General features: G+C 40.8%; 4 protein-coding genes across 6 annotated transcripts; 1 reads left to right on the top strand and 3 right to left on the bottom strand.

The window, feature by feature from the left end:
* Window positions 1–12,321: 12,321 nt before the first annotated feature.
* USP13 (ubiquitin specific peptidase 13) lies at window positions 12,322–63,892 on the bottom strand. The gene is made up of 21 exons (XM_075716465.1): window positions 63,740–63,892; window positions 53,567–53,692; window positions 49,318–49,378; window positions 40,020–40,141; window positions 39,458–39,600; window positions 39,075–39,259; window positions 34,630–34,724; window positions 32,762–32,949; window positions 30,430–30,501; window positions 30,067–30,160; window positions 25,383–25,508; window positions 23,915–24,068; window positions 21,978–22,152; window positions 19,817–19,905; window positions 19,320–19,442; window positions 17,516–17,542; window positions 16,620–16,763; window positions 15,462–15,628; window positions 14,785–14,947; window positions 13,064–13,148; window positions 12,322–12,415 (listed from the first exon to the last, which is right to left on the bottom strand). Exons 1-21 carry the CDS (start codon window positions 63,890–63,892, stop codon window positions 12,322–12,324), a joined length of 2,586 nt encoding a protein of 861 aa, XP_075572580.1.
* A 4,099-nt stretch (window positions 63,893–67,991) lies between these two features.
* NDUFB5 (NADH:ubiquinone oxidoreductase subunit B5) lies at window positions 67,992–72,986 on the bottom strand. 3 transcript variants are annotated; one of them, XM_075716671.1, is made up of 6 exons: window positions 72,860–72,986; window positions 72,058–72,146; window positions 71,066–71,132; window positions 70,264–70,325; window positions 69,117–69,223; window positions 67,992–68,238 (listed from the first exon to the last, which is right to left on the bottom strand). In XM_075716671.1, the coding sequence occupies exons 1-6, from the start codon at window positions 72,984–72,986 to the stop codon at window positions 68,118–68,120; spliced, it is 573 nt and encodes a 190-aa protein (XP_075572786.1). In that variant the 3' UTR covers window positions 67,992–68,117. The 3 variants fall into 3 exon arrangements, with proteins under 3 accessions (XP_075572786.1, XP_075572787.1, XP_075572789.1); XM_075716672.1 differs by lacking the exon at window positions 72,860–72,986 and adding an exon at window positions 72,257–72,539; XM_075716674.1 differs by lacking the exon at window positions 72,860–72,986 and adding an exon at window positions 72,460–72,481.
* Window positions 72,987–73,126: 140 nt separating this feature from the next.
* MRPL47 (mitochondrial ribosomal protein L47) lies at window positions 73,127–79,592 on the top strand. The gene is made up of 7 exons (XM_075716670.1): window positions 73,127–73,227; window positions 73,862–74,007; window positions 74,605–74,665; window positions 75,444–75,540; window positions 77,191–77,321; window positions 78,755–78,850; window positions 79,283–79,592. Exons 1-7 carry the CDS (start codon window positions 73,127–73,129, stop codon window positions 79,398–79,400), a joined length of 750 nt encoding a protein of 249 aa, XP_075572785.1. The 3' UTR covers window positions 79,401–79,592.
* A 1,878-nt stretch (window positions 79,593–81,470) lies between these two features.
* ACTL6A (actin like 6A) lies at window positions 81,471–90,831 on the bottom strand. The gene is made up of 14 exons (XM_075716383.1): window positions 90,807–90,831; window positions 89,774–89,850; window positions 89,406–89,580; window positions 88,932–89,032; window positions 87,494–87,591; window positions 86,718–86,812; window positions 86,345–86,451; window positions 86,170–86,259; window positions 85,922–85,983; window positions 85,479–85,593; window positions 85,038–85,118; window positions 83,967–84,062; window positions 82,764–82,850; window positions 81,471–82,136 (listed from the first exon to the last, which is right to left on the bottom strand). The coding sequence occupies exons 1-14, from the start codon at window positions 90,829–90,831 to the stop codon at window positions 82,056–82,058; spliced, it is 1,290 nt and encodes a 429-aa protein (XP_075572498.1). The 3' UTR covers window positions 81,471–82,055.
* Window positions 90,832–130,144: the final 39,313 nt, after the last annotated feature.

Genomic DNA, 130,144 nt, shown 5'->3' with positions numbered 1-130,144 from the left:
GGCCCAATTCTGCAGGCTCATAGAGTTGTAAACCATGTGCAATGTTAAAAGGAATGTTGTACGTGGAGGTCTCTGGGATGAGGCCATGTACACTTGGGAAGGCCAAGCGTTGCCAGCAGAAGTGGTCATTTGCACTAGAACTGCTGCTGTTTAAACCAGCTATCCCTGATTTTGGACAGAGTATGTCTGCTTCAAAGGAGCGCATAGCAGGATCTGCACCTATGTACTTATGCACTTTAATCTTTCTTTTTGTAAAATAGCTCTATGCTTTTATTTTAGTTACTAACAACAGAATGTACAGGATAGCCTTGTTGGCATAAAGGACCAAATATCATTTCTGAAATGTGATAAGAGGGTTTTCAATATTATATCTTACATTTAAAAAATGCAAATACAGTATAAACTGCAATATCTATTAGAAAGATTATTCTATTATGCATCCATCAGGTACTACACACATACATGCATGTGCATGCACATACATGTTGTATGTGAATTATGTCATTTCAGAACATATTAAGCCACAGATCTTTATTGCAAATAAAGAAAAGTCTTCATAGGAGTTAATGCTGCAGACCATGCTCAAGGGAAAAATTTCCCTGAAAAAAATTGGTCTATATAATGCTTGTAGGATTGAGACTAAGATTTGATCCTGCTGTTACGGCAAGCATTAGCAAAAGTCTCAGTGACCTCCCTGATAGCAGACTAAATCCTTAGATAATATCAGCATTTGTAGCTGCTTAAAAATGTATGTGTGTATATACTTATATACACACACACACCATCTTAATTTTCCCTGACTGGATGAATGGGGAACAGTACTGGGGGCAGGACACCACCACATGATGAATGGACTGATCCGGCTACAGTCAAACACGTTTAGCTCAAGGTGCATATGTCAATGAAAGACAGGAATAGACATTTATAAGGTGGTAATTTTCAGTCACTGATATTTTAAATATTTTTCCTATATTGTGAAAGATAAAAAGTGTAATTGGATGGCTACTGTGTTGATCTGTGGTCAGGAATTCAGTGTGCAGGGTAGCTATTGGAATGTGTTAAAGTGGGACAAATAGCAAATTTCCTATAAACAGCATTAAAAGAAAAATCCATCTCGATCAGCTGGATTAAAAAAAAAAAAAATCCAACAGCACAGATCACAGAGAAAGAAGGTCTGTGGGAATTGGACAGTTTCACCAGTACAAACCTAAAGTTTCTTGCAGCTGTCTGTTATTTTCAGCAACCACTTAGAGGAAAATTTCATGTAAGACAGTGTAATGACTGCATCTAATCACCAACTATAGTTTGTTAAATAAAAATAATCAATTCTCATTAAAAAATAAAAGGCTTACCTCTCACTCTCTCCCACAGAATAGAGATGCTGAAACAGCTACAGGAACTTTTTTAATAGTGCTTTATTAATTCATTGTTTACATATATAGTCCTATTTATCTATCAAGTGTTTCATAACTGATTCCTGCAACTTCCTCTAAGGACTGGTTATCCAGGACTGACTGGGAATGTCATTTTAGCTAAGTGGGCTGCTGTATGCATATCTGCCGACAACAGTTTGCTCTTTTGCTTTGACAGCGATGTGTGATGACAGCTCTTTATTGATAAGGCAGAGCAGAAGGTGCAGTGCAATTGAATCTGGAAAGTGATAAAAGAGAAGGGAGGCAGCTTTGAGAAGAGGCTGTAAAGCAAAGGCATATGTGCTTAGATTTTGCTTGATGCCCTGTCATCACACAAGTTCTTCTAGAATATCCTCTGTGCTGTGGTGTAGGCTAATCAGTGCTTATCCAGAGGAATTAGCTGTTCAGGCGCTTTATTTTTATACCTTTCAAATAATAAAAAAACCCCAACTTAACTGCTTGACTTCTCACAGCCAGAATGACCATACTAATGGCAGTTCACTAAACCTCTTCTCCTCGAGCATGTGGATGAGTAACACAGCAATTCTGTCAGGAAAACCTAATGCAACCCCTAGTCTTCCCCAAAAGAACAGACAAAGTAGGTAGCTTTTGATTTATCCTGGGATGCACTGCTCAAAACTGCATTCACCTGCTGATACATGTCCACACCCATGCGATTGTATGAGGAAAGTTGTCTGTGTAAGCCCAGAGACAAATCAGCAGGGCTGAACTCTGCCTCCCAAGGGGACACTCCGGCCCCCTGTTCATCACAAGCACTGCAGTTCTGCTGTACGGGGCACAGGCTACAAAGCCCATCCAAAGAGACTGTGCGCACTCTCGGAGATCATCGCAACTCTCCTCTACTGTTTTAGATAGCCTGTGGCCAGTTAACCACGTACCACTGACAGAGACACTGCGCGAGGGAAAGACTAAAGCAGGCAGGCTCACAGGGGACAGTGGCACATCTCCTCTTGCTAGACACCAGTTCTGGCCCAGTCTGGGGGCGGGGAGTGGCCGGTGACTGAGCTCAACTCACTCTTTAACAGCTCAGGCTCGGCAGCTCTTGGCACTTCTGGGGACTTCTTCAATACCCTGGGCTTTATCGTCCTCCTTTAGCCCCCACTGCCAAGCTCTGTCAGGGCAGAAGACAGGATCAGAAACAGCTTTGATCTGACCTCCTCATGGTGTTTCTCAAATATTCAGTGGCAAGCATGTATATTTGCCTGAAACAGAAAGATGAAACATGTGAGGAGGCTGCAGCATATTAACACCCTGAAGAGGAAATTCATCTACTCATACTTCTAACCAAGCATGAGGTAGGATAAATAAGGCGGCTGCTGAACAGTAGCAGATTGAGCCTGGGAGTGAGAGACAGGGAATCTGGGTCCCGTTTTCAGTGCTCCCTGTGAGCTCGACCAAGTCAAAACCTCCTGTCATCCCTGACTTGCCCAGGCGTGCAAGGAAGGAAGACGCCAAATAACAGCCATTGCACGGGATGGCACTACGTGAGAGCAGGGGAGTGCTGCTGGCTCGCAGACTGCACGGGTGAGGTCACCACTTGTGTAAATTCAAAGGTAACACCCGGACACAAGGTTGCTCAGGTCTAAGGAAGCAGTTTTACATAGCGACTAGCAAGTTCAGCAGAGGAGAGACTCAGAGACTTTTCAGGATTACAACTGCACATCATCTACGGGGTGATGCCAAATTAGAGAGCTGCAATGGTTTATCACCATCTCCCATCCCTGTTTCCCCTTCTTGTTACTCCTCTCCTTCTCCAGAGGTGATTTATCACTGCCAGGTAATTGATTCCAAGTTTTGCAGTCTGTCTTCTATTTTATATTTCATGCAATTAAAAAATGCTTTCCTAATGCCAGCTTGTGACTGTCCCTCTCCTCTGCAAAGCTTTATGAATATATATGACCTGTAAGTGCGATCCATCCAGCTGCTGAACACTGAAAGCCTGTAGTCTTCACAGGGGTGCTCAGCACTTTGCATGATGAGCTCGTGTGCCCGTATTCGGGTACCGGACGAGGGCTGGCCTCTGATACCGCTGCACACGCTGAACAGGCACTGAAATCAAAGTGATTATTTATGGAGTGAGGCTTTGCGATGAAAGCAATAAGCTCATTTCTTGCTGATCTCTTTAAACTGTAATGACTCTAGAAACCTTGTTGCAATAGACTGGTTTATGGCAGTTTGAAGAATCGATTTAATCTTTAGGTAAACACATCCACATATCTGTATCTAATGGTATTTTCTTATGATCTGATAAATCACAGCACTGGGAAAAATATTGAAGGGCAGGTTCAAATGACACAAACCCTCACATGACAATATTGCATGCAATTACATTAACAAATAACCACACTGAAATATTAACACAAAGCATGCAGCAATGCTACTGCAGTATATGTTTGCAGAATGCATGCAGAAGGCCCGCCCATAGGGTATTTTTAAACTATTGACTGGTGTCTTCTATGGGATATTTTAAAAGTACTTGCATCTGCCCAACTCAAAACCGAATTGTTCATGTTATTTGGAACCGGTTAGAACAAACGCAGAGCCCTTTTTAAATCTCATCCTTCGAAGTCACTTTGTGTTGTGGATTTCATGTTTGCTTCACGTGTTTAATTAATGACAGACATCTGTAGTAACAGCTTTTGCAGATATGTTTTAATATTTTCTTAAAAATTAAAAAGCTAAATGTGCGCAGCTTGCACAATGAAGCTGGGTGTTTGGATTTTCACATTTTCTTCTCTAGTCTAAACCAGATAGCACCAAACCACAGAAAAAGATTCCCAGAACCAGTGAAACAACTGTTGTCTCTGCCTACACTGACCATGGGCCAGGCTTTTCAAACGTGCCCGCTAGCTCTGAAGGCAGCTCGGTGTCTGACCATCCTGTTTGAAATATGGAGATGTAAAATTTCACAGGATCTGGGTGTCTGCTGCATCCACTGATTTCAGCTGCAGACACTTAACTCAGCTGAAAGCTCAGAACATCAAGTTAGGCATGAAGAGCTAATGAACCAATTTAGAAAACTTGGGCCTGTCTGTCAGATGAGAAGGAGGACCCTGACAACACCGACAGATCAGCCAGGTGATCCTATGAACATCCACGGAGCACGGGCCTCCGTAACACAAAAGCCACCGCGACACAAATAATAACCGGTAACGTTACTGGCAGCCACAGAGGCAAAGCCTGATGCCTAAATCGTTGCCTGTTGGAGCCAGTGAGAATTGGGAGTGAAACATAAATTGGTTGTAGACCTCTTTTACCTAAACGTGCATCTGCAAAATAAGACATATTAGTTACTTCGCATGAATAACCTGCACAGTTGAAAACCTGAGATTTCTGGTCACCAGTGTTGTCAACTTAGCAGTCTCTACGTGAATTTGTATCATAAATGTTTATAAAATACCGAGTATTCACAGATAAAAGTGATAGACAAAATGCACTGCACATTGTGAAAAACAAGTGGTGGGTATGCAATACAGTATTTTCTCTACATTCAAACCTCATCTAGGCCAGAAATCAGATCCCTTCATTATAGTTCCACTATTTTTGGACTGGTGAAATAAATCAGAGAAAAGGAGTGCTGCGCATGAAGAGATCACTGACACTTTGAACAAACCTAGACAAAGTGAAAAATGAGCATGTCGCAGAATCCACAGAAAGTTTCAGAGCCTCAGCCCACAAAGCAATAGGTATTAGGCATAGGAAAGAGATAGAAGGAATCTAAAGTTTCCTAAAATAAACTGTAACTTTACAAATGCTTGCACACGTGACAGCCCATTGAGCAAGCCTGCATGGTCAAGACTTAATGTGCTTTGATCTTTTTTCCCCTTCCATATTTACAGAATGCCATTGACATTGGCTAAAACTTTAATTTAAATAGCCTTTTTAATATCAGCAATCTATTGTAAATTCAGAAAAATCGAAACATTTATAAATATATTTTATATATCAGAGTATAACATATCTAGAGCAAAATAAAACTATATAGTTTTGAGAGGCATTCTGTGTGGCTTCTTCTATATGCTGTAAACCATTTGAAAACCTTTGCAATCTTGCATCAGTTATTTTGGCTTTATTTTTAAGCCAACATACAAGAAAGAAGAGATGATAGGGTTGGCAGAAACTTTCTCCTGGGCCATCTGAAGTGCCCTGCTGCTGCAAAGACTTACATTGCTCACTTAACTTTTTGCGTTGATAGTTAAGTGCAGGCGCAAGGCTTAGCAGCGAGGTGGGCGGCGGATGGGAGGTGGGAGTTCAGCCCTACACCGGTATGTTTACATTCCCTTACAAAGGTTCATACTGACCCAGACTGAGAATCTGAGTCTAAGTATATACGGAGTAAAAGATTAGTTTCTTACTACAGGTAACTTTGCCTCTGTATACTTAGTGCATTATCAGCTGTGTATAATATTAAACACAGACCTGTAGTTTACTGATGCTTTAATTTGATGTTTCCTTGCACTGCTCTTTAAAATAATCTATTTCTTCAAAAACGAACGATGTGCATATTGGTTGTGTTAAATTTATTAAGGTCATAGATTACTATTTGCAGAGCACCACATTTAATGTAGTATTTTTGTACTGTAATGGAAGCATGCCTTCCTTGGGTTCTTTTCCACATATTAAATTGTATTTATTTACCTGTATTTATAACTGTGCAATTTTTAAATATGTTTTAAAAATAAACTTTGTCTGTGGCTTCAAATATTTCAAAATCTCTTTTCAATTTGAAAATGGTCTTGACTATAATTACTTGAACTGGCTTCAGTAAGTCAGGGACCTACTTCTCCAAGTGAAATAAAGGATTTTTTTTAATGAGGTCTTCTATCCTATTATTTACAATGTGAACATGCTTCTCTGCTTAAAAATTAAGCCCAGAAGAGGCTTTTTTCATTACCAAACATTTTTCATAAATTCATCATTACTCTGAGGTAGAGTTATTTTTTATAATTTATTTTTATTTCAACATGTTGATCAATTATACTTAGAGCTGGAATTTATACTAGCTGAGGTCTGGCCCACAGGATTTTGTGCATATAGTCCATATGAAGAAAAAGGGAAAATGTAGATCAGGATTTTTCCTGAAGCTCATGCAACTGCACACCTCCAAATCAAAACAGAAGTAATGATATTAGAACACAATCTTTCTGAAAAAACAAAGCCAACTTTCAGTGACTGAAATTGTTATCCAAGCAGCTTCCCATAACCATAGTGGGAGTTGGCTAGTGGTGTTTTTCAGTTTTGGCTTTCATGGGATGAGGTGGAAGAGCCAACAGAGTGGAAATAACATAACCTTTATACTTTTGCTATGGGACACTGCCATAAGCACGGACATGATGTACAGTACAGAAAAGATGACAGCCAGCAAGGGGGCTGTGACAGTTACGGCTATTGAGGGCTGCTGACAAAGCAGGGCAACATTGGCATGGACCTGAGGGCCGACACTCTCAATGGACATGTGGGTCGCTCCAGAAAAAAACCCAGAAGATACAGCCACAGTTTGCCTGTAGAAGGAAAGCTCTGTCAGAAAAGCCAACTGGCTGCCTATGGCTTTAACCAGAACCTTCTACTAAAGAAGAAAAGGGAACAGACACTGAAAACACACTAACCCTTCGGATGCAAGTCACGTGTGCTCTTGGCACTGGCATGTTTTGCCAGGAGACGCCAAGGCTAGTTTAGTTCTTGCTGCTCAAATGTACCAACAACGCAGGAATGCCCATTAGTTATGTGCTAACACAGCCAAACAAAGAGAGTGGTGGGGAGAAAAGCATTAGTGCCAAATCCTACGTACAAAACTGCTCAAAAAAAATCACTGGGAAGGATACTGGTAAAGATGTCTGAAAATATAATCACCTACTCCACACCAGCTGTCAGCCATGCACTATCTGTCTTCAATTTTTTTTTATGGCATTTGTCTTTCACCACAGCTGTCAGTGCCTCCCTTATTCATGTTATCCTTGTAGCACACCTGTGGCACAGAGAGGTGTTATTTCCCATTTTAGTGAGGGGGAACAGAGACCAGGGGCGGTCTTAACTTGTCAGTTATCTCATACTGCCTTCCGCCAGCAGTCTGCAAAAGTTAGCAGGCACAAATCCTATACAGGAAATCCTTGCATGAAGTCTGAACAGGGCCCTTTAGCTTGCACAAGTTCTCCCTCCTCTTCCAGTTGCTACAAGTGGTGTGAACACAGTGTGGCGTGACTTGCTGTGGTCACAAAGGACATCTGTAATAGAAAAGAAACCAAAACAGATCATTAAATCTGGACTTCAGGAGCTGAACCATCTTTACCTTTCTTATCATTCAACACTTCACATGGCCTCTACTTCCATATCAGGAAATTTCACTTACAGCCCAGTAGGTTACCTTACCTCTCCTCCAGTTCCCGGTCCCATGATCCTATAAAAAGATGAAAGGGTTGCCATCCCTCACGCGTCTTTTTCAGCCTATTCTTGCATCTACCAAAGAGTCCCAGTGGTCACACCGCAAAGCTCTTACACATGAGGAAAAAAGACTTCTCCTTTACTGAACAGCAGGTCAGAGTTCTAAATGAGTATGAGGAGTTACAGACCAAGATAAAATTATGATTGAACAGCAGGAAGTTGGGGGCGAAATGACAACACTCTTCCACATGAACATTGTGAACTCTTGTGTTCAAAGAACATCAACTGGCATAAAAGTTAAAAACAAAAAATTAATCTTAGTTTAAATCTTATTTTCTATCCACTCAGGGCTTGGGGATTTTTATTTTTTTCTTTCTATCCACAGAAGTGCCCCAAGTCACAAGAAATCAAGACTCACACACCTCTTTGTTCCCTATGCAAGTAAAACACCAAACGTGACCACAAAGTAAGAAAAGAGGGAGCATCGAAACATACTCAGTCTATTCCTCTTCAGTTCAGACAGGAAAGAAAGAAGCAAGAATCCACACAGTCACAAGATGTGAGAACATTTCTTTTTAATTTAAAACAGTTGCAACAATGTCATTCACAACCTTTCTCATCGCAGACAAATACTCTCCAAAATGTTAACAGTGCTTCAAGCAAACAACTCTGAATGGTGCAAAGTAAACCAGTAAAGACGCTTCCAGGATACAACAGTAAAACCACTGAAGAGTGAATAGAAATCAGAAACCGATCTCAGCCATTAAGGTAGGAAGGGTGATGGGAAAAGAATGAAAAGTTATGTCCAGTTACATATTTTGCATAGTCTTTCAATGCATGAAAACAGCAAAGATGATAAAAATGGCTGCTGCCAGGATGGAGAACAAAAGGAATGAATTGGAGACGCTTCTAAAACTATCTAAGCAGCTCTGGTTGCATCCGTATTCAGAACGTGTGCTGCGACCCAGTGGAGGCTGCCTGAATCAAAGAAAACGGACCGATTCTGGTTTCAGTTACACAAAAGTTAATGCCACTGAACCCAGTAGAATTACAAGTGACAGTAGTCCAGAAACATCTAGGCTTGTTTTTAAACCATAACTTTGAATAAATTATTGATTATATTTTAGCTAGGAAGATTAAATAGGAGTTTGTGTCTACATGTGTTTTGGAGACTGAAGATCGTGACTCACAATGAGGGGTCTATTGGATCCAGCATGCTGCTAGGAATGAGAGGGGAAAAGGAAAACAAGGAAAAGCTGTTGAGTTTTTCTTCCTTCCACTCTCCTAACCTAAATGTATCATATGGAAAAGTAAAAATCAGTCTGAGAAATAAGAGCATTATTTGCTGCCAAGTCCTGGCTTGCCATAATTCTCAGGTTCGATTGTCTCAAAGAGCTCACAGTGATTTTTCTTCCTCCATCCTTTTTTGTCAAGAAGCTCTCAGCACCCCTAGCCCCCCAACAGCTGTCACAGTGCCCGCGCACACGGAGCTTCCCCATCCGCTGTGCACTGAGGCCTGGCCCAGCGCGATTAAGCGCATACAAATTCTAGCAGGCAAAGCCTGATAAATTAGTCGTCTATCCAGTACGGGCGGTTTGATTGTGGCTTCTGCATGCTGAAGTTTAAAACAGACAGACACAAAAACCCCAAACTCCTCCTGCCCACGTTAGGCAAAGAGTCAGGATTCTGCATCCTGCTCCTCCAGACTCATGGTGTTCTTCACACGTATCCCATCGCAAAAGTGAGATGACTTAACTGGCCATTTGAAAAAGGAGGGAAGCCGCTCCTTCGGGAGATAGTAATCCCTCAAACAGCTGAAGAACTTTAACATATTTTCAAGTGCTGAATTTTAGAGCCTTTCCCCTGAACTGCTCCCTGCACTTCTGCCCCACCTGGTAGTTTAGGCAGGCAGTACAGAAGAGTGATGAACTGAAAAGAATTTCAGAAGGCGAGCTGCTACAGCTGCTACAGCTCACCTATCGCAGCCCGCGGATGGCTCTCCCCTTTCATTTACCACTTCCAGTTTATCCCCTGCCAGCTTTCTAACTGTGCCTCCTCTTAACTGAGAGCAACCACAGCCATTCCAGTTTTAGGATGTACCAGACAAACGGTTTGCAAGAGTCCGAGCTCCATCCTTAATCCTATGAGACCAGCCATGCTTCCAGTTTAATAATGAACATGGCAACAAATCTGTTGGCCCTCATTTACCCGAGATTTCTAAATAAAAAGGTAGTAGCCACCAGATCTTGTTAGTTTATAAATAGCCCTTTAAGTTCATGAGGCAAAAGGGAAGCTGTTGTGTTGAACTTCCTTGGAAGATAACTGGGCATTCAAAAACAGATATATGGAGGTTTTGTTCTTTCACTTTAAATAGATGTATCACTGCACAATTTGCTGATCCCATTTTCAAATCTGGCATTTTCTGGTGAAATACACAAATACTCAAAACCTGGAAGAAGGAAAAAAATTACTGGCAGCTTGTATCTTGTCCAGAACTGGTGGCTCAATAATTACAAGGCAGCTGAATCACAGGAGCCACTTACTAATGTGCTAGGATGCCGTTCTTTTGTGTCAATAAGAGCACTAAGTGCAGGAAGCTTTCCCAGCAATTAGGCACCATTTACACTCTACAGAATTATTGCACTAGAATTTCTCTCATAATCTTTTAAGATCAAAAGCGGATTAAAAAAAAAATCAACAGTGTTTTTTGGCTCTGCATGAGGCCGTATGATGAGAGGGAAACCTCTTTTTCCCCAAACGCTGCAAAAAAATAAAATGTCCTACTCATAACCAGATTTTTAATTTGGGTTCTCTTCCGTAGGGTGTAGCTGCCTGAATTTTGCTATTAAACTTGCAGGCACTGACTGCAGAGAAAATGTAATTGTACCTCCCTGCCTCTCTTGCACTCTGTAAGGAGGATTTTTTTTTCCTTTTTTTTTTTTTTTTTGACTGTTCCAATTTATTTTGAGGGCTCAGTAAGATTATATGAGGCAACTCCAGCAACAGTCTCTAAGCAGTGGCCAACACTATGAAACTTTGGGGGTTTTCTGGAATCATGAAAGGTTTTGCACTCACCATTGTGTTTCTTCTAAAATTAAGTGTTTTCAAATACAATTTAAAAACCCACATATATATTCTTGCCTGTGACACAAACTGAAATAACAAACACCCAAAAAAACAAAGACAGGAAAGGCCAGTCCCTACCTACCCGCCCCTTCATCCCTGCCCAAGATATAAAACCCCTTTTAGAAGGTGTCTGTTGAAGAGATCAGATTATTGGTGTGTTTGCAAGTTTTAAGAAAGCTGAAATATCATTTCAAGGAGGGGGGGTTTTTTGGTTGGTCTTTTGGTGATGGTGGTTTTTGGGAATTTGGGAGGGGGGGCGTGTTGTTTTTGTGTTTTTGGTTGGTTTTTTTTTTTTTTTTTTTTTAAGGGAGGGAGGATAGAGGGGCAAATCAATAAATCAGCAATTTTACTAAGCAATTTCTTCCACTCATGGATGGAACTAAATATTTAAGCAATCTTTGGCAGAAAGCAGAATTGCTCTGTGAGTACTTTGTCAGGGAGTCGATTTCAGCTGGAATGTGAGTGCTCTAGATGCAAATTTCCCTGAAATAAATATAATGGGACATTAACCCCTTCTTTAGCTCCTTCAGAAGAAAAAAAATTAAATAATAGCCTTGCCTTTCCTGAGGGTACCCATTTACTTTTATAGTCAGAAAGTCTGCTTCTTTTAGCCATTTGTAATCCTCAATCTGTTGGAAGAACTTGCAAAACAAACATTCAAGAAAAGATGAGGAAACCTATGCCTGCAAAAATAAAATGTACTATTTCTTTGGCAGAAAATGTACAGGGCACTGACAGGAGATTGCTTCCATCTCCACTAGTTTCTTAGGTTTATGCATCAAAAAGGCAAACCAAATACTATAAAACTGAATTCCAGCAGATATAACTTTAGTTCACTTTTCTCACTGTACTGAAAATAATGACTCAAATAAGACATTCTGCTTTGAAGAACACTCACACACCCCCTCCCTCCAACTTTATATGCAATATGATTTCTCCAAGTGGTCTGGACTCTGGTTGAAAACACTGTCTCCCAGTTACCGAAGATGCAAATATTTCTTTGTCTTTAACAGATGCATGGACAGAACAGGCAGGAGCTGGGCTGAACTGGGCTATTTTTGTTCAACTCAGATTTCTGTTTTTTCAATATACTAGCTGCAAACTCCACCAGTAATCTGCATGGTCTTAAGGTATCGTTTAAGGTGTATAAATTTAAAACAATGTACTATACATCACCTAATAGAAATTTTCCCTCTAACACTTAAGGCAGCATCAATTGACTGCTTTTAAATAAACTATAAATATCCCATGTTTTCCTTTGCTTTTTGGCAGTCCAAGGATTAGGGGTCTTTTGTTGGTTTTAGATTTCCTTTTTTATAGTACACTTTTTGGGGCAGGTTAAAAAGGCTTATGGCTTCTTAAGGCCAGGTAACAGATTTGAGGCCTAACTTGGTATCCTGTGGTAAAAATAAATGTAGCCCAGGTCTTTGGGAGGTCGTTCTGAGGCACAGACTCTAAGGTCATTGTAGATCACCCATCTGAAATGAAAACAAGATTGATTACATTCCATGTGTATAAAAATCATCACAAGTTTATCAGGGGCTTTTCACACTCAACTCCAAAGAGCTTAAAATCTAAAATTAGGCATTGCAACAAGAACAAAAGATCAGAGAAACAGCTGAAGCAGGTTTACTGGCAGAGTCAGGAACCAAAAAGGAAGAGGGACGTGCAGAGGAACGTGTAGTTACAGTTCAAATGAAGGAAAACTTATGCCAAGTTGTAAGAGCATATCAAAATCACAGCCAAGATCAGCACCGCAGTACTAGCAAGACTAGTATCAGCCCATAATTTGATGGGTTTCTATCGATGGGGAATGAAAGGAAATTGGGGGAAGCTCAGATAAACAAAGCCAGATACAGAACTGATGCCCCAAGCCAAACAGATTTGGAACAGCAAGCACATGAGAGCTGATGGTACATTTCAGCATAGACCTCAGCAGAATCAGAACTGACTCATCACATCTACGTCTACAGTCTGTAACAATCTACATTTCTTTGGTGGGAAATGTATACATGGTAACGATGTGCGTGTTTTGTCTGCCATGAATACACACCCTGCTCTGCACAGATGCACGCTTCAAAGAAAACGTTACTTCATCCTTGTGTGTCTCTCCCAATTCCACTCACCTTCCTTCTTTTTTGAGATGACAAACATAGTGGCCACTCATTGTGGATGTTCCCATGTGGCTGATGAACCCAAAGAGCTCATATCCTGTTTAAGAAATACAAATGGGACCGTAAGTCTTTTATCGCTAACATTGCAATATGACTCCAAGGGAAACTTTCTTTCTAACACTGGAGAAGCAGCTAAGCACTCCTAACTCAGACTCTGCATCCCCAAACACAGTTTCTGTTAAGACTGCAGCATATTCTCTCTTTAACTAGTGGTCAGGTTCACTATCAAACATCAAACCAATCCAAATCAAACCCTCATAGATCTGTGCACACACAGCAGGGCTGTGATCACAGCCCCTGCTAGGAAAGAAAAAACAGCAGATTCATTCCCAGTTCACAGAGAGCACCGCAGGAAGTGCCAGATATAGAGTTCATTCTGCACACAAATTAGCTGTGTCTATAAGTGTGACCACAGATCCCCTATAAATCAAAGAAAAAAACCGAAGTTTAAATTTCAGCAGCCCATAAAACAGAGGACAGGAAAGAAACCTCTTCCTTTAATACAAGGACAATTTTTGTGCTTAGTCTCCGGAGAACTAGGCATTGGTTCTTGCTCCCCACCCATTCATGCCATTCACCCAAATTACCACCAAAAGTAAAAGGGTACCTTCTTTCAGGATATTGCATAAGGACAGGGGCCTGGATTTTGGTGGAGAGGGCTTTCTGGAGCCATTTTACAGTATCATGTTGGTTATCAGGATTTCAGGCACTCAGTAAATGGTCTCAGTCTATAAAGGCTAAGTACCACAAAAAATAATTACTCCAAATCTTTTTTTTAACCTAACGATAATCAATGTTTCCCATGTCTCCAAGAGACTTAAGACTGGTCTTTATAATGTTAGAAACAACCAAACGAATGTTCTTATATAATAACAGCAACCACAGAAACAAAAATCAAATTGGCTGTTAAGTTTTTTTTAATAAGACCACCACAGTCAAGATCAGAAGTACAAGTTTAGAACATACTACAGTTTGAGAATTGGTCACTAAAGACCCTTCAGAAAACGTTATGTGATATCCTGATGTTAGAACCACCGCTGAGCTTTTGTACTGTAGTGCTTTTACACTTAGAATGGGTTCTTTGCCTGCTTCACAACTTTGACTGCTGTCCATTAGCCCCATCTTGTGGTTTGTTTAGCAGTAGTACGACTGAGGATCCCAAAGAAAACAAAAGAAAGTAGCAAAGCAATGCATGCAGGAAACCAACTATACCTGCCATATTTAGAATAAGGAACTTGGTTGAAGGGATTATCAAATCTCCTGTCAGAGCACAGGAGGACGGAAGCTCAGGTGGTCTGTAACAGCAGCATTATCTTTAGGGTGCTCAGCCTCTGAAGATTTAAACATGCTAGCTTTTCTTTGTCTTTTTATCTTATAGCAACAAAACAAAACGTAATGCTAGGCCAGGAGAGACTGATATGCTGTGGCAACAAGAAACTTGGACTCAGGTTATTCAGTGAGTCCAGGGAAAGAGTCTTCTAAGCAAACACAGCCCACAGAACTTAGCAGCCCCACAGGGCTAGACTCAGCCCCAGAAGCAAGACTGGAAGTAAACTGTCTGGATATGTCCAAAAAACCACAATAACTACTTTCAAAACAGAAAGGAGCTCTACGAGCGGTGTAGGTGTGATGCAACATCATGGCAGCCAGATCTAAGCTGCAGGAGAACTTACTTCCAGACCCATCTTTGATCCTGGGTCCCTCCGATCCTGTCTCTGCAAGGATATTGGCATTAACATTGTTCTCCATATTCATCATGTCCAAAGCAGGCTCACTTTCTTCCTCGAGTTCAGGGTGGCTGAAGATCCATTCCAGCGCACGCTCCAAATTATTGTTCTGCGAGTCAAACAACAGAGCAGCCTTTAATACATTCTCTAGCACCATGCTACTACTCATCAGTCTTTGAACAGAGTAAGGATTGTGCTCAACAGTGCTTAAAACTTGTAAGATACATGCTCTACCTCCATGGAAAATAGTATTCAACAAACACTCTGCAGAAGCTTGACCAATGTAAAAGAAATCCTCCCACAATTAATTCCCATGGCCCCCAGGTTCTCATCTTGAAGATGCACAGTCTTTAGGCATCCAGGTTGTTTCCCAAGAGATGGTAAAAGCAGCTAAATCTTCCTCACTTTACTCCACATTTTAACATTCAAGTGAAACACAGAAACCACCTTCTCCACTCTAACCCAGACAAGTCAGGCATCCCACACTTTGCCAGAACAGCTCTATGTGCATCATCCACTAACTGGATTTTTATACTCATTTCAAAGACATCTGAGCACGCACATGTACAAAGCACATAATACGAAATGAGACCCAAGTGCTACTGATAACTCAGGGAACTTACTGTTGCCTTCAGCGCTTGAATTGCTAGATTCCTTTGGAAGCCCATAGAAATGATAATTGCAACTATCTCTTCGGGAGGTTGGTTATCTAGCCCAACAGCTCCAAACGCAGCTGCTCCACTAGAAGCAACTTCTCCAAATGGAGGTATGACCAATGGCTCAGCAAAGTCTGGAACAAACAAACATTCATCAGTTCCTTCTTTTGCCCCACTGAACTGGAAAGTCAACACCACAAACCAACAACAATCAGGACCTCAAAAGCAATCCTGAAATCAACGTAAGTTCATTTCACCGGCCCAGATGAGACTTAGATGTGCAGAAAGCCTTAAAAACAACAAGATGAACATGCACATTGCAGAATATCTAGGTGGACTCATACTGAGCAGGCTAGAACAACTTGGCACATCACAGAGGTGAAACGACTGCAAGAAAGTAGCAAAGATTGGTGTGGAAGCAATGATCACGCCAGAATAGTAAGACAACCCAGCTGATATATGCATAGATGTAAAATGAACCAATTCCATAGCTGAAATATGTCAGTTAAGCCCATATGAAACTCATTCTCCATTTACACAAGCAACACAAAAGCCCAGAGTGAAGTGTGAACTCGACCAGATCTGGAGTTTCCTGGCAAGGGAGTGCTCAGGTATACTCAGTGCTGAATCATGGGTCCAAACTTTGCACGGATGAAACACAGGAAGTGGAGAACATCTAGCAGCCCTGTCCATCAGTAGATAGCCCAAGTTCTAAGTATGGCATGAATGCTCTAGCCTGTGCTAGAGAAGGCTGATATGGAAGAAAAGCATCCGGACCACAGGATTCTCTGTACTTACACTTGATCACAAGTCAGCTTCCCCCTTAGCAGCACAGACCTAGCCAAAGGGTGGAAAAGAGAGAGCTGGCCCACACCATCAGTGAGGACAGGAGAGAGTACTTCTGGTGCAGCTTAGGTTTGTTGTCTTCTTCTAGGCCAAGGATGCCACATAATGGTCAAGATCTGCATATCCCAGGAGCAGCTTAGGAAAATTCACTCACACCTCCAGGTTTCCTGGGGTGGGGAAGGGGGCCATTGTTTCTCTGTCACACGTTATAAAATTTCCACTGACTGCCAAAATACACAACCAGGAGCTGAGTTTAACTTACACCTTCTAATCACTGACCTGGTTCTTCCATGTGTACAATGATCCAGTTGAAAGCGACTTCAGCACCCAGGTTGCCTGTATAGTACACAGCTTTCCGACATGCTTCCAAAGGAAAACCCATCTCTGCCAGTTGCATAACTGAAGACTCATCAATATCTAGAGCTACAAGAAAGAACATTCTAAAATATGAAAGTCTAATTTCATCCATTGTATAGTACTTCTTATTGTTATTCATGGTGCCACATAGTACAATACATATCTCTTGGATTTGTTTTAGTACCACAGTAAACCCACACCCATTAGAAAACAGCCTTATACAAAGCATTATAGCATTTGTTATGGACTTACTGGTAATCTTTTGTCTCAGTAATCAGCATAGATCCTTAAACCTTGATGAATTCCTACAGGACTTGATTTATTAAACAAATTCACCATTGCATTTCAAGGGGTGAAGAAGTTAGGTCCTGAGCGTAGCTAGAGATGGCAGCCAAAAGCAATCGCCTCTCTTAAAGGCAGGATCTTACAGGTGAGAGAAACAACAGCTGCTGGATCTAGCAGTCTCCAGCTGAACTTCATCTCTGAATGACAGGGCCCAACAGCTTCAGCTGAGATCAGAGTCCAGAGGGAGCCAGGATCAAGCAGCTGTGTCCCCCAGAACTGCAATACCCTGCTGATGAGCAGCAGATCGAGGAGCAGCTCATATTCTGGCTACACTGATACTACCATAGACTCTTTAAGAGTCCTGCATGCATGCCAGTAAATGCTGAACAAGTACAAAAATCAGCTGTTATGTCGAAACATGCAGGGCAATACTCCATGCATCTCTGTGAGGACAGAGAAGCCACTAGCTGAGCAAAAGCATGACAATTTTGTAAGCAGCTGAAATACCAGTTTCAGGAACATGAGATACATACACTCCACGAAATGGTTCGTCATACGATCTGAAAATTGAGAAAGGAAAAAGAACAGGGAAAAGGACTTATATGAAGGCTAAGTAGATTCATATGGGAAAAACAATTCCATGTTTTTAAAGTCATAGAAACATTTGACCTCATACATGAAAGGCATGTTCATTCTTACGTGCCTGATGTTTTTGCCATGAATTAGATCAGGGATGTTTCTGCCAGTAATTTCCCTAACTCAACTCAGAGCAAAGTGTCACTGGTACTATAAACCAGTAGGAAATATAGCTGATGGCTGACCCAAACCAACTTAAGCAAGAATCTATTTTGTTATAAATAAGGTACCATCACCCATGCACTTATACTAAAACTAGGTCAGTCCATTGAGCAAGAGGATGAAAAAAAAAAGAATAGGCCTTGGTAAAGAACCTACAGAGAAGGGACAAAATTAACACCTTTAGAGAACTGAATTTTGGCATAGCCTTTGGTCTGACACACATCAGCTCCTTGAGACAGGGCCTTTTTTAATGGGCCGTACAGCCCACGTACATCCAGAGAAGTGGACTATGCATGCATGCACAGCTGCTAGGTCCTACTGCAACCTAACAATTCTTGTAATTTAAAAATGAATAACATTTTCAATCTTAATTTATGCCTCGAAAGCTTTTTTCTTAAATTGTAGTCCTTTGTGTATTAAGTATTGTACTGTGAATGAATCAATTCTGCAGACGTGGTGCGTTTGTTGCTCCACCTTGAACCAAAATGTTTCAAGTTATCCAAGTAAACTCTGACTGAACAGAAGACCATCTGCTCAGAATGTAATACTAAAATCCTGCAGCAAATAATCATAGTAACTGACAGATTTTAAAATTCTTTTGGACCAGAATGGACCATACTGTACACAAGGGAGTACACAGGAACCAAGAGATTGATTTAGCTACGGTATCACCCAGACTATTTTATCACCAGGTTTTAGACAAGAGTTAGTACAAAAGTGCTCAAAAGAAAAGCTGTTACTAAGCTGCTGTTATAAGTACAGCTTTTAGTAACAGCAAGTGTAAGAAACGAGTGGATTAATACTCCGCTCCACTTCTGACACCTATCATCAGACTCAGTGTAGGGGTCTGAGACCAGGTCCTTTGCACCAGGCCCTGGGAAGGGCAGTGACTTTACTGAGTCACGAACGTGCACTGAAGGTCAATGAATGGACAGAAGATGGTCTCTGCATGTAGCTGATTTTCATAGATTTAGAGGTCTTCACACACTTCTCTATCCACTTAAGTCCTAAATACCAATCAATGTTCAATAAGGATGAGCACAAGGACTTCATCCTTAAGTAAGGATAATCATCCAGGCAAATGGAAGACAGAACAATTCTGCTGGTGAAGATGAAGAAATCATAATGCAGCACAAGCTGGTCCACTGAGCAGCACTATACTATTGCAAAAAAGGCAACCACCACACAGCAGGTTAAGTAGGAGACTACAGCCAGTAATGCAAGTGAAATAATCTATTTCACAAAATACGATGTCTATCTTTGGGCACAGCAATTTCATAAAAATATTAATTATTTGGAGAGAGTCCAGAGCAACAGCATGCATCATAAATCCTGAAAACATCAAAGCTAGAAGAACTAGGGTTGTCTAGTAGAGAGGAAAAAAAAGGCTGTGGGGTGTTGTACCAGTCTTCAATTAGAGAAGCACAGAACTGCTTTTTTGTTCATAGCTCCAAAAGGTGAAGATTAAGGGGAATCAGTATGTGCTACAGGGAAAGGGGAATACAGGAGAGAATCAGGAGAGAAGAAATCAGTAGATACCTTTTGGGTCATCAGGAATGATAATGGGAGGAGCAATGTCTGGAAGTTCCTCTTCTCCTGGCTGGAGACCCCTGGCCCGAAGGTGGCTGATATCTAGGAAATCTGGCATGTCTACAGAAACATCTACAAAAGTAGAGAAAGAGGCTAAGCTTATGAATCCAGCAAAATGATCTCATGGTGCAACCCACATGGTGCAACTTCAGAGAGGGGACTCTGGTACTCAAGCTACAAACACTGCCAGGATTCTCCTCCTGAAAACGATTATTTGAGAAATCTGGAACACTAAAGCACAATTTAGCTAGGAGGTCAGACTACATGAAATTGTATTTTAACTCCACAGACCTGATGGAATGGTTTAATTTGTCATAAAAGAAAAGAAGATTCAATTAAGATCTTCACAGTATAAACTTGAGACTCCAGCCAGGTCCTCATTATGGACCAGAGCGTCTAATTATCTTGGATAGAATGAGAAAAAGGTAAATGTAAAAGGCACATACCAAGCTTTTTGGGTATCCAATCAAGGCCAAAGGTGAATTTCTTTATCTGCACCACTAAGTACTCAGGAAACGAAGCAAAACGAGAAGTTCTGGGAAGCACAGGGAATACAATTCAGTGAAACAAGGCAACAAAATCACAAGCAGCACACAGATTTCAGTACCTCATGCACACTAACATGAGTAACTTCAGCCCTGAGCGAGATGAATAATGATGGATTTTATAAACATAAATGTCACAAAAAAGTTTTCAAGTACAGTGGAGAGGTATGGTAGTAGCTTTCTATGCATTCATATCCTGAATGTCAGCCCAAACCCTTGCAGACAATTCAGCTTGTAAGATTACAGAAAACAACTACAAGTAATATTAAACTTGCTCGCTCAAGTTGTTCTGAAGTTGAATGTCAGGAAATAAATTTTAAATGGCATAATGGCTAGAACTTCAGGGCATGGGCTTAAAAACACAGCTCGGACAGAATGGAGTAACAGTTAAATCCGCATATTTTTTTCACTCCCCATCTAGTAACAGTAGCATTGTCCATGAGGTATCAGTCCACCTATAAAGCATTTCATTAAGTGAAGATAAAAAAAGCTGTCATTTGTAGTTTTTCACATGAAAGTGCTATATAAAAAAAATACATTATATTCTTACTGAGCTACTATGATATTTATCAAAATAGAGGATGACTCGAGTTTAAGGGGAACCCTGATATTTGCCCACTTAGTGAAAAGAAAAAGTTTAATCTTGAACACAATGTAACATTATGTGTACCAGCATTCTCCTTCTCTATGCTCCCATTTTTCCCCCATTAAATCTCCTGCATCCTTCCCTTTATCTCCCATTCACACATACCATCCTTTCTTCTAATTCACCTAACTCTGGGTAAAATACAGTAAAAGCATCATAAATGCTTTCTACCATGCTATAAATAACTACTTTCTAAATTCTTGTTAGCACCACCTTGCAATTTTAGTAACTTTATCATCTGCAGCACAAAACTTTTGAATTTTAAATAGCAAATTATTCCTCATCTTTCAATGCTTTTAAAGACCAAGGGGATGATGAACAACTAAATTACAAATTAACACTGCATCTATTTAAAGACTAGAATGTTCTTCCAAGATGTTCACAGTTAATACAAAAAACCTTTAGATTTCTGAGCATTTTTCTCCACCATGGGCACCGGTCTCCCAATTTTCAATACAATGTCAATGAAACTGTATGCTAAGACAGCAATTAGTCATTCTTATGTTATTCAGTCTAAAAACAGAAGGTACCTAGCCACAGCAAACCAGTTGCAGGGCCCAATTTTCAACCACTCCTTGCTGCTGACATAAAAATGGAACTGGGTAAGAGACTAACTCTTGCTCTCAGCAAGAAATATTGCCCCTGAAAATTGCACTGATCTCTACCTGCTGTCCTATTTCTTCTTAATGCTTTTTTAAGCCTAGGATATTCTTGGCTCTTTTATCTACCTGACTATAAACACACAAGACGGGTTCCTTCTTTTATATGTCCATCTTGTACCATGGCCCCACATAAGCGACAGCAAACTTAACAGATGCAGCCAAACACCGTAGCACACAGAGGTGATGGGTTGAAATCGAAACACAAACAATAAATAACAAAAACCATAATAAACCCAAAGTTTTCAGCATAGAACTTCACAAATGCAAAAATTTCCATCCCTCTAAAGAACTTTCTCACAAGAAACACAACCTTCCTTTGCTTCACCCTGTTTTACTGCCACTCAATGCCCTTCAGCATTTTTAGTCAAATGAAGACATCAAGAGACTAAGCACAGAGATCCAGACTGTATCTCCTACCACACAATACAGAGCTCTATCACTAGTTGATACATTGGATCCGATTTTAAAATGTGGGCAGACAATGAAGCTACAAGCATTTAAAGTTCAAGCTCTTAACAACCAGACCGCCTCACCTCTTGGGAGTCTGACAGTTGAGAACAATTTATTTCCTGCTCAATTGGCCATTACAACCCTGGTCAGGCTTGATCTGCACATTACGTTTATGAGCCCCAACACTAATACACCAAAGCCCACTATGCCTTTGTCTATTTCTCTCTACATCATGTCCAGGTAGCAAGATAAGCACAGAGCACTACCATACAGGTTTTTAATAGGCAGCCAGACACACGCTTACTTAACTCCTGCAGATTTTGCTTGAAGGGCACTGCTCCAGAAATCCTCTACATTGTTAGGTTCAGAAAAGGCCTGCAGACACGCACTAAATGGGATCTTGGCGCGGACGAGCTCAGGTGGAGGTCTCCTTGCAGCTTCTGCTTCTCGCCTCTTCAATTCATAGGCAATTAATTCATCTGAGAAATACACATGGCACTATAAGCTAAATGACCATTGTCACGGTTATGACGTCCCTCACCAGTCTTATTTTTGCAAGTTGCAGAAATGCAAAAACCTACTTATCAATAGAACTTTTACATGGCTCTAACTAGACTTCAAATCTTTTTGCCTGCATTGGGGTCAGGAGCTACACTTACAACCACATCTCTTTTTTGTAGGTTTCTTTTCATGGTGAAAACACAGAACTGGAAATACTGGGCAACAGGCAGTTAAAACCTTGCCATGACAGCCTGTGTTAACGCTAACACCAACTACCCACTTTATCAGCTCAATCTGACTTGGAAAATTATTACTGTCTGTGTCATCTGACCTTCTAGACAGGACAGGATTTAGAAAGAGTCCTGACACTGGCAAGTTGAGCAGCGCCATACAGTAAATTCATAAACTAATATACCTCCCAAGTCATTACCTGGAAATAACATGCTCTTTTATAAGCAACAGACTCATCACTGAAACTGATGAACAAAGAATGCAAAGCTCTCCAAAACTTAAGTTTTCAAGCCCAAATGGTGTTTTTAAAATACATTGTCCAGTTCAAGGAGTTGTGGGCTAGATGAAAAGCAGCAGGTTGAATTCTCTGTCTTGTGCTATTTCAAATGATCTGATCAAATAATCAGAATAGTTCCTTCTGGCTTTAAAATATTTTAAATTTTGAGATTATGTAGGAAACCAGAGGCACATCCCCCTTCTAGTGTTCCTGTGATATTCCATTCACTTCCACCTCAAGCATACATTTATTATCTTAGTCTGCAAGACTCTTCACCACTGATTGCAGGGGCAACCAGGATTTGTCAGTACCTCACTCGGGCTTCCAAGTCTTCTAGCCTCCTCAGCCATTTTCTCCTTTAAAAGCAAGTATGCTTTCTCAGGCAGCTCACAGGCATAAAAAAACCCCACTCCTGTATATTAAATCAACATCCACCACTTCATCCTCCTTCCCTCCTCTCCTAAAATCCAGGATATCCAAATTATGTATTTTGGCTTTATAGATGACAAACTCTCTTATACTCCTATGCTCTATTATCACATTAGAACTTATAATCTGCTGCTAACAAACACAAAGCTGATCTGTTTTTTGGGTTGGTTTTCTTTTTCTTTTTTTTTTTTTTTTGTGAGTGTGTGTTTGTTTTTACAAGTTATTCATTAACTAGTATGTTCAGTTCCTTTTTTAGAATTAAGAAGTTTTTATATACTTGTTCACTGTCCAGGGCAAAGGAAGTCCAACCCTCGTGGAGATCTTTGGGCACACACATGCACATACATGCACAAAAAACAAGGGTGAATAAATTCTACTGCAAGTGGCGTGGCTGGCACATCCCTGGGTCAAATCCAGGTTAAGGTTTTAAATCACAAATCTCTGACATCTTTATCATACAAACTGCTACCATCCTTGGTGACATATTGTTGAGTGGTGACACTTAATGGTGGTCCCACAGTCTGAGAAGAAATCTGTCTGGAAACGTGCCAAGAGTATCCAGGTAGAATCTTTCTTCCCTAAAAATATAAGCAGGGACAGTAAAGCCACAAACTGATGTGCATTTACAATCTCCTTTAAAGAAAACCAAGCCAAGTAACTTTCCCCTGATCAGTTCACTGGTTTGATTTGCCACATGGCCTTGAACCATTTTATCCATACAAAGAGACCACATGCGGGTGAGAACTTCTTTCCCTTGTGGCTGGGAGTCACCAGAAGGTCAGTCAATGGACCAGTTACTTTACCTTTGTTTGTTGCTGCCTCCATGGCAACAGGTAACTGCATGATGTAGTCCACCCTCTGTGTGTAGCGGACCTTTCTGGACTGGCAGCACTGCGTGCGTTCTTCCACCAGGAACCGGAAAACATCACTAGGGTTTTCTGAACCTACAGGGTTCCTCTGAAAGGAATATTAGATCCAATCATTTAAGTGACAGTCATGAAAATGACCAGAGAACCCAAAGGCTGCTGGTTGTATTATGGCAAGCACAAAGACACCAGTCTTGCACCCAGATCTGACAGCTCAGCTTGCATTTTAGCGCATGCAGAACTCTTGCACCCACAGAGAATCCCACCGAAGTCCACAATGCCTGCATACACAGCAGTATCTTTCTACACATAGTAACTTGCAGAGTATGCATCTAATGAATCTGACTGATTCAAGGTGAACAGAAGGTAGGAAGGTGGCAGGTTACAATACAGATAGAAAGCTCAGGTAAATAACATGGAGCATCCTTTCAGCAAATAGAATTGCTCCTACCACTCCAAATCTGCACTGAAACAGAAGCAGCAACTTGTAGTTCACTATCCAGATGGGAATGTCATACAAATAATATGCCCCCTCTTTATTGTTCGCGTTAATGTCTGTTATCAGGCAAAAACCAGAAAAATGTCTTCTACCACCCTATAATCAGCACATGCATTTTGGGATGTGGAACATTATGCATGCAAATGTGAATAAGTTCATCTAGACCATAACACACGAATAAACACCCTTGATCCTTGGGGAAAATGGGAAAAAGAGGGAGGAAGGATGGACAAGAAAGAAATGCTTTAAATTAAAACTGCATGTATTTGTAAATGTCCTTTTCAGAAAGACAACATTAAAGGTCACAGTACTGATTCTTTTACACACAGCACTGAGCTGGAGCTCAGTGGAACTAACATTTTATACAGAAATATTCAACAGACAAATATTCACTTTGCTTTCAGCAGGGGAGTCCTTCCTCCCATAATGATTCCATGATGTACAGCTGGGATTTGTGAAAAAACTGGACATGGTAATTACTGTGCTCCCAATGATGATATATATTTGGAATAATAATACCCAATTCATTAATATTCCAAGACAGACTTCAATACGGTAAACAAATGGATAGCATGTAATCATGAAACGAACAGCAATTTAAGAGGACAGTCACATATGTTTATCAATCTTATAGCCTGTACAGTGGTGCTTGACCTCTCTATATCTCTTGCAGTTGTTAGCAGCAGCATTGGCCCTGTGTGTGGTCATGCAAGAGTCTGAAGTAAAAAGAAGGGAGAATTAAAGAAACAAATGTTTCTAAACCAAAATACATTTAAATTAGTGCCATTTTCTACATATCCAAGGCTAAAAAGAGTATAACAAAAAAAATGAGCCACTCCCATAACAGCTCTGCCCTCATTGTCTAATATAACTAGGGTAAAGAAGCAGTAATTCAGATTTTCTCACCTCTACTAGATTTATAAGATGTAGAAAAAATTCCTGTGCGTCTTGTTGTCTATTAGAGGAAAATTCTGTGTGGCCTTTACTTATAAAAGCTTTAAACATTCGAGGAGATATTCCATTGTGTTGAGGCTAAATAAAAGAAAGAGAAACCTTTTAAAGAAGGATTTTTGTTAATTTCTGGAACAAATATCCCAAAGTCACTCCACTAGATCTATCTATGGCCCATTCTGCCACTGGAGAAACAATAGTTTTGGTTTAATCTGGTTTTCCATTTTAATAAAAAACGGAAAGGGTCCTGAAGCATGATTTGAGGGTTTTAGAATATGTTTGATGACATGGTTCCTACAGTGTTCACTCTATCTGTTTTTTCTATGGCATTTGCAAGTTAAAAAAGATTACTGAAGTTTGCTAAAGGTTAGTAGTTTTCAGAAAGGCTAAAAGCCTACACTGTTTTCTAACATTTGACATTCCTTTTGGACCCCTGTTCCACCTAAAAGTATGTGGGCATACACTTTGGTGTATCAGCTAGCAGCTTTACTCAGGACAAAACCTTTCCAGAGATCTCGGAATCAAGCAGAGAACAACTAGTGTGTGCAGCACACATTCCCAGATGGGTTGTTAAGGACAGGAATTTGCAATTTGCAGGTGTTGGTCATGCTGAAGGACCAGAACATACTGCCTGTAGCCATTCGGTTACATCAGTAGGAAACTAGCACAAATCAGAAAATCTTTAGCTTCCAAGAGAGTCCCAGTCTTGACTTTCTCACCCTCTATACAACTTTAAGAAGCCTCCCCAACTACCCCAAACTGCATCCTCTAGACAACACTAGCTATCATCCCTTTTAATTAACACTTTTGAAAGGGTCAGAATCTTTTACTCAGATTTGCCCTCATCCTCCATAAGACCAAATAATTTTCAAAACAATCCAAGCCAAAGTGTAGCCTTTAGGATACGTCAGAGGCTGTTAAAAAGTTAGCCAATCATACCCATATAAAAATAGAAAAAGCAGTATAAAATGGAAGGCATATAAAAGGCACACTAAAACAGTAAATTTTATTCTTGGTTTCACCAGGGTAAGGTATTCCTAGACTCACTGAAATCAGAAGCAGATTCTCGATTTTAATGCTTTTTCAGTTTCTGGCAGTACATCAGCAACCACATTAGACTAAGATGCTCTTTAAAGGCTCTCATAAAGGAGAGTCTCAGTATTGCTTGAACAAAGAGATGTTCTAGGGATTTCTGAATCTCGGGTTATATATCACTTCAGTGTCCTCAGCTGCCTTTCATCAAAGCTAGGACTGGGGAGAGAAATGCATAAAACAGCTCAAATTACTATATGCCAGCTTCTTTCTATGTCAGAAGCAAGAATACAGCAAGGTGGCACACTTGCCCTGATTCATAATGCAATGAGTTTGGAATTAAGCCTTGTTTCTATCTATACACTTTTTATTCAGCCATTTGAGCAGGTTGAAGAGAAACATGCTATGTGTGACAGTCTATAGAAGAGGATCAGATCTTGCCCTCTAAACCTTTTCCACCTCAAGGACAAGAAAAATAGCGGAAGAAATGGCAAAGCTCTAAACAGAAAATCAAGTCCTAGCTGATGACCCCTTAGGCTTCCAGCTTGTTTTTAATGTTAAAGTGGGTCCAAGAAAACTGCTGCCATTCCCAGACTAAACTCCTATGGTGAAAAATTTTAGCTCCACAGTACCACGAATATTTATAGAATACCTAGCATACTTTCCCCATCAAGAGTTGCAAAACAGTTTAGCTAAATATAGACTGTACTGGACCACTGCAGATCTCATATGAATGCTTTTACAGGCAACAACTCCCAAAAACTTTGGATAAATTCCAAAGACCCAGAAAGCTAGAGAACTTCTTTGCATGTAGGAGGGGAAAAAAAAGTAAAAGAATAAAAATAAAATGAATAATTGATTTTATAGAGACAAAGCAGAAGCACTTGAAAATGCTGAAGGCCTAAAATCCTACGCAAATACATTTATTATAAATGTCAGTATGACAAAGTTCTACCTGTATATATACCAGTATTATTTGGGGGGCGGGGAGGCGGTAAGACACCAAGCAAAAAAAAGCAGCCCCAAACCAACAAAACATAGATTTGTATGCCCAGAGTGAGGGAATGGAGAAAATATCTGTACTTGATTTTTTTTCTAAATAAATCTTCAATACACCAAAGAACTAAAGCAGTAAGAGCTGTTTCAAATCCTAATACATGCTATGAATTGCTTGATAAGGAATTAATCTGATGCATGTAACTACATCTTTATTAAACCAAACTTAGGAACAACACAAGTGTTGTTAAATGCCAGTAGATGGCTACTACTACCTGACAGAGAGTTTTATACCATCTGTCATTAAAAAGTTCTCAATATCTCATTGCTAGTAGTGGCTGCTGGGCTAAACATGGAGGTGTAGCTTTATTCGAAGGGTTCAAGTCCCTGACCTTCCACCACGTTACTCTTCATTCATATCCTGCATGCATTTAAGAAAGCAGCTTAGTCAGTATACATAACTTAACGTGAGGAGTCTGTTGAAATCTATTCCACTATTCCTTAGTCACAGTGATGCGCTGATGAGTTTTAAACTTTATTTAAAGGAAACAGGCAGGATTCATTTGTTGTTCCAAAACAATGAATAGCTACTGTACAAAGCAATTACTCAGGAGACATAGGACTTTCAGATCATGCAAACTACTCTGTACAAGATGCTCTATCTTTGTCCAAAATCTCCTTGGCATTCTGATTTCAGAAGGAGAAATTCCTATATCAATAACTGATAGATGAAGGTAGAGGAAAATATGGAAACTATCACCATGATTCCATGCCAGAAGCATGCATGACTTCTACTGTGTCTAAAACTACAACTTGGTAGCAGAGACTCTCCCTCCATAAAGACAGTTCTTTTCTACAGGTATTATTTCAGTATTGGTTATTAGTTGACCTTTCATTTCTAAATAACCTATCTGCGGAGTCTGTGGTTTGACTCCACATGCTGCTTGGGGTCACAATACAGAGGTTGGCAGGGACACAAATACATGTTAGGTCTAGTTTTGCCAGCACCACTCTAAACAAGATGCTTTAAGGTAGATGGTTTGAATAGCAAACCAGATCTAAAGTAACAGATTTGCTTGGATAGATAACATTGTCCCAGTAACTAACATTTTGCTTAAGACAACTGTTAACTCTAGGGAAAACAAAGGCAATTCCAAAAGTGGCAGAATTTGAGCAGAGAGGCAAAATCTGAGCTAATCTTATTCTCCAGAGGCTGATGGAAACTTAAATCAACTTACAAAAAAAAAAGAGAAGATACTTTTGCATCTCATCACTAAGCTACTGACAGTTTTTCTTCTTCACAAAAGCAAGCAAGAACAGGTAAAAAGATAAACCAGTGAATCAAGCCATGCCCATGAACCTTGTTAATACAAATTGATCAGTCAGGCCTTCATCGAAAGTTATCCTTACTGCTAAAACCAAAAGACTGTCGGACAAAGAACGTGAAGGGGCTTTCTGATGACTGTGAGGGTGAATGTACTCATTGCTAGATGAGGAAAAAACAGACAGATGAAGACACAGGTCTACGGATGTCACAATGCCAACACATGCCTTAATGATTTTTGCAGCGTAAGAGAAACAAGCAACTTTCGTGTTGCAGAACACCACCACAAAGGCAGTATGAAGATTACAGAACCGACAATACTGGAGTTCTCGAAGCTAGGTACTAGCTAGATATTGTGAGCTAAGTATCTGTTTTGCTGCAAAATTACTGCAAATTACAGTAAAAATAAAAGTCTCCCACTGGTTACACTCACTAGGACAGAGAAATAAAATTCTGTATTACATAAACATGGGGGAAAAAAGGTTATTTCATCCTCCAGTTCCTCTCTCCTTTGTGTCTAGCATGTTAGCTATACAGTACTTGCCCCTCAGTATTCCTTTGTTCTGAAATTGCCTGTTCTAAGAAAGCTAATTCCAAGGTTTCTTCTGTTATGAATTATTATAAATCAGGAGATATATATATTGTTCTCCCCAGGCTATCCAGCAATTAGAGTTTCAGTATATATCCAAACCTACATATACTACTGTGTTTCCAGGACAGATCTCACTAGAACAGACATGCTTCTACATGATTTCTGTACCATGAAATACCATGAATAAAGCCCCAGTGGACATGGCTCTGCATGGCCCCTCCTTCATCTACATGAAAGCCTCCAGCACCACTTAACCTTGCATTACATAAGACAGCTTCTCCTGAAATCACGTGGAACATTGTCAGACACTTCCTGGAAACAACTCTTTAGCTCTTTACACTTCTTTCTGAAATTTAAAGAAGGTTTAGAAGTTTGCTTCCAAACACTCAGGACTCTCCAGATAACTTTTTTTTTGGTTGTTCCTCAGAGAAGATGAACAGAAGTTGCAAGTTCTATGAACTGTTGCACTCATCACTGGAGCAGCAGGACACTTTATTAGCAGAACCAATGGTTGCTTTAATGCTTTGCACAAATAGCCCCTGACTAATATATTCCTGACTAGAATCCTGCACATTCCACCTTGCTAAGCATCCCATGCTGGATCCACATGTGTTCTTCAATGCCCAGCACCTGTTCCCTTTTCTCAGGATATCACTTTTACCTAGTTACCAGGCTGCACAAACTCAGTCAAATACCTTGTGTTCTTCTTTCATCACCTGCTCAATAAGCTCAGATTTCATGGGTGGCTTAGAGTACTGGCCTGAAAGGAGGCCATGTCCCAATTTAGCCCTGTAGGGAAGAAAGTGGCAGGGTGGAAACAAACATGTGAGAAAAACAGAAAGGAAGAAAACATTTTTATTCCAAGCAAAAAAGAAGTTTACTGTCTTTGACCCCTTGATGAAACATCATTACCTGCAACTAAGCAGGCAAATCTTCCCATTTTACCTTGTGCCATATTTCACTTTCAAGCCCATGCAGAGATGTTGTTCTGCCCTGCCATTAAATTATTTAGATACTATTTAACTCAACCAAGTAAACCACTGGGAAGTGCCACTTACATCTGAGTGTTGAAATCTTGCGTTGGATCAAGAGGAGAGTAGTCAAATATTCGTGGAAGGTTTCCCACATACCTGGGCGGCAAGAACAAAGCAGAAACATTCAAATATTGCAGCTAGATTTACTCAAGGATATCCTAACAGATCCTCAGCCCTCAGCAGTGATGTATCAGCAGGCTTCCTCTGTCCTAACAAGTCAAATTTTGCATCATAGCAATGACTTAATCTATTCCTGGTGAGTGCCTCTATCATGGAAAAGTAATAGTAAAGAAATCAGCAAAAGGACATTTAAGTTTTGCTTAGAAGCTTCTAGCTATAAGGGATATGGCACTGTTGTTCATCTGGAATTTAAATTCTATTCCTTGACCTTGAAATAGCTGCAGGATAGTGTTGCTCAAGACCTTAGAGCTGGGTTGAGAACCAAAGTACCTTCTACTCCTAACCAATATCACCAAATAAACTCCAAATTTGTATCAGTACCAAAACATGTAATAAGAATGCTTCTGTTGAGTTTCTTCAGAGAAACAAAGGCTAACTCCTGACAACAAACACTGAGGTATATATTGTTCTAGCCAGTTTGTTTTAAACTGAAGCATTTAGTAGCACACTATCTGAGCACTGCTCCCCTTGAGCACACAATAAACAGGCTAGGTAGGTATGGCCATGTTGAAAGAACACATCTAATTCCTGCCTGGTCCTTCTTTTGTCAAAGATCTCCACTACTTTGTTGATACTAAGCGCTCCAGGCAACTCCAAGGACTATGCTGTGGAAAACAACCTGCCTTAGTGTCCTGGTTTCAGCTGGGATAGAGTTAATTTTCTTCCTAGCAGCAGGCATAGTGCTGTGTTTTGGATTTAGTAGGAGAAGAATGTTGATAACACCCTGATGTTTTTAGTTGTTGCTGAGTACTGCTTATGCCAGTCAAGGACTTTTTCAGCTTCCCATGCTCTGCCAGGTGCACAAGAAACTGGGAGGGGGCACAGCCAGAATAGTCGATCCAAACTGACCCAAGGGCTATTCCATACCCTGTGACGTCATGCTCAGTATATAAACTGGGGGGGGGGGGCGTGGCCAGGGAGCAGCGATCGCTGCTCGGGAACTGTCTGAGTATCAGTTGGCGGGTGGTGAGCAATTGCATTGTGCATCACTTGCTTCGTATATCATTATTATTATTATCATTATTATACTGTTACTATTATCATTACTATTTTACTTTATTTCAATTATTAAACTGTTCTTATCTCAACCCAGGAGTGTTTCTCACTCTTACTCCTCCGATTCTCTCCCCCATCCCATCAGGGTAGGGGGAGTGAGCGAGCGGCTGCGTGGTGCTTAATTGCTGGCTGGGGCTAAACCACGACACTTAGAAAAGTCCATTTTGGTATTTTTGGAAAATGCAGGTAGAAAAGCTGGCACTTAATGAATCTATACACATATGGCTAACAAAGCAAACACACACAGGTTTTCTCCCTCTTCTTCTCCAGAAGGCAATTGCTACATGAAAACCTGGGAGGCTTTCCAAAATCTAAAAGCCTTACTTCCAGTACACATATAACTACTGCTGTGGAATGAAAGAGCACACTGACTGTTACTGCAAACCATACACTATCCTTTATAAAAAGGCTTCTCTCCTTGGAGTCATGTGTTCAGTTTTGATCAGTCAGGAATATTTCATATTCTTCTGTTGTGCTTATGATGGATGATGACAGGCAGACTCAAAAATGCTTTTGTCCTTTTACTCTCTTAATTACTCCGTGGAAGAATATGCTCACACTACCCTTTTCATGAAATGAGATTTTTTTTTTTTAATTAGGATTTTAATTAAAAAATGCCTCTGATAGTTTCCCTCTTCTTAGCCAGACCTGCATGCAAAACGTGCATTGTTTTTCACTAGCATGGATCAATATTAACATGTTTGTGCCAGCACAGTTTTTTGCACAAATGACACTGGAGCAATAGAATGATTCCTGCAGCTATACGAGGCACGGGCCAGTACAAAAAACTCTAATGCGATACTGATGATACCAAGATAAATAGGTATATGTACATATGTATATAAGAAGCGGAGGCAGAGTAATCAAATTTACAAGGTGGCATACGATTTCCCACCACTGAGGCTGAGTAAATTCTGATTTCAAAGGCAGATTGGGGTTTGCATTCCAACCTTTCCCAGAACAGAACAATACAATCACTAAATCCTCTAAGCTGCCACTGAACTGACTGAAAGAGACTTGTTTGCAGGTGAGACAAAAATTAAAATATCATTTTGCTTAGAAAAACAAGAGATTGCGGAATGCAGCAGCTAGTGACAAGAACTAGTTTGAAGCTACTTACGCTCGCTGGAACTCTGGGATGCTGAAAATGGCTTGCATGACAGCGTTGAGGTAGCAGCTATTTCCCAGGTTCTTCATGCCAGTGTATCCTGGGCCATACATGGGCTTGAGTTTCACGCCAGCTTCTTGAATCACTTCCCACTCAGAGACTCTTGGTTTTATATCATTATCTCTTAGCCCATTCTCTGTCTGAAAGCAACAAGATATTTTTTTTTTATCTGTTTAACTTCTGCAACAATTATGCTGCTGCTATCATCATTACCAACTTTGTGACCTATACCGTAGAAAAGAAGAGCCAAACCAATGGGCAAAGGGAAGTAAATCCTACATGTAGTGGAGAAGATCAGGGTCAGAAGGCTAGCAGCTTGTTCTTCCAATATGCCTCTTAGCTCTTTACCACAGACCACTAGCTCTCTGAGTGTTCCCAGTTGTGACCTCAAACCCAGCTGGGAGCTTCACTTACCTCACGGCTGTGACCTCAACCTCAACATCAAAACACTGCATTTTTTCAGGTTTCATTTGTAATGGCCAGGAATAGCTGCTGCTGTAGAAGCTGGTCCTAGCAAACACACCAGATGAAAAGCTGCAGATCCAAGAACTCTTCCCTTCTTTCAAATAGAAAAAGCCCAAATTTGTGATGCTGAAGTTTCTCCTGCTTACAGCTCAGCTTTCAGCTTGTAGCTACAGAGCTTTTTCACAGCCTGTAGGTACAGGCCTCTACAGTGTCACTGCTAGCACTACTCCACCACTTCACTAAGAATTTTTCCAGACTAGTCTGAAGACTGGAGGTGAAACAGCTGAGACAAAGTTTTCAAGGTTGCCGAGTAAAACAAGTTTTCCAGAAAGACCGCTGGATAAGAGACTTTTTAGTCATGATATTGGCAAGGAAGCTAGTATACCAAAATTATTATTAGTACCATGAAGGCTTTTGAAACTGCAGTTTAACTCTTCTCTACCATTTTAGAGTTATTAGAGTTATTATTAGTTTTCTCTCCACTTGGAGAACAAAATACACTAAACTAGTATCAGGTTTGTTCATTTTTAACAGTTTTCTTGTTCAGGTTCTCAGGTAGTGATACTAGGCTACCTGCTTCAGTGGGAAAAAAAAAAAAAAACAACCAAACCACACCAAACCAAAACCCAACCCCCCCAAAAATCCACCTGCCATTATAACCATATTCCATTCTGACTTCGTAGATCATTTAAACAGAACTGGAATCAACATCCACTAAAATACAAATTATTAAAAGGACTTCCCTACTAATACAGACCAGTGACAAATTCAGGAACAGGACCCTTTTTGCCCCAGTCCCTTTCTAGTGTACCACACCATAGACCATGCTGTTTTCTAGACCTGAATGTATTTTTTCATTTTATAATATATTTATTAACAAGACCTAAACTGAAATTTATAATTTTGCATAAAGAACCTTTCAACCACTTTTTTTACTTATCCACTGCTTAGCGTATTTTTGCTTAGGATTTGTATCTGTTTACACATGCAATAGGTTTTCTTTCACTCACTGTAATTAAATATTCTAGATATTCTTCTCTAATTGAATGAGGTTTTTCATCTTGAAGGAAAATGGTACATAACACACGAGAAGCGAAACATGTAAACTAAAGACTACAAAGGAACTCTTCCGGAAGGCAATTTTCAGATTTGAGAGTAATGATTCACTCATCTCAGATCTCACAAAATAAACCACAGATTGGCTGGCTGATCTTTACAAAACTAAATACTATCATAACGGTCTGAGAGTCACACAAATGTAAGCTACAAGTATCATTCTTCTCCTGTTTCTCTCCCACCCCCAACTAAACAAACAACAAGTAAAAACCAAACTAAATAGAAGACAGATTTCCTACCACTTGCATCTGCAGCATATCAATTCCAAAGTGTGCCAAATGTTTTGCTATATGTGGATCTAAAACCGGCTCCTCTTCATCAAATGAATAGACATCTACAAAAGCAGAGAGAAACAGATGAGCTGTAGTATCAAATATTATCCCTTCTCTTTGTTTACCAACATTGCATTCTCAGTACACGACTGCCTATACAAGATGCCTTATTCGTATTCTCTAAGTTTAGTTACGACCAGCAGACAAATGCATAAACATCTATATAGCTCAGAAAATATCTTAAATGTTCTCAATACAATCACTTCAACTACTCCCCTCAAGAGAAGTTACATGCACTCACAGGATTAAAACCTAACAATATTTATAGTGATCATAGTATTTTCCCCCCAGAAATAAGAAATTTGCAGGGACAACAATGAACGGGGCATGCAAAATTCTCAGATATGTGGCCAGTCCACATTTTGAACATGGCAACAAGAGATTCTGAATTTTTGTGGAGCTACTACATACAGGCAGACACTTTAAAATGGACTATATGGGGCCAACTGACTACTGCCAACAGTATTCAAATTTCTAGTACAGTTTAAGGAATCCACTTATGCCCTTTTTCCACAGAAATGCAGGGAGAACTGAGAAATTCTTTATTTGAAATAAAGAGGTGTTTATTGGATTGGACAACATTGGATTGGACTTGGAAGATTAATCTTGTGGTTAGGTAGAAAGGCTGATTTTGCAACTAAGGTGTCTTGCTTTATTGTATAGGAGATCTAGATTTCAGTTCTAGCTCTATGATGGGTCCTTACGGCCTCAAGTAAAAGCCCATAAATATTTTGGTGTGGCAAAGTTAAAACTGTGGAGGGAAGCAATATGTCTAGTGATTATATTTGCATTATGAAACCAAGTGTAATAAATCCAACAGGACAAAATGGTTGAGAGAGAAAAAACCCCTCATTTTTAGGGTTTACCATGCAAGTCCTGTAACAAAGCCGAGTCCAGAGCAGGTTTCACCTACTTGAACAAGTAACAGTAAAGCTGCAGGCATCATAAAAGGATATGAGTGATAAGACATGCGCTAGTAAGACCTGAATAGGCCTTCCACATCTTCCTTTCTCTGGCCTGTTCCTCTGTAGTGAAACTACTTCCCTGCTTTGGTCTCTACTCACACCAAAATCCAGAATCCCTCTGCCAGTCTGCCTGCACTGCTCTCAGCCAAGTTTCCTTCATGCCGGGCAGAGTTTCTCACAGTGACCTTGCCCCACATGACCAGATCTAGGCTGACAGAGAACTCTTAGCCAGGAGAAAGATTAAACAAACTCAGGAGAAGAGATCAGAAACCCAGAGAAAGGCTGTTCACCGTACAAATACCACTTCTGAAGGGTCCTTACCCTGCCCTCTCCTGGCAGCTACAGACCCTGGCTCTGACTCAGTCCATCACCTATGTAAGACTTTAATCAAAAGGCAGTCTCCTTGAAGTCTGCTAGTGCCAAACCCACATTGAAATAAATAGGTTGATGGTTAGCCAAGACCTCAAAGACATTAACGCAACTTTTAAAATTTACCAGCCCTATGAAAACCATTAACTCTCTCAAACCAGGAAATTGTGCTTTTGAGTAGTGCTGCCAGCTGCTGATCAGCCATCAGACCCTCTATTAACATTGGTCCTGATGACGATGACCTCTCTGGCATGCATGTGGCTGTAGCTGCCCATCTGTTGGAATTCCACTGTGTGGTAGCAAGTGTGCCCAGAAGACATGACTGTTCATCCACACACAAGAGATCACAACATTCCCATAGTCTTCTGGTGAGGTCACAGTGCAGCCAAAAGATTCTGTAAAGTTCAAACACTTAATGGAGTGAGATTATACATCAACTGATCTTGGGTGACTACTTTCAATGTGGAAGCTTTGTTTTCAATTCTCCTCAGCTCTGGCAACTGAAGAGAAAGCAGCCATCTGGGACTACTGACCCAGAGCAGCAGAAATGGAACACAAGACACATTAATCTTTGCCCAAGCCCAGCTCTTGTGTCACATACTTTAGTACTTTCCACTGTGTAGCCAGCTTAAATTCACGGGAGAGACAGAATTCACGTATTAGGGGGGAAAAAAAAAAAACAGTGAATCAAAGAAAGAAGATGAGAGCCCCCAAACACAGGTCTGTAGTGCTGTCATATGGACTCTGGTAGATAAGGAATGTAGACAAGTCGGCAAATTTGACACACAAAAGTTCGTATCATTAGAGTGAGAAAGGAGAAGGGAGGAATACAAGGTGGGAATAAAAACGCAAATCCAAGAAAAAAAAAATCTGAGACAGACAACACAGAATATTATTAAACAGAGGATAATCATTATTATTCACACTGGTACAAAATGAAAGACAACAATGCTACCTGTACTTCCTTTTCCTCCACAGCTCAAGATTTACACCTCTTCTGGCTGTGTAGACATCACTCCTTCCTACTTAAAGGATAACAGGCAATGGCAACACTGTCCCTGAAGAAATAAGTTGCACAGGATCCCGCAAAGAAGTATCTGACAATTGCTGAGATTGGCATCCACAAAGCAACTCATTCAAGTACCTGTCAGATAGGGCTTCCCACTGCCAAACCCCCATTCCATTCCTCAAACCAGTTTCAGACACGCAACCTCACAATGCCTTGAAATGAAATCCAATGGCATTGTCAAGCGAGGCAGCAGGTAGGACGGTCTGCTGAGTAGTACTCAACCTGTTGAAGCAAGCAACTTTTCTGGCTCTCTCGTGCATCCTGTCCAAGGTCCAACAGTGGAAGACAGAAGTTTGGTTCAATTTCTGCCCTGATCCCAGACCTGTTCGTTGACAGAATGCTACAAAACGGGGCTAATGCCGCAGAAATCTTTCATAATGTATACAACACAGATTTCTCAAGGAAAGACATGGAGCTCTCCTCTGCTCCCTGTGCGTACATGTAGGTAAGCATAAGTGGAATACCGGCACCACCTCTTTCTCCTTCTTACTGGTGTGAAAAAGGAATAAGTTATGTCAGCAGAGGGACTAACACTTATTACTCCTCTACCATCACCTCTTCACCTCTAGCCCAGGGAATCAGAAACCAGACAGATTTTGCATCACAATCAGCCACAGCGCCTCTTTCCTGAAGCTCATCTGTCATCTAGCCCTATCAAGAGGTTATGATTACCACTGCGATATAGATCAGGGAGAGAATAATTACTGAAAAGAAGCCAAGGATAGTTGGGGGAGGGATGTCTTTTCTATAGGGAAACCAAGTAAACGTCATCCAGAAGAACAAAGGTCTGTGGAGAACAGCTGGTGCCCCTCATTCAGAGGGAAGGATGACAGCCTGTCCTTTGTTATCCCAAAGGCCATGTAAGAGAGGAAGCAGCTGATCGGTGGGAGGCAGAAGGACAGCAACCATAAGGAAACAAGTATTGCTGCTAAAGATGACAAAGAAAAGAAAAAAAAAATTGGAAAAAAATCACTAGAGAATATTCTGTTTATTTTGTAGATGCAGTTGAAACCTACAGCTGGGCAAATCCTAAACACCTTCAATAACTGAGAGATTTTGAAAGAAATCATCCAAGACCAGGCTCATGCAAAGAAACAACATTCCGTCTGGGAGAGAGAAGAATGAATTTTGCTCAGTGTTTCTGTGGCACAGCTGGTTGAATCTGACTATAGTCTCCTTTCCCTGACACTGAATAGGACTTAAAGATGTTTTTTATTTCTCCGTACAGCTGCAGCAAAGGATCACTTTGCTTATGACTTTTTCAGCTTCTCATGGTTTTACTCCATCTAATCCTCACGCACCATAATCCTCTCCACAGCAACACTGCAGAATGTCACACCCAGAGAATATGCAAACAAGGATACATCTGTGGCTTTTTTCCCCCCCCCTCAAGATCATCAGGCATTTTACAAATGAGCATCACAGCAGCCCCATGAAGATGAATGTTCATTAGACTGAACAAAATGTTACCGAAACAATAAGGAAAAATAGCAGTTTCCAGTATGATAAAAAAAGACATACATGCTGTTAGGAATGGACTTTTCTGAATTTAAAAATCATTACCCTGTTATTGTTTCTATGTTACATAAGACTGAACCATTTGCCCCAGCAAATGTAGCAGAACTGAAAGATACTGAAACAGAAGAATCTGGAGAAACAAAGTAATACCATTCTTCTATTACAAATCTACTACTACACAAACCCAAAAAACTATTTACACCAAATATAAAACAGGAGAAGAGCAGATAAAAAAGGTAAGGGCTTTCTCCGAACGGAGAGTGTGTCATTCCCCCCAGCCCGGATCAAGATTCACAGACTCACAGGGGTTTCTTTCCATATCACACTCTCAAACATTTGCACTAGAAGCACAAACCCACTTGGTAATAGATACACACTGTTAGTCGCATGCACGAAAGATCCCCCATCTCAGAACCTGCCAGGTCCCTGACCTGCTCCGTCAGGAGTGATGGTTCCCAGCTTCACTGCCAGGGGATAACCCGTCTCCTTGTAGTGCTCCATCGCATGCCCGTTCCCCCCGCTGCCATCAAAGAACCACTTGCCACACAGCACTGAACCGTCTGTCAGGTTTAGCCACAGATTCTCCCGCAGGTCGCATTTTGAGCATTTCCAACCGCTGCAAGAGAAAACAGGAAGATACGACAGAAATAAGTAAGGCAGGGAACCAGTCCTGTGTTTCCAATTACGGCAGGTCAAACTATACACACTCAGCCCAGAGTCATGCAAGAGAATTGTTGGCTGAGTTGCTGGCTTTAGTTCCGTTACTCTGGACTGTATTAGAGAGCCTACAATGAACAAACCTTATTACCCTCACCTGGGGGGAATTCGAACACCATTGTCTAACTGTACAAGTGTTTTGGCGTGTTTAGATGCCTGTAGCTCTTCTTCCCAGGAGTCAGGGTCCTGCTTCCTGTAGGGTGATTTTGCGCTGAGGAGTGCATCACAAGCTATCGTCACCTGGAAGACAAATGTATGTCAATCCAAACCTAACACGACTCAGTGACTGGACAGAACTTGGCATTCAGCCCATTGCTAACCACATACAGAACTAGATATCAGTAACACTGTTAATATACTTAAATATGCACGTATTCTTCCAGATGGCAGTTATTATTTTAGCAGGGGAATAAGCACATGCACTATGTGAGCTTCCCTGGGACAAGCTGGCATCACAATAAGGGAAGGAATACAGGAGGTAAAAGGAAATCAAGAAACAAAGACAAAGCAGACTTTTAAAAATTACCGACTCTCTATAATAGCTCGTTAAGAAAGATCTTTATGTAAAAACAAGCACCACACATAAGAAAACAAAGGACCATCTTCATAAAAACTGAAGCAGGAGACAATTCCTATCACCACTTGCACACTCTACTGACCAGTGCTGGTAACTCTTCTATATTGGGTAATGAGATTTCATAGTGATCAGGAAATATAACAAGTTTTGCTTCATCTTCATATTCAAAGTCATCACTGTTGAGATCACCGTTTGTCTCTAGATCTGGAAAACAAGATAGGGAATGTTAGGAGATTGTCCCAAGATCAAGGTTCCTAAATTGTGGCGGGGTTCCACTATAAAGCATTGCTTGCCTGGCATCAGCCTGCAAGTTGACACTGTCAGTAGTTTCTTCCAGCTAGGAATATTTGTGAAATCCTGATCTAAACTGAAATTGGACCATCCTGCAAGAGGATGTTCTGAGGACCAAAATTTCCATCTTAATCTGATCCCTAGTCACAGCTAATCTGTCCCTGTTCCAAGCAGTGCACTGTTGCAGACATCACATTCTGGGAAGCAGCTAACAAAATTCTGCTTATTTTGGACAAAATCAGGATATAATACTGCTGTGCCTTTCACCCAGGATCTTGAAACACCATACAATGTGGAGACCAGGTCACACTACCCATGCCTAAATTGCAGAGCAGGAACAACACACCTCTGTTTCCGCCCCCCATATTTTCCAGATCACAGACCTGGCTGAAACATGCTATGGCTCCCATCCATCTTGAACCTGTGGCCTTTTCTCCTGCAAAGATGTCCATGGCTGGAAGTATTCCTGCATTCTCATCAATAGACTCAAATAGCTACAGCAAGTACAGTTATACAAGCATTATCCCTCTTGCTAACTCCACTCTGTAACCACTGTAACTGTCTGTTAAAAAAGCACTTAGTAACTAATAAAGCTTTCCTTTGAAGATCAAGGTTTCCATAGCATTTGTGTACGCTCTTATTCCAGTGTAAGGATAACTTTTTTTGCTTAAGTATGAGCCTCGATCAAGCAACGTCAGCTAAAATGCTTGTCCAGAAATACGTGAACTCAGAGAGAAGCCAGGAGGGTACACAAGTAACTAAATGGCTAGTGTTTATATCTCTGGCTTCATCAAAACCATAATTAACCCATAGTGACAAGACTGAGTTAAAGTCTTGCTCAGTTCTTTCCAGGACAACTGAAAAAGTTAAGACCATACATGTGCATGTTGTGTCAGACATTTCACAAGATTCAATTGCAAGAATAGCCTGGGCAAGGATGGGATCTTCTGGATCCTTCTCCCATCTGGAGATGCTAGATCTACTGTATTCTGATGTACCAGTCACTGACAGAATAAGGTTCAACCAGGAAAGAAGATGCATCAGCCGTAGCTAAAGCTGGCTCTTTTTTTGCCACTCCAAGTACATGCATATGCTTAATGAGTCACCCAATACTAAACGAGCATTGGCAGCAACCACTGCACCCTGGGAATGCCTGAAATCTCAAACGTATATCTGGGAAAGAGGTGAGGATGACAGATGCCAGATTCAGAAAACTAAGCTCTCTATTTACCCAGTGGGCAGTAACAGCCTGAATATCCTAAGTGATAAAACAAGTATCAAAAGATATTTTAACCTGACCTGGAAAGACCACCTCTCGAGAGGAACATAATCCAGTTTCCATTCAATTCTTGGCTCACGTGCTGCAGCAGCCAGTCCTGAGGGGTGACAACACCCACCGACAGTGACTTCCAGCAGCATGACCTCTTTCTCAGCAGCAACCAACTAAAGCCCCTTCTCATCAGCTGAATATAAACACAAAAGCAAGAACTACTTCTTACACTGAACGCATGACATTTATAAAGAAAATATTAATTCATTATTAATTCCCCAAATCATGCTATTTTCGTAACGATCCCTTCCCTTACTGCAGCATAATAGAGATAACCAGCGACCTCACTTTACTCCGGGCTTCCTTCCCAGCTTGTATTACAATCCTGTGTTTTGATAAAGCAGTGATCCTCAACAGATGCAGTCTGCAACAGTAAGCTCTTCTGCTCTATGAAGCAAAGAAACTGAGTATCTCCAAGTTGATGATATATATGGCAACGCATCACAGAGAATTTTCACTTCATGCCCAGAAATTTGATGGTGGCCAGCATAGCAAAACCAAAAGTACTGACCATCTTCTAAATATGACAGAGGTTCCTCAGAGAGGATAAAAACTCCGTGTATGTTCAGACAGGTTTAAAGGCAGCAAACGCCTCTTCCAGGGCCTGCAGTCACAGACTTCGCTCAGCCAGCAGAGGGAACGCGAGGACAGCTCACATCAGCCGCTGCTATCTGCAGACATGCCGGAGACCTGCCCGTATTTTCATTTCCTTATGATACCGACACTAAGTTTACAGTATTTACAATCCGCTATATAGAAACAGCAATGCTATGGTTGCCTGGGTTCAAAATTCAGACACACACTTCAGCTCATCTCACAAGCCAGACAATAGCCAGACAGTAGCGACTTTACTGCTACTCACCTGACCCACATTTGAACTAGTGATCCAGGGATGAAAGGCTGAGTATCCTATTAGCAATCATCCGCTGCCATCTAAGGACTTCACACGCTTAGGGGCATCAGCCTTTTGTGTACAATGGGTAGGGAAGGAAAGCTCCTTTTTACCTTCTCAGGCTTCATACCATTCACATTACCAGAAAAGCAGAAAACGATGTCCTGTCAGCATGGCATTCTGGATGTCTGGCACGCTGATATGGCAGCATCACACTTCTTATTTTAAAGAAGGATACGCACAGCTTCATAACGGTTCCAGGAAAAAAACATGAGGATTTAACTGGCAATTCCACTTTTGAAGGTGACCATGTAAAGCTGGTACACTTCCAGTCCACACACCTACTCCCTCTGAACAGGAATTAAAAGGACCACCAGTGCTTTTTAGCAATTATCACTCTGAAGACGGTTTCTTAGGGTTCAGATCCAGAACATAAGAGTGGAAAGGCCTTCTAAGGTCACTGACTGAAATCCCTTGATACAGCAGGTGACCATATAAACTAATCCCTTCTGTTGACTGTCAGGCCCCTTAATAATGTCCAGTTGAAGACCCCCAAATCACTACTCATATTTTTAAATCTTGGCTTGTATGCGCAGAGAGCCATAGTTGCTAAGTTCAGTAAGAAGTTCTACCTTCATTATATTTTCTGTGCCTGTGCAAGGGCCAACACAGCTGCGAAAGCATGAACGTAGATATAATAAAGAGAGACGACTATTACTTTAGAAGGCAATGGAGCCCATGCTAAATGAGGGCAGAGGTTGATGCTGTAGTCACTGGGCATGATGTGCAGTCTGCAGGCAGTTTCAAACCGGGATGTTAAAACTAGTGCAGAATTTGAGAGAGGAGCAAGAGTAACTATAGGAAAGAGGAGCAGGGGGAAATCTACTTGCAAATGGGGCATATTTGATTAAAAATTATTGTAACACTAAAGGCACTGAAAAACACGAACTTTCAAGCACTATACTTCATACAAGGCTGTTTCTTGGACAAGGATGTTCTTCCAAGATGCACTGTGAGTAGAAGAATCTCTGGGCAAAAAAGGGTTTACTCAGTTCTAAGACAGCCCACAACCAACCAGTTTGTAATCTTCTTAAAGAGCTGACAGCTTGGTGGTGAATGTCCACGTGACAATGTTCCCCTTCTAGCGGACTAACAGCTTTATTGTGCCTCCTCAGAGCCCCAGTTAAACACTGTGGTCACTAAAACAAAGTGTCCGTAGGTCATAAGTGTTGTGTTGGGAGGCCAGGACGACAGGCAAAGCAAAATAACAGACACATTAAAACAGAGGCTCGACTGATGTTATTTTGGGCAAGTGGTCAGTAGAGTAAATTTACTCCAGCTCACAGGCATCACTTTAGTGACGGTGAGAAACGCATTGCTGCTGAACTGACTGAGAACAGCAGCTGGAAGTGGAAGACAGCATACTGTAAACCAACCCACCAGAGGGGAAGAGAAGGAGTGGACGTGCCCAGATCAGATTTAGACAAGTTACCAACTGACTGCACTAATAATAGTGGCAAAAGGAGACTCCAGGCAGGACCCTCAAACGGGATTTCCTGTGCATATGGATGTGTCTGTGTGCGTATGAAAGGGAATACAAATGTGAAAACTGAATGGGGATGTTGACTAGTGAGCCTACAACTGATTTTGAAACCCTAGGAAGACATCTTAGGAATCTGGGCTTGATCCTGCTCTCACTGGAAGCAATGGACAAATTTGCATTGACTTGGAAGTGGAAGACTGAGTCTAAACCAAATAATTTCTTCCTGAAGCCTCTAAATAATAAAATGAAGTGCAGCAGCAGCACTTTGCAACTATGAGCTATTCAGTTTATTTGTCTTCAGGCACATCTGAAACACTGACCTCATCAGAGGAACAATAAAAAAAGAAGAAATTAAAAAAAAAAAAAAAAAAAAAAAAAAAAAATCACTTTGCAGCCACAACATTCTCCTTTCTGGCAAAAGGAAAAGCAAAACTTTCCACTGGGATCATTTGGATCATTCACTACTTGTAAAATAACATTCAAATTGTTTGCTACATCTCCAAAGCATTAGTATGCTGTTGTTATTGCTAGATGTAGACCTCACCCTTTGGATTTCTGGCACAGTCATGTGTTAAATAAGCAAAGCTAAACCACTAAAATTCAAATTCTTAACTATTTTGCTAGCAGCATTATCCTTTGTTAATCCAGCCTAATTTCTACAGTTCTACCTAAACCAGCAAACTATTAAGACTCTATTAGTGTAAGGTATCTGCTCGCCATTCTGTACTCGACTCAAGCTTAGATGGCAAAGCCAGGATGCAACAGGTTCACTCATGATCTAATCAGTTCCACTGCTACTGCTGGGGACCATGTACATCTTTACTGGGCTAAAATTTAAAAATATTGTCAGGTAACACTCAAATCCTCCTAAATCACAACTTTTCCCTTCATAAATATATACTCTATATGTGCTTACTTACATAAATATAAACTTAAATTGCTCAAACCACTTGTCGTGAAAGTCCTCTTCAGAAGCTTACCAAACAAGACCAACCTGACTGACAACAGGGTTCTCCTACTGGCTGCTATGAGGTCTAGGAGAGCTAAGCGGAGCTGTGGCCAAATCCACAGGGCCACTCTTACGAATGGTCTTTACATTTGGAAACAGTAGCCATAAGTGCATTCATTGCTGTAGGCAGGCATGTGCCACCCAGGAAAAGCTCAGCAAGTTTACACGTTCTCCCAGACTCTCTAAGTGGAAGTTTTCTCTTCCTTTCCAAGGCCTTCTCCGAGACCAGCTGTGTGTCATGGATACTGCTCCTCACTGACACTCTCACCAGCAATTACCATCCTCACAGATCTGCTGACAGAGCTGTTCATTTGAGTACTTCAAAACACTTCTAATTGATGGTCTAAGTTAGCCTTGACTTTGCTCAAAACAGAGCTCACACAGCTTGCTGCACCGGCAGATACTGCTACGGTAACTCATCTGGAAGAGGGTTTCCGTCTACAGACAAGTTTTATGACAGCCACTCTGCCAGCTCTGTTTAGCCTAGAGTCCAGGCTCTGGCATGGACCAACAGATGCCTAGGAAGAGGGTACTAGAACAAGGCAAAAATGCATTGATTCCTCCCTCAGTGTATACCTCCTAGCTTCCAGGCATCTATCTGTTCTGGTTTGTGGGGTTTTTTTGTTTGTTTGGGGGTCTGTATCAGGGGTAGGTGTGTGTGTGTGTGGTTGGTTTTGGAGAAAGAGACACAGGGGGAGATACTGCATGCAGCTGTGGTTTCTCTATTAAAAAAAAAAGTGTCGTTCATTTCTGATTTATAAACTAAAACAATAGAGAACAAAATACTAAATATCGCTCTACTCCTGATGTTCCACTTGATCCTTTCACTGCTGTTGACAACTGAGCTGACATTTTCACACCATCTCTCAGAACTACCTTTCTGAACAGTAATAGCTAATTTAGACCACATCACTGTGCCCACACAGTTAAAGCACTTGTAGTCTTCGCATTTTTCAACATTTACTTCATCTATTGTTTAGTTACTCAGTAACACATTAAAAATCACTTTTGGATTTAATCTCTTAGATAATGTTAAATCAACCAGCAAACTCTATTTCCTCATTTTTCAATCCCTTTACAGACCATTTACGATTGCATTAATTCTTCATAATTAGAACATTATGAAGGACTCTGCTGATAACTTCTGGGAGTAACAGGTCCAGGGGGACTCCTGGTAACGTTCTGCTGAAAGGGCTGGGCCTCCAATCCCTTCAACACAAGGATCTTCCCTCTTATTCTGCTACCCCTTTTGACCAGGATCTTGTAAGGAAGATCACAGTATGTCCTGTTAATTGAACCGCTCTTATCCACATAGTCACCGAATACGTAGGGGGACTACTACACACAGTCCCAGAGTATTCTGGCAGACCCAGAGCCATTACCTCACTTTAGAAAATCCACAATGGTTCTCTTCTGTCATATTTATACACCCTTCTATCAATTCTGATCCATTCTTTTTCTTCCAGATAGGCTAATATGAAAATTAAATTTAGTGATGATACTTTTCCGGTCCCATCATGTCTTTTTTTTCCAAAACTAGTAACACATTTACCATACTGTTGCTGATTTAAACAAGAAGTTGCATACCAAAGACAACAGTGCAGCTGCTTCTTATCAGAGAGCCTTGTGAAGTCATGGGGAGCTATCATCTTGTCCCATCAATTAATTTCTTTCCATTTTACATACTGGATCTAAAACTTCTTTGTGCAACAGCCACACATATTGACAAGCACAAAGATTCCTCAAACTTGCTAGCCTAGACAACAATGCACTGAGGATACTATTCCATGCATTGTGATACAGTCTGCTTTAACTATCACCCCAAATCCCCCGAGAGCTTGCACAGTCTGAGCTGAAGTTACCATATCCGCACTGCCTAGCAACATCTAAACAATCTAGATTAAAGGCAGTTCACACATTTCAATGCACAATGTTATTATGCTTCCTGATTACACAGAACACTCACAACCAACACCCTCCAGCCTTCTCCAAAAACAAAACGAGCCCAAAACCTAATGCATGTGCACACATACTTTGCTATGGATCTTTCAATGTTTAGGGAAAGATAAAGCTTCCAGTCGACTGACCCAACCAGTCTGTGTTTCTATTGCATTTGCTGGATAGCAGCAGTACTAGAAAGTGATCAGTGAGCATCCAAAAGATGTTTTCCTAATACTAAGGAGATTTAAAAAGGGTTTAGTATCTTTAATAGCTTTATATCAAAGAGGATTATAAGAAGCAATGTAACAAATGCCTAAACTGAATTGACTTTGTACACAAAGCTTAAATCCCTGGGCCTTCAGGGCATTATTCAGACACCTAGAAACACAGTGATGTTACCCATTGATCACTGTCTACTCTTGCCTGACAGGGTAAGCCCTAAATGGCAGGCTACATATATGGGCTGATAATAGCCAGTTTGGTGCAAACCTCTACCGTAGGTGCCTAAGGTCACAATGAGAAAGACAGAACTAAAACAACCTGTTGAGAAGTCCAGCAGCTCCAAACCAATGAGGAAGATGTTGGATTAAGAGATAAGATGCTGAAGTTTGCTAACCATCTCTGCTGCTGTCACATGCAAAATTATCACATCAGCTGACCTCTCTGTGCTTTCGTTTCCTGAGTTATGAACAAGGACAGGAATAATTTTTTGTTCTTTTTTTTAAGCATGGCCAAAAAAATAATAAAATCTGCTGAGCCGAAGAAATGGATACAAAGCATTTGGATGCATGGAAATACTATCAAGGATGAGAACAGAGAGTTGATGCCATTTTACTCCCAGCCAACAAGGGCTGCAGAGGACTGCAGTAAAACAACAGACCAGATGAGATACATTTTCAAAAGTGCATTAGATTCCAGAAGTGCTGGATTAAATGGTGATAGCTCCACACTCTAAATCCACCCCAGTGAAAGTGCACTGCCTTCAGAAGTTCACTGGGACCAAGACACTTGGAACTGCTGCACCAGATCTACTCAGCGGGAACAAAATACTCATGTGCAAGGATGGAATTTGAGGACTCCAACATGGCACACCACAGATCCTGTGCCACGTACACTGTGTGCTGGCATACCACAATGACAGGAGCCTCAAAAGGTATGCAGTAAATCAGCAAGAATAAAATTTGACTGCACTTTTGTACTTCTTGTTTACAGTCACATTGCTAACGCTGTACAACCATTGCTGCATTGCAGCCAGCTTTGTTTCCGAATCAATTATTTTATAAGCATCTAGTGACAAACATTATTTTCAATGTGAACTGACAGTAAATGACATTTAGACCAACATCTGCGACCTAACAGTCTCTTCCTACAAAAGAAGTTTCATTTCTTTATGACTCATCTTTTGACTTTTTTCCTCTCTAAGCCCTCCTTGCAAAACTTACTCCAGACATTAACAGCAACAATTTAATCGATCACAATCTGCAAAGGCCTCTTAGGGACACATTCCACAGATCAAAGCAATTCCAAAGGGAGGCCATGCAATTGTTTCCCTTTAGCCCTAAGAGCTGGCAATTGTAAAGAAAACATTTAACCTCTTCACTACCAGAAGAAAAATTCACTATTCACTATTAATACAGAGAGAAAAAATAAGATATGAATAAGAGAAATACCACAAGTGGTGGGAGGAGGGAGAATATAGGCATTGCATCAAGTTCCCCTCATCCATATTTATGAGGCCCTCAGGTTTGCTGGGTAATCTGAATGAATGTATATTGGATGAAACGGACATGGTAAGAAAACTGCTTTCCATGAAGCAAGAGGATATAATTGTGGACATAACTGAGTAAGAAGTGGTAAGAGATGCTCATGATATATGTACTGTTGCATTCATTACAGGAGAGACCACAACATCACTTAAGACTATTTACCTGTGTAACAACTTTGAAATGCTAACAACCCTTTCTATGACTAGCTGCTGAGCAGAACTGTGCCACACCGAGGCCCTGTCGTATCTAAACATTAAGTACAGATAAACATTTTAATAAAAGGGTGCTTTGTGGACATCACAAAGAGACAGAAGGGACAGAATTAGTCAAAAAATACCTATCAAACCCTAGGCTGTTTAAGAATAGTTGAGGGCCTACTTTAGATTAAAATGTTTCACATACCTCTGAATATGCACCAAAATTGCTAAGAATTACTTATTTGTCTGGAACAACTTTAAAAGCTAGAACCAAAAGTTTAAAAAAAATAACCCAACAGAAAAAGAAAACCCACAAGGAGCCCCAAAACCAGACACAATGGTGGACAGAACCCAAGTACACATGCAGACAGGGTCAGAAAAGGACTGTGTGAAAGCAGCTGTTCACGATACCTAAAAATAGCTTAGCATTCCTCCTTTTTGGTAAAGCTCCACCAGATGCCCCTGGTACCTTCTGGAAAGAGAGAAAGAAACAATTAAAAATCCATCAAGACAGACAACAGTACATCAGCAATAACCCCATACTATCACCATTTCTGACACACATCTGTCTGTTCATGGTCCTTCTATTAAATCACAGTCCTTGCCGAGCAAGAATGTAAATCCTCTTCATTGACCTCTGACAATGGGATTCAACTCATCATTCCTTACTACCCTCATGGAGTGAGAAAGCCACCATCTGAATCCTTCATACTTTTCTCTTAGCAATTAAGCAGAGCATGTCTCATGGTCACCGTGGGTGACTGCTGTTCTATCAACAAGACAAGGGACATCTAGCATCACTCGGACATCTCACCACTAGATCCCCTACAGTATTTCTTAATGACTAAAGCTGAATTAGAGAGGGCAAGAAAAAACCATTATCTGCATAAAAGATTCAATCCTTCATAACTAATTCCAGTACGACCACTTTGCTGTGATCTATTAGTTCAGCTAATTTTCTTCTATCCAGAAAAAAAATGCCCTTTCCATCAGGATCCATGCCTGCTGCCGTTAAGATCAATCCAAGTTACCACTATGCTTTCTTAATAATTAGAGAGCTTGGAGGAAACCTGACAACACCCAAGCAATTATTTAGGGGGAATTTTATTTTATTTTTTAATTTAAATGCCACAGCGGAGAATAGTAACTTCCACGTGACATTTGGTTTCAAGCACTACTTTCCCAGTTCAAAATACCTTGAACTACTAGGGGAAACACTACTAGCTAAGGAAATGCAAAAGTCAATGCATTTGCTTCTTAAGCTGTTTATTAACAGGCACCATTAAATCAAATCAGATTAAATCAAATAAGCCTCTGTGGCTGTAATGCCAATGTGATGCATTATGTAGTGTATAATGTTAGTGTAACTGGCGAGGTTGTTAGGTGACTTTTTTTTTTTTAAAATAACAATATTGGGATACAACAGGTGGAGAGAAACCAGCCAAGAACCTGTCAGCCTAAGGCAAGTTCATGTTTGCCTCTGCTCCTTGGTAGGTGAAAGGGTCACATATTTTGGGTGGTTCCCTTCACCATGTAAATAAAGCTTTGGCCAAAGCAGAATGCTTGAATCATCAGCAAGGTCTTACACATCATAGGAAAGTTTTGCATTCTTAGAAAGAGCAAATGCCAGCTAACTCCTTGGCTGCACTTAAGAACAGAACCTATTATCCATACATACAAGCCCTAGGGAGTCAGGGTTGCAACTCCAGCCTTTAAAAAAAAAAAAAAAAAAAAAATTCCTCAATGAAGTGAAAATGACAAGCAGAACAGTTGTTTTTCCTTAATACTACTGGAAAGTGGAAAGAAAGTATCCAAGAACCCAAATCTATTTTGAAAAAGCAGCCACAGGATACAACATAACCCAGTTACAAAAAATATATTATGAATAAATTACACATACTCCCAGGATTATAGCTTCAGAACTAAAAAAAAAAAAAAAAAAAAATATCTTGTTTCCAATACTAGGAAGCTCCAGTTGAATTTTGCTGTTACCAAGTGGGATGTTGTGAAAGTCATTAAGACTTCCTTTAAGGGGAAGAATTCACATGGAGTGTTTATCCCTGCCAGCCTGACACTAAATATTTCAGCTTGATTTTCCAAACTGCTGAATATATCTGAACTGGAATTGCAGATGCTCAATACTCCTGAAAAACCCAGAACCTGACCATTTTTTACCTTGTTTCTCCATCTGTCAGAAGTCACTGAAAATGTTCCCCATCCATAAAACAATTTTGGCTTCTAACAGATGTGGCAGATGCAGCAAATGGGAGTCCACACAATGCAGCAGTAGTGGCATTAAATTCTGCTTGTGATGCTCATTGTACAAGGTGTCACAGTAGCCTGTTCTGCATTCCCTTTAACTGCACCACTGCCAATTTTTTTTATAACAGGGCCATCACCAAGTAATAGCCAGGAACCCATCACTGTAGGAAATTTCATGCTTCTCTGCCCAGTGTTTTCAACAGGGCTGAGGTACCACTGCAGCACCAAGCTAAAGCTCTGTCCAGGGCTGAATACTACCCAGGCAGTTGTATAAAACAGTCACACACTACAGGGAAGTGGCTGATTTAAAAATTCTGAGGAGTGAAATTCGGTGGGGGGGGGGGGGGGGGGGAGATCAATTTTCTTGATATCGCTAAGAATTTTACCAGAGGGTGCTCCAGAACTTGCACTTGTGCACATTTCTGACGATACAGCAATGCCTCTGGTGCTGATCTGCCACTGGCAGATACTCCAGCTCTACTTAACCCAAAAGGCTGAAGATCTGACCCTTATTTTCTAATTGAATTGTGACAAGATACACAACTCGTACTTAATCCAAACACCTTCGAAAGCAAACAGGGATTTCTGCAGCAATGCAGTCCATTCTGCAAGGATGATGCCAAGGGAACCACCGGCAAGAATAGCAGCCTCACTAAAAGAATCTTAAGATAGCATATCCAATGCCTTTGGCTTTACTGTATCCCACACCATCAAAAGCTTGGCTTAAAAAAACCAAAACCACAACGCAGCATGTGCCAGACACTTCATAAAACTGTTCCAGTGAAGGCCTGATGTTTCACACCGCTCAAAACATGGATAGCATGTAAGAAGGAAACAGTCACGGTAAACAAAATCCACAGCTAACTTATGAGGAATCCTATCTCTGAGGCATGTTAGATGATACAATCTTCACCTGTACTGTATACATAACACTGTTTCCTACCACACGACCCAGTGCACCAGTGCGTTACCACCTTCAAACATAGATGCCAGGCCCCTCTGCTACATCATGATTCACAAGGAGAAAAATAGGAACCACTGAACTAGCTCAACTGAAGGTGTATGCAACACCAAACAACAGTTAGTATATTTGTTTCTCCCTTTTAGAGTTCTTCAGCCTAATCTTTATCCAGGAAACGAATTTTTGAGGCCTCATTTTAACCCCAGTTTACCTTAATATTGAAAATTCCCAGGTCACATTCTGGAAGAAAGTTATATACAAGGAAAGCTGACAGGATTTCTGCCCACCTGTCTCTAGTCCTAGATATCATCTTTCAAGAGTGTTAAATTCACTCAGAAGAACTGTTGCTAAAACTAGACTAGGCTCTCCAAAAACTCAGTCAACAGTGTGAAGGAAAATGTTGCTATTGCCCTTACAAGGAAAGACAATTCTAAAGTATAACAAATTATTAACAGTCCCCACCTGGGCAACATGCAATCCACCTCACTATAATTCTAATAAAATACGAATAGTCATCTACTGGAAATAAAATAAGTGCTCAGGGCACTTTACATAACTCAGGGTCTTCATCACCCAGGGGAAACATTGCTGTAGAATGAGAAATGTGAAGTATTCTACCCTGCTCCAAGCAGCTATTTTAGGCCCTCTAACTTGCCAAAAGAGACAAAGCTTATGGGAGAGTGAGCTATAAGCAAACCCAGTGCCTTCCCTAGAGCTCAGGTCAGAAGTCATTAACGGTCCTTTAAAGATGCCAGACAAACCACACACAAACAGATGTTATAAAAAGCACAGGTTATAAATTACTGTTGATATTCAGTGATATTATGGAAGAATGGTAAACATGAAGTTTATATGTATACATCCGTGTGTGGGGGTGTGTAAGACTGAATGAGGTCAGTATGTGGCTCTAGATTCCAGCATTAATTTAAGCTAAGCTTTAGATCCCAGGCCAGGTCAGGATTAGGGCTTATGATTTAATTGTACAGAAATCTTAAGATGAAAAGAAGTCCTGTCACCCTGAGATGAAACCTCGTATTAAACAAAAATCTCAGAAGCTTCCAGCCAAATCTGAGCCACAACCACTAATTCTACACTTCAAAGGCAGGTTTCAGAAAAGTATTTGGTTACCTGCAGTATGCACATAATATGCAGACAACATGTATGGGATACACAGAAGCGCATAGTGAAAAAGACCAGTGGAAGTCAGGCAACAAGCTGCCTTTAAGGTCTGACTCCTCAGGGCTTTTGATTCATCTCAGAACTGAAGCCATAGGATTGGTTGGGATCCAAGCACCTGAATTCAATATCCAGCCCCAAATATGAAAATGTTCACTTCTGTCATTCAGAATTTGGTCTATGTCTGAAATGCGTTACCTAAAAGGGCACAAGAGACCCAGGAACTGCCAGGGTAGTTAGTTGGGAAGCCACAAATCTCACCTCTATCACATGTCGTTTCAGATGCAAATATACACACTGTCCTGTTTTCCGGTAATGCCTTTCAATGTGTTCCCTTCCAAATCCCAGAAACGTGTTCATGCACACATAGAGACCTCCTTCTGAATCCTAAAAGGAATGACACAAATAGTTACAGCACAGAAGGAACTGAACAGGACAGAAAGGACTCAGCAAGCAGAAAAAACCAAAAAATTGCAGACCCTTTCTGTTATCAAGCAAGCACTTAAAAACGTGGCTTTCATAGCACATTATGGTGTTTACATTATCAGTCCTCTAAGAAATTTCCACATCACATCACAGTCTATAGAAACTCATTGAAATGGGTTGCATTACAACTACAGATCAGTGAGTGTCCAGATTGGAGGTCTAGAAGTTAGTCTTGAAAAATTCCGCTTGAGTGCCCAATCCACAGAGATTTGTAGGCGCAGAAATTCGTAAAGCATAGAAACAATGAAGCACAGACATTTGTTTGAAATAGTAGAACTTTTTTTCACCGTCTAATTGGAAGAACAACAGTCCAAGTCAGAAGCGCGGCAGAGCTGACAGTCCAGGGATTCAGCCATACCTTCTACTGTTGATCACAATCTTGTTGGAGAAAAACAGATCTCAGGTATCTTACAGCTCTTCGAACTGGCTAACAAGAAAATTGTCAAGTGTTTTGTGAACATTCTTCAGTATCTATCAGGGATGCTCTCTATTCACGCAATTAGAGTGCTTGGAGAGAAGGGCACTACAGAAAATACAAAGAGATATATATCCTGGTACTGATCACAAATGCTGACATTTCAGTAACATGACCTAGCAGGAGTCCCATCACTTTTTGCTCTCCCAAAAGCTGGGTGTTGATGCTTGCTGTTATCAGGGTCTTGCTCCATTTTAGCACTGCTCCCAGATCCCTCCTACACCATTCAGACTGCCAGGAGGACATTCAGTCATCTGGCTCATTGGCGTTGGATCAATTTTTTAAGTCCTTTTTAGCATATATTGTTTTGAAGAGGTGGTGCATAACAAAGATTGAGCCTTTCAGAAGCGCTGTGACCTTCCTCCTATTGTGAATGTGTTTATGCTATTGGATAGTACAGAACATCTCATGTTAAATTCCCCAAAGAACAACATGAACCGAACTCATCCATAGGCACCTTAGAAGGAAATTAAAAAAAAAAAAAAAAAAAAGAAAGAAAAAGAAAAATCATTATCTCCAGAAACAAGTCACTTTAGGTGCATACGTGCGCGTTATCGTGTATCGAGAATTGTTAGAGCAGCAATTGCTTTGACAGGGTACGACCGGATAGTGCCACGCGTGCAGTAAACCAAGGAGCGCTCTCCCGCCTGGCCTACCTCTCCTCACGGCTCGGCCAGGCAGGAACCTCCGCTCTACCTCTGAGCCCAGCCAGGCTCCTCTCTCAGGGGCAGCACAAAGCTGCCCGTCCTGCCGTGCCAGCCATGGCACGAGTTAGGCTCGTCCCGTGGACTGGAACACGTAGCAGAGGGCAAGTCCGACAGAGATCATGGCTGATCTCCAATATTCTCCTAACCAGCACCAGGTTAATATACCTTATTCTCTTCCAGAAAAGGAAGCTGAAGGGCTAATAGTGTTGAGCAGTTGTTGCTCATTTGACACCTGGCACAGACCAGCTGGGGCCTGACAAGTCTCTCCCCTCCCACCACTGCCCCCAAACCAGGCTTGAATGTGCCACTCTAAACCCAGTTAATTCTCCCCAACCTGTTTCAAAGACTGTCACTGAGTATTTCTGTAGGACTTGAAGGAATCTAAACTTCCAGCTTACCTACAACCCTCATCCATACCTGTACGCTACTCTTTCAAGCATGCTCATTTTTATCAATATAACTAAAGCCAGAACTGAAGAACTGCCTCAAACACCAATAATACCGGTACTTCCACAGCAGCCAGCAGAGCCACGGAGCCGAGGAACAGAACATGAAGAGAGACTGGAGAATGATGTTTTACCCCAAGACTTTAGAAAATATCCGTCTTTTCAGCTTTTCTTAATGTGAACCAACACATAAAAGCTTCAGCTTTCCAGGTTTAGCTGAAAGATGAACATGCAATGAACTATACAGCTGTTGCTTTACCTACCTCAAAAGGACAAAAAATTGCATTGAGCATTCCAGGATTCAAATATGCAATCTGAAGCAAGGGTTTAGACTATCTGCCATGCATGCTTAACTTATACCATGAAGTCATTCTTTCAGCATCTAGATATCACAATGATTGTCTCTCTGCAGAGTAAATAGTCAACTATTTAGCCATCTCATTTCTGATCCACATAATCCCTATCCAAGATTCTATTAAAAAACCAAACACACAAACCACATCTCCTTTGAATTTGAAATATTCACAGCCTTGAGAACAGGGCTGATATCGACAATTGGGCTCAAAAGTAATAAAGTGGTTAAAACAAAACTCCACATCTAGTATTCAAAATACTAATAAAATACAATTGTATTTAAAATGTATTACATTTATTTTAATTTCCACTACTTTCTTCCAGATTCATCTACTTTATACCTTAATACCTACTATTTAAACCTTTGCTGTCTGTTCGTATACCCTGTATTCCAAATCCTTTTGCATTATCTCCTTCTGTGAGAAAGTCATGGATGTCTCTTCTACAAGAGAATCCTATAGGTACCTGGCCTAAATAAAAATATATAGTGCTGTCACTCTAGGGTCTCAGGAACTTTGTTCACAATTTTGTTTTCTTGGAAACCATTCTCTCTTCTTCTGCAGGGAATCCAAGAGACCACTGAACCGTTTCTGATAAGCAGCCCATGACAACAATCTGATACTTTCAGTATATGAGCTAAATGTAGCATCTGAGTAAGTTGGTTGTGGTTACTAACAAAACAGTTATTTCTCCTGGAGAACGCAGGCAGACTATTCTTTCATGCAACTTGGAAAGAAGTGGACAGACTGTTCAAAAGCCTAAAAGGTCACAGCAAAACAGGGGCACGTGTGAAAAAGCCACCTTTGCAAAAGTCTGTATAAAGGATGAGGCTTCTGTTTGGTACTCAAAGAACACTCAACTGCGACCTAAGCCAGGCTTTATGCTGGCGAATTTAACCCTAGCGAGCACACAACCAGTTCTGGAAGGAGCAAGACATAGGCTGTGGCGTGTAAATCTTTGTAATCAACATTCATCTTAGATATGTGTGAATGTTTGTGCTGGAGGAAGGCACCATATCTAAAGTACCGAAGACACTACTTTACACCAGAAAAATATATCTTGTCCCGAGAGACAAAACCAGGAATTTTAGCTGGTTTTATTTCCTCCCCTCACTCTTATCTCAGCATCTAGTGGGCATGTAGTGTGAAGTTTAGGATAAAGTCATGTATAAACATTGCCTTCCCTTCTTTTTCCAATCTAAAGACATTGTTGGGGCAGAAGCTTGTACGTGCTGCTCACGCCTTGATCACTACCCAGAAGGCCGCTCAAGACTAGACTAGTCTTCTTGCCCTCTGAGCAGAAGGAGAAGTGATTGCTCTTCTGTATTTCTTCCTGTTCTTTGCTGCTAAGATGTTCACAGTATGCTGGATGCTTTATTGATAGAGGGAGACACACAGTCCACAACAGGGAGAAAAGTATTAAAAAAACTCCATAGCTCTTCTTACTTATTTAGATAATAATTCATGTTCTGCAGAGGTAAGATGAGGAAGGAAAGGGACAGGGAATCCACAGTGAAAGACAGCTAAAAATGCAAGAGTTACTCCTTCTCAGGCCTGAAAAACAGAGCAAGGAAGCTGGTGGATGAGAGGTCTGGCAAACACAAACGCCAGTCTACAAGGAAACAGAGAGCGATCACCACCTCACTTGACACACGCTCATGGCACCAGACACTAATAGCTTTCAAACACTACTAACCTGATCAGGATTTGAACTGATGACCTGTATCCCATTACCAACCCCCGGAACCATTTAGACCCCTCAGGGAAATCTAGGGTTTAGCAATTTCAACTCCTGAGGTGGCTCAGACAATAATGAATTTATAAAAACACAGTTGCTGTGGCCATCTACTAACACAGCAAACAGTTACAGGCTTGGGCACAATGTCTACTATACAGGTGTTTGCTTTAGATCCACTAGAACAATGGTAAAACTCGCTAACATAGGTATCAGAGAAGAGAGTAAAATGGCACCTTGAGTCTTCACAAGTTTCCATACCCAAATACAAAGAATGAAAAGTTTGTTCATCCTACCACATACAAAGTAAAAAGTGCCAGTTATGACAGAGGATCACTGGCTCCTTTGTGCATTCTGCCATGGTTTCCAGGGGAGTGTTTCCCTACAAAAAACATGACCATACAGAACTGTTAAAGGCTCTGTTCAGAGTGTGTGTTCATCAGGAATCACCAAAATTAGTCTGGCTGTGGTCACAAGACTCTTGTTGCATAACTACAATCCAATCTTTAATATATTTGGAAAAGTTACAGGACCATCCCTAATATATGCATACTGCACTGAATCTCACAATAGTGTAACTAAATGACAGATATTTTATTTGAGGACAGGCTTAAAAAGAATAACAGAAGTTTAAGCACTTAATATTCATCTCAACAATACATAATAATTTACGAGGAATAAAAAGAAAGCCTGTGTCTCTGTTATGCACCAGTACTACCTACATTGAAACAAGGAAAAAAAAAAAAACGCAAAGCAAACCACAGCCAACCAGCTGAACACAACAGCACATAGAGATGGCTCCAGCAAAACAAAAAGTTCACTTTCAAGTTTCCAACACGATAAATACGTTAACTTCAGGTGGGAGCGAGTGGGGGAGAAGAGGGGGTGGGAATCAACCAAAAAAACATGTGCCAAAGGCCAGGAATATACCTAGTCACATTCAAAAGGAACATGGGGTATGAATGCTGGCGTAAGTCTGCCTTTTAGACAACTGTCCTCTGTCACCTAAAGGTGACAAGAAAGCAATGGTGACAAAAGGAAAGCAGAAAAGGAATAATAAGAGGGTAAAATTTGGCACCTGGTAAAGAGGAGGAGAGGGAGAACCAACAGAATCAGAAAAAGGAACAGAACGATACGAACAGAACGATACAGGTGTACACAAGCACTGATGTGAAAATGCATACCAGCAGTGAAGAGGAGCCATGTACTACTGGAACTGGTGAACAACAAGAGAGATGGGAAAAGAAGAGCTGGGCTGGGCAGAGAAAGAAGGGACAAATGATCTGGCAGTAGGAAATAAAGTACAGGGCTTCTAACAACTGGACTGTTAGCTTCAAGTGCAAAAGAAATCCTTCCCCTGCCCTCCCTTTACCAAAAAAAAAAAAAAAAAAAAAAAAAAAAAAAGAAAGAAAAAGAGAGAAACAAGTATCAAAGTTACTATTTACTATTTTATCACACTTTGTGACAGCAACATGCAAAATACTGAACAGCTTGAAGAAAGTGAACGTCACTGAAGTAAAAAATGTATCAGGACTCTGGGGTTCTGATGTTATGTAGACAACCAGATAAAGTTTTAACAGCAAATATATTACAGTTCCGAAAGGTTTTAAATCCTCCATGTTCTGGGCTAAATGCCAACTACTAGGGATGGCACTGGATATTTCTCTATGAGCTGAGTATTTCACAATTGCTTAACAAAGATGTCCGGTATCTCCGTTGTAGCTTCTAGATGGGCGCATGGACAAGACCAATCCAATAGAGCACTTACAACATTTCCTGGGAAGCAAAAAGCTGTGTGGGCCAGTCAGATGCTAAAATGAAATCCAACCACCATTCCAAGAAGCGGATCGACTGCTCACCCACATGCATAAGTCACAGGTGGGCTCCAGAGCAGGGCATACATAATTCCGAAGCAATATCTTGTACAAGTCACGTTCACAGGCAGAATCAAGGCTTCAGGATAAGTGAGCAGATACAAAACTAACATTAGGTCATGAGTACTTCTAACCTGCAACCAGGAGTGCAGAACTTCCATCAACATCAATCAACACTGTTTGGGGTCAGATTATCCAGATGCAGACTGCATGGGCCGCTGACAGAGATGGCTCAGATCCGTCACGGCTTAGCTTCTACCTCAAGCCCCGTACGGCAGCTCAAGCAGTGGCACCTGTACAGCTTCCGTAGCGGCTTAGATTTAGAGAGAGCCTGATGATTTTTGCTTTGTGCAGAGCCCTAGCCGTACAATTCTGTTGGTCACAAAGACAGCACTGTGCTTCCAGAACAGAAAATCTGGGGAGAAGAGTTGAGAGGAAACCTAATGGTTCTACAACGATTCAGCAGAGCTCCAGGGTTGTCCGTTTGTCTGCCTCTCTGTATTTATCCTCTAGCACTCCAGGTACCTTAAAATCAAAGTATCTCTGCCATCCAAAATATTCCAGCTCATTGTTACTCTGCATAACAGGATAACTAAAGTTTGGTCAGTCACAGATACAGAAGGAAAGGCTAGTATGATCCAAATTTAGATCAAACTCACAGAAACACACAACGCACACACACACTGGTTGTTCTCCAAAGCTCCATAGCTATTTCTCATTTGTGAGCCACTGCAGGCACAACCCTTAGTGATTTTACCGTTCTCCAACTTTGGAAGACCACTTAGTAAACCGTAGTGTCCCGGCGCGCTCTCAGTCAGTAAAACACTCGCCCATGGGACAGCTTTGGTATCTCCCTGTGATGCAATAGTACTGCACTGCTCTGATTTTTCAGGTGATCACCCACCACCCAGCAACTCTGCCTCAGTAATTTGGAGGTCATTTTGCAGCTAGGCCAAAATCTTTTGTCTGGAATATTTGATTTGTCTTGGTATATCCAGTCCTCTTATTTGTTTCCTCACTGCTGCCCCCGTCCCATCAATAGAAACAAGATACCAGCCTACCCCTCCCACACAGTGGCCCCAGTGACTTTCTAATTTTCTTCAAGGGCTATTGACCAAAGGAACAGCCAGATAGGAGGTACTTATTTCTAGAAAGTTTTATGCAGTGTGGTCGCTGATATCCATTACATACTGCAAATTCTCAAGGATTTCAGTCTCAGCTGCAGTGTCTAATAAACAGCCGAGCATCAGCACAGCTTAGCCTTTGGGAATTGTCCTAACATAACCATGACAGAGTCCCCGGGCCACAAAGATGAAGTCAGCAAGATTCACAAGGAAGCTGTTGTCAGCAGCAAGGTTTTCCAGCAGAGTGAAGCCAAGCTTTAAGCTGCTCAAACAAACACAGTCCTACAACCTACAGAACCGGACTGCTTGGTCCTGTCGCTGTGTCGGACTCATGACCTGTGCTGTAGTTGTAACCAATGCCCTTTGTGGGGAAGGCTGCAGAGCACATCCACCTACAACACGCATAGCCTGCAAGTAAGCGTTTCTTATACTCCAAGTTGTATCCCTTTTCTAGCGGTTGCCTCTCCCATGGATGCGTCTGGTCTAAAATGATTAGAGGTCTTTCAGACAAGGATCCCACTAACACGTGGAATTTCCAGCTGAGTACTACCATATAAATAACAATAAGAGAACAAAAGATTATATAAAAGCAACCTTTTCACCTCCTGCGTTCTACTGAACACAAAGTCAAGCTCATCCGCCAAAAGAAGAAGAGCGGTCACAGTGGACAAGGTAGAAGAGAAGAAACCTACATCGCAGCAGCACAGATACAGAGCAGCCACCAGGAGGGACTGTGCATCAGATCTGGAAAATGAGAGGTACAGGATTTCATCCGTCAAATTGTAGGGAAGCAGTAGGCTGCCATAGCAGCTGGGCCAGTCACTAGAGGGAGCGATGCTCAACACGAGGTGCACCTGTGTTTTGTAGGCAGCCCTCTTTCCCTTCTCAATTCCCCTATAAAGAATCGATGGCCAACTGGAGTAGGAGCCCTCAGCAGGGAAATACAATTTTTCTAGAAGCCACCGAAACCCCCAGAAAAGTCATTAAAAATTAAGGCATATTTTCTAATCTCATGAGACAAGCAAACTAAAAAGTGTCACTAGGGCTCCTAAGTGCACAGAAATTTGCCTCCCGTTTCTGCTGAATTTCCTGGAAACCCTAGTATGTTCTGTCGAAAACAGGCAAAATCTAAGGACATGAATTTCTCATCTGTTTAGTGGTCTTTCTAACAATACTACCTTTCTGACAAGATCATCATGCTACAGTTAATCCACATGGAAAAAAAAATACACTGAATATCCACTTGTACCTCTCCTACACTCACACTTCTGAAATCTCTCAACTAATGACTCTTCTTACAGCACAAAGGCACCATTGTTCTTAGATCTTCACCCAAAGAAGCAAGATTTAAAATGGAAAGGGAACAGCGAGTCAACCAATTTTGAGAACAATCGGTGAAGCTGCCTGCAACCACTAGAACGCGAATCTTCAGTGACACTCCACCGCTTAAATCCGGGCAAGAGGATACAACTGACAGATTGACAAACAGGTCTGCAAAAGCCAGGCCTCGCAGCCACGTTAAACTTTGCACAAATGTTTTAGGTTTTGTTCAAACATACTGTTTTGCTGCACACAGCTTTTGCTGCGTTCACTTGAGGCTTGTTGGGGGAGGTGGCGATTGGTTGTTTTTTAATTTGTAGCAGTATTTAAGGTCCCTTCCGACTGGTTAGGAGAAACTTTTTATAAACCATAATGTCAAAGAAACCTGAAGGTGTTACTGAAAACATCACCCTCGTGTTCACCCGAGCAGGAATCTGAAGGAAAGGTAGTGGTACATTGATTTTTTTCCCCCCAAAAACCCTTATTAAGTATATAATGCAATTAGCGCCTCAGCAGTAGCGTCTGATTTGGCAGTTTTAAGCAGACCGCCTCCCGCTACAGCCAGGGCTGCTGGGTGACACTTGAGATCTGAAGAGTGTGGGTAAAAATAACCTCTGTTCAACAAGACATGATGAACACCAGGCAGCTGAGTCACCTTTAAAACCAATTCCGATTTTCTGTATCAGAAGGAATTATCGAAGAGAGGGGCAGAAAGGATTCAAAAATGTGTCTGAAATGTGTCTTTCACTGAACGTTCTGCAATGTAAACCCCGACCTTCCTTTTGATTGCTGTCATTGACTTTAACATCCATATATAGCGCCCGATCACCTCTGGGAAACTTCAGCTTCATGTAGAGAGGCAACTTTTAATAAAATCTCGGCTCCATTTAAAAAGTGTAATTTCTAAGCTCCTGCTTCTCACATAGCACCGACTGTTACTATTTATGAAGGCTTCCAGTATTGTCAGCAAAGTTAAAATGAGTTAGGCCCCGAATCTGCCACTGAACACGTGCAATCTGCGGAGCTTGCGGGCGTTCTGCAAGACAGCTGTAACACCACGGAAAGTTTACCGTGCATCAAACGCTCATTTAACAGCAGACTAAACAAGCTAGTGGGGAAATACTACAGGTTCGCTGAAGTCCAGAGGTGACTGAAACCCTGGGAGAGAAGGTGCTCCAGGAGGACTTTCACGCGGATTGTCAGGTTGAGCCTTTACTTTGGAAGCTTTCTCTGAGGACTCGCACCGAGACAGTCGGAACGCAAACCGATTGGCATCTGCGAGCCAAAATACGCGAAGGACAAGGCCAGCTACTGCCCCTTTTCACTGCCTCGGTGCGGAAGGAAAAACAAGGGGTCCCGGGGGGGCGCGGGCAGACCTCGGGCAGCCGGAGCCCATTTCCCATCAGGCAGGAAAGTTCCCCAAAACCCGCAAAATCCCCGCGCCTAAGCAACCGCTTCAGACCGCCTTGAGGGGAAAAATGAGCAGAGGGAGGACGGGAGGAGCAGCGCTCCCGCGCCCGAGCCGGCGGCCGCGGGGAGCCCCGGGCGCGCAGTGCGGGGGCCCCGGGCAGGGCCCCGGGCAGGGCCCCGGGCAGGGCCCCCCCAGCGCCCGCCGCGACGCCCACGCGTGGCGGGGGAAGCGCCGCAGCCCGGGCGGGGGGAGCCGCGGCTGCGGAGGGGGCCGCGGCAGGTGGAGGCAGGCGGGCTGGCAAGGGAAGGGACGGGGGAAGAGTTTGAAGGCCGGCGGGGGCAGGCGGCGGCCCGGGGAGAGGGCGCGGGGCTGCCCCCGGAGCGGGGGGCGCGGCGGGGAAGGGGGGGGCGGGTTTGCCGCAGGGCGCCGGCCGAGGGCAGGTCGGCGGCCGGCGGCGGGGAGGGGGAGCGGAGGCGGCCGGGGGGCGGCTTCGCTGCACTCACGGGCGAGTCGTAGGAGAAGGCGCACTCCGTCTTGTAGACCCGGTCCCCTGACTTGGGCACCCGGATCGTGGGCATGTAGGGGACGAGCAGCTCGCCCAGGTCGCCGGCGGCCATCTGCGCGTCGCCGCCGCTGAAGAGCGCGGCCCGCTGCATGCTCGCTGCCTCCCCGCCTCCCTCCGGCCGCTCGGCCGGCGGCGAGCGGGCAATGGAGGCGCAGGGCAGCCGGGCCCCGGGCAGGGCGCGGCGGCGGCGGCGGCGGCGGCGGGAGCCGGGCCCGAGGGAGGGGAGGGGGAGGGAAGATGCTATTTTTAATCCAATGGCAGCGGGAGCGGCACCAGCTGCGGCGGCGGCGGCACCCGGGGGGTCCCGGCGAGGGCGGGAGGGAGGGGCAGGGCGGCGGGGGCGGGCCGCGCCCCACGGCCCCCCGCGGCCCCCGGCCGTGCCTCGGCGGCGGGCGCCGGGCGGTGCCGCTCCCCTGAGGCCATCCCGCCCCGGGGCCCCGGAGCCGGGCAGCGCTGCGCGGCCGCCCCCGGGCTGTGCCCGCAGCGGGGCGGGAAGAGGCCGGCGCACGCTTCTTCACGCGTTTTACCGGAAAGCCTTCCGTGCCGCGGGAGGAAGATGGAGACTTCGTCTCCTGGTCTCCCTGCGTAGCTCAGAGCGGGTCCCCCTTTGACTAGCAGTGCTCTGCTACACGCTCTTCTATTTATTCTGTAAGCGGTGACCATATGCACACATACATATTTAATTCTCAGCTGCGAGGATTTAGTAACTCCACGTGCCTAAAACAAGGCTGTTGACGGCGAAGGCCCGAAGCTGTAGCTCGCTGGGCGCAGCACCCCTTGGGCACCGGCGGCTCCCGGCCTGTGCGAGCGAGCCCCTCGCCGTCCCGCGACAGACGGTGCCGGTGGCCGCGCGTCGCCGCGGCCGGGTCGGTCACCGCCTTAGCGGTTCGCAACCTGCCAGGGCAAGCGGAGCAGGGTGGTACGGAGGGACGAGGTGTTGGCATACAGAGCGGGAATGCCCAGCCTGAGATGCCCTAGGAAGCCTGCGGCACTGCCGGTAGCCGAACGCGGATTTCATGTCTTGAGGGACAGTAGCTTTAGCTTAAAATGACCTTTTTTGGCATTTGCCGTGTTTCTCTTTGCTTTTCATTTCGAAAGAATACTGTTAGGGGAAGGAGGAATAGATTGAAGTAACTTTGTAGGAAAAAATAATCGAAATTGTATTTTTTTCAATCAATACCTAGTAACTATTGCACATGCCTGAACAGCAGCAGGATTAAAGAAATGACTGGCCCATTTAAAATGAAGACATATAATGTAGACAAATAGCCTTCCACCCCTAGTCCACATTATATCCAAGGATTCATCGATCACTCCCAAGCAGGTGATGTAACCTTTGCTAGAACCACCTTTTACCTCAAAAATTAAGTTTCAAAAGGTGGTTCTAGTACATTAACAACAGAATCGACAAGTAAGTTTGTATCCAGCCATGAAGAAACAGGCTGTGAGAGTGAGCAGACCAGCGCAGCCTGTTCTCAGCAAATTCTTCTAGCAAAAAATCAAGTGTTGGGAACAATGTGAAATACCGAGGGCAGAATATGATGTCAATGAAACGGCTTTAGACTTACTCAAGAACAGACATTACATCAAAGACTTGTTGTGAGCATCCTTGGATGCTGGATAAAACCCACAAATTAATAGAGGGTCACCAGCCAAATTTATTTTGCCTGAGAAGGCTTCATGCTTTTTTAATGGCCTCTCATGATTAACTCAGTATTTATAAACGAGAGACATAATATGACATACAAGCCATCTAACTTGAAAGATCGACTCAAAAAGGACAAGTCAAAGCACTGATACAAAATCAGTCTTTCTGATGTTTGGCAGTGCTAGGAAACAGCAAACAAGGCAGTCTGCTTAAAATAATCTGTGCAATGTTGTTTAACATAAAGAAATTAATTACGTCTTTTAACAGTTTGAAACCACAAGATGGTCAGGGGTTGCTGAAGGACTTGGGCTTATTTCCTTAAAAAAGTGGGAATTTTGAATATGGACAGTTTAGGGTCACAAACTATAAGAGGCACTTTCCGTCAGTCTCTTGAGGGAATTAAAACCAGAGGAATACCATGGCTGGCAGAACCTGAGGAAATAGATCCCTCTGGTGGCAAAAGTCTGCCGGACAAAGAGAGTACCCTCTATATTCCCTACGCAGTTGTCAACAGTGTTGTAGAAAAATAGCTGCACGGTTCTGAAAATGCATGGCAGGTATGTGTGCGGATGTCCTCAGGTGCAACTGGCCTTATTCACCTTACTTATTTCTTAATTTGTTCTTGGTTAATAACGGTTGGACGGCACATTTCCACTTTTTTTTTTTTTTTTTTCATATAAACTCTTTCGCTTGGCTTTTTTAATTCCAGCTCACTCTGGAAAAGAAGCCTTTGAGTTATCCTAAATGCTACAAGAAAGGTTTACCCTTTTCATCTCCAAAATCACTTATGTGGCCTCTCTACGATAAATGCATTGGGAGTATAAAGTTTGAAGTTTTCATCTTGAGATTTTGCTGCAAGACTTACCTTTTTAGGTACTAAAAGCTGTGTAATCACACAGCAGAAGATGGTATCTGTTCACCCAGCAGTGGTAAGATGATCCATAAAACCCATTAACTAATGTCAGCCTGTATCATTCACCCTGGCTTGGTCCTTGCTCTTCAGACATCTAGCAATCCTTTTGCAACAACATTCATTAAGCAGTTTCCTGGTTTTCCTTTTTTCATCTTACTAAGCCTGTTATAGGAAGTAGAAAGCTAACAACAGTATCAATAACTTTAATATACTGCTAAAATGTTAGATATACAGCAGTTACTAGGAAAATACTTAGTGTAATATTTGTCCACTTAGATTCTTCCTACTCATGAGAAGCTTTACATGACAGAGCATGGACTTCAGCCTAGGAACAGTGGGATATTTTCAAGAGTACATGAAAGACTTAGCACCCCCTAAAATGTGAATGTACATGCACCACACACTCTAAATGCTTAAGAACTTTTCCTTTGCTTTCTACTCCTACATCTGACAGTACAGACAGTCATAGGTCTAAGCATAGGTCTGTCTTAATTCTGCCTTCTTCAAAGGAGGAGATATCTGAGGTAATAAAACCAAAGCCTTGTTAAAATTAAAGACTATCCTCCCCAGAAACACTTGGCACTCAATGCTCTGTGTCACTAGACATGTATTTAAAACATGAAAATTATGTAACAATGGTACCCTTCGTAAGGGTCTTCTGAAATATTAACATATTACTGAGCACTGACTGTATTTTCATCAATGAAGAGCCTTTCTGCCACATGGGGAGTATGTGACTCTGTTTCCGATCTATTACCATATACAATAGGAAGCATATATCATAGCAAAAGTACCTGTTATGCTTTTAAACCACATTTAAAAACAAACCATTAAAAAAAAAACCAAGCAAAAAAACCCACCCCAACAGAACAATGTAGAAAGATATTCTAGAAAGACCACTTTTTGGATGATCTACAGAGAGAAGTGTCCAGTTCTGAAAGAAGCATGGAAGTCAGTCATCTTTGGCGGGGGGGTTGGTTTGTTGGGTTTTTTTTTTCAAGAGTCTCTTTAAGAAGTCTTTTACAGACACAGACTGTATAGGAGGAGAGACTGGAAAAAATGAAAAAGCAGACAAGCATAAATTATGCATACACAAGAGGAAAAAAGTTTAAAACTGTGACAAAACTAGTGAAGAAGCATCTCTGACACTATTAGGGATGAAGGGTATTACCAGATATAAAGAGAGAAATTCTTGAGATAACGCAGACAAAATGATAGCAGATGTTGAAAAATCTGCAAGTTAGGGAAAAATAGCAAAAGATGAGTTTGACTACAAGTAATGAGAAAGAAAGTATTTGTCTGAAGTGGTAGATAGAATCCTAATATTTCAAAGATCTGAAGGTATTTTTCTTACTTAGTTCATCTTCCACAAAATATCTGACACAAGGCATTGTGAAAGAAAAAAGCCTTACTGTTTCCTGTACCTTTCATTTAAAACTTTAAACACTAGAAATCGCATGAAGATGACTAATATTACCAACTTGTTTCATGTACATTAGGTCACAAAGCCCATTCTACACGTATGTTCTGAAGAAAAGGAGTAATTGTTGGCAACTGACATAAGGCATTTTCTCTGGTTAACAACCTGAACAGCTGTATGAGCTTACCTGCCACACAGTTTCTTTCAAATTATCAGAATCAACACAAACATTGGTTTTATTCATTTCCCTCAGTAAACAGCACGATATATATTACATAGCTCAGTCACAATTTGTCCATATGCATTTAAGACCATGCATACCATCTTAAAATTGTTTAATTGTCAGGTGTGGATTTCATAGAATTGTCAGTAAGATTTTTATCAGGTGTTTCATAATGATACCAAGGTCCGTCTCCCCTGTGTCTCATCAGTCTGCGTGCCTCCAACTCCATCATCCTGAAAAAAAGAGCAACGGACAGACAAACATGAAGTTTACTGCTTTTGATCATACATGTATCGACGTTTAACATCAGGGCATTACTGACAACAGCAATGAGTTTAGCATCTATGGTTTATAAGTACTACTGAAACATAGGTCATACCAAAATACGAAGGGTTCAACTAAAACATGAGCTGTTACATCCTTCTATTTCCATTTTTTTCAGCAAGTCATCTCACAAAAGAGTCATAAAAATACTTGCAGGAGTTCTGTCACAGGTTCTTGCCTAGTAAGGGGCTAGACAGTTTTGATATGGCTTTCAACTAAAAATAAATAGGAGCAAGAAAATCAGAAGTAAATGGGATGGTAGAAGGAGCTGTGCTGTCTGGGTCCCAATAGCAACAGTTAGTGGAACTCAGAATTTCTTCTACCACCACAGTTTACTCTCTGTAAGTATAGAATAAACTCAGGACAACAATGTCGTTGCTGCCCACAAAATTTTCAACGGCAACAAGGAGCATGACCAGTCCTGTAAACTGTCATTTAGCTACTCAATTAAGCTATAAGCATTAGCAGAGGCAAAAAGCGCTGTTCGATTCCCGACTCAGGAAGACAGAGCTATACCTTTATAAATATGAACGGGTTTGAAGAGATGCTGTTGTTTTACAAGACTGCTCTTGGATCGTTCCAGTTCTGGTAATCTTAATACCGAGAAGGCAGGGACTAGAGATACTGTAACTTCCACTTTGCCCCCAGCCAGTGCAGCGAGCACTTGGGGTCAAGTGATACATGAATAAGCACGGCATGCCAGCATCCAACCCAGTAAGTTAAGCAAAATAAGAGAGTCAGCTACAGTGTGTATCAGTATTTTAAACCCCTCAACTACATAACGTACCTCAGTTCAGTTTTCTTCGCTTCAACGTCAAGCAAAGCCATCTCTTTCTCATAGTTCTTTTCAGGAGGGTCAAGGAAGTAACGAGCTATCCAGCGACTTATAGGGTGCTGGAAAATATAAAAGCAGAGATTATTCATGCAATTTGCAAGTAGAAATGTCATCATAACTAAATCATTTTGCATGTTCCCAGTCCTGAAAACATGTCATCAACACGATGGGTGCTGCCATTCAAACCATAAGTGAAGTTAAAAACATGCTCAACTATTTATAAGATCTGAACCCTAAAAATCTGTATTTCTTTTGCCATTTTTAATGCCAAGATAACCTGCAGATGACTATTCTGTAGCAAAATTAAAAGTTAATGGAAGACGTGATTTATTTTCTTTCTGTTGAAGTTCCTTAAACTACCACTGTAATCACAGAAATGGACTCCAAGCCTCTTACCGTAATCAGTAACATTTTAAAGTTTTGCTTCCACATAGATGCCATTTCACTAGGAACAAAAGTCTAAATGAGTTGAAACAATCGTAATAGTATTGCTGAATTCAATTACTTCCTATCAAGAGCAAAAAAGTGCTTGCAGCAAGAAGCCAGGGACTAATTTTAAGAAAATACAATGAAATGAAAAAAGTATAACCTTGAGTTTCTGACTATAAAAATCTTCAATTCTAGATATAAAAGCATGTGTGATGCTGGACTTTGAAACAATGCTAGCAAACAATACGGAAGAAAGTACTGTCACTTTAAACTTCAGTATCTTAAGATGTTGTAGTTCCAGAGCAAGAAACAAAGACAAAAACTGCATGCTAAGAACAGACAGAACGGAAGACTGTTCTTACTGTTTAGGAATATTATAGAAGAATTCTTGGCATATAGCTTCAGCAGTTTACTTGCATAAAGTTAGAGATCATTTGCATCTACTTGTTTCAATAAACAGATTTCCTACAGCAACACACATGTTCCATAAAGCTGAAAAAAAGCAAGTTTACCAAAATCATAATTGCACAATTCCGAGTTCTACTACACTGACACCCAATGGCACGGATATGGCCACCCTCATTATCACACTCCACGCATTTTACTCCGTAAAGTATCAGCAAGAGGAAGGCTGTCCATAACATGCCACCCTTTTATACGTTACACTCACTTTGTAGTACTCCCAGTACTCTGGAATATAACCTTCAGGAATCTCTGCAAGTTCAGCTTCACCTGACAAAGAAAGGACAGGAGGAACATTTCATACAAATATTTTTTTTTAAGTACCTTATATCCTGTCTTTCATATTAAGAAAAAATCATTCTTTCACATGGAAAGTACTTAATCCCTCAATCTGAGCTCTATTCAGAAAAATTGGACTTGTAATCTTTCCAGACACTTCACACTACATGTATTTAGCTCACAGACTTTAAACCACACAACAAAAGGGTGAAATTAGCAGCTATATGGAAGAAATAGCTAAGATCAAGACCGCAGAAATGCCCTTTAAAGTATACGTGCTGAAAGCATGGATTTTTCCTAATTTCTCTATTAAATTAATTCCATATTTTTACAGTAGTAGATTTAAACATGTATTGCCAAGCAGAATTTTGGCTTTTTTGCTACATAAAAAACAACAGTTGCAGTGTATGCAGCCTTCTTAAAGAAGTATGTAAAACAAGGTAATACAAACTCCTCATCTGAATACAGAAAAACTGTTCACTAAACCTCACTGATGTTTGAAAGACTGTCAAAAATGGAATTTTTCTGTTTTTAAAAATGTGGAAAGCTTTAAAAAAAAAGCAACAACTACAGAAAAATAAAAATACTGGGAACATCTTCTATGTACTTAAACAATATTACTGTAACTGTTAGGCCTATTTCATGGTCTTCCAAAGAGCAAGCCTTAAAAGATCTCTTTTTTCTATTCAGCATGCTTAGTCTGCATTTAATAATTATGACAGAGCACTCACCAATGAAGATGTTGACATATGTTATGAATAGTGCCACTGGTATTCCCGTCAGAAATACATAGAATCTCTGTATAGAGGATAAAAAGAAAAAGAAACAGTATGGGAAACTCAGAAGCCTGACAAAATTTAGATGAGGTTAGTCTGAAAAATGATGTAACAGCCAACAACTCTTAGATTTGCATTCATAGGATAGACAAGGATGTTGTATGTAAAGACATATCGCTGCTTAAAATGAGTTAATTAACAAACTAGAATATAGAAACAGCAATGCTGTGTCAGTCCACGAGCCTATTTAGTCCAGCTTTCAACCTCCCGGAGAGGTCAGTTCCTGCAGAGCAGACAGTAATGCTTTCCCTGAACGCTGTCTCGGCATCTTGCGATGACCGGCTTCAGCATTTAACTGTAACAAGGCACTAACACCAATGCCATCTAATCCAACATAAATACAACCACTGCTGCCTTTGGTAACTGTGGAAGACAGATAAAGGAAGCCTGATCACACGAAGGGAGTTGTATCAGGTTGGCTGTTACCCGTCATAATAGGCTTTATCCGAAACCCAGCTTTTTAGGGGTCAACCTCAGGTCAGCCTTCCTAAGTCTAATCTCCGGTATTAGTTTAGGTAACTGAAGGCAAACCCTGCAGAAGAGTAACCTAATACATTTTAAAAAGGCGAACGGAGTGTAAAGCACTTGTAGGTTACGCATATATGAACACAGACACATAATTTAAGATGTTACTACAGTGTTAATTTAAGTATCTATCACAATCTTTGCCATTTAGCCAATCTTTTTACTTCATCTGGCCCTGACTTTACAACATATGACAAAAAATTCTTCAAGAGGAGGACTGGAAATTTTTGTTTATGTGAATCGTGCCAACCACATTTTAGATGCTGTCATGTAAACAATCGAGAAAATTATATTTTAGACACTCTTACACCATTTGCAAGGGATGTGTTATACTGAATGTAATAAATTTGCTTTTAACTCACCAACAAGTTCAGAAATCGAGTATCATAAAAACTTGTTGCCTTGATAATAAACATTCTCTTCCCATGGCTGCTGCTGTGTCGTACAGGAGCTGAAAATCGAACCAAAGTATTACGCTTTTTTTTTTCCCTTTGGAGATTATGCCAGGATAAGGTCAACAACGCGCGTGAAAAAAAAAAGCAAAAAAAAAAAGCAGCATACAGCAGTGGCTGAGTAGTTACGAGCTGGTTTTCTGGAGGGTATCGATGTTCCTAAAAGCCTGCCTGAACTGATTTCCTATTTTGCTAGAACGAACCTATCTTTTTTCTAACTTTAGACATAGATCTATTTCTACCTGCAAGTCCCAGCAAATAAACCCCCGAATGTCATTACACAGGGCCAAGTAAATTCACAGGTTATTATACCGGGAATTTTGGCCCGCCAATTTCGGCCCACGTTCTACCCCGGCAATGTAATTTCTCAGAGGAACGCAGACAGGCGCTGCACCCCCCGAGGGATTTTCCTGCGGGGTTCCCCACGCCCGCTCAGCCAAGGACGAGCCGCAGCAGCCCGTGACTGCCGCCGCCCAGCTCCGCGTTCCTGCCCCGGAGCCGAGGCGGCGGGGAAAGGCCCGAGCCCAGCGACCGCCCCGAGCCGGGGAGCCGAGACCCGGCCCCCGCCCCGCACCGGCCGCGGCGGCCGAAGCTCCCTGAGGCGGCGGCCTTCCGCGCCCCCCTCCTCAGGGGGGGCACCTCTCCTCCGCTCCCCAAGGTCACCTCACCCCTGGCACACCCGCCCTCCTCATTCCCGCCGCCGAGGCCCTACCGACGGTGCCGGGGAGGCGGGCGGCCCCGGCGAGCCAGGGGAAGCGAGGTCCGCCCGCCGCGCCCCCCGCCGCCCGCCGCGCTCCCCAGGCAGCCGCTGCCCGCAGCAGCAGGCTCATGGCCGCCATAGCTGGAACTGGCACGGGGGCGGGACCGGCGGCGCCGTGCTCTGCAGCAGGGGTGAAGCTGGGCGGCCGCCATCTTGGAAAAGGGCAGAGCCTTCCCTCTCCTTCCGGCGCCAGGCATTGTGGGAGGGGCGGCGGGGGCCATGGCGGCCGCCGCGGTGATGGCCGCGCTGTGCCGGCGCCTCACGGCTGCGCTGCGGCTGCCGGGAGCGCGGCCGGGCTCGACGGCTGCCGGCCTGGCCGGGTGGGCTCCGGGGCCGGGGAGGCTGAGGCTCAGGGGCCGGTTGGGGCGGCGATGGGCGCGTCGCGGGCCGTGGCGCGGTTGGCGGGAGGAGGGAGGGGCGCCCGGGGCGGCCTTCGCCGTGGCGGCCTTCGCTGTGGCGGGGCCGGGCTGCCCGGGCCTCCTGGCTGCCGAAGCCCTGGCTGGAAACCCCCTGTACGGCAAGGCCTTGTGTAAGCGTAGCGCGAAGCGTTTCCCTGCGCTCGTTACTGTTTTACAGTCGTTACGCTTCCAGTGCCTTTTTTTTTTTTTTTTTTTTTTTGTGCTTACACTGTGTGTTTACTGCTTTTGCCATTTAGTTAAAGTCGACGTGGGAGGACGTATTCTTGTATAGTGTGGCTCAAACCCCTTTCTTTTAATTCTCAAGTTGTTATTTATGTCTGAGTATTGATAAATGATAATTAAATGAGGTAAGGGGGAGGAGAAGACAACACTGAGATGACATTTTTACAAAGAACTGAACCCTTGCCTTTTCCACTTAGACTGTAGCATTCATCTGTCTGTGGGACCTGTGCCTTCATGAATAAAGGAAGCATTCTCATTTAGCTGCATATTATTTTTCTTATCATATAGAGTTTTTCTTCCAAATTTTAAGCAGGTTGACACTGAATCTATTCCACAAGAACCTAGCAAAAGTTGAGCCCTTCCATCAGTTGAAATTTCTGCACACTACTGTGCCTCGGAAAGGTCTGGAGGAGTTTTTTGATGATCCAAGAAACTGGGGAGAAAAAACCATAAAGTCTGGTGAGTTGTGTTTAGCATTTGTCATAGTGATCTTTGAGCCACTTGTGCTCAGCTGAAATCTGACTTATTCTTTTGCGTTATAGGAAGTATTCATAGCTACATAAAACTTATTTTTTATGTGTGTATGTACATAAATATACTTGTGCATTTTATGCCTGTTAACTTTATTTTTTTTTCTGTGTATTCTGTGTTTATGAAAGCAAATAGCTATTATGCAGCAAAACATTTTGCTGTAAATTCTCTGCCTTACTCTTAGTGTGTCACAGAAGAGGTGTTCTTTGATGAAATATACGGTACCATGGAATAAAAATATTTCAATTTAAAGATTCATCTTATAGCTTTCCCTGTTCCAAGCTTTTTACAAACACAAATAAAGAGTACACGTCATTGCCTGTGTAATCTATTTGTATATTCAACACAAAGCTGAATCTCCACAAGGATAGCTTTCCAAGAGGTAGTATTTTTTTAAAAAAGTGATCCTTGTTCTGTTGAGTCAGCTGAGCCTGCTAATAGAAGCACTTTTTTTTTTCAGAATAAGAGAACTTTGTTCTATTAAATAGATTTTTTTTTTTAATTTTCTTTTTTTTTTTTTAACAGGGGATGCATGGAATATAAAGCAGCTAAGGGGAAAGAGTAGTGAAGACTTGCACAAACTTTGGTGAGTAAGTTTTAGTGAAGTTTTCTTTCAAAGCAGCTCTGCATGTTTTATCAAAATGTGGCTAGTGAACTTAATAGCCAGTAAATTTAGTCTGCCATACAGCTCTGCGTGCTTAAGCCTGCTTTGGGCTTGGAGCAGCCCAAGCTCCAGTACCGCTCAGAATGCGAAAGCTGTAGTGCAGGTGGTGGCGTGATAGTTGTGTGCAGTGCAAAGGGTTCAGGTCCGGTATGAAGAGGCCGAGTGTGAGCCCTTCGGGGGTTGTTCGGGCTGCAGAACAGACTTGGCTGGAAGTGGCCGCTTGGGCTAACCACTAAATTAGCTCAGGTTGTTCAGGTCTGCGTCCACTCCAATTTTGAAAGTCTCTGAGGCTGGAGGATTGCATCTAGATAACCTGTGCCATGGCTCAACTAGTACTTAATTATTACTGTGAATAGTTTTTTCCTTGCTATGTCTTGTCCTTTTGCTGTCCACTTGTAAGAAGAGTCTGTCTGCCAGGTAGTGGAAGACTACTTAGTGTTAACCTCTTCCCTCCTGAGCCTTCTTTATTCCATGTTAAGTAAACCTGTCTCCCTCAGCCTCTCCTTGTATGTCCTGTATGTCAGCCCTCCCCTGCCCACCTCTGGGCTTTCCCCAGCTGGTCAGTATCTTTTTGGTTCTTTATGTGAAGCTAGCAGGTACAGGATATGCGGTTACATGTGCTCTGTCCAGCCGGGCAGTGAGTGAATAATTGCCGATGCATCTGGAAATTATTTTTGAAGTACTGTGCTTTCTGATCTAGGTATGTCCTACTGAAGGAAAAAAACATGCTTTTAACTTTAGAGCAAGAATCGAAACGACAGCTCAGGCCTATGCCAAGTCCAGAACGATTAGAAAAGGTAAATTTTTCATGCTAGTTAATAAAGTAAAATTGCTGAGTGAAAGGTAAAGTGTTTGTAAACTTGTTAAAGATGATTTTTAAAATATTTCCCTGGTTCAGTATAAGCACAAACACTGTGCTCAAGCAACGTTGTGGGAAAGGCCTCTCCACCTGTTATGTTAAGAAATATTTTACTGTCTTCGTGCCCTGAAACTGCACTAGAGGATTTCTAGAAACTTCCTGGTAAACCCTTCACAAACTCTTTTTTATCTGCTTAACTGTTGCCAACTCCTTGCTTGACATTGTCTTCTCTAAACTTGTGCCCTTTGGTTCTTTGCTGTCCTCACTTTTGTCATCCCCTCATTCTTTTGCGTTATTGTAATTCTGCAATTAATTTATTAAATTCTTTCCTCAGTATCTTTACCACTGAAAACTTAATTTACTTATAAATTGACTGCCATCTCTATGCTTATGTCTCACAGATGGAAATCTACACCTTCACTGGCCGGTTAATCCAGCTGTTTGACATGAGAGATATTCTCAGATACCCCCCTATTTATCCAAATTAATTTGGGAAAAGTCTGACCTTTACATTGTTCCTCTGAATGTCTTTGTATGGTTTATCATTTAACTGTATGTTTGCCATCACATGCATCTGCAACTGTGTTATGGTCTCATTTTTTTTGTCAGACATGGATTTGGTCTCCTACTCTTGTTATTTCATCACTGTACTTAGAAATTAGGGAAGATCCAATATAAAACACTCCTCTGGATCTCCTAGTGTATCTTGTTCTAATTTGTCATCATACAGTTTCTCAACTGTGACTTGTGATTCCCATTCTGAAGAGCATTTTCTGCTTAGTCCCACCTACACATCTGTATTCAGCAACTCCGAATCACTGTAGAACTTGTTTTGGGAGGGAACTTGTTAAGTGGCCCCAACATTTCCAAAGTCAAATCTTACTAATTGCCTGATTGGTTTTGGCTGAAGCCCAAGAAAAGTAGAAGTCAAGCAGCATTTAAACACTATGATTGCACCAAGACAAAATACAGCAATTTGCTTATTAAAATTAGCTCTAGCAGCTTCCCAGAGCATTTAACGTGTTGGCATATGTCACGTGTGTTACAGTAAATTACGTGGCAGACCTGACTAAAAACCTTCAACTCAAGTGTCATAGTTTGGTCAGGGCAGTTTCCTAACTGGCCGGCAGGCGTTGGGGAGTCTGGTCACAGCCTCAAAGTGCAAACTAGAGTAACAAACAGCTGTTACAAACCATCCGACAGAAATGCATATGGCGTATCTTCTGTTATTTGCCTCTCCTTTCTTCCTGCCTCAGAGCTTTCTATACTTCTGGCATCAGCGTTAGATCTGGCTTTATGTGTTTAGCCAGGTAGTCTTTAATGAATATTCAGGCTGTCAGTTATTTTGTCTCTCTCCTCCTACCTGTAAGCCAGTTTCTTTAAGCACCCATTCTGTACTGCTCCAGTACACAGGGCCAGTTCAGCTGTTTCACTCAGTCCGCAACTGTGAGATTACTCATGATAGAACTCCTAGTGTGTTTTAGTTTTGCTTTTCCTTTAAATTTTGTCTTCGATCTTCATTTGAGATCTTTTAAATTGTCAGCATTGTGTTTTGTTGGCTCATCCTGAAACTATTTCCTATTTCCAGGTAGAAAAATCTATGAAAAATGTAGACTTGGTTGTCAGAGAAAGAGAAGTTGCTTTGAGGCTTTTACAAACTGGCCATGAAAAACCAGCACCTGGCGAGTGGAGACATGACTTCTTAGGACGCACCTACTGGTAAGGAAAAGAGAACTCTTTTTTTTTTTTTTTTAAATATGTGTGAATTTTTCTTGTGGTTTGTCTCTTTACCAGAAAATCCTTATCTAATCAAGAAAGGATGCATAACTGTATAGAAGAAACAAACATGTTTTCTGGTCAGCATTCAGGTGCTTCTTGAGTGTTTTTTGTTGTGTTGGGTTTTTTTTATGTGGTTATAATTGTTGCTAAATAATTCAATGGCATACTCTACCATTAATTATAAGAAAATTAGTTCCATGTAAGTAATATGATTTCTGTGCTCGGAGGATGTCTGTTACTGTAGCGATTCTGTAACCCATGAATGAACTAGGGGCTACTGTTCAGGTTGAACCATCTGGACTTCCCTTGTTACAAGGCAAAATCCACCCAAAGTGTTGCACGAGACCCCATAAACCTCCGCTGGAATGCCCTACTAGTCTTGGCAGAGAAGCTTCTACCTTTAGAGTTATTTGTCCAGACACTTTCAATAATCTGTAATGTCAGGTGATGACGGTGAAGGTTCTGGCAGGACCTGCTGTTTCATTAACCAGTATTTTCCCCTCGTCATAATGGCATTTGAAGCAGTAATTACAGTATTCAGCTCTGCAGTAACAGTGTAGCTAACAGAAGGTCACACATGATAATAATGGTGACTTTGGAGTTGTTATCCATTTGTTTATCCATTAAATATAAATGAGCAGGGTACTAAATGCACTACCTACTAGATTTACATCTCTAGGGATAAGGCTTCTGTGCACCTTTCTGCTTGGAAACATTGCCCACAAAGAAGGGTTTGCCCATGTATCTGTAAGTCCAGTCCCCAGTTAAAGCAGGGGCAAGGGCAGACGACATGAAACGGTCTTTAAGCACACGCAGAAACTCTGCAATATCCATAAGAGTAGGTCTGACACAATCTGGATGCGCTGGAGTCTGTAGGTAAGTCTGTGCAAGCCATCTGTGCAGCCCATATGCGAGAGAAACCCCAAACAGAAATAATAGTCTGTATTTAAAGGGAAAGACATTCAGGCAGATTTGCACTTGATGTGACACTCAAAACACTGGCATTTAAAAGTGTAGTAGAAACAAAACTCTTTTCACACGCAGTTTGTTCACATCAGCTTTTGAAAGTTTTCTTATGAAGGAGTAACTTTAAAAATATAAATGCAAAGAATCCCTATCTATATTGGGCCCGCTCTTCAAACTTCTAGTTTTTAAAGCAAGACCACTTCCTACAGAAAGACACCAAGCTACGTGTGAGATGTAGTTACAAACCAAGCCAGTAGCAGAGCTGAAAGTAAATACCCACATATAAATTTTGCAATCTACCGGTCAGACCACTTTATCACCCTACTGTAACCAAGTGTAACTGGTAGAATCCAAGAACGAAAACAAAAAGTATATATTCTATAATCACTTTTATCTATCTTTAACAGGTACACTTACAAGGAATGGCCAATACCATGGTACTTGAACAAAAAATACAAAAAGAGGAAATTCTATTACTTACCTCATGTGAATCACTTCATCAGGTAAAAAGAATTTTTTTTTACACTGAAAGTTATTTTCTGATCTGTTCCTCAGTCCTTATTCCACTTTGCAAGGAAAAAATAGTAGTAATCTTGTTTTTACAACAAGTAGACTGAAAAGGCGGCTTTTTAAAACCACAGCTTGCTTTGTTTCTTTTTGCTGTTCCCATCGTAGTTACCAAGAGACTTGGTTATCTATGAAGTTGCACTGTAAAGGTCATCTTACATGCAGAGTACCTAAGATCCTCCCAGAGAGAATAGAATTCAAAAAGCAGAGGAAAAAAAAAGTTTGCTTTGCAGGCACTTTTGTTTACCAAAAGCAAATTAATAGTGAAGTTGTTCATCACTGGGAGCCTCTATTTGATGAGGGTGGCGAGCTCATTAAGGATGTTAGAAGCTATCTAGAAATTAACCATGCTGACTTTTTTATTTCAGGCTCAGACTTGAAAAATCTTTATGTAGAAGGGCAAGAAGGAAAAACCTGGAGAAGACGAGGCAGAAGGTCTTGGAAAGGAAGTTCCCTCACCTTGCTGTAAAATCTGAGAGGCAGTAACATGCTGGAAGAGCGCTGTGAGCAATTGGTCGAGCATCTTTGACTGGAACATGAAACAAGTTCTGAAACCAGGGAACGACTTGACTGAGCATTCCTGAGAGTCTTTTTTTTTTTTTTTTTTAATCCCACATTTGACCTAAATTAAACCTGTGATCTGGAATTAAAAAGCAGCTTTGGTGCATAACTCAAATTAATCCTAACAGTTGTTTCTAGAAACACTTGAAAAATGACGTATTAACCAGCTATTTTAGAAGTGAGACATACATCGTTAACAGTGAAAAGCAGCAACTGACTCCAGATGAAAGTATAAAGTGTAGGGATAATATTTTACCTGGTGTAGGTTAACAAATGTGCATTAAAACCAGACAGACACGAGAGCCTCTGAAGCTCACACGCTAGCCTTTGTTCCCTGACCACGAGTTACAGGTATGTCACCTAAGTTACACGTGCTTTCTGTGTAACAGCATGGGAAAATAAGCTCTTCGGTCTGCTACGAGGAATTTTTTCCCTGCTTTAAGTCTGTCTTGTTAGAAAGTATGAAATATTCAGCATGTGAACTTTTAACAATGCAGTCTTTATACCTAGATTTCTAGATACCTATGACAAGTGTTTTTTTGCAGTGTGCAAAATGTTTGAAGGCAGACTGGTAATAGTAATTGAAGTAGAAAGGTGCTGCTGCTCTCAGTTGATGGTACACACCTGTGTCATGAAAGCTTTTAGCCTTCAGCTGGGGTTGTGTAGAAATGTAAAGTAACAAATACTAGTCCTTCAGGAACCAAATGTGTTATGCAATATAATCTGATTAAACACTGGCAACTCCAAGGGAACCAAAACTAGGAGACAGGTATGTCCGTCTCTATCACCTTGACCTTCAGTTACTCCTCTGTGTCATGCAAAAGACCGACTTCTTAAACTCTTTACAGTGGTGAGAAAAAACCCCAGAAAGTGTTTTGCTCTCCATGTCGTACTGTAACATTCACAGGTACTACCGTTGTAGTGTAATTCTTAGAAGATACACAGAAGATAAAAGGTGATAAGACGTGATGACACACATATGACACAGAAGGAAAGCTTAAAATGCAGAGTCAATTCATGAAGAGAAACAAAAAAAAAAGCCTATTTATATCTTCATCTCTAGCTACAAACTGTCCTGTCAAGCCAAGTACTTCACTGATGCCACAGTAACTTTACAAAGCAATGCTCGCTGTGGTGTGCTAAGATACAAGTTCAGCTGACATTCTGCACTCTACTTGAATGCAAACTAGGCCAAGTCTGTTTCTTCCAGTGTGACTTGTATCACCTAGCATAGCTGACTTCAGTTTGCCTCATTTTGCGAGAGAAACGTGGTTTGGCAACAGCTTTGAAAGTCAGGAGTGAGCTACTTCATCTCAAGAGCAACTAGTGGTTATCACGATCAGACAAAAGCAAGCTGTTTTGATAAATTACTTTATTGTTTGGCGGTAATGTGAAACTTTTCAACTAGAGGCCTCATCATTATTTACCCACAAGGTCTTTTAGGATACGAAAAATGTAGCACTACTGTTTACATTTTTTTTTTTTAAATCAGTTAAATGCTATTTGGTTTTCCACAGCTTTTAAGATAAGGAGCAAAACTTCATTGTGTCCCAATACAGAACATCACACAGTTGTAAATTAAAGTAGGCTTAACAGCAACATAGAGCTGCATCTTGACAGCCAGTTCCTGCCAAAAAAGAATCGCCCTACTTCCTCTGACCCTGAGTGCACGCTCCCCTGCAGAACGCAGGTGCTTGCCAACCCTGCTGTGAGTCAGCTGCGGGAGCTATATCAGCAATAAGCGAGCAGTGACTGCCCCTTCGAGTTACAGCTCCCTGTAAAATGTCAAGCCACATCCTGAGGGCTTCTATGACTACTCTCCTCATCTTGGAGATGATTCTTTGCCTTAACTTCCCCAGCTCGAACAAGTTTTGCTTCTCACCTACATCACAAAGGCATTATATACATTCTTAGAAAGTGGGTGGAAAGCACTGATTGTTTACTGAAAGGAAATTGCCCCATAATAGGAAATTAGCAAACCAGTGCTTAATTCACTAAGTGGAATGTAACACTTTCATTAGACACTAAAAGTTTACGCCGAACTGAGTCAGCTATAGTAGATCACTAAATACAAACTTTCCATTTTTAAAACAGAAGAGTAACTTTCTCTGCAAGTACTCACAAAGTTGCTCAAATATAAAAGACCAAATTTTATTTTTTAAGAGAGAGAGAAGAGCAATTTAAGGCCAAAGTACCAGCAAGGAAGACTAATAAGTAAAAGTAGACAAGAGGTTTTTTTAATAAATTTGCATGGGCATTTGCAAAGTTATGCCTCTATCTATTAGCTAACCTGTAAAGCTGTTCCCAGGAAAAGTTACTAGAGAAAATAGACATTTATACAAAATTATAAAATGCTTGTTACATGAATTATTGCTTTACAAGGGATGTAAACATCCTTTTTTCTATGATAGTACCAATTAGGTCTCCAAAATTTCTAAGGTTTGTTAAAAATGGAACTCGAATTATGCAAAAAATCCAATATAAACTTTCTACAAAAAACAGTTCATCCCATTCCTGAGTATGCTAAAGCTATAAAACAGAAGGAGCACTGAGCAGGCAGCAGTTTTCACAGTAAGAGCTTTAAGGACATTTTCTTTCTACACACTGTTTCCCTCCTTCTTCATATTCTTGTTTAGAAATCCACATCTGTTGAAAAGTACCCTACAAAAAACAAACAAACAAACCAGAACAATAAAACACAGAACACACAATTAACAACAACAACAAAAAAATCAGAAAACAAATGGAGATTAAGTGAAACATGATTAGCTTTTCCCAGGAGGAAAAACAAGCAAGTCTTTACACTAAATGAGGTAAGAGGACTTGCCCTGCTTACCTATCTTTCCTTTGAGTGTTGTATTACTAGCAATTAAACTAAAGACAGGAAGTTGCAGTACCGACAGCTGATTTCGGTCTCCCTTTCCCATACTGCTAAATTAATTCCCACAAACCATTTCAGTACTCAGTAACTTGCAGAATTAAGCTCAGGAATATGATGCAGAAACAGGTTTGCTACTCTCATGCTGTACTATATACATGTCATTTCTAGATACTGGATTTCAAGCCTGCACCTTGCCATTCAAAATAGGAGAATGTGGCAAGTTACTTTTTGATTGGAAATGCTCATGTTTTGTTTTTTAAATAGATTCCTTCACCTTACCACAAGGACAGATGAGATTATGATTGCTACGGTAGCACAAACTCTGCAATGCGCACTGAAGTGGAATTGGACTTTTGGGTGACAGCGCTGCTTAGCATGGCAACATGTTTAAACACAGGTTTACTAACCAAAGAAGCCAAAATTGAACCACCAATCCATGAGCTGAACCTCCGCTCCACTGTTGTGTTGTTTGCTATCAACTTCAGGCGCATGCTCTGAATAGAAAAGGAGGTAAATTGAAAGAACAATCAGACAAATTGTAGGCTGGTGACCTTTAGGGACAAGAGAACGACAGCACGAGGAACGTGGTGTATATACCAACATGCAGGTGAAAAGGTCAATTTTATTAAACTTGCAATAATGCCCATCTGCCCTGTACTTAGAATTCAAGAACAGCCATAGTAGAACAGAACGCTTGTGGCTTTTATCTTGTCTCCCAATAGGGAGCAGCAGCAAACGCTTAAGGCTAGAAATAGGGCAGGGAGAGAGTAATGATACTCACAGTATATATTGTCATCTCTAACACTGAGCTACTTGTGCCTTGGGGCTAAAGTGTCTAACGTTGCTGAACTTCATTCATCTAGTCCTTTTTGGACCCACTAATTCCTTTTGCTTTCAAAATGCCTTGTAGCAATGAAATCTTTGAATTTCAATGGGTTCCACTTCCCTCAGCTATTATAAGAAGCAATGAGTAACTACCTTTCTCAGTTTCTCATAACATTCATGACTTCAGAGTTACTACAAGTAGAACATTTTTTTCTTAAACATGACTATTCAAGAAATATCATAAGCTATATGTGCTCTCAAGAACACAGGTGTAAGGTATTAATACTTTCTTTGACATCAAGTGATTAAAAAAAAATACAAGTACATTAAATCACCAGGTTTTATCTACGAGTAGGTTGAGTTGTCTGTAGAATCCAGGAAGAACAATTCCCATGACAAAGTGACAAGACCTCAGGCAGAATGAATGAATGTGCCTCAAGTTAGTCAGCAACACTTCAGAAGAGAGGCCATCAAGGAAATAGTGCCTGTTGCTTAGGGACAATTACAGAACTTAAAATCATAATCTGAAAGCAGGAATGTAAAGTAAAATAGTAAAGTAAAATATTCAAGAAAGCAGTTATAATATCTGCTGGAATTCGTTTCATAGAAGAACTTTTCAAGACTTCTTTCTTTTCTTTAGAGAAGGAGATTTCTTACGCCACACAAATCTCTTCAGCTGCTGGGTTCCTAACAAAGTCAAAGCTATGATACGTGCTTGTGTATTTATGCAGCAGAAAAGCAAAATGCTAAGTAACCCAACGCAGTAATTTAAAGAGTTGTTTTACCGGTGGAGTTTTCTGAGACAGTTCTCTGTTCAATCTGTCTGTGAAACTCTGTATTAGAGTGTTTCCTCCTGCTACAATCACACTGCCATAGAGGCCCTAAAAAGAGAATAAGCAACCTACAATGTTAACTCTGAAATCATTCCAAACCCAACTGTTTCACAGGATAGAGGAATGGCACACAAGTACATACAATCAACAGCAATAATGCATCACTTGATGCCAACAATATTACCTCTCCTAATCCAATTTTTTAATCACTTGAAAAATATTTCAAGACAGCTTAATATTAAACTATACAAGGAAGACAGAAGCTATGCGATTAATGATTCTAAATGATTTCACAGAACATTTCTACTAGAGAGAACCCTACACCTACAGATACCTCCTGTATCCAAACTGTGGTCTCTTTACAACTGGATGTTCCAACCACAAAGGAAAACCTCACAACATCACAAGAGTTTTCAATCTCACTAACGCTGCAGTTGGTGAACACAAACCATGGCCTGGCCTACTAAACCAGCCTGACACGCAAGTTAAGAGGGATAACTTTTGAAACAACCCCCATGCAGTCTGTATCAAACTTGAGTATTTTCAAATTGACACCTGAGACAGTTAGAAGAGAGTTTTAAAAAGGAAGTTTTCCTTTATGACCTCTTTTCTTCCTTCTACTCTCTACAAAAGTTCCATATGACTAGTTATGTTTAGAAAAATGTGTCTGCCACACCCAAAAATCTAAAGATAACACTCAAAGTTATGAACATGAAATACTCATCTGAAGCCAATCCAATGCACATTATGCAGTGCAGCCACAAAATCTGGACATTAGCTGTTTAAATATAGCTAGAAACACTAAGTAAAAAAAAAAAAATCCCAGTTTAGCATTTTGTAAGACAAAACAGTAATTGTACGTATTCCTATACACAAATATGTAATACTTAGAGAATCATTCTAATGTGCTTATCATTACCCTAGGAAAACCACATTTCTTCATCAACAGTGTTCTAGTTCCAAAAAATTGTATCAGCACAAAAATATCTATGCCTTAAAATAATACGTCTGACTAACACTTACCGGCCTGATGTCTATATCACACATTCCAACGCTTGTTGTGACAACGTGGCTCACACCCAACATCGTGTTACCAGATAAACCCTAGAATTAAAATTAGTAATCTACACATCATCACTTCAAAAGAACAAGGCATACAGAAGTCCTGAATGTGTTGAATTTACAAATATTACTAGAGGGGAAGCTAAGCATTTTTTAGGGAAGGGGCGGCGGCAGGGGGAATCCTATTTTCCCATTCAGCTCATCACCACCCATTTTGAACTACATTTCACCCTTTGCTAGCTCAACACGAAAACAACACAGGCAGACTGTACCCCCAAGAGAATCACACAGCATAAATACACACACACAAATCATGAAATTAAGATCATCATACAAGAGGAAGCCATGTGATAATCTAGTAATTTAAAGCCTTCCAATTACTATATATGATAGCTGTTTTACCTTTACATTAGAAGGGTCAAACAATCCCTCAGGAATTTTTAGACGCTCAGCACCGAAGTCACAGTTATAGCCGTTGGGGAACTCGTAATGAACCGTTGGCATCTGCGCTGCTACCCTAGAGCATTAGTCAGAAAGTAACATATTAAACTGCATTGTAAACAGGATGTTAAGTTACCTAGGTAGCACGATAAACCAAGGTTTCAACTGGATTATTGTGATTGTTATGACTTACACTTTCAATAATATTTATTATGATCTCATGCATCTTGGAATATTAAATAAAAAACTATCACCTGGATGCACACTGTATTTCTACTTTCAGAAATAAACAGATTTTATCTAAAAAATTCTTCTGTAGTAAAACCAGCCAACAGCAACGAACACGCAGAGCACCCCATGCACAACTGATAATTAATTTTACAAGAAGGAAAACAGTGACGTACTGTTCATCATAGGTTGAATCTGATACTTGGAGGACAGAAGCTTGGAAGTCCTGAATGACACACTACGGAGTTAAGAATAATACAGTTATAAGAATTTCAGTCTTCAGTTTTGTAGAATTTATAGAATGGATACTGAGTTTTTAAAGATTTTCTAGTTCTTCAAAGAGGAAAACCCGATGTACTTGCAAACAAAACTTCTTCATGGGACACCTGGGGGAGTTTGAGAGTGGGAGAAATGCCCTACTTACATTACACATGTAGTTGTGCCAGGACCTAGTGACCTGGGGTAACTTCTCTTTTCTCTTCCAATTTGCTGGCGACCCCTCACGAACTGCCTCCTGAGATTGTAGGAAACATGATCATCAGCTAACCATTTAAGCCTCTCCCCAAGCAAACACTTACTAAATAAAGTTACTTTCCCACCTTTGAAGCAATCATATATGGAGGAATTATCTCTATGTTCATTTCCTGAAACAATTCCCGGCACTGCATAGTAATAAAGTCTCCTGCAAGTGGTGATTTTACAATACCTAAAAGACACACAAAAAAAAAAAAAAGAAAAAGAAAAAAAAGAAAGAGAAACAAAAACCCCATAACCCCCACCCCCAACCTAGAAAGCACTGAAATCACAAATAAACCCTCCCAACAAACTATTTGTCAGTGAACACCATTAGGGTTTTTCTTTTCCATATTTAGGGGGATACAGTTTTGTTGTTGTTTTTATATCAGTGTAAAAGCAGAAAGCAAGCTAACTTGACCTTGATACTGCAATGCTGTTATCCATGAAAATTTTTACCTTGCTGAAGTACATATCCATCATGCACCGGAATAGCAGTGGTGTGTGTTGCTCCACTATCCAAAATGAGACCTGTAGACCTCCCATTAGCAAAACTAGCCAAAATGATTAAGGAAAATATCATAATTTTCACTTTAGAAACAAATGTTGCCATACAGTTAGAGCATAACTAGAAATGAGGACCCCTATGTGTTATTCCTTGGCTCTACAAAAGGATTTGCCATCTTCCAGCACGTATGGAGTGCACAACCTCATAGACAGAACAGCATTTACCTTCTATCTGGGAACTAACTTGAGCTTTGGACGTACAAAGGTGAGACCTCATGTCAATACTAGGCAGGAAGCTCTAAGTACATCCAACTCATTTAGGCTCTGAAGCTGAAAACATGTTATTAGTTTAAAATAATTACAAATATTCATCTTAAGGCTACAGGAACTTCAAGCTCTAATTACTGTACTTAGTAGTCTGGGCAACACCATTTCAGGTCTGCAATATTCTTACCCATGGTATACAATGGGAAAAAAAATAAAAAAGACCAAAAAAAAAAAAGACATCGCCTCCAAGGAAAACAGTCAGATTGGGAGAACTTCAAAACTGAACTCTGAAGCTTTAAAGTTCAGAAATGGAATTTGTTTACTTCCTCCTTAGATGTTTATGGAAAAATTAATTTGAAAGAAGAAAAGTTAGACATGCTGTTATACTAGGAATTGCCCAGAATAAGTTTAACGTAATTTCCGGGGAGGGGGGGGAAGTGGTGAAGCATTCCAAAGGATACGCTGTTAGAACAGCGGTTTTACACAAGAAAAAAGCAGGGATGTTGTAGTGTTCAAACATCAATTCAGTCAGTTTTTCACGCTTTGCTCTAGTATTCCACTAGAAGAAAAAAAAAAAAACAAAAAAAACCCAACCACAAATAAGTGACCAAAAGGAAGATATGTTTATCTTGAGGATCACTGGAGCACACCAGAAAAATGCTAACATAATAAAGAAGTAATTAGAATTATTATAGCCACTATATAGGTTTCAAATCATATCAAAATTATATAGAGATAGATTTCTAGTAATTTACTTCTTTAGAACCTTTTTTATTCCAATTCTACAAGAATACATTATCACTTATCCATCACACAGAATTAAGTGATACACACTTTTACTCTTACACTAGAGATTTCTTTACACTTCTGCAGCTCTTCCTGTATCAGTCTCTCAAAGACCTATCTAAAACAAGTAACATGCCCATTTTACAAGGGGAAAGATACTTGAAATAACTTGCCCAGTTGAAAGAAAAATAAATCCAGATCTTCCTGTTTCCAAGGTATCTTCCTACAGTTCTACTGTACTTGCGATTAAGCCAGATACGTATCAAATATTCTACACATTACTGAAAATGTGAAGTTTTTTCCAAGCCAACACATTAAAGTAAGATTAGCTCTGTAACGGGAATGTTAATGGGAACATCTATTCAGACACCCACTGAACCATAAAACATGAAACAATCATTGCAAATTCACCCATACTCCACAAGCTACAATTCATCACAAGGGAGTAATGAAAAAGAAAATCCTTTCCGTAAGATTTCATTAAAGAAAGGCATAACTGTTGTATTGCTTGTCTACCTTTTGTATTCTGACTTTAAGATCTGCCCTTCAAATGCTGAGTATTATTAAATGACAGAAACCTTGTCCACGTTTTTTTTCCAGCAATTTGTATTCATCCACCTCACTTACCTCAGAGGGCCATTTACAGAAATGAAGACAGAAAGATTAAAACTTCTCCATTATAAATATTATTCTTTGTCACATAATATTAGTTGTAAGGCTGAATGAAGTGACAAGTTTTCAATGGCATTTTATTATGTATTGTTACACTTAATACCACACCTTTTTGCTTTTATTCTAGGCAGTAAATTGAGATTTATTTTTTTACTTTGACTTCTTTTTGGTAAGTGAAAAACAATAGCACATAGCACATAGTGAATACTTTCTAATACAACTCATGCAAACTATTTCAAATTGTTTTCCTTTTTAAACATTTTTCTTAAACAGATTACTTTCCAAAACCTGGCAAAGTATTTTAAAGTTGTTATTTCTGTAGTGAAGTTTTAACACTTTTAACCTACAAGCCACTATCAGACTTGTTCAAGACTAATGTTTGTAGAGTCAGCAAGAACATACAGTTAAGACTTTTCAAAATGCAAAGCTGCTTTTACTCACTGGTGCTTCGGACATAAGGACAGGATGCAAACTTGCTTCAGATTTAATATGCATCTTGTAAGTGTGATCCAAAATTGCCTGGAAACTATCCCAGTCTTCAACTGTAACAACATGGAAGAAAGCAGATTAGTTACTTCTAAGTTTTGTTCCATTTCATAAAAACAGGAAGGTTTTCCAATGCTTTTTTTGTGTAGAGCTCTTTAGTCAAAAGCTATCCTCAGCAGACATACACTTCCTTTAATAGCTTTGTAGAATTCTCTTCCTCTTTAAGAATCATGATCAGAACATTTCAATAATTATGCCGAAAGTCCACCAACACTGCAAACCAGCTATACTTTATGTAATTTGTAAATCAGATATCCGTTCTTATGGCTTCTGTTGCCATACATAGCATCTGTTTACATGAAAGCTATGACTTTTTGCAGCCTAGCAATGCTATTTTAAAAACAGGTAGAAAAAGACAGAGCACCATACTCATTCCATTTTTTAAAGGTGAAATGGCCTCCATATTTTCCCTTGGAACTCTCAGGGCATTGGTGTCTATGTAGTAAGTCGGGCCCCCTTGTTTGCCTTTGTCACCATCTATCTCCATCAGCGTGCTGCCATTGTCCCTTTCTAGCACCACACCAATGGCTGTTGGAAAATCCACCTGTAAGGCAAAAGGTAAGCAGTATATGAGAATTATTAGTATTTTGGGTGGGTTTTTTGCTCATAAATTCAGAGCTTTCCTTATACAATACAGTCAGAACAAAACCCAGCATATTCTGAGAACCTGTAACTAACAGACAAGATTGAAGGCATAAATTCATGTTGCATTTCCATTGAGTCACACAGATTCTCACCTTTGGACAGTCCTCGCCTGCATAGCCTGCTCTCACTGTATATGAGCCAATGTCAAAAACAAGAGCCCCAACTTCATCTGAAAAGATTGTTAACAAAGAGGCGGTGAATGGTTATTACACTCTACAACAATCCTGACCTCTCCCTGTCCCATCTGTCTTGCTTGCATAAGAAAAGCAAGTTAAGGCATCTTTTTCAAGGCAAGGAGAAACTTTTCTACTCAAAACTCCAGTTACCGGAGAGCTATTAGAAGACTGCAGATAGGCTTTAACTTGGATATTGCAATACCTTCCTTTGGCATAAGTAAAAGGGGAATTCTAACAAGAGGGAGAACATAGTTGCATCTAAATAGATTACAACACAAAGCCTTCAAAAAGCTCTAATTTCAGTCACGCATATCCAGGTGAGCCCAGACCTCCCGGGGGTGATCAGAATTAGAAATCCGGGCCCGAAAACACCAATTCTGTAAATGAAGGCTGCCACACCATGAAGCACCCTCATCCTCGTGAGCCCCGATCCTCACCGAGGTGCTCTGAAGAAAACACCCTCAAGAAAACCAAAGCTTTAATCAGAACACCTGGACTTCAGTCCTCACGGAAGAGTGTGCAGAAGCGCTCTGGGAGGAAACTACACCCCGGTTTCCAACGCGCGGGGTCTTCTCGGGCCAGCCTGCACCCGAGCAGCGCTAATCCAGCCCAAGGCCACGGCTTGGCCGGTCTCCGGGGGAAGCATCTCAGCGAAACGACGCCGGGAGGGACATAAACAAGGCCCGCCGCCGCCGCCGCCTCTTCCTCACGCATGCTGCCACTCCGCGTCTAAGAAACGGAGGGGCCAGGAGGGCTGGGGCTCCGCCGCGGAGCTGGGGGAGAGCCGTGCGGCCGCCCCCCCTGCCCGGGGCCTGAGGGAGCGGCGGGGAGGCGGGAAGCGCCCGGGGGAGGCTCGCACGCGCTGCCTCACGGGACGGCGCCGAGCTCAACGGTCGCGGGGCGGGGGAGGGGAGGGGAGGACGGGCAAGCGAGGCGGTGCCGGACTCACCTCCCCCATACACGCCGCCGCTCATGGCTGCCGCTGGGCCCGCGCCGCGCTGCCCGGCCCCGGTGTCCCCCGGCTGCTCTCCTCGGCGATCCGGCAACAATAGCGCCTTCGCCCCTCTCTCGCCGGCGGCTCAGCCTAACCTGCAGGCCGCTGCCTTCCCGCCAATAGCAACGCCGCTGCCGCTCGCCCGCCCACCGCGCGGCGCCCCGCCGAACTGCCGCTCGGGCACAAGGGCCAATGGCGACCGGCGGGAGGCGGGGCCATGCCGCGGGTAGCCAATCCTGAGGCAGGAAGCGGAGGGCGGGCGGGCGAGCAGGCGTAGGTGCAGTGTGCGGGAGCGGCGGCGTGAGGAGAGAGGCGAGGCGGGGAGGTGTGAGGAGCGGGCTGGTGGGGCCGGGGGGCGCAGGTGGGGTGGGGAGGGTGGAGGGGAAGGCTGCTGGGTTCGGCGGAGCGGGGAGAGGTAGCTTGGGGGTCCTGGGGGCTCGTGGGGTGGGCTCGCTGCCGCGTGAGGGGGTACGGAGGAGTGGGGCGAGTGGCGAGCCTCGGGGGAGAGGGGCCGGCGGTGGGAGGGAGCGGCACTTCCTGCAGCTGGGCCCTCCCCGGGCCCTTCCCTTGCTACTCTCACTGCCCTGGGCTCTTCCACTGCGAATAAAACATGTTTAAAGCATATCTTGATATCCCGACTTTGCGTTGTTCCCTTCTCGCTTGGGGCACTCCTTTGCACCTCAGACCTTGATCCCTGAGGCGAGGTTGCCTGGATAGTAGCTGGGCAGTTCCGATTTGCCAGCTCAGCTGCCTGTTTGGCAGTTGAACTTGTAATTAGGATTTCAGATCGCCTTGTTTGGCGTCAGAGTTCTCAGCCATGCTTGGCGTTCAGCCAGAACAACCAGAGTGGGGGAACTATAAAGTTGTAGGAATTAAAGGAAACAAAAGAAAGAGACCTCAGGCATAACCAGAGGTTAACATTAGAGAAGACTAAAATTGTGACTGGAGAATAGGGCAGTTGGCTTAAAGTGCAAGCATTCCTGGTGTGCACCTTTTTGAATTCTTATATGAGGGGTTTTTTTGGAGGGGATGGAGGACTGGTTTGGTGGGGGTTTTGTGTGTGGCCTACTATAATCATGAGTGTTCTTTTCAAGTTCACATAAGGTGTATAGCTTGTTTCTGTAATACTGTGGTAAGGATATCCAAGTGATTAGATTTAGTCAGCATAATAGAATGACATTTTATTTATTATCTTTACAAAGTGTTAGCATAATGAGTGATCTTAATAGCAATTCATTATTGGACTGTAAATACTAAAAAGGTGTTTCTTCTGTTTTCACCATAAGACAAAAATTAGTACTGTGAGTCTCGCTTTGTCTTATTTTGATAGGGAGTTCAGAACTTCCTGCAAAGCTTTATTTTTTCTAAGTTGTGACTTAAGTTTCAATTATATCTCCTTATTTACACCAAATTTAATCAGTGAGGTAAGAAGAGAGATAAAATTTACTTTCGGTGTACCCAGTAGTTTTATTCAGGAGGTTTGTAAAGCTGTTGTGAATAGAACAGATCATTACGAATGTCAGCAAACGTTATGCCAGTGAAGGAGAACAGCAGCCTAGATGTGTCTGTTTGGACTACAGCTCCCACGATGCTGCAGTTAATGTTAGGCTTGTGACCTGCAGACCCCCTTTAAGTCTCATCCTGAATAAAAACATAGGAAAAACAGTAAAATCCAACACTAAGGGACTAACAGTTGGGTGGGGATTTTTAAGCACAATTGTGAAAATATCAGAAGGTGGTTGGACTTACTAACTCTCAAGAGTAGGGAATTTAATTTGACACAGCTTGATTCTATTTCTTTAGTGAGGAAACTTCATAATTTTGTCGTACAATTAAGAAATTTGAAGGTTTTACGTAAGTTGTAATAAAATACAACTAGAAATTACAGATGCTAGCACTAGGAAGATAAATATAAATACTGCTGTTTCACTAACTTTACCTCATGAAGTCAGTGCACCTTGATTTTGTATTATGAAATCTTCTAAAGTTAATGTGTTACCGTGATTTCCAGTATGTGGCACTAATACCCAAGGTAGAGTTGTTTGAGGAGGAGGAATTAACTGCAGATGGGAAAAGCAGTTCAGAAAATTTGGAATTACAATGCCAGAGGATCTTCATTTAGCTCCTGCTTGTACTTTATTTTGTAGTAATTGTTCATTGTATTAATATGATAATTGACACTTTGAGCCGGATCCTGCTCTCTGCACAAGAGCTACTTAGGATTCATCTGCAAGCCAGAAACAAACGTAGCATTCTGGTGCTTTATTTTTCTCCAGTATTTCTTCAACACGGAAGAATTCCCGGTGATGCCATCAGAAAATGTGTGCTGGGATGAAGAGGCTTCTGGCTGTGTGAGGCATGGAGAGAGGGCGTGCCTGTGCTTGACTCATCTTTGCTGCTCCAGTGGCTGATTGGGACCCATAGTAAGAACTGCAAGGTAATGTGCACTGGAAATCATGCTGATATCTATAAGCCTCAGGATTTGACAAGCTTAAGGAAATAAAGCCAAATCTGTGTAATTGTCCTGGTTTCAGGTGGGATGGACTTAATTTTCGTCCTAGTAGCTGGCACAGTGCTGTGTTTTGGCTTTAGTATGAGAATAATGCTGATAACAAACTGATGTTTTAGTTGTTGCTGAGTACTGCTTATGCTAGTCAAGGACTTTTTCAGTTTCCCATGCTCTGCTGGGTGCACAAGAAACTGGGAGGGGGCACAGCCGGGACAGCTGACCCAAACTGACCCAAGGGCTATTCCATACCATATGACGTCATGCTCAGTATATAAGCTGGGGGGAGTTGGCTGGGGGCGAGCGATCGCTGCTTGGGGACGGGCTGGGCATTGGTTGGTGGGTGGCAAGTGGTTGCATCGTTTCTTTTTCCTGGGTTTTGTTTCTCTCTCTCTCTTGTTTTTTCTTTTCATGACATTATTATTATTATATTTCAATTATTAAACTGTTCTTATCTTAACCCATGAGTTTTCTTACTTTTGCTTTTCCAATTCTCTCCCCCATCCCACCGGGGCGGGGAGGCTGAGCGAGTGGCTGTGTGGTGTTTGGTTGCCGACTGGGGCTAAATCACGACAGTAATCCTCAAGAAGCCTGGAGGATATGGGGAAGGAAATTTAGACTGACAACTGTCTAGGTCTTACTCTTCTCTGCCTTGCACTTTTATAGACATTTACATCGGTGGAAAATATGTAGAATATCATCACTGTGGTTTGATAACATTTTACAGCGACTTTGCTTTACAGCAGTGAGGATAACCCTGCGAAATCCAGTGCACAAAAGAAATAGACTCCAGGCATCTTGTTTCAACAGAGTCCAGCCTTGCTTAAAGGGATGCCAATCTAAGGTTATTTCGGTGAATTTGTGCATGTTATCCTATGTTTGCATAAGAGCAGGTGAAATCTAGAGTTTTGACACCACTGTCCATAACGTACCCAAATACTTTTTTTGTTTGTTTGTTTGTTTAAGTATTTTTGCTTAGTTTCCTCAGAAGCAAGCATTATAAAATCAAAGTAGATAGAAAGAATGAATGTATTTTATCTAGGTTCTCACATTGGTACAAATGGCCATAGTATCTCAGCAGGAGTTGCAGGTGTAGGTATAATGCAAACCATGTGCTTTTCGTGGGCATATCACATGCTGATTTACTGTATGTGACATTATATATAGTAACTCCAGAGTCAGGCACTAACATAAATTGTCCACAGGAATAAACAGAAGAATCATTTTAAAAGTGAGACATGAATGAAGACTCCAAATGATGATGCTTACTAGTAAGCAAAAGTTAATTTCATTAGTGATAGTCTGGAGAATCTGAAGCTTCCTGACTATTGCTTTGAGGTTTTTAAAACTTCATTAAGATGTAATTGTTTCAAGCAAGTGCATTCACCTTTCTGGTAATATAAAGCAATGTAGAAAGTGATGATGTCAAGCCAAAACTGAACAGAATGGGGTTTTTTTTGTTTCTCAACAAGCTGCACTTCCCCATTAGGTGGCTGATGGCCTGTTGCTTTTGAACAGTGCTGTACAACTGCCAGTCAGTCTCCCAGACTGCAGTGCCAACTTTTAGATGTGGCAGCAGACTGGCTGTGACAATGGGTTATTCATAATGCCTGTGTTCCTCCTTGTTTCTGGATTGCAAAATGCACATTAAAGGTTTTATTTTTCTTATTTTCAGAAGAGGTCATAAATGTTTATGTGAACTGTACCTGAAAAAGCAAAATAGTCATTAATACTCATTCACTCAACCACCCTGTATGTATCTCTCAACTTTCCACTGTCTTTGCTAAAGTACTTGGGTACTTTGTCAATTTGAATACTTCCCTTCCTTACAGGGATGCTGTGAGTATAAATACACTATCATCCTTCTTCTGCAGAGAAAGAGCTAGAACACAGACTAAATGCCAAACCTGAGTAAGGGACCTCAACATTGCCACACCTGACCTTTAGGTTCTTACCTCAGACCAGAATCCAAGCACTGAATTATGTTTCATACAAAACATACTAAAGACAGACACCTTAAACCTGGATTTGCAACAGCATAACCACTGTACAGGATGTTTGGGCTTAGCAGTTGAAAATGCTGAGGAGAGGAGATAAGTCTGAATCCTGTCTGACTCCAACAAGGCAGTCATGGCGATATATGTTCCAGAATCTTCTTTTGGAGCTGGTGTGTTTAACTTGTCCTTTTGTAAAAGACCCGTAAGTCACTCCTATTTTAGAACATGATGGAAGGAAGAGGTGATGGTACTTGCTGTTAATATACAGTTGACTCTCCATCACCGACAGACGGCCTGACTAGTGTTCGGGGTGGGGGGAAGAGAATGTATGCTGAGATTCCAGCTGACTGGCTGGAATAATAGTGGCTAGGATACACTGGAGAATGGGGAAAAATCTGACATAATACTAGTGCTGCTTTCTTGTTCTGAACTGTAAGTGGTTCCTGTTAAACCAAATTGGAGGACTCTGGACCACTTTCCTTTTTTAGCTCAGGCATAGTATGAATTCACAGAGCCAGATTAGGTGTGAAGGTGATACAGCAACATTTGCCTGGAACTGGTTCTGAGGTAATAGGTCTGCTGGGCTAAGCCAGCCCTGGCCAGAACTTAATTTTGTCTGTATTGCCCTTCTCAAATGAGTCTCTTGTGTACATATGTCTCATTTGGCTCATACCTGGAAGAACTTACTGTTTCAGGCTTAGTGCTTGGTCTGTAGTCACTTTGGATTCTTGCAGGGCTTATTTGCTTGGCAGCTGTGCCAGACCTGACCTGGCTCAGTACCTCTCATCTGTAGAAACAAAGCTACTTACAGTTGGGAAGCGAGCTTAGCCTGATAAACAGAAGATCTTTGTGTCAGTTGAGCCTTACCATTATATGAGGCATTTTGATCCCCTGCGCTTCCCACTGCTAGAATGGAAATTTGGCTATAATAGCTGAGCAGATAGCATGGAGTACACATCTCCTGTTTCTTGGTCAGATGCTCTGTCTTCAGCCTCACAAGGTTTAAATCCTATTCCCAACTTCCCAGGAGAGTGCTGTGTTGCCTCACTAGCCGTTTCAAACTGTGATGCCATGCAGGTGAGAATCATGGCTCTGCAGCCAGAGGTAAGGAATCCAAAAGGAGGGCCTGCTGATTACCCTGCAGAGCCCTGAGTCCCCATTTCTGCATATGCATTCTTTACTGGGTGAAATAAGGCAGTCTTGGGAGTAGAGCTGTAAGGGTGTGCTCGTTGATGATCTTATAGGAGTCGTGACACTTTTTATGTTACCTTTTTGGAACCCCATTAGGCTTGGAATCCTGGCCCGCTTCACTATAGAAAGCTCTTTTCACTTGACATCTGGAAATGTTTGTTGTGAAGGAGAGGTTTTGGTGTAACCATGTCTGTTCTGTGCAACGTTTGTTCTACCACCGGGAGAGGGCATAGGGAAAGCAGGGGGCAGAGACACTGGCAATCAACATCAATGTAGCAGGTTTTGGAATACAAACTAGAGTAGCATTATTCCTACTGGGTTTCAAAAAACAAGGTATTGGCTTGATTTTCTAGATTTATGTATTATTGTATCACAAAAAATAAGATTGTTTTAAACTTAAACAGTAGTGAGGAAAAAAAATAAGTGTATTTGCTGGATGGGCATGTTTGCAAAGGGATTGTCACTGTTTTCCTGAATTTGTTCAGGTCATTGCTATGACAAGTATGTCCTTCATCATCCAAAATGAGTATGTAGAGCAATGCAATTGCACTGCAGCAAGAAGTCTGATGCAGAAAAGGGTGTGCTTTTATTCAGGAGACACGGATTTATACAGGAAAGCTTAGGATTGCAGTGCTTTATCTGAATATTTATTCACAGAAAATCTGTATTCTATGGCAGTCACGCTACTACTGTTCAAAAGTAGCAGCTGCTAAATTACAGCATCAGCACACATCTGTATTAATATGCTGCATTTTAAGAAGTCATTGGGGTGGTAGATAAGATCTTTGCATCATTTGATGATCATTGAAATTGCTGTAACAGATAAGTTCATGACATTTTTAATAACTTTTTTTACATGTGATTTTTAGATCACATGCAAATTTGTAATCCCTTTTTCTTCCACTTAGGTGGTTATCTTGGAGTCTGGTTCTTCTCTCTCACCACTTTTACACTGGTACCATTTCTTTGATTTCAGTGCAGCAGCATTGTAGCCAAGAGGTGCATCAGGCCATTGCAAGTGAAATTGGGAAGAATCAGTGTTTCCATGTCTTGTCAGGAAAAGATGTGGTACAGTGCAGAACTTGACAAGATCTGCAGATGATGAGTTTTCCTTGAGTCCTGATATGTCAGCTTACGTTTGTGGGTAGTCTTCATTATTTACTCCTTTATATGAAAATTAGCTATGACATAGGGAGTACTGGCTAGGAGGGTGGTCAGGGATGTTCTTTCTCGCAGGACATAAACAGCATATAAGAGCACCACTCCATGACAGTCTTGGTATTTTGTATTTATTAATTTCTTGAACTTTTTAACTATAGAAGGCTTTTAGGGGAAGAGTTTTGTTATCAGTCATGATACTTGTTTTCTTTGAACAATCAAGAAAAATAGAGATAGAAAACTGCCTAGCACTGTGGGATGCTTGTGCTAGGTGAGAACTAATGTGAGCAAGTCTCAGGTATTTTTAAACTAGTGCTTTAAAGAAACTGGGCTTATGCTACCTTTTTGATTACTTTCACAGACGACAAGGCTGCAGCATAAGCTATACTGTATTAGTTGACAACAGATAATCCATCTAGAACACAGACTGCATGAATATCTTTATCCTAGTAAGAGCTTTGATCAGGAATTTTTGCTTTTTGAGACACACAAAAGAATCCAAACATGAAACACAACTGCAGGAAACCAGGCCTTTTAAGCTATATTTCTCAGAAGCTGCTTATTTTTCATGGCTTGTTTAGATCTGCCTTAAACAAAGTTGTAAACAGTTTCTCTAAGTGTATACTAGCGCTTTCATGCTCACTGGTGCTAGCACAGGGATAGCCAGTCCTAGGCACTTAAGATCTATGTTGTTTGCTAGAAGTTCTGGTGCTGTATGGATCCTGAGGCTGTGTCATGTGCCCGAAGTGTGGTTCGGTTGACTTGGTAGCTGATGGTTAATCTGAACTACCAGCCTTGAAAGTAATTCAGCAGACACTGCAGGTGTCACCAGCGCTGGTGGCCTGTATGACCTTGCCCTGTCTTGCGTTGGAATGGTTGGACTTGCCACTGTTCTCTCTTGTCAGAATTACTCCAGTTTTCCTGCTCCAGAGCTCCCCAGCTAAGGCGGCTGTCACCTATTGGAATATTTTGGCATGTAGTTTATGGGGTCAGGAGAGGCTGGCCTGAGTCGCAAAGGTGCTAGGTGACAAATGCTGGAACTGGAAAAAAGATGGAGCGAGACTAATGAATTGCTGGTTTTGGATGCATCTGTGTTAAAGAGCAAACTGTGTCTGTGAATTTGATTAAAATTGAGTACTAAAGGGTACTAACAGCAGTGTGTTCATATTCAGATGTTTGCCTTTTCTGAATGTTGGTACTTTCTATTCCTTAGTTTATCTCACTGAATTTCACTGTCATAATGTTCCCAGTTAAAGCCAAATTATGGGAAAGCCAGAGAATGCTGAAAGCCTGTCGTTTCTGCTACTAAGGAATGTTGTTGTCTTTCAACGCGGACATCCTTGACATCAGCTAGTCTAGCTGCAATATCGCTAATGGAGAAGCACAAGGACACTAATAATGGGTTTGGAATCATCTGACAAGGCACACATCTGTCCCCTAGAAGGACAGAGAAAGAAAAAAAAAATATTTTGCTTACTTAACAGTGTATTGTTCAGAATCATATTCATAGCTTAGGAAACAAAAACTATTATTCACCCCTTTGTGATGTTTACATGACATGACAGTGTAAGGGCTCCTATAGAAATAATATGTCCTGATAGATTTTTTTATTTTCTGTAACTTTCTGGCATATAGTGCATTAGGCCTGCTAAAACCTGAGCTAATTTTCTCCAGCTAAAAAACAGATGGGAGTAGACACACATAAGCGGAAGGACGGAACTTGGAAAGTATGGAGAAGGTCCTGTGTGATTGTCTTTCATGCCAGGTGACTACAGGCATGTTAAAGTGGCTGGATTCTGCAAAATGATGCATTTCACAAGCATTTAAATGGTGGGTCCAGAAAAATGCATCAGACTTTTTAACTTTTTAACTTGAGTGAGCTGATCCTTTCCTGGGATGAATCACTTAGAATAAAATCGGTAATAACTTAATTATCTGATGATTTCTGTCTCAAATCTTTTTTTAATGTACTGACCAATTTTTAATTTAATTTTCTAATGTATTGGCAAATTTTTCATCAGTCTATGGAAAAGATTCTTTAAGGATTGGCAACCCAGTTTTCCATCGGGCACTACGTACGTTAGACTCAGCAGCATGGCTGACACCGTGTCACAGAATGGGTGTAAGATTCTGTCATTGTGCCTCTTCCTAAGTCTCCACTAGAAGCCTTGCTCCCCGACTGCAGCTCTGCACCAGTGTCTTCCCTTTCTCCCCATTCATTGACTAGATTTGTCCCCGTTGTGCTGCCCAGCACATTCACATGAGTCAATCTCACATGCTGAGACAAAAAGGGTTGGTAGGGTTGGATATGATTAAAGGCGATGAAGGTTTTGTTAAGACCATCTTTTTACAAAAACACAGAAACTCTTTGTATATTTAAAAATAACTTTTTGGTCTTATATAGTAATAATGTTTCATACAAAATATGGCCATGACAGGCCGTATTTGTTCTTAAAAAGCACTTTTGGGAACACTGAGGGTAGGTGTTTTGTTCAGTTGTGGTACTGAGTGGAAGGTAGGTAGAAAGTTTGTAGTTGGATCTAAATTTCTGCAAAGGGTAATTGTGGAAAATGAGAAGCTTAGGTTTGATCCATGGAAGAGAAGATTTACGGGAAGCATAGAGAATGCTTTGGCCATCTACATGTTGGTGAACTTTGCCTTCTGTGGTTTCTAAACACTAAATAGTGCTTTCTGTCCTCCTGTCAGGAAAAAATTGTAATATCAAAGGTAATGTTACACTGAGGTTTCACTTTGCTCAGATCAAGATATGTCTGTCAATTATAACCCAGCAGAACATTTGCTAGTATGATGTTGCCGGAATTTAAATAATTAAAAAAGAATTGTCTTCAGCAAATAAACAAAGTACACCTAATGGAGCATTATCTTTTGAATATCCTTTCTGTTTATTACTTGTTTTGTCATAAAATTCAGTCACTTGCAATGGCTCGTCCAGCCTTTTTGGAAAATTGTCATGATACAAGTGTACTGCCCTCTTCCTGATTGCAGGAGGATAGTAGATTTTGAAAATAATAAAAAATAAGCCCTTTCTTCTATAAACAGTGATAGTACTAAAAGCACTTTTTAAAGGAGTTGGAATCTTTATTCGCATTGTACAGCTTGGGAAACATTTTGTGAGAACTCATCCGACAAGCTAGTAGTATGGGTGAGTTAAATAACTTGGGTCTCCTTAAATCTTAGCTCACTGCCCTAGTCATGAGGACAGTCAGGGGCCCTGCTGCTGATCTAGTTACGTTTTCTCTCAGGTACATGGTGATTCTGCATAGATCTAATGCTCTGACTGGAAACAAGTGAAAAAAGAACAAGTGAAGATACTTGTCTTCCCTCTTGTTACTCTGCTTTAAAATTGTGGGGCTGTACAAGATTCCAGTCTGACCAAAAGCAGCCAGAGGGTAAGGCTAATTCATGCTTCGTGTCAGTAGGCTCTTTGCAGGTGCAGAGCAACAGTGCAGCAATGTCGTGCCTTTGCCACACCCTGAAACTGAGGGCTGTAAGTGTTGCTGCGTCCGTAAGGAAATCTCACTGTTCGAGAGCAACTGTTCTGATAAAGATTTTTGGTTTACATCAGCTTCGTTATTTGGTGAAGTAGTGCATGTACTTCTCTGTACAATTACCAGTTCAGAGTCTTCCTTCTGTTACACTTAGAAAATCCTATTTTTAACAGGATTTCTTTGGTAGAAATGTGTACGTTGTGCTTAATACGCTGATTCTTCCTACCTTTATAGTTCGTTTGCTCTTGAAGGACCTGGATGTAATTTTTTAACTTAGGTGTTGGCAAAGTTTCTTGCCTTTATTCTTGTATGAACAAGCTGAGCTTCAAAAGCCTGTCTGTCCTCTTCTTCAAAGACACCTAAATTTGAATGCATCTAAATTTCAATGAGTGCAAAATTTTATTCCAAAAAGTTTTAACTAATTGAATTTAGGCAGCTAGGTACAGAAATATCCTAGTTGCAGCTGCTGGTTATCTCTGTTTCATTTCAGGTTTGAAGTGGGGCAGAATTCAAATACATCTAACATGTTTTCATCAGGAGTTCAGCGCAAAACTCAGTTGTCATGGTAGAGGCTTTCCCATCCAACTTTTACGTAATACTTAAGTGGTTAGAGCAGCTACCTCGGTTCACTTACTTCCTCAGTTCTTCTTATTTCACCTCTGAGAATTGTGCCCTTTCCTTTAGGTTATAAAATGATCTGAGTGCTAATGCTTTCCAGTATGCTCTTTGAAAGTTGGCTTATGCGTATTTAGGAATCCAGAAATCCTGAGATCCAAAGAAGAGCAAGTAAAAGGATGCCTGATCCTGAATTGCAATTGGTAACATATGCAAGCAGGGGTGGAAGAAGCTTTTCTTGGGTTTCGTACTCAGAATTCCTTCAGTTTTACTTAATGGTGTAAAGAAGAGTGGTGCAGATCCTAAAGGATCTCAAACCCTTTTTCCTTTTTATCTTACTTGTGATTTTTTTCCATCTAATTGTGGAAGAATTAACCACACCCAAATTTCTCTAGCTCTGTGATGTACACATGATAGTGTGGTCAAAATCACTGTGATCATGCTGTGCAAAAATAACAATGCTTTTTAATTTGTTCTCTGATGTTGGGCTAGAATCGTGTCTTCTTTAGGCAGAGCATAGTTATCAGTAACACTAAATACAACTGCTAATGTGTTTATTTCTAATGACATAAACACAAGAACTCTTGTACAATTTGTACAAATGCATTGTTAGGGAAAAATGAGGGTATGAGAGCTAATGTAAATAAATATAATAATAAGTAGCTTTACGTAACAATAAATGAAGTGAAAAGGAATAATGAAAAATACATCCACTCTTGTCTGAATGCCAATGTGAGCTATTTTAATGGGAAAATTTAACAGAATTGAAAAAAGAGAATAAAAACAGTGCCTGAATTATTAAAATCATTAGAAACCAATTTGCTTCAATTAAAGACTTAAAGATGCTCCCAATGCTTTGATTAAGAAAAAAATTAGCAAGTTTCTTATTCACCTCGGCAGGCATCTCTGCAAAATGGAAGGTCCCTTGTGCTCCTCTGAAGCCATTTAATGCATATATGAGCATGGATTCTCAGAACTATCTATAATGCATATAGTGCTTTCTGCTCTCAGTGGTTTTTTTTCCCACTCTCTTTACGTCATTTGCCATTTGTGAGGGTTGCCAGGGTAATGACCAATCATCCCTGGAGAGATGCCTGCTAGTAAGGACAACATAGGCTTTCTCTTTTTTGGTATTCTGCAGTATGTATTTGAGAGGTATTCTAGCATCAAGATTGCAGAACTTTTGTTTAGATAGTAGGGAGTGAAAGTTTGCAGAGTATGAAATAACAGCTTACAACTATTGAGGTAAGTGAGGATTTTTCTTTTCTATTTTGTTAACCGTGCTGTCTGGATTTATTCAAAACATGAACATCATTACCACTTTTTTTGCTATACGTGTAGCTGACCTTGCAATTAGTAAAAGCAGAGAGGTTTTGCCTAATTGGAACAATGAAATCTCAGTAGTGCGGCATGTACAGCAGATCAGGATTTTATTCTCTTTGTAATTACGAATCCCACAGCCTTTCTTGCCACTACATTCACCATATATATCTGCTCATCCCAAAAATATTTTTGGAAGAATTAATTAAAAACAAAAAAACCCACAGTGTGTTGTAATGCAGATTACAGAGCATTAACTGTGGTTGCCTCCAAGGCAAATGGGAAGTTCTGAATAGTCTGCACTGTACTGTATGTATATAACAGGCCACATCAACTGGAAAACTGAAAATCCAGAGTTGAGCCCTGTCCTATAAGATGTTGAAGATGTTAAACTCCTGTTGTTTTTAAATGTTGTCTATTAAATAGACACTTGCAGGCTCATAGGCTCACTCTTTGCTCACCTGAAGAAAATAGAGCCTCCAGACTGCAGAATTTTTTCTGGAACTGATCCTACCGGTGGAAGCTGGTGGTGACAAGTGCCTTGCAGAATGGGCTCAGATTTTGTTCTTTTGCATGTGAGGGCACAAAAATAATACATAGGAAAGGAGGCAAAAAAATCCATTCAGAAGTTCCCAATGACCTCAGAAGTTTCTATAAAGTATTTATGTGTAATCTGGGTTATGATACATATGCCTGAATTGGTTGGTTTGGGGTGGGGTTTTTTTTGTTGTTGTTGTTGTTTTAAATGAATTACATTGGAATTACTTTGAGTCAAGAGTATGTTTGTTGGTACAGTCCCCTGTTTGTGTGCTGGCTTCCTGGGAGAAAGGGACAATTGAAGAGGTTGTTGTATTGTTTTTCTGTAGAATTGCTAAGGTATCAAAGTTCAAAACAGTAACTGTCTCATCAAAATTACTATTTGCTGCTTAATATATTTGCACCTATGCATAGCTTCCATATGCCTCACATCCTAGCAATCTTACATGTCATGATGGGTGCGACATACATTAACCAGAATAAAGCACATACATTAATTTCACTCTGTTTCCTGCTTATTGCAAATACATACAGAGTGTGAGTTTGACTCACACTTTTTCCCAGTGGAAATACACATTTAGGGCATTTAATTTAACATGGTAAATTCCAGTTGCTAAATTTTAGATGTTACTATGTATTCAGATGTTTTTATGATAGCTTTGCATTATCAAAACAACTGGAGCACAGCAGTGAGTCTGTATGTGTATATGTGAGAGAGAAGAAAATTGAGAGTGACAATTTTAGTCTGAGGTGAAAATGATCTTTTCATCAGGCTGTTGAGAAAATATATTTGTTCAGAAAGTAGACCTGTTTCCTCTTTCTAAAAATTGTCACTGTTTTTTTGACATCTCTGTTCCGAATATCACTTTTAAGCAGTTTAAGATATGTATAATAGTTAAATGGTTACACTGGAGGAAAAAAAGTAAGTTCAAAGAAAATTTATCATTATCTAATGTTTGTGGTTTATCAGTATGTGCTTCCACCATTTTTAGTAATCTGGAAACAAAACCACAAAAAGATAATTTTTTATTATTCTAGGTGGTGTCTTATGACAGAAAATAACATGATGACAACTAGATAAGGCATGCTAATTAGTAAAGTAAGTTTTCAAATAAGAGATTCCGAGGTAAAACTTTCTGGAGAAGATGGTGGGTAGCAAGCCTCAGTCTTTGTCTTTCTGTTCACCTTTTTCCTGCCTGTCTGCTGCTTCTCTCTCTTTCCAACTTGAAAATGCTCTGCGACTGTATTATGCAGAGAATAGCATTTACGTTCAGACAGTGGGACAGAGAGAGAAGCTGAAAGGAGAAGGGAATAAAGTTGCATTGTGATTTGTTCACAGTATAAATGTATATAATATATATGTAATGTCTGTTAACAATTAGGGCAAGGTATTTGTGGCTCTGAGGAGTGTTGCAGGAGACAGGCGATTCTGCAGCAACAAGTCTGAGAAAACGGACTGGGAGTAATGAAGGAAAGCTGTAAGGTGAGGTGGAACTAAGTGGTTATAGTGGCACTCGTATAGAGAATGCAGTAAACCAAGTAGTAGAGAGCTCCAGGGAGCAGGCTAGGAAGAGACAGGGCTCCTGGAACATCTCGATAAAGCTGGTATGCAGCGTTTGGGGTGGTAAGCCGGGGAGGACAGGGTGCATAGAGACAGGCACTGAAGTTTGGGATACGGTATTTACCCATGACACAGTGTAAGTGCTGCCGAGCAGTTTGACCCTTTTAATGCCATGTCGCTGGAAACTTCAGAGTGGTGAATTCCAGTTGTTTCTTTATCTTCTACTTTTGAATACATAGAAAGAAGAGGAAAAATTAACAGCACAAATTGATCCACTGATGAAAAGTCAGGCTTCAGACCAGGATGGAAAAGTATGGCACGGGCCGGAAAACGAGGAGATGTTAATGAATGGGAAGACAAGTTAGGATGACAAAAGAGAAGCAGTGCTTATCCTAGAAGGATTGAGACATGCTAGATCAGTGCAAGAATATATAAAAACATTCAGTAGCCCAAAGTCCTTATCCCTTGAGAAACAGAAGGCAAAAAACAGATGAACATGAAGAATCGTCGAGTGAACAATGGTTTCTAAACATAGTGTATGACAAAGCAAATCATTATTGATAACAGTATTACCACTGCGCTGGACAGCTCAGCCTAAGCTGTGGCCCTTGCTATTAGGGGTTAATTCTCCTGAGACCCGATAGATTATTTTATCTGATTAGGCGTCATCTGTCCATGATCTGGCATTACATTTTTTGTTGTTTTTTGGGTTTTTTTAATGAACAGTACCTCTCTTAAAGGAATACTGTGAGTTTTAATTGGTGATTGTAGTGATTAATGAGACCATATGATGATAAATTTACTAATTCATTTTTACCTAACCAAAGCCCTATGGTCCTGTATTTTGCTGCTGTTGTTTGGAATCCAAGCTGTTATTGCATTACCTGGGCCTGACTGTCCGCTGCTGTGAATAAGCACAGCTCTATTACTTCTGGGATCTGGTGACATAACTCTGAAACTCTGATTTGAAATCATGAAATGCGTGTATTCAGGGCATTAGAGAAATAACTTAATTGCATGAACTCAGTTAAAGTGGCACCAGAAGGCACAGTTACAATATAGATGTCTCATTTTAAATTGCCAGTTACTGGCATTTTTGAAAAAGAGAGGTGAAAATGTGCTTTATCATCCAAAGCTGCTATCCAGGAACACAATCAAGGCATGCAGAAGGAAAGTTACTGTTAACTTGACCAGAAGTATGCATAGTTAGGAAAGTTTGAAATTCAGTATGTATTGCAGTACTTTTCAATGTCTTTTAAAGTGCATGTTAAGGTTCACTTTGAACAAGTAATTAGAGAGAAAATGTCTTGTGGTTTAAAATGGAAGCAGTTACCACTAGATGGGCATTTTAAAGCACTTTACTAAAAGCTTCCAATTTATACTTTTAGTCCTATTTTCAAATGACTTGGGTTTCATTGCATGTCTGTAGGCTCTAAGTTTCAGAGACAGATGCTGTTGAACACGGATCACTTATTCCTGAATTGTTACGTGTTTACTGTATGATGTTGGACAAGTCCATTAAACACTTTTCAGCTTGCTTCTTCCCATATGTAAGCTGGGAATACGAAGTGTTTACCTTATAAGACTACGGATGTTATCTGTTACTCTTTGTGAAGTGTTTTGAGTAGCCATGTAGTTACTTAGATATGCAAAGTACTACAACACACAGCCCTCAGAGATCCCCCAGATCATTGTTTTTCTATTGTAGTTACAAGGTCAAGTTGAAATAATCCGTATGATTATAAGAGCTTGTATGAAAAACTTTCCTGGAGAGCAACATCTGTTGTCTGGTGGTAATAGTGATTCAAAGGAGCTCTCTGGGTAGAGAATACAGTCTGCTTCACATGAACAGGATGACTCAGTAGCTCACATTTGGAAAGAGAAACATTCTCCGGGCCTCACAAATGTGATTCTGGAGACTCATTACATGCATTATTACATGCTTTTGTGAAGCACTGTGACACAGCGCAATGTGAATGGTTTCTGGCAGCCATGATCCCGTCTTCCCCAGAAGCAGAAGTGATACCAAACCATCTGCAGTGCCAGTGCAGCAGACTGACTCTCATTCCTCTCCGATTCCTCAGTGGCAACACATGTGGCTCTCATTTCACGTGCTTGGTAATAAAGCTGAGGAAGGGGCGTAACAGCTAACAAATGCTGAAGTCCCAGAGCCTTGTATATCCTGACACAAGTTTACCCTGCATAAACTATTCTGTAATGTGGTAGGTCTGTGCTACGCACATACCTGTTTATTTGTAAGTGTTTAACAGCTGAGACTATAGCTTGGGTTAACGTGTTGAGAGAAATTATATTACTCTGATGATGGGTATTTTGGGCTATGGACATGGCACATCAAATTTCACAAGGATTTTATTTTATTTCCCATTTTATCTAAAATTTGAGTCAAATTCAGTCCCCGTATAACATGACTGACCTTGCAGGCCTACAAATCAAAGTAGCCTTACAGCTTCACCTAGATAGGTGAATAGGTATCCTACCTTAACGGGGTTTGATTGATGACTGCAGTTCGGTTCGACTGAAACTAAACAACTGAACTACATATGGGTGTTCCAGTCCTGTCTACTCTCAGAGGCTTGCATTTTGCAAACATTGCCCTATACAAATAAAACTTCTCATAGGTGCTATGTAGTAACATTATGTAAAATGCTATAGACCTGAAATACTGTACAGCTTAATTGAGTGCAATTCCTATTGACTTGAATGGGTGTTTTATTCAATTAGGGACTGCAGAATTTAGATCATTGCCTTTGGCTTACATCATTGCAAATATTATTGATGCTTATAAAGCTTTCAGGGATCTTTCAGGCTTTTAGTCCACAAATTGACTGCAATGTGAAAGTCTTGCTCAGGGGCAAGAGGAGTACTTATATCCGTCTCATCTTTCATTTACTTACTCCTGAGTCTTTCTGTGCTATTCCTTTGGGAGTGCTCATATAAAATATGCAATTTAACAGAGAGGGGGAAAGTAGGGTTGTCTCAATATAGCAAGATTCAAGTTTCATTTTTGCACATTAGAAGTATGTCTTTCGTATTTTCTTGCCTAAAAAGTAGAAGTGAATCTGATTAATTTTAATTCTCATAAAATGATGAAATTAAGGCACAGTAAATTTAGAATGAATATTGACAAAAATTAACAGTTTCCCAGGGTCAAGCATCGATACAGTGCTTGAAACTTTAAAACTACATTGGATGAAGCACTAGAAATTTTAACAAAAAGAACCAACCTGCTTTGGCACAAGAAGGGGCTGGATGGCTTGAAAGATTTTTTACCTTTCTAATCTGCATGCAATATAAAGCCAATGCCTGAGTTACTCTACGTAAGTAGCACAATCAGGCCTTGTGTAACTTAATTTTGACCACTCAGCCTCTGATCACAGTAGGAATATGGATATGGTAGAAATCCTTATGCTTGCTCTGTGTTAGGCCCGGAGAGAAACAGGACACAGTTTCTACTCTTTTCCATTCAATGCTTTGGGGGAAAACAGCGAGTAAACCATTTCATGTATAGTGCATTTAATTGCATTTAATACTCCTTTTTATCTAGAATCATCAATTAAACATCTAGGGAAAAAAATATATACATGAAAGTAAATGAAAACAAAATTGGTTGGTAGGGATGGGCACAAGCACTTTAGGACATGTATTGTAGAAATCTGATTGCATTTCAGGCAATACATTCTTACTATAGATCTTCCTGGAAAAATCTGCAGAAAGAGCTAGGAAAAGTCACACATATACACATGCATATTTTTAGGTCTATTTAGTAAAATTTGAGAAATGTATCGATGTGAAAATTGATACGCATTCTGACTAGAACACTGACTCTAATTCTGTCATCTTAGGTGAAGTGAAATTGGACATTAAAGAAAAGGTAGCCTCCTTACAGAAGGCATTTTTTTGCAGTAGTAGAGAGCACAATAAATGTTATCTGTCAGGGAAAGAAACAGGCTATTTAAATTCAGGCAGCATAGCATCTTCAGGCAGAAGGGCTATTTTTAACTTCAGATGTAGCTTAATTTAGAAACTGAGCAGTTGAAGTTCCTTTTTTTTTTCCCCACTCCTCCGACTGGAGATTTTTTTATAATGATTGTAGATATCCTTGTGTGAAGATACTGAATAGAATAAAAAAAATACATTATCCCGAGCTTCAAGGACATGAAAATACACAGCTAACCAAAGCAGTTTGTGGCAATATTGTCATACATGTGTACACACAGAGATTAGATCAATGCACTATTTTGTAAGTGTAAGGGCCACTTTGGCAATTTGCCAGGAGGTTGCATATAATTTTTATATCCATTTGTGCAAGATCTTACCCAGATCTGTATTTTTTCATGTAGGAAGTGCTGTCATTGCATATAACCCTATACAACACATGATAAAGAGAGTGTAAATTTCAGTGGTTTCTAAGGGAGAAATATTTATGAGAAAACTGGCAATGATTCCCTGCATTGATTTTTCTGAACCAGCTTCTTCTCTTTGGCTTTGTTTGTAAGTTAATCACAAGAATTGAGAAGCTCATATTGTTACAGAAGATATTCAGAATTAAGAATTGCAGATTTGACTCTATTAACTGATTACAGGCTTTTTAATGTATTCCGATTCAGAATATGAAAAAATCCTCTCACAAATGGAAGTACTTCCAAGATGGCTTGTTGCAAACAGTCTTCTTGCATAATTGCATACTCTATGTCACTCAGCATTCATCTATTGAATTTCAATAGCATTTCAGCATAAAACTCGATTCTAGCTGAATTTTGTAGTTTACCTGTTCAAGCTCAGCCAAAAGTGATTCTGAAAGCTATTCTAGTTGCATAACAATAACAAAAAGCAAAGAGAGATATGTGCCATTGCGACAGAAATAATTGGGTTATTAATAAGCTGAATGTGACATGGAAAAGTCGGCTCTATTTCTGAGCGTAGTGACACCTTCACCATTAACTCTTAAGCACACAGAACTTCTTACAGTTTCTGAAATTTTGCTTAAATGGTTGAGCATTTGTTCACATACAGAAAAGATAACTTTTTCTGTAGCTACCTAAAATCCTGCAATTATAAGTGAAAGCTTCTGCTGCCATTTATTCTTTAACTTATGACAGCTAAAATTAGAGGCTTTCATTCCTTTGTTTTTATACACAGGGTAGCATGATGTAATGTAGTAAGAACATCATAAAACAAGTTAGAAATTTAGAGTTACAATCATTAATGTTCAATGGAGGTTAAAAAGAAGTATTATCCAGAGCTGGACTACTCCTGAATTGCCCACTTTGCATGGGGATTCTTTCATCTTCCTCTTAAACTTTTTTTTTTTTTTTTTTTTTTTTTGAGGAATGGTCCTTTGCCCAGCTACTTTCTATGTGGAGGGAATATGGGAGTTAGCATAGAAGCTGTTAGAGCCGTTAGGCTCTGTTGTGGGATTTCCTTAATTCTCTGCTGGCTAGACAAACCTGAATTAAGGCTGAATTTAGTCTCTGGGAGGCATTTTAGTAGTGCTGTCAGACTAGGAAATTCAGACTGTGATGCACAGTTTGGATTGGGAATTTGAATTCAGAGCCCTTTCTTAAGGGGGATTTTCTTTATTATAAAGCAGATCTATTGCACCAGTATTTGCTGAAGTGTTTCAACTTTAGAAAGAGAATGTGTTTTTCTCATCAAAGGTTTGCTCTGAAGCTTGTAGTGAAAAAAAATCATTCAGCATATACACTTTCTTGGTTTAGGTATGTTGTATGCTGTCAGGAGACAGGATTCAGTTTGCCTATTAAAGGGGTTTAAAAAAAGACTAAAAACCATCCAAAAGGAGCAGTGGGGTTGTCAAGAAAAAGCTGAAGTCTTATGGAATTGAGGGTACTATTTTTGGTCTTACAGAAACACAAGATCTACTTCAAATAATTTTCTGAATGGCTTTATAAAATGCAATTGGTTTGAAATTATAACTGTCCATTTGTATGTGCTTTGTTTTCATTCAGTTTGTAGTAAAGAGGAAAACAACTGGTTTGAGAGCAAATAGTAATTCTATTTGCAGGCATTCTAACTCTTAAATAGCAAAATGCAGCAATGAAGAATTATGGTGATACACAGATGATGAGGCTTAGGTAAGGCTAGACTTGGAGATTTGAGTTCCAAGTAAAGCTAGGGTTTCTAACAGAACAGCACTAAAATACTCAGCATTATCCTTAGGAGATTTCTGCCATTCTAGGCCAAAATCTTCTGATGAGATTATAATTACAGTCACAAGTAAGGCTGAACTAGAAAACTGGATGACACTTGGTTCTGGATCCAACCTAATGATAATAATTAGCTCTTATTTAGTACTTTTCATCCACAGATCTCAAAGTGTTTTATAATGAAGGTCAATATCATGGCCTTATTTTACAGAAATGGAAGCACAGAAAAAGGAAGCCAGTACCCAAGATCAGATTTTCCTACCTTGTGGTTTCCTCCAAATTCCTGCCTAAATGTCCAGATAGATTTGTGTCCCAGAAGCATGAGTAATCCAAGCAGGCATTCAGGTACTACCCTGCTAAGAATAACAAATTTCAACGTAGGAGGATGGCTGGATGGAATACTCCCAGGGTTTCATGAGCAGCCCTCTTATTCCGGCTCAATACCATGCAAATTCTTCACTTTGTCTCCAGAGGGACTGAGATATAGATATTCCTGAATATATGGTACTCTGCTGTATATTGTGTGTCTTTACCCTTTTATAAATCCTTAGCATCCTTGTAAAGTGACTGCTGTGGAGCTGGGAATGTATTCTGCAGCCATTTACATCTCTGTGACCTCGCTGAGAGGTACTGACATCTGCTCCATACCAACGTGAGCCTGGTTTCCATCTCTTTTATACCTTTCCTCCTCTGGGTAGCTACTAGCTATTGTGACTGGGTCACTTTTAGTAGCGGTCCATACTATAACCTGCAGGCTGGATCCAGACCTGGTGTATCCAGTAGGATCTCTGAAAGAGATGGAACCAAGCATGGTTGGACTGGATGATCTTAAAGGTCTTTTCCAACCTAAACAATTCTATGATAAGCTGCTGGAGCCTTCTGACTTGTATCTCTCTCTCATCCCAAAATAGTGATTACACTCTTTCCTGTCTATCTATATACTCTGTGTAGACTGTTTCCATTCGCAGGAAATCACATGCTTAATGTACTGGCTCTTCCATAAGAATTTTAATTATAATTTTTCGCTTCAAAAAGTTTAAGCTTTCACTTCCGTGTCACTTGTTACAGAATTCTTTTGCTCAGCAAAGAAAATGTATCAGTGTTTTCCATACCCACAAATCACAGGAGGGAGGACATGCAGTAGACTGGAGTTTTTATTAATTGGCATGCTGTCTTTTCAGAAATGGGAAATTGATTTTATCCAAGTGTGAAAAATTACAAGAAGTAAATAAATTGATATTTGCGTGAAATACAGGAGGCTGTAACAATCATACTGCGTATCTGATTAATTATAAAAATACAGTCTGCTATGCCTGTATAGGGATTGTCGCACATCAGTATGTAAGCAGTTCACAAACCTACGTAGGCATCATCTTCCCATGCTATATAGACAGGGACGTCTTTCATCTTGGAGAAGATGGTCATAGATGAGGTGCTAGAAATAGCCTAATTTAAGAGCGCATGCTCCATACGGGGGATCAAAGACTGAGATGCTGTTTAGACATGCAAACAACCAAAAGCATCAGAGCAGGAAAGAGTGTGGTTGAACCAGTTAGTGCACTGATAAAATCTGCTACTTCTAGCTTCAGCAAAATTTGTGAAAGTAATAGAAATGGAGTGCAGAAACACAGGGAAAGAGATGTGTAAGGCAGTTCCTATTGCCTAACCTTACATGCCTAACATAGGTGCCTAAATGAGGAAGACAGATTTTCCTGGGCTATTGAGAGATTAAATGCAGAGGACGTTCTTTCAGAAAGTAATTCAGAATCCGCAAGTATGGCTTCTGCTCTGAAGCACCTCTAGAGGAGCCTGACACTCTTCACTGATTATGTAGGAGACTTAGGTAAACTAACTGCCTACCTTAAGCCCCTGAGTTAGGTATTAAACTTAAGCAGTGTTAAAAACCCAGTCCATGTAGGGTCACTGCAAAGGCAGCTTTGTACCTGGGACTATAAACCTAATATTGATAATGTTCTTTCCTTGTATGCTGTCACCTTGAGAAACTTCCATTTTCCCCTCAGACTTCTCTTTCTGTTCTTTAGGTGACATTCAGATCTAATACGCGGAGGCTGAATAGAAAGACAAAGAAGGTCAATGGAAGAGAGTACCTTAGGTCTGTGCATTGCATTTGTAACCAAATCTGAAGTCGGGCAGACTCAAGGACTCTCCTCTTCTATGTTCCTTCCTAGAGATGGGAGGCTATTTCTCTCATCAGGATTGGCTTTCATAAAAGTCCCTGGCAAAATGATAAATTGTGCTGTTTAGTTCCTTAAGATCTCTGAAAAATAGAGAAGAGTTCATAATCAAAACAAGAACAATAGTTTTTGTGCCGTATCTGATTTAATAAGAAAGCAGTATTTACTTGAAAAGGAATATAAGTAAAATCTGGCTTTTCGTTAAAATGGATGCAAATTTTTTAACTCAAAAAGGATTAAAATTCTTTATTTATGGTTGAAAGTACTTTTTTTCAAATGTTATTACTGAAAATTTTGCATCCAAGGCCTGGCTTCAGGAGATCTGTTGAATTCGCTGTCCTTTGCATCTGACTTGCAGCACTATTAACACTTTTCATGTTTCCCTGTTGCACTTGTCTTGTCTAATACAAGACAAGAAGCCATGTGGGTGACAGCTCTATACCAACAAATCTTTACGGACAGATGCTACAATTTGATCCTGATACTCACTGTGTATTTTACTTACTGCTGCAACCGGGACTTAAAAATATAAGCACCAGCTTTTTTTTCTTTTATATATATCCATAAAAAAAGCTGTTCTGATTTAACATAGTAGTAATAGGAAACTATTTTTAACCTAAATGAAGCAGGGAGACAATGACGTTAATATGTTTCATGGTGCAAGAAAGGATTTCTTCCTTTTGGCTGACATTCATCACCAGTTTTTGCAGAAGCATTCACCATACCTAAATAAAGTAGTGAGGAGAAACTTCCTCCTCCTATTAAGTGGCCTTTATACAGAGAAGATCAAATTCAGCTGATAATGTCATCAGGAAGTATGTGCAATATTTAAAATCAGGTTGACAGTGTAAATACTGCTGCAGAAGAAAAAAATGGCAGTTTGCCTCAGAAATGATGCTATGAATTTCAGGTTGGTCCTATGACAGAATTAAGGACAGAATTTATTGGTTAGAGTTTTTATCACTATATGATCAGTGTTAGATTTAGGAGTTATGGGAGGGAATCTGAAAAAGAATTCTGAAAGTTCTGAAACCCTGTTGCTAGACTAACTTTTTAAAATGGCTTAGTGAAAGGCCAGTTACTGGACTTACATGCCTGGACAGAAAATATTACGTAATATATGTTAAGGAACAATTTCACATTAGCCGAAAGATGAAATAGGAATATGTTGGTTCTTTTCTGCAATTTTGTTAGATTTGATGTTTAGTTCTTGCATGAAAAGGTCCTTTTTCATTGTCAGTTTTGGTCACAAGGTCTGTTGATTAACCAGACCATCTGTGGCCTTACAGTACTCCATAATACAGAGGAGAGAGAAATAATTTCAGTTAAAATAGATATTAGAAACAGTGAGCAGAGATGCCGTCAACCGGAAGATTAGGAAATGAAATCTCTCATCCTTAGCATGGGATAGCTAAGTCATAGTGGGTATATTCCCCCAAAACTGCAAAATTAGGAATTGAGCAAGGAGACAGATGTTTATGCCATATGGTAATTCAGTTTTGGAGATGACAAAAGAATGAAGTCACTTTTTTATTTAGGAATCTGAGTATTCTTGCATATATAAATAAGTGTAAATAAGTGTAAAAAAAATGTACTAAAAGAAAATGTCAAGGGAAAGAGCACAAGAACCAACAAAGAAATAGTTTAAATGTATAAAACAAGACTTGTTCAGTGAACTACTCAAACATTTGTAAAAAGTTAGCAAAGTGGTAGCAAAGACAGCTAAAGGGAAATGCATTTTAAAATTCTAGCAAGTAGACTTAACTTCTAAATATAACTACTGTAATAAATGACTTTGGAAAGTTATACATAGAGACGAAAAATATGCTCAACCCTGTGGTTGAGAAATGTCATGAATTCAATGGAAAAATACACTAACGCTGTTCATGGATGTGTGTTTTGTGGAGAGAAAATTTCTGTTTCCCTGATGCGTATTCATAAACAATGAACTAATCCAAGCCCTTAAAATGCATGCAACCTGTGTTGGTGCTAAACTCATCTAATGCCAAAGAAAATACACACATGTATAAATCTACTCATTGCACCCTTGTTAAGGCTTAGCATTCTTTCCGGTCTTCTTTTGATGTACTTTTTGACTGTGAGGAGAGGATAAGCAATCATAGTTACAAACATGTTCTTCTCTAGTCAGAACTCTTGGTGAGCAGCGTGCTTCCACATCCCTAGGCCGGCCACAGTGTCATCCCGTTAGTTCTGGTGCCAGCAATTCCTCTGTACTTGTCTGATGTGGGTGCCCCTACACCGTGGCTTATACCAAGCCTTTCGGCTGCGTTTAGACAGACCCTTTAAATGTTCCTCTCTGACATCAGCTCAGCTTTGGGGACTAGTTGGTATTTTTCATGTGACTGATACCAGGAGGTTTCCTGATACAGCCTTTCAAAGGAACGGGCAAAAGCAGCACAGCATGATTCTCTAGGGGACATCATCTTTGATACTTGAAAGGGACCTTTTCATCTTGGGCTTTGAGGGACTGTGTGCCCAACAGGCTAAGGAGATTTAGAACATCCTTGTTTAGATTTTTGCCTCAGGAGATTACTGTCTGATAGTTAAGAATGAACAAAATCCAAGGTAAATTCGAAGCGTTTAATTGTTCACGGAGAAAAAATGTTTCATATGAATTTCAGCCATGTGCATGAGATTCCAGGTGCTCCAGCTGTCAAGTGTGTTTAGGGAGAAAAAGGAAAATTGTTAATAAAGGGATATTCCTGAATGAAAGTATCATACACAATTTCTGCAGTAATTGGTATTCCTGGTTAGGTCACTGTATCGATACTTGGCATTTGCATAAGCAACTGTTACAACTTGTGTGCACATACAAAACAATGTGTATTGTACTGCATGTAAAATTTATATTCAGTGTCAAATAAGAACGGAAGTAGGACGCCTCATACAAAGGCTAGGAGACAGATTAACAGTTTGGTAGCTGTGACCCACATATCAAATGAATGTTTAGCCTCAGTTATCGGTATAGTTGATGAGAGCAGTGATAGTTCTATCATATGAATTATGATGATGCACTAGAAATTACAGCTGCTGGCATGGAAGCAAAGCTTACTGATAAGACAAATTTAGGTGATGCAGATAATTTCCAGAATGCTGAAGAAACTGCAGTAATGTTGTCATGAATCTGGTTTTTTGTTTTGTTTTGTTGGGGTTCTTTGGGAAGCTGGGGTTTTTTTGTTTGTGTTTTTTTTTTCCCCCCGTGACTGGAAAATAGCAAGTATGGACCTATTTTGGAATAAATTACAACATTGTTTTATCAAAGCTAGATCATAATGCTCAATGTATTTCAATATGATAATTGATTTTTTAGGAGTAATAAAAATCCACTTAGATTCCAGTAACTGATAGCCCACAGGAAATTGTTCTTGAGTTTGGAAATGACGGTGGTGAACACAAGAATTGTGAGCCGGCTAAAGTGCTGACTAAAAGCAATATTCAAAAGAAAGTGACAAGGCTGGAGAAACATTACTAGTGGTGTTTCTCTGGGGTTAGTCTTGGGACCTGTTGTATTTAATACATTTACCGGTGTGTTGAGGTGAAATTCCTACATAAGATAAAGTTGGGAGGTACTGCCAGTGCTGAGGAAGAGTGGGTTGTTGTTCAAGAAGAATTAGACGAACTTTTTTACTAGCTTGCTGATAATGTCATATGAGTAAGTAGCACACTGTACAAAGCCATACACGTTGGGTTCAGTAATAACTTCATCTATAACCTGGGGGTTTATGAGTGGAAGTAACAGAGGTGGAAGCAAATCTGACTGTACTTGTCAGTGGAAGGATGAATATGATTAGACAATGAAATATAATTATGATAGAAAAGATAATGCAATCCTGGAAGGTGAGAGTTTTTTAACAGAGAGAAGGAAATATTGGTACCATCTTACAAGGAAAGTTAACTCCGTTTGAGTATTTCCACAGTTGTGTTTAGCTATCTTCAGACAAATGAACTTAAACTGTGAGAGGTGCAAAGAAGAGCTACAGGATGAGCAAGGGAATGAAGCTCCATCTTTTGAAGGGAAATTAGAAATGCTTCATATACCCAACCAAATGGAGGTTTCTAGGGCAATGAATCATTAAATATACTGGGAGCAAATATCGATAAATGGATAGGTTCAGTGTCCATGATCACTTGGTCCTTAGCCTCTCTGCTGAGATCGCTAACAAAGCTGCCAGTAGTTTTCTTCTGTGATGTGGATAGTTGACTGGTGTTAATTCTAAAAGTCCACAAAACTTTTGCATGTGACACAGACAAGAGGATTGCCAGTAAGACTATATTTTTATTAGTGTTGTAAAAAGTATTCAGCAGCCTTAAAAAATGCATACCATTTTTCAAATCTTGACTGCAGATTACCTACAAAAGAACGAGCTATTCTTTAGTCGAGATCATACTGAATTTCCTCCTGTTTGGTCTTTTGAACTTGGCTCTGGTGGTGTCACTCCCTTACCCTTGCCTAATGATGCTCACCATGATGACAGCTGCTGCTGTCTGGTTTTGACTTTCGAGAGCTCCAGAAGTGCGAAGTGTGATGACATCATGCTCCCTAGGGTGTCAGTTATTAGCTGCTAAAAATAGTTACAGGCAAACACAGAATAGAAAAATCAAATGTCTGTTTAAACCACTAGCGAATGGGCAGGTAAAGAGATAGAGCTCAGCTGAGGGGCTTCTTATTTAAATGCAAGGGCAACAACGTTGGACTGCAATCCTGGCAAATGTTGCAGATGATGCTTTAGAACTCATGAGCTGGGAGAGCCCACAGAGACAAGTTCATCCCTGGTGCAATTCCAAAACTGTCATGGTAAGTGAGCTTTTTGTGTTTATTTCCCACTGGTTAGGTTATCTGATCTGAGTAATCTGTGTTTTGTAGTTCTTAATGTAAGTGTAACTATGGGATTCACAGCACGAGAATGATGTCAGTGTTAGTGCCAGTATAATCACTGTTCTATTAAAAAATAAAACACAAAGCAATATTCATATTGTAAAATGAAGTGTTCAAAGGTTAAGAAATAATGTACAGTAAAAACTATATGCAGGCGTAAATGGTGCCTCCAGTCTCCAAGTTCAGGAAAGCATCCTGCTCAGCATGTGTTTTGGGGCTGTTCGGTGCAAGTTCTTTTGACACCACTTACGACCTTTAGGCCTTGATTACAGATCTATGAGCTAAGACAGGCTTGAAGACAGAGGTCACATTTTCAGGCTTTAACTTAATTCCAGTTTTGTAATGTAGACTTCTGTTTAACGTTTCTGTAGTACTAGCAAGGTGTTTCAGATACCAAGCTGCTCCAAATTAAAGCTGATCTGATAAAGAAAACATATAAATACAGAAGCAATATAACATGAAAGTTAAGATTAACATAGGACTGGGTATCTCACAACCTTTGAAAATCTCATCCTGGCTTTTTTATACTAATTAGGCCATGGACAGAAATGTTCAGCTAGGCTTATCAGTGCTGTTAGAAGATTTTCTAATCTGAGCTACTCGTAACAGTCTTTCTACACTTCTTAGCTGACTAAGGGCAGGCAGGGGTAGAAATATGAAGCTGTAATTCTTCCAGACAAACCTCAGAGATTCTCATTCCAAGTTATAAATGCTTGGGCCTGAAACTCCCTTGGCCAAAGTATAATCTTTTTCTCACCTGTTCGGAGTCACCTACAACAGCTTCATGGTGGTTCAGAAACATCAGAAATCACTAGTGTTGGTCCCCTTATCAGGGAGAACAGGTCTCCCTCCAACTTTTGCACCATGGCCCCGAACTGCCTGGTCTCCTGTTTGCAGCCAGTACACAAGCTAACAACACCGGTCTGCTGATCCTACAGAGCCTGACTCACGTCTCTGTCAAGCACTTGCAGCAGCCTTCCCCAGAGGGAATGAAGAAGTTGTACTGCAGGTTATCAGAGTGCGTGCTAATGAAGCAACAGATCCATTACAGTATTTATCCATTCTGCAAGATCCAATTACGGGAACTTTGTGAAGTATAAAGTAGTTTGATTTTACCCTGTGTTCATCCTGTAAAAGATGATGTCTCTGAAAGATATTCCCGTCCTATCATTATTTCTTTGTGCTGATTCATCTATGCTGAAGATTGTTTAGAGTCAGGATTTTTGATTCTGCCTTGTTGCTGATAATGTTTTTTGTAAGTCTGTTTGATAATTGTCATGGATAAAGCTGAAGAATCCCTGGGCCTTTTGTTTGCGGGGTGTGACATGTAAAGTAGAAGTTTTTCTTGCAGATCAGAAGGCAGGGGACTGATGTAGGAATTACTGTGTGAAATTACATTGTCTCTGCTATGTAGGAATTCAGACAGTGATTGTGATAGTCCCTTTTGTCCTTTAAAAATGACAGAGTGCTCCTCTGTCAGTCACAAAATTTTTACCATTATACCGAATCTTATTTTTAATGGTATAATAACCTGTCCTTTTAGTTGCAAGTGTGGTGTTTTGCATGCAAACTGATTTACAGTCATTTTCTTCAGTCTGTAAAACAGGCACACACACACACAAAAAAAAAAAGATGGAAGAAATTCTGTATTCAGTGGCAGTGGCCAGAGGACCAAAATATAATACAATAAAAAAACCTTATTGAAGAATTTTTCCTCTTTGCATGGGTTTGTGAGATTTGTTTTTTTAAGGAAGAGGACTATTTGTAGGTGACTCCTTAAAACTACCTGAAGGAGTAGCATCTGAAAGAGAATGATAAGAAAGAGAAAGGTGGGGAAGTTTTTACAACATAAAATACCTTTTTTTAGCAGGCATGCATTTTTTAGCATTATTGTTTAGAAAGATTTCCTGCTGCATTAAATTTTTCTTGCTGTAACCCCCTGAAGGCTGAACATTGCTATCTCCTGCAGACAATGCAGCAACGCCCTTATTTTGTACTAGCGAATGATTTTTCCATTCACAAGCTGTTCCAGAGCATCTCACTGCTCTAGCATGCATTGATCTGAATTTGAAGTAATTTTATTCCTAAAAATATTATTCTCTTTTGGTTTGGGGGATACCGTCAGGGATAAAGGCACATGCAGTAGCACAAACAACTGAGATCTTCTGGCAGAATTTTTGTCTGCTTAACACTTTCACTGATGACACTGGTCTTGACACTGACAATAATGCCAATAGAATAAAATATCCTCTACAAAATACAGTTTCCTGTTGGAATGCTGGCAAAGCAGTGCTGATGTGGCATACACTTATTGTATCATCTACCGGTGATGGCACTGTATCTTGCATGTTCTGTTTTCAAGGTTAAACAAAGAACTGTACAAAATACTCTCAGCAAGAGGTAGAACTACCTGAGCCTTAGCTCTGACTTTAGCTGAGCATTCAAACCCTTGTGCTATGCTTTTTGTGTGCAAATGGACCTGCTGTGTATGGAAATCATCTCAGTTTAAATAGAAGCAATGTAGAATACTGAACTGTGTAAATGGCTGTGAATGGATCTACCTGATTTTTGTAGAAAATCTAAGGATGGTGGACCTAAATAATCAATAAAATTAGGGTAAAAGTCTTGGTAAAACACCTGTGGAAGTTCATATTTATCAGTTCATATTTTACATGTCCCGAGCTAGATCACACAGAAATGATGGGCAATTCAGCCAAATCTATGCTTGGAATGTATTTAGATCCAATAGCAGGAAGCTGAGTCCAGATAAATTCAGACTGGAAATGAGGCATATGTGTCTATTACTGTGGGTCATTAAACATTAGCATATCTAGACAAGAAACGTGATATTTCACATGCACAGTAAATTGAGGGTTTGTCTACATAAGACTACACACATGTAATCCTAATTAACATCGACAAGTTAAAGGTTCTGATGAAGGAACTACTTAGGGAATATGGTTGACTCTGCTGTAAAATGTAGACTAGAAGATTAGAATAATCTCTCTGGCTGGAAAATACATGAGTTTATAGCAATAGCTCTGTCCTGTATGTGCACAGGAGACAAAGAACAAGAAAAGGTTTTCATTATGCTGTGTAAGAAGATATTAATGACACTGTCTCACCACGAATTTTCACGTGATTAGATAGTTAGATCGTGTCAAATCTTGGCTCATCACCAAGATTACTTGCCTTAAAATTTCTGACATCAGAAGAGGGACAGCTGCATTAAAGTAAAATTTGAAGATTGTCTAATATGCAAATTTGTGAGACAGAGTCCTTATCCACAGAAATAGTGTTGTCAGCAGTGCTGTTTGTTTGCATTAAAGCTGTAGATTGGTCGTTGATGCTGATCTCAACTTTTATGTAGGACATAAATTGAATACATTACGTTTTCTAACACGCCAGGCCAGCATTCTTTGACGCAGATACCAGAGCTGAGGTAAATGGGAGCAGGCAAGTGTTTTCCAACCTGAGGTGTCAGGCCATTAGAAAGTTCAGGTGCCGAAATGTAAGTGCTGTATAGATATCCAAGTTGAAAGATGTCTCGAAAATATATCCAAAGATATCTATTATTCTGACAACACTCTGGAATCAGCTATTACTGCTGACACTGTGCCAACCCAGCGACGGAGTCTTTTGATGTATTTCAAGGAACATGTAAGTTCAGTGTCCTGTAACTGCATCCGTAACCACCAGCCTCTCAGGAAAAAAACTTGAGAAGGCTGGTTTTTGTTTTTTCAATCGTTAACTTCGTACTCTTGTGCCTTCCTTCCTCTCTAAGCTTCCTTTTTGTGAAGATGAAACCTAGTGATGCAGTGTTTGCCTATAGGCGTCCTTTTTCCTGTGAACGTAGAGAACCCTGAAGAACAAATAAACTTTTAAAAGTTGCTGATCCTGCACGTTTGCAAATTCATTGGGAGATTTGGCTCACAAGTAAGGACACAAGGATCCGGCTCCTAGGGAATAAACGTCAAAGAATGTGAAAAGAAAAGCCTTAGTAGGCACTGAGACTATACGAACAAAGAGTGCTTCCAAACTGCAGTAGTGAAAACCACTGGGAGATGTGGAATAGTCTGACAGAAGCAATAAGAATGATGGTTCTGAGTCAGGCACTGAATCGGGGGGGGGGGGGGGGGGGGGGGGGCGGAGAAAGGAAAAAAAGAAAAAGAGGCTTGATCTAAGTGAATTAAAGCTACTTACATTCCTGGAAATGAATTATTTCCTCTTTATCAAAGAGGAAAAAAGACAAAGAGGTTAAGAATGTAATTATATGTTGCAGAAAGAATTATATGGCAATTTCTGTCTCCCAGGCTTACATTCAGGGTAGTAACCAGAACTCTGACACACTGACTGACCTTCTGTAGTGAGTCTCGGCAGCGTTGCCTGTGCTGCCTATTTACTTTTCAGTACTTCCTCTTGGAGGCTTTCTTTTAGTCTATGTTCTCAGCAGGATTTTAGAGGAAGCTCTGGGTATTATTTTGTGTCCAGAATAAACAGCACAGTACTGTCTTCTGTACATAAGCTCTCTCCTTCCCTTGTGAATTTACAAATATTGTAGAAAAGCAAAATGATCACAGAAGGAGTGTTTTGTTAAATCACTCAAAACTAGTGCTGAGGACTTGGTTCCTTGCTTTGTCACTGTGTTCAAGCCTATCAGGTACATAATTTATTGTTTATGTCGTGAAGGCCTTCAAGGAAGTGCTGAAGCTTGTAAACCATCTCCCCCCTTTCCTATCTTAGGTTGAGAATATTTTCATTCCATTCATCGCTGCTTAGATGCAGGGTGTCTGAAGACTGTTGCAGAGTATCTGTTTTCAATGCACACTGATGTTTTGCCAGTCATATGTCATGAGGGAGCGTCCTCCCACTGGTATGAACAATATGACCATGAAAGAAGGCGAACAGTAACTGCATTATGTCCTCTAGAAGATGGGTGAAGTTAGAGGGAATATGTTTTTGTGCACTGTGTTTCAGGGCCTTGCTCATCAGTTGCACAACACTGCTGAATTTGTTTCCTAGCGCTTACAAATGAAATTAAATCAAGGTTGTAAAACAGAAAATTCTGTTCATATGCTTTGTAGATGGATGATGACAGACATACCGTAAAATGCTAAAAAAGAGATCAGCTGCAATTAGTCTATAAAGAATCTAATCACCAATATGAATTTGACAACCAAGATTTCAAATAGTTAACTTCATTCTGTCCTATATACTCACTAAGAATGTCTTTTTGTGTTGATTTTGTTGATGGATGGAGTTGGTTGGAAGTAATTATATTACGATTCAGTTATTCATAAAACTGTATCATTTAATAACAAAAATCCATTTGCTTATGAATGCATTTAGGTTGTTGCACTGAACATACCCAGACTCCCATCCTCCAGTCATTGAAGAGGGTCTCTGTCATTCTTAGTTGGCTGAAGAGTAGAAAAGGACTGGGGCGATTTCCTACAGACTTTGTTCTGGCTCTCCTGGTATGATGCCCTGAAGTAGTAGATGAGACACTGCTATATCCCAGGGACCACTGGGTTAAATTAACCAGGATATAGTTAAGGTTATGAAAACAACCCCAGAATGGGGTTGCAAGCAGCATTATCTCTCATTATCCCAAAGAAAGTTTATTTCTCGCTACTTCCCTTGAGAGAAGAGTTAAAAATTGCCCTATTATGGGATGAGGACTGCCCAATAGATAGCCAGAAAACACAATCTGAGAACTAGCATGGCCAGCTGGAGCCCAGCCAGTGTGACTGCGAGTGGTGATCCCCTGAAACCAAACAGTGCAGCAGAAGCTGCTGCCCGCAGCCGCTGCAGAAAGTGTCCCCCAGCAAGTGCTACCTGGAGAAGCCAGTGATAGTGGAAGACAAAGCAAGGTGAATGGAAATGAAAGAAAACCAGGAAGGGGAACAGTGGGAAAAGGAATTAATCTTTATTTGGTGTGCTGGAAAGATCAACCCACATTGCACTCTTGCAGTGCATTGAAGTACATTTTGTCTTAGGACCTGACTCTCCTTATGCCAATTTAAGTCATCAGTTTAATACACAGTGATGCAAATAAGCATCAGCCCCTTGCTTGCCTACTCGTACAGACAAACATTTATGTTGGATGCTTGCTTTTTAGCACAGTAGTGAACCAACAATGCTAAAACGCCATTTGTTTTGCTGTGTCAAGGGAACCGGCTATCACTGTAGCCACGTCACTAAATCACATTACGACCCTTGGTCTAATGACATTTGTATAGACCTCCAGCTCTCTCCTATTTGTCACTAATCAAAGTAGTCTGAAGATAATCACGCAGGGACATTATCCCATTTGATGTTCTTTCCCTCTACCTTAGCTAATCATTTCTACAATGCACACATAAGCCAGCATATCCTGACTTCTCCAATTCCTTTTGCTATCTTTATTTTTCTTTCTTTTAGCAGAAATAATTGAGAGATCAATGAGCTTATTGTGCCAGGTCTGTTGCTCAACTCCCCAGCTTCCTGTTGCGGTGGGATCTACCAGGAAACTTGAAGACATCCAAAGAACAGCCAAACCTCTTCTCATACTTGCTGTGAGGGGCCTACCCTGCCTGTGTAACAGAGACAGTTGAACATGATTTAGCCTTGAAAGATTAAGTATTTTTTTATTACAGTATGCCTCATCCCAGTGGAGATATGTTAGGGTTCATATTAGCACTACTGAGCGCTCTTGTTTTCTCTTTCTGTTTTAGCAATGCAAAAAGATAGGTAAATTCTCTTCCCTGTTACAAGTGCTTGAAACTGCAGTAGATTTCATGAAGTGAATTGTTTAGGATTTTAATCAATGTAGCTGCAGAATTTGACCAGCTATCTTAAAATCATTGTATTCATTTTTAAGATTCAAAATGTTATATTAATAATTTAAACAATTGTAGGGAATATCCTGCTATATTGACCTTGAAAATGTTATTAAGCATAGTAAATACAACATTTGCCTGCTAAAATGGAAAGATGAAATGCTCAGTCACTTAGAGCTTCATATGGTAATCATCAGGAAAACAGCTCCTTTTTTTAAATGTAGCTGTCAAACTGACAGGTTGCAAAAGAAACAGATTCCCAGCTATTCAGTAGTTATAAAAGATCAAGATCATCCAGCTTCATCAGGCCATCAAAGAGGGAGACTTGAATTTGTTGAATTCAAATCATTTTTTTCTGTTTGCTCACTTAGGCTGGTCCTAACCACAGGTTCATAAGAAATTCATAATAAACATTTGAGCTGTTACTCATTCCAGGATGGCACTGAACATCAAATAGCTGTCAATTATAAGGTGGCAGAGACTTGAATAAAATGCAACTGCCTTTTTTGAGAAATACTTTGGGTTGATCACAACCACTTTGACATAAGATGCAATTCTCTGCAAGTGCAGATAGCAACTGATTCTGGCAGTTTCCTTACGGGAATTTTTCCAGGGGTATTTGATGTAAGCAAATGTCTCTGAAAATAAGCTGTGGATGCACTATGAGGATCACTTAGAGGTCTTTTCTGAAAAAGACACCTCTGGGTCTGCTGTAGTTTAGACAAGATTGTATAACTTTATCGATTCCTGACCCTTTGTCCCTGTCTGTCGCTCAGCCTCCACCACTCTAAACCAGCCTTTTCTTCTCTGGAGTTGTGGAAACCTTGGGTTTTTTCACATGCTTTTTAATGTATTTGCCAAGGTACTCGGGACTTCTTTGCAAAGGTGCTACTGCTCTGCTGATTGACATTCAGCATGGGCAGGCAGAGCAGGCCAAGGAAAGAAGCAAGAAGCCAGAAAGGAACAAAAACCTTCAATTTTAGAGTTCTTATTCCAAATGTCTTTGAATCAGCAGCTCTGGGCCCTTCCCAGCTCTTGAAGGAATGCCAGTTCAGTACAGTGAGTGAATAAGGTGTGTGCGGGGGCGACTGCTTCTCTGTCAGTTGTGAGCAGCTTTATTTTAAAAAGTGCCTCTTTTTTTGCCAGCATTACAGGGGTTTGAATGGTTCAGAGGAGCTGGTAATGGTTTAGGGAGGCTTTCTTGTTTATGGCCTGTTGCCCAGTCAAATCTAGCCCAGGTCATTAGTGAGTAGAAACTGTTACCATGTTAACACAACCTGATGGATGATGTGAACTGTGCCTGAGTCCAGTTTCTAGCAGAAAGAGCATCACAGAAACCAGTACTGCCGTTGTCCCTAACTGACTCTCTCGCAAGCACAGGGGGACAGAGCTGTGCCAGCGGGTTCATCTGGGGCAGAGCTGAGCTGAGGCATGCAGCTGAGCGCTGTTATAGCAAGCTTCCTCCGCTGCCGCACATCCTTCCCGTCTCTGCAAAGAGAGAACATGAGCCTGCGAAGCTGTCAAGCTGATGCTTTCCCCAGCGTTGAAATGGCACGCAGTGAAAACAGGCAAGCAAAAATGAACAGAAATAAGGAGCACCGTGGCTAAGGAGCAGTGATATCTTCTGGTAAAAGGTGCGCGGAAGGGCATGAATGGTTTCATTCAGAGTTTTGGACCGAAGCCCTGTGTATATGAGGAAAATCATTAACACACCATTAGCAGTCATGCGTTAAAATGGAAAGTACTTCTTTATTGTAACCTCTAATTTTATTTTATAATGTTTTCACTTTCTTTTTTGCATTTTGCTTATTTGGACTCTCGTACTGGTCGTTTTCACTTTGCTTATATTTAATTTCACTCCTTTGTTTGCTCGTTTGTTCTTCCATCTGAAAAGCTCTCATGTTGGGCAACTTGCTCGGCAGCAAGGGTAGAAGGAAGGCAGGTGGGCAGGCAATCTGAATTCTAATTTTGGCTCTGCCACTGGTTGCTTGGCAAGCTGTTTACACCACTCTGTGCCTTACTTTCCCACAGAAGGAGACTCATAGTTGAAAAACAGTTTAAAATCTTTGACAGAAAAGAACTGTGCATGTACTAGTGCTACTTACTGATGGAAAACACAAATGAAACAAAGTATTTTCTTCCATGTGCTCCTTAAAGAGTATATGAGTTGATTAAGCCCAATAAGCCTCTGTTCTTCATTTTCCTTTCCTGAATTAGGTCTAAATGTTGAGTCATCATCGATGTACACATCCAAACCACTATAGACATCTTAGCCTTCAAATTGTAAAATATCCAAAACATTCTAGATTCTTCAGCCCATTTAACAGATGTGATACGCAAGTAGCAAATCTTAGTAATGAGCGAAACACAGTTATAGTACAGATCTGAACTGGCAATGCAGAGAGTATGTATTGCTGTCTCCCTAAATGTCAATGTTCTCTCTATTCCCTCCCCCCCCGATTTAATCTGGATAAAGTGTCCACCAACAGGGCACAGTAGTTCGTTAAGGGCACAGTTGCTGTGTAATTTTATATTACTTACAGTCTTTTAAACCCGTTGCAGATAACAATAGACAGTGTCGTTTCTCTGCCTAGGCCACGGTGCCATTTCCAGTATCATTAATTCACTGTAACTGAGACCCTTTTCCCTCAGGAATGGCTGGGGTCACGGCAACAATGTTGATGCAGATGCAGGTTAAGAGCCAGTAGCAGGAGTATGCTGAAGAGCTTACTAAAAACGGTCTCTGTCTCTCTGTAGACCTGGAAACCCAGCCTCTTGTATTGGATTTCCTCATGCGTGACCATAAAACTCTCCAGGTACCAAAAATTCTGTAAGTTAAATGGCAAAACTTAAAAACTGCAAGCTTCAGTAATACTCCTGACAACTGAGTGTAAGCTTAGACACAAAGTTCAGAGGAATGTGAAATATATCTGTAATTTGTCTAATATGCAACACTCGACTATAGTGAAAATTTCTTGCCGCACTACACCTGGAGGGTAGCTTAGATTCCAAAACTGAAGAATAAATAGCCTTTGCCATCTTGACCGTAATGCAACTGCAACTCAGCGAGTTAAATCCTTAGTTCATTTACTGATCTTCACCAAAGCGTTTGCCAGTGTGACACCTGATAGTTTGGTATCCTGCAGTCTGCAATTAGCAACATTGAACTGTGTTCAGTGGGACAGTATTGTATTTATATACAGTGGGCTTTGGCTGTGTTGGTGGTATTATGCAAATACATATACTAAAAAATACTACATCTATTATTTTTTAAGATACTGGGTAGCAGTGGAATGCAAGAATCTTTCATTAAGAATGTGAAAAGTGGTTTGATTTTGTTGTGATTGGAAACTAGCTTATATTTGTAAGAATTTCTAAAGCTAATAACGGACGTGATCATTCTTCTTCAATTTGCTTCCTGTCACATTCCATAAAAGGGCCAAACAATCTCTGAACAGACTGAACAAAATGATACTTCTTTAATACTTCTTTCTTCCTAATTCCACTCTTCTAGCACCCCTGTCAGTTACTGAATGCTTTGTTAAGCTCCTTTCATGACTATTCACGTTTTCTCTTTTGTCTCCACTCATCCACTTTATACCTGGAACACGACTTTAATGTACATTACACTCTTCATTTGTTGTAGAAGTAACTGAAGACTCACAAAAAGTGATCACTTGCTGTTCTGTGTGCTGCTAACTAGTTGTGCTGGTTTTGGCTGGGGTAGCGTTAGTTCTCTTCACAGTAGCTGGTATGGGGCTGTGTTTTGGATTTGTGCTGGAAACAGTGCTGATAACACAGGGATGTTTTGGTTACTGCTGAGCAGTGCTGACACAGAGTCAAGGCCTTTTCTGTCTCTCACCCCACCCCACCAGCAAGCAGACTGGGGGGTACAAGAATTTGGGAGGGGACACAGCCAGGACAGCTGATCCCCACTGACCCAAGGGATATCCCATACCGTATGATGTCATGCTTAGCATATAGAGCTGGGGGAAGAAGAAGGAAGGGGGGGACGTTCAGAGTGATGGCGTTTGTCTTCCCAAGTCACCGCTAGGCGTGATGGAGCCCTGCTTTCCTGGAGATGACTGAGCACCTGCCTGCCCGTGGGAAGCAGTGAATCAATTCCTTGGTTTGCTTTGCTTGTGTGCATGGCTTTTGCTGTCTTTATCTCAACTCACAGGTTTTCTCACTTTTACCCTTCCGATTCTCTCCATAATCCCACTGGCGGGGAGTGAGCGAGCGGCTGGGTGGGGCTTAGTTGCCAGCTGGGGTTAAACCGCGACACCGGTCCTTGTTTGTTCCCTATTGCACACAGTGTAAAATTCTTGGGGTTTAGGATTAGGTTAGGTATACAGTAAAGTAATTGTAATTTCCAAAGCAGGATCTAGAAAATGCCATTCATAATAGTTAGGAGAAGAGCTATTTGACTGAAAAGGGTTAGGAGATTTTTCAAACTGAGAGTTAAAAAGGGATCTTCATTGTTGCTGCCCCTCCCATCTGCTGTTCTCTGCAGCTGAAAATGGGGCAGAAAGCCAACATCATGACATTTGAGCAGACAGCAGTTTATGGAAGCGTCTATTACAATTCCACACCCACACCCTTGGTAGAAAGGAGCCTTCTCCCTGGCCATTTCAAGCAAAGTTGCTGCCAGAGAGTTAGAGCTGATGTGAGGTTTCATCCCCTGAGTCTGGGATTTGTAGGCAGACTCTTAAATTTTTCTATGTAGGTTTCAAATACAGATTCCCCTTCCTCTGCTTGCCTACTCCTCTCCCCCTCCAGAAGAGATCAAAAGAATTTCCAA

The sequence above is a fragment of the Pelecanus crispus genome, chromosome 9 (genome assembly GCF_030463565.1).
Source record: "Pelecanus crispus isolate bPelCri1 chromosome 9, bPelCri1.pri, whole genome shotgun sequence".
Classification (NCBI taxonomy): Eukaryota; Metazoa; Chordata; class Aves; order Pelecaniformes; family Pelecanidae; genus Pelecanus; species Pelecanus crispus.
This window is presented reverse-complemented; position numbering and strand designations above follow the sequence as displayed.

What these genes read in the sequence shown, in the direction of transcription:
- ACTL6A (XM_075716383.1), bottom strand. Translation starts at nt 90,831, where the DNA reads ATGAGCGGCGGCGTGTATGGGGGAG. An exon ending in TGGATATGTACTTCAGCAAG is followed by an intron (nt 86,452 to 86,717) that starts GTAAAAATTTTC and finishes TGTGTCTTTTAG; the next exon opens with GTATTGTAAAATCACCACTT. An exon ending in CATATATGATTGCTTCAAAG is followed by an intron (nt 86,260 to 86,344) that starts GTGGGAAAGTAA and finishes CTACAATCTCAG; the next exon opens with GAGGCAGTTCGTGAGGGGTC.
- NDUFB5 (XM_075716671.1), bottom strand. Translation starts at nt 72,986, where the DNA reads ATGGCGGCCATGAGCCTGCTGCTGCGGGCAGCGGCTGCCTGGGGAGCG. An exon ending in CTCGATTTCTGAACTTGTTG is followed by an intron (nt 71,133 to 72,057) that starts GTGAGTTAAAAG and finishes TCCTCTATACAG; the next exon opens with AGATTCTATGTATTTCTGAC. An exon ending in GCGAAGAAAACTGAACTGAG is followed by an intron (nt 68,239 to 69,116) that starts GTACGTTATGTA and finishes TCTTTTTTTCAG; the next exon opens with GATGATGGAGTTGGAGGCAC.
- MRPL47 (XM_075716670.1), top strand. Translation starts at nt 73,127, where the DNA reads ATGGCGGCCGCCGCGGTGATGGCCGCGCTGTGCCGGCGCCTCACGGCT. An exon ending in ACGGCTGCCGGCCTGGCCGG is followed by an intron (nt 73,228 to 73,861) that starts GTGGGCTCCGGG and finishes AATTTTAAGCAG; the next exon opens with GTTGACACTGAATCTATTCC. An exon ending in GTCCAGAACGATTAGAAAAG is followed by an intron (nt 75,541 to 77,190) that starts GTAAATTTTTCA and finishes TCCTATTTCCAG; the next exon opens with GTAGAAAAATCTATGAAAAA.
- USP13 (XM_075716465.1), bottom strand. Translation starts at nt 63,892, where the DNA reads ATGCAGCGGGCCGCGCTCTTCAGCGGCGGCGACGCGCAGATGGCCGCC. An exon ending in ATCTTATAAATCTAGTAGAG is followed by an intron (nt 24,069 to 25,382) that starts GTGAGAAAATCT and finishes TATTCCTTTCAG; the next exon opens with AGGAACCCTGTAGGTTCAGA. An exon ending in TTGGATACCCAAAAAGCTTG is followed by an intron (nt 19,443 to 19,816) that starts GTATGTGCCTTT and finishes CTACTTTTGTAG; the next exon opens with ATGTTTCTGTAGACATGCCA.